General features: G+C 40.5%; 1 protein-coding gene and 1 pseudogene across 1 annotated transcript; both read left to right on the plus strand.

Moving 5' to 3' along the window:
* Positions 1-3,133: 3,133 nt before the first annotated feature.
* LOC101424853 (lymphokine-activated killer T-cell-originated protein kinase pseudogene) lies at positions 3,134-3,952 on the plus strand (annotated as a pseudogene).
* Positions 3,953-16,576: 12,624 nt separating this feature from the next.
* RGSL1 (regulator of G protein signaling like 1) lies at positions 16,577-120,333 on the plus strand. The gene is made up of 23 exons (XM_058309318.1): positions 16,577-16,589; positions 19,015-19,097; positions 29,404-29,478; positions 30,712-30,841; positions 32,337-32,441; positions 33,428-33,589; positions 34,645-35,627; positions 42,010-42,072; positions 42,416-42,638; positions 46,208-46,315; positions 54,095-54,197; positions 59,750-59,943; positions 61,204-61,321; positions 61,744-61,858; positions 63,621-63,750; positions 105,731-105,905; positions 108,298-108,436; positions 108,670-108,794; positions 111,090-111,199; positions 113,520-113,612; positions 114,259-114,325; positions 115,227-115,329; positions 120,249-120,333. The coding sequence occupies exons 1-22, from the start codon at positions 16,577-16,579 to the stop codon at positions 115,261-115,263; spliced, it is 3,351 nt and encodes a 1,116-aa protein (XP_058165301.1). The 3' UTR covers positions 115,264-115,329; positions 120,249-120,333.
* Positions 120,334-144,179: the final 23,846 nt, after the last annotated feature.

Below are 144,179 nucleotides of genomic sequence, written 5' to 3' on the forward strand. Positions count from 1 at the left end.
TAATCATCTGGGACCTTCGAAGTCACTAAGAATTTTTACTGAGGCCTGATATAAGTTGGAATGGAGGGGTCTGCTGTTTGGATGATAAGGGCTTTTCTATACTTCTCATATCACCATAGATATGAGAACTCTGATGGTAATCCTAATAACTTTGGAAAGTAAAACCAAATGGAGGTAAATTTGTGGGAAAAAACAGAAACAAAAAAATCCCAATAGAGATTTGGGGAGAGAGGTATAATTTTAGTGTACTCCACCAGAGGGCACCATCTTTACATTAGCGCTGAAAGGTCTCTAGGTTTCATTTGGTATTGAACCATCAACTTACAAGAAGTAAAGGAGGGGCCCAGAGATGAGCAGGAAAACTACATAAACTAAAAAAGGTTGCCCAAGCATGCAGTAAACATAATATAGGTATGTTTGTTTCCTATTAAACTTAGGTATGTGGACATGAAAGAATTAAATCTATATATGGATATAGATATAAAGATACATGTTTGTGTGTGCATATAAAAAACACAGCAGTGTCAACACGCCGGTTGAATTAAAATGGTTGCATCTGAGCAAGTCTGTAAAAATAATCAAAACACCCTAGTTTAGTCTACCACAAAATAGGCTTGCAATAAATGGTGAATGAGTAATGTGTGATGGCACAGAAGCTGCTCAAATGAAATGATTTAATTCTGGCCCTGGTTTTGAAGGATAAGTAGGGGTTCGTTAGAGGCATGCAGGGCAGGCGTTCTGAGGTCTTGTACATTCCTATATGGGGACACTGAAGAAAGCAACCTCACACTGAGTGCAGTTCCAGGGAAGGGGATTTCATGGTACAGGAGAGAATAACTGAGTTCCTACGTCTGAGGAGGGGTGGCTTAGGAGAAGCTGTATAAAATTATTTTATGGATAATTTGATGATTTGCTTTTCAGTTTAGGGCAGAAAATTATTAATGGGTTCTTACTAGTTGAGAGGGAACATTGCACCCTGAAAGAAATGATTACAATTGCTTGTATTATGATCAATTTTTAATTTATTAAGGCATGTATTTAATAAACTAATCACTAAGCTTTTAAACTTGACATACAGATTTACAAATTTTAAATCGCTTTCATTTTTTTCTTTATTGCTTTTTCAATAAACACATACATTAGATAAATCAAGTGCTCCTAAACATTTCCATATTTAACTAATCAAAATTCCTTATGCATTTCAAATAATGAATTTAAAATAGTGGATTTTAAAAAAATATTTCAAAAACCTAACAAGGTAGTCTTAGAAATCGAACAAAGTCTTAGAAATCAAACAAAGAAAACTCTAAGAACGTAAACAACTCTTGTATATGAAATGTCAAACTTTTAAAATAAAAATTAAAATACTTATAAACGTCGTATTTTAAAAAGTAAACAGTATATATGAAATAACATAAATCTCTATATTTATATGCTTTAAGCCTAAAAAGAAAAATTGCTTCTTTATATACTTGGGTTCTAAATGTACCCACCTAACAAAAAGGAATGAAATTACTCCTTCCAACTAATCAAGACTTCTTTGTCCAAAACTCAGGACTCTAACACATATCATAGGCCAAAGAATATATGACTATATGAGCCTTCCAAGACAAGCCCTACAGCTGCCAAGGTAGTGTCCTTGGTATAGACATGACATATCTGTTGACGTATTTTTAAATCTTGGTTAGGAATTAATCACCAAATGCAAAAGCTTCTACTTTTTATAACTTGGTATCTTTCTTTGAAATGACCCATTATTTAAACAGGTTATTTCTTTAGGCCTTAAGTTTTTATTTTTTCCATACAGCTACACCAATACCTAATAATAATAGTGTTTTGAACCCATAACTCAGGCTGCAACTGCACTCACTTTGTCTTTTAAAAATTGTATATATTGCATCTACCACCATTTTGAAATCTTGGTATTTAAATCTATTTCCTTGACAAAGATGGCAGCAACTGGGGATAAGGTATAAACTTTTCTGCTTGTATCTTTTGCCTTATGAAACCAACCACTAGTGACAGCAAACATGGAAGTCTGTCAGGAGGCACAGATTGGCCCGAGAGAAAACTGGGATCTGTCAATATTACATCTAGAGCTTTTATCAGTTAACCCTGGGACAACAATTGTTATTTGCTCAGTCTCTCTCTCTTTCCCTCTCTCCCTTTCAGTGTCTTTCCTGAGTCCATAATCCACAGACCTTAGACCTTAATTTTTTTTTTACAGGGTTTACAGTTCCCAAATTGCCTTTACATTCATTTATCAGTGGAGTTCAACAAGCATTGTGTACCTACTACATACTAGACACAAAGATGAATTGGGCAGTGTTTAAACACTATATAGAACACCATCTCCTCTACGTCATTTCCTTTCAGTGAGTTCATCCAGTTACAAACTATTATGATCAACTTTTCTTTTTTCTGTTTCTTTTTTTTTTAGGTGGTACAGGGGATTGAATCCAGGACCTCATACATGAGAAGCAGGTGCTCAACTACTTGAGCCACATCCATCCCCACAATTTACTCTTCTATGATTCATACAGAATGCCAGTTCAAGAGAACAGACTGGAAAGGTGGCAGCTACTTAAGTGTTTTTGCTATCTAACTTTCCATTTGTTTAATAAGCTCTAAGCATGTGCTATTTGTCCCTCTCTGCACCACTCTATCCGCTCCCACCCTAAAGTAACTTTGCATTGCTAAACTCGGCTCCCAAGGGTTTTGTAATCTTTTACTTTGGATGTAATTTTAATTAGCAATATCTTCTGGATGTTCTGTCCACTCAGAACATTTACTCCAAGAGACTTGAATTCTGTTCCTCACAACGAAGTCGCTAGGAACTGTCAGGCACTTGACTTTCTCATTATACAACACTTCCATTTCTCTTGTCCTCTTTTGAAAGGAAAAGAATATTAAGATGAAAGACCATCATCCCCAGAAAACTTAGTAAGTTAACCAAAAGTGAGAGAAGAGAGTTTTTCAATATTACCCGAGAGGGTTAAAAGAACCTAGGAGTCCCAGGATTGTTAGGAAGCTAATGTCTGAAAAACCTTATTGTGCCCTGAGTGAAATGAACTTTGGAAATTGAAAGGATTGTTGTTAATAATGAATTGCGGATGTTGAGCTGGCTCCGGGGCGCTGAGTTAGCTGCGTGGGGTCTTTTTAGAGGTCACTCGGCGTTGTGTTTTCAAGACCGTCTTGTCCGCTGTGACTCTCGGCTCTGGACTTCTAGTGGTTACTACAATGGAAGGAACAAATAATTTCAAGATACCAAGCAAATTATCTGAAAAAAAGAAATCTGATCACCAAGAGGCCTGTCTCATTCTCCTTGGGCTGTGAAAAAGATCAATTCTAAATGTAATGATCATTATCAAAGTATGTATGAAAAGAGACTAACTGATGAAGCTAAGATTTTGAAAAGCCTTGATCATCCGAACATTGTAGTACCTGCACCAAGAAAAGAAACTGCTTCATGGAGATATAAAATCTTCTAATGTTGTAATTAAAGGTGAATTTGAAACAATTAAAATCTGTGATGTAGGAGTTTCTCTACCATTGGATGAAAATATGACTGTGACTGATCCTGAGGCCTGTTATATTGGCACTGAGCCATGGAAACCCAAGGAAGCTTTGGAGGAAAATGGTATTATTACTGACAAAGTAGATATATTTGCCTTTGGGCTTACTCTCTGGGAAATGATGACTTTATCTATTCCACACATTAATCTTTTAGATGATGATGATGATGATGAAGATAAAACTTTTGATGAAAGTGACTTTGATGATGAAGCATACTATGCAGCTTTGGGATCCAGGCCACCTATTAATATGGAAGAACTGGATAAATCGTACCAGAAAGTAATTGAACTCTTCTCTGTCTGCACAAATGAAGATCCTAAAGATCGTCCTTCTGCTGCACAGATTGTTGAAGCTTTGGAAATAAATATACAGTGATCACCTCATATTCATTACTACTTCAACATGATATATGGCTCATGTATATAAATGTTCTGTTAACTGTAATACATTTGCTGTGATACTCTGAACTTTGATCATCTGTAATTAGACTCTTTCAAAGTAGCCTATTTTAAGACTATAGCACCTTGTTAATATTTGAACAACCATTTGGGATTGTCATGAGTTTTCCGCAAAGTTTAAGAACCAGCTACTCAAGTACTTGAAATTGTTCATACAGATTTAAAACACTACCAATAAAATGCTTAAGTTCAATGTCTAACATTAATTCAGGTTGAGTGACAATTCTATTAATGATCTTTCTCATTCTCTATTTTAATGGACTATTGAAATGAGAAGATTGTGTAGTACAAAATAAGTCTACATTTGCTTCCATTTTAAAACATTAAACCTTTTACTGGCCACTGACCTTTCTTGGCTAGCTATGCTTATTAAATATGATATAAATGGAATCAGAAAATTTGGCTTAAAAGAGTAGCTCCCTTAGTATTTCTAGATTTTTTCTGTAAGAGCAGTTACACTTGTCTTGCTTTTTTGGATCTCCCAGATCTTTGATTTTCGCTGTAATTTATTAAATATATTTTCTGTAGTGAAATTCTTTTTAAAATTAATTTTTTTGGATTTTAGGCATTTCACAGTTTTGGTGTAAAAATATTAAAGCTCAAATAATATTAACAATAAAGGACATTTTAGGTACAAAAAAAAATGAATTGCGAATAAAGTATGGCTTACATTTAAAAAGTGTTATACTACTTCAGATAGACTGTATGATATATGAATATATCTCAGTAAAACAGCTTAATAAATAAATAAATAACTGTGCAAGAATATTTAGAAATAGCAACTATATATAGCAGGGGGAACAGATTGAGAGGTGAAGAATTTTCCTGTTTGTCTGTCTTTTGTTTATTATTATTGAAATAATGAAAATGCTCTAATAGTGATTGAAATGATAAGTGCACAACTATGTGATTATTCCAAATACCATTGATTGTACACTTTGGATGAATTTATGCTTTAATAATATGTTTCAATAAAATTGATTTGTTACTTTTTTAAAAGTTTTATACTTACTTTATATGTATATAAATATGTATGTATGTAAAGACAAGATAAAGTTTTTTAAAAATGATTTTGCTGAAAAGAGATTCTTTATTGTGTGTCCCAAGCTGAATTTTTAGGCTACCATATTTCTTCAGTCAATTATCAATTGCCTCATTCATTAACAGGGTAACACACAACAAGCACATCTTTTTTTTTCCTTTCTCTAATTACCTTTTTTAAAATTTAAAATACATAGATCACACAAAATGTTACATTAAAAAATATAAGAGGGTCCCATATATCCCACTCCCCATACCCCCCACTCCTCCCATGTCAACAACTTCTTTCATTAGTGTGGCACATTCATTGAATTTGATGAATACATTTTGGAGCACTGCTACACAGCATGGATTATAGTTTACATTGTAGTTTACTCTCTTCCAGTCCATTCAGTGGGTTATGGCAGGATATATAATGCCCTGCATTTGTCCCTGCAATATCATTCAGGATGACTCCAAGTCCTGAAAATGCCCCCATATCACACCTCTTTTTCCCTCTCTCTGCCTTAAGCAACTCCCATGGCCACTGTCTCCACATCAATGATATAATTTCTTCCGTTGCTAAAGTCATAATAGTTCTATAGTAGAATACCAGTAAGTCCACACTAATCCATATTTTATTCCTCCACCCTGAGGACCCTGGGATGGTGATGCCCGATCCACCTCTAAATTGAGAGGGGGCTTAGATCCCATATGGTTGATGGATGGGATTCTCCTGCTTGCAGTTGTACACTCTCTTGGCTCCTTGGTGTAGTGGTTGACCATCCTCACCTCCTTGTTAGCTAACCTAGGTAAGTCCAATAAACTGGAAAGTAGGTGTTGCCACTCTGCTGAGGCTCAGGGCCCAGCTGGCACATGGACAGTCCAGATAGGCAAGTCTTCTGAGCATACACCAACCCCAGCACCACCCACAGGTTCAGTAAAAGTGACAGAAGAGGCATGTGTAGAGAAGTAACATCTGAGTCCAACTCCATCACACTCAGGAGCACAAATTCCAAAGTAAGGCCCACTAGCAAGGTACTAATTTCCAGTGTCATCTGCCATGACAGTAGAACCTAGGTGTCTCCATAGCCCTCAGGAGCACCACTAGCTGGGATTGTATCTACCTTGGCTGTCTCTGGGATCCTGCTGAGACATGCATAAGCACAAACCCTCCTATTCATTTTTAAGTTTCTTAAACGCACTTGTCTTTACCATTTCCCCCTTTTATTCAAGGTCTTTTTCTAGTTGCATCACCAGCTGGTGATGGAAGTAATCCCTTGGTGCCAGGGAGGTTCAGCCCCAGGAGTCATGTTCCATGCTGGCAGGAAGGTAATGCATTTACATGCTGCATTTGGCTTAGAAAGTGGCCACATTTGAGCAACATGGAGGCTCTCAGGAGGTAACTCTTAGGCACACTGCAGCTCTAGGCCTAGTAGAAATTTCAAGCACACAGGCTCATAAGCATAGTCATCAGTATCAAGGATCCATCATTGGACCATCCTTCTTCACTGGTCTTTGCCCTTGCACTTGGGGGATTGTTGCTGTTCCATTGGGGAATGTGACAGAGCTCCTCCACATGGAAACTCAGCATTCCCTCAGTTTTCATATGTAACTCTAGCCACTATGACAATATCCAACAAATATCTGAACATATCTATATGCCCTATAGGCATGCCCTGGAGAACTCCCTCCCATCCATGCATCCCCAATCAATGACACCCCACAACAGTGCTCCTTCCCTGCCATAATTGAACCCCTCTGTGATGCAAAAGTTCTTCAAAAATGAAGCCTAATATATTGCCCAATTCAATTAGTAAGAAAATGGAATAGTATTGACCAGTTTAAAGATTAGCAATTGAATACATAATAATTTAGAAAAACTAAAATAAAACAAAAAATAAATTGGGGTATTACAAAATGAAAAATATCATAAAACTTTGTTTTGACGTTTTGCCTTTCCTCACGAAATAGGTGTTGCCCTGCATGTACAGTGGCAAGGCAATCTCTTCCATTCCTTCCTCAGTGTCTGTATCCCTTTTTTAATTTTTTTTATTTTTAATTTTGTCCTCTAAAACCTTTTAGATTACAGTAAAGTCACATATACAGTATAGGGGACTCCCATATACCCAACATCAAATCCTTTTCCCCTTTCCCCAACAATGAATTTTTTACATGTGGATGTTATATTTACTACAGCTGTTGTACAGATATTGAAATATAGCTACTAACCATGGTTCCATTATGGCTTACATTATGGTTTACATTTTAGACTATACACTTTTATAAATTTTTGGTGAAATTTAGCATGGCTTATATCCATCATTGCACAATCATGTGGCACACGTCCATTGCCCCCAAGTTACCCCCTCTTCCATCTATTCTATTCCTCTCTCCCCCTCCCCTCAAGACCCACAGTGACAACCAAGCTTCACTGCTTGATGGACAAGATTCATAGATATGTACTATGCTGAAGCTTTGACACTCTAGTCTGTCCTTCCCCACTGGGAGCTACCATGTTCTCAAGAGACACCCTCTCCTCTGTTTGAGAATATCAGGCCTCCCCAGGATGGGGGTACCACACTTTCCTGCACATTGTATGTGTCTCCACCCACTGATATAACCCAATATGGCAAGATGAGAGCTCACACACTCCCTAGAAACCTGCCCCAGGTGCAACCTGTGCCAGATGCACCCCATCAAACACCTTAAACCAGTAAGCTTTTCTTATTATATTTTCAAAAGAGTTTTCTCAACAATATAGTTTCTTTTTTTTTTTAATTTTTAAAAAGATTTTTAAAAATTTATTTCTCTCCCTTTCCCCCCACTGTCTGCTCTCTGTGTCCATTTGCTGTGTTTGCTTCTACATCCATTTGCATTATCTGACAGTACTGGCAGCATCTGGCAGCATCTCTCTTTTTTGTTGCATCATCTTGCTGCATCAGCTCTCTGCGTGTGAGGTGCCACTTGGCTGCACTTTTTTCATGTGGGGCAGCTTTCCTTGTGGGGCACACTCCTTGCACGTGGGGCACCCCCCATGTAGGGGCACAGCACCCCTTTGTACACAGCAGCACTGCACATGGGCCAGCTCACCACATGAGTCAGGAGGCCCTGGGGATCGAACCCTGGATTTCCTATATGGTAGGTGGACACTCGATCAGTTGAGCGATGTCCGCTTCCGTCAACATGTACCTGAAAATCTCCTGTGTTCACCTGCTCCCCCCAACCCTTCCCCGAATTCCACAGACCATCTGACCCATCCTCCCAACCTTAGCCCCCCTCAGGCCTGCAAAGCCCAGCCTAATACTATCCTTATACTCTCATCTTATCCCTTTACTACCCAACTACTTAACTCAACTTTACCAGAGATTTCGCCCATGTGAGCATTGGCTCACAACCTCCCTATCCCCCCACCCCATATTTGCTGTAAGCCTATCTTCCTGCCTCTGGCTCTCTGAGACAGCTTTATTTGCTTAATCCACATCAGAGAGGTCATGTAGTATTTGTCCTTTAATGCCTGGTTTGCTTCACTCAACATGAGGTCCTCAAGATTCACCCATGTTATCCCATGTGATAGTACCATATTCCTTCTTACAGCTGAAAAGTATTCCATTGTATGTACATACCACATTTTGTTTATTCATTTATCTGTTGATGGGCTTTTGGGTTGATTCCAACTTTTGGCAATAGTGAATAATGCTGCTATGAACATTGGTGTGTATATAATGGTTCGTGTCCTTGTTTTCAGTTCTTCAGGGTACCTACCCACAGTGGAATTACTGGGTCATATGGCAAATCTAGAGCTAGTTTTTTGAGGAACTGCCAAACTCTCCTCCACATGGCTGGATCCTTCTACATTCCCACCAGCAGTTGATGAGGGTTCCCATTCCTCCACATCCTTTCCAACACTTGTAGTCCTATGTTTTTTTAATAGTCACCAATCTAACAGGTGTAAGATGGTATCTCATTGTAGTTTTGATTTGTATTTCCCTAATAGCTAGTGATGTTGGGCATCTTTTCATGTGCTTTTAGCATTTGTATTTCTTCTTAGGAAAAATGTCTGTTCAAATATCTTGCCCATTTTTTTTCAATAGGTTGTTTGTCTTTTTATTTTTGAGATATAGGATTTCTTCATACATGCTGGATATTAGGTTCCTATCAGATAGATGGTAACCAAATATTTTCTCTCATTGAATAGGCTGTTTTTTCACTTTTTTGACAAACTCCTTTGAGGTGCAAAATCTTGAGGAGGTCTCACTTATCTATTTTTTCTTTTGCTGCTCATGATTTGGGTGTGAAGCTCATGAAGCCATTTCCTATTACAAGGTCCTATAGATGATTCCTTACATTGTCTTCCAATCTCTTTATGGTCTTGCCTCATATTTAGAGCTTTTATTCATCTTGAGTTGATTTTTGTATAAGGTGTGAGATGGTAATCCTCACTCATTCTTTTGCATAGGGATATCCAGTTCTCTAAGCACCATGTGTTGAAGAGGCCTTTTTCTCCCCGTTGAGTGGGCTTGGTGACCTTGTCGAATATTGGATGACTGTATATGCAAGGATCTATATCAGAACTTTCAGTTTGGTTCCATTGATCAGTATGTCTATCCTTGTGCCAAAACCATGCAGTTTTGACTACTATAGCTTTGTAGAATGTTTTAGAGTCAGGTAGTGTGATTCCTCCTATTTCATTTTTCTTTTTCAATATGTCTTTGGCCATTTGGGGCCTCTTTTCCTTCCAAATAAAAATCATAGTTAGTTTTTCCAGTTCATTTAAAAATGCTGTGTTGATTTTTATTGGTATTGCATTAAATCTGTAGACCAGTTTGGGTAGGATAGACACCTAAATGATATTTATTCTTCTTATCCATGAACAGGGAATATTCTTCCATTTATTTTTGTCTTCTTTGATTTTCTTTAACAGTGTTGTGTAGTTTTCTGTATATAAGTCTTTTACATCTTTAGTCAAAGTAATTCCTAGGTATTTGATTTTATTTTTTACCATAGTAAAATGTATTTTTTCTTGATTTTCTCCTCAGATTACTCATTATTGGTGTACAAAAATGCTACTGATTTTTGCACATTGATCTCATAACCTGCAACTTTCCTGAACTCATTTATAAGTTCAAGAAACTTTGTTGTAGATTTCTTAGGGTTTTCTATGTAAAGGATCATGTCATTGGGGAATAGTGAAATTTTGACTTCTTTCATTCCAGTCTTAGTGCCTTTTATATCTTGCATTCGAGGAAGTACTTCAAACACAATGTTAAAGGGGTGTTAGTGGGCATACTTGTCTAGTTCCCAATTTAGAGGGAAAGCTTTTAGGATTTCACCATTGTACATGATGCTAGCTGTGGGTTTTTCATATATACCCTTTATTGTGTTTAGAAAGTTTCCTTTTATTCCTATCTTTTGCAGTGCTTTTATCAGGAAAGGGTGCTGTATTTTGTTGAATGCTTTTTCTGCATCTATAGAGATGATCATTAATTTTTTTCTTTCAACCTGTTCATGTGGTGTACTATGTTGATTGATTTCCTTTTGTTGAACCATCCTTGCATACCAGGGATGAAACCCATTTGGTCATGGTGTATAATTCATTTGATGTGTTGTTGAATATGATTAGAAAGTATTTTGTTGAGAATTTTAGCATCTAGGTTCATTAGAGAGATTGGTCTATAGTTTTCCTTTCTTGTGGTGTCTTTGTTTGGCTTTGGTATTAGGGTAATGCTGGCATCATAGAATGAGTTAGGCAATGTTGCTTCTGTTTCAATTTTTTGGAAGACTTTAAGCAAGATTGGTGTTAGTTCTTTCCAGAATGTTTGTTAGAATTCACCTGTGAATCCATCTGGCCTGAGACTCCTCTTAGTTGGCAAGTTTTTAATGACTGTTTCTATCTCTTTACTTGTGATTGGTTTGTTGAGATCATCAATTTCTTCTTTCATCAATGTAGGCCACTTATGTATTTCTAGGAATATGTCCATTTCCTCTAAATTGTCCTTCTTGTTGGCATATAGTTTTTCAAAGTATCCTCTTAAGATACTCTTTAATTCTGTGGGGTCATCGGTGATATTCCATTTCTCATTTCTTATTGTATATATTTGCAACTTTTCTCTTTTTTTTCTTTGTTGGTCTAGCTAAGAGTTTGTTAATTTTATTATCTTCTCAAAGAACCAGCTTTTGGTTTTGTTTATTTTTCTAGTGCTTTCTTATTTTCTATTTCATTTAGTTCTGCTCTGATCTTTGTTATTTCTCTCTGTCTTCTTCCTTTGGGATTAGTGTATTAGTCAGCCAAAGGGGTGCTGGTGCAAAATACCAGAACATTCCATTGTGTTCAGAGAAATTATTTTGTATGATTTCAATCTTCCTGAATTCATTGAGACTTTCTCTGTGGCCTAGAATTTGGTCTATCATGGAGAACGATCCATGTGCACTTGAGAAGACTGTATACCCTTCTGTGTTTGAGTGTAGTATTCTTTATTTGTCTATTAGGTTCAGATCTTCTAATATAGTATTCAAAGTCTTTCTTTATTGATTCTCTGTTGAGATGTTCTGTCTAATGGTGTATTAAAGTCCCCCACTATAATTGTAGAGGCATCTATTCCTCCACTTAGTTTTTCCAATGTCTGCCTCATGTATTTTGAGGCAGCCTGGTTAGGTGCATAAATGTTTATAATTTTTCTTTCTTCTTGAAAGATTACTCCTTTTACTAATATATAACATCCATCTTTCTCTCTCACAATAGTTTTGCATTCAAAGTCTATTTTGTCTGATATTAGTATAAGTACTCCTTCCCTTTTTTGGTTATTGTTTGCTTTTAAGATTGTTTTCCAGCCATTCTCTTTCAGCCTCCTGGAATCCCTGAGTCTAAGGTGGGTTTCTTCTAGACAACATATAGATGGGTCATATTTCCTTATCCATTTTGCCAATGTGTGTCTCTCAACTGATGAATTTAATCCATTTACATTCAGTGTTATTACTCTCAAGGAATTACTTACATTAGCCATATTTTCTTTGGATTTGTGTTTGTCATATGTTGTTTTTCTTTTTCTTTTTTTCTTTTTGGTGTTCTTCACTCTCCTCCAACTCTGTCTCCCCTGTTTTTTTTCTTTCAACCTGCAGAACTCCCTTTCATATTTCTTGAAGGACAGATTTCTTATTGGCATACTCTCTTAGTTTCTGTTTATCTGTGAATATTTTGAAAACTCTATCATTTTTGAGTGCCAACTTTGCTGGATAGAATATTCTTGACTGGAATTTTTTTTCTTTTAGTACCTTGACTATGTCATACCACTGTCTTCTTGCTTCCATGTTTCAGCACTTAATCTTATTGAGCTTCCCTTGTATGTGATGATTCTTTTCTCTTGTCTTCAGTATTTTCTCTTTGTTTTGAGCATTGGATAATTTGACAAGTACACATCTTGGGGTAAGTATGTTGAGATTTATACTGTTTGGGGTGCACTATGCTTCCTGAACATGTACATCCATCTCCCTCAATAAGTTTGGGAAGTTTTCAGCCATTATTTCCTCCAACACCCTTTCTGTCCCCTTTCCCTTCTCTTCTCCTTCTGGGATGCCTATAATGCATATGCTTGTGCATTTTATGTTGTCATTCAAATCCCTAAGTCCCTCCTGGATTTTTTTCTAACTTTTACTCTATCAATTCGACTATTTGTTTGCTTTCAGATGTACTGTCTTCCACATCACTAATTCTTTCCTCTGCCTGTTCAAATCTGCTGTTGTTTGCTGAGAGTATATTTTGGTTTCTTGGATTGTGCCATTTATCACCATCATATCCATTATCTTTTAGTGTATGTTTACAATTTCTTCAGTAGGCTTTCCAAGTTATTTCCTTAATATCCTTAATCTCTTCCTTCACTTCATTCTTTGGTCCATGATATTTGTTTGGACAGCTTTGATTAGTTGTTCGATGTTCTGCTCCTCTTTCTGGTTTTTAGTTTGTTCACTGGACTGTGTCATGCCTTCCTGATTATTGATATGGTTTGTAATTTTTTGTTGCTGTCTGGTCATCATTTCATCTTGATGGGTTTGTTTAGTTGATGAGCTTCTCCATCTAGTCTAGGGTTTTATTTAATTGCTGTTTGTGTGTGTGTGTGTGTTAATTTTTCTCTTTGACACTTTATTCTTCTCATTCTATTTCCTTGTTGTAGTGTAAGTTCCCTTAAGCATTCACCCTTTTTGCTGTGTTTTCTCCAGATCAATGTCCTGATATGGTGGGTTTCCAAAACAGCTCACTCAGACAGAATTTTGTCCTCACTCAGCCATTTTTTTTTTTGTAGGAAAGATAATGTGGGTGCACTTAATCTGATGCCATCTTGCTATGTCCTCTCCCCACACACACATCTTAAGAGAATTTAGAGTGAAGCTTGGGACAGTTCTATAAGCTCATTTTATTCCTTGGACTATATTCTCCACTGGAAAAGGTCTATCACAACCTGGATAAAAGAAATAGAGCCAGGGTCTCTTCTTAAAAGAACAGCATACACTAATGTGTATCCACTTTCCTTGAGATGGTAGGATTTCAGACTGCCTTTCAATCAAACTGTGTGAAAACATTCTAAAGTACTTATTACTGCCCCACTATCTTCCCCACAGTTCATAGAGACTATTGGTGCCATTAACAATGAAATAGTAATGGTGAAATCCCTTTCCTAATTCTTATTTTATGTATTTGCATTTTCTCTTTTATTCTTTCTTAGTCCTAGCTAAGAGTTTGTCAATTGTATTAATCTTCTCAAAGAACCAGATTTTGATTTTGTTAAATTTTTCTAGTGTTTTCTTATTTTCAATTTCATTTAGCTCTGCTCTACTCTTTGTTATTTTCTTCTTTCTACTTGCTTTGGGATTATTTTGTTTTTCTTTTATCTAATTCCTCCAGGTGTGCAGTTAGGCTTTGATTAAAACTCTTTCATCATTTTTAATACATGCATTTATGGCTATAAATGTCCCTCTTTGCACTGCTTTTGCTGCATCCCATAGGTTTTGATATATTGTGTTCTCATTTTCATTCATTTCAAGGTACTTACTGATTTCTTTTGGATTTTCTTCCTTGACCCACCGATTGTCTAAGAGTGTGTTGTTTAGCTTCCATATCTTTGTGCGTAATCTGTTTTTCTTCTCCTTACTGATTTCCAGCTTCATTCCATTGTAGTCAGAGAAATTACTTTATAAAATTTCAGTCTTTCTGAGTTTGTTGAGAGTTGTTCTGTGGCCTAGCATGTGCTCTATCCTGGAGAATGAACCATGTGTGCTTGAGAAGAATATATATCCCACTGTATTTGGGTATAATGTTCTGTAAACGTCTATTAGATCTAGATCCTCTAGTGTATTGTTCAAGGTCTATTTCTTTATTGACCCTCTGCCAATATGTTCTGTCTAATGGTGATAATGGTGTATTAAAGTCCCCCACTGTAATTGTAGAGGCATTTATTTCTCCATTTAGTGTTTCCAATGTTTGCCACCAGAGGTTCTGAGGGGAGGGAGCAGTAATAATAGGAGTAATGTGGGAGCATTTTTGAGACATTGGAATTGTCCTGAATGACAATGCATTGATGTATACACACCATTATACATTTTTTCATAACCTATGAATTTGTGTGAGGCAGGATATAAACTATAACATAAACTATAGTTCATGGTTAGTAGCAATCCTTCAATATGTGTTCATCAATTGCAAATGTACCATACTAATGAGAGATGTTGCTAATGTGGGAAAGTGTGAGAGGGAAAGGGGTGGGGTATATGGGAATCCCCTATATTTTTTATGTAACATTTATGTAATCTAAAGTTTCTTTTTTTAAAAAAATGAAAAACAAACAAAAAGCAATGAAATGGGGGTCACTCCAACAATGACAATGAAAAGCCAGAGGCTTAAAGTACATGCAGGTTAGATTCCTGACTCTTCCAGGACACAAAAGGAAAGCATGCCAAATGTCTCCCACACTTGCATGGTAATAAGAATCACCTGGGGTGCTTGTTAAACATATAAATTCCCAGGTCCTTTCCCTGGCAATTCTGATTTAGAAATGTTGAGGTGGGCTTAGGAGTCTGTATATCTTACAAGTGCTGCAGATGATTATCATCATCAGGCAAATATAGGAAATATTGGTTTTGAATTAGATAGTCCTGAATTCAAATATCAGCTCTCATACTTATTAGCTGTGTGCTAGCTCAGACTCAGAGTCCAGTGATTTCCCAAAGCTCTGGGCATCTCCTTTCCCCCAGTGTGTAGTTAGCATGCCTAGAAATGTTAGGAGGTCCATTTGGCAAAGACTAGGAAGAAGATTCAGAGCAAATACTTGCAAAAAATATTGCAACATGCTTTCTTTTTATTTAAGAGGCATGAAGACTCTGTGGGTTGGATCACACTGGCTTAGCTGCCTATAATGATAATCACACACTTTGTCTTTGATGGTTAACACCAACTCCCATTGAAGTCAGAAAGCCAATTTTCAACTACAGCATCTTCCAGCATTTCTGGCCAGTCTAACTGGGCATTTGTGCCACTACTGCTGGCACCACTGCTATTGAGCATGTGTTGCCACTGGCACCACCATGCATAATCTCTAATTGTCCCTGAGTCTTTGGGTCACCCTTCAAGATGAAAAATTCTGGGTGGCAATTCTGATTTTCTGAATCTTGTCCTTCTGCTAGGGTCAGGGATGGAGACAGTCCCTCTAGTACTTAAACAATAATTCACCCAAAAATAGAAAGGTCCTAGGGAGTTACTTTTAAGAATGTTAAACTTATGAGGTGAAAAGGAGATTTCATTTACAGGCATATTAGAAACACTAGAATATTTGAAAAACCATAGATTTTTAAATCAGAGGCCAGGGTCAAATCTCAGGGTTGCCACTTCGTAATTTTCAATGAAAAGAGGGTGATGATAATCTGTTTTGCAGGGCTGAGGGATTGAACGAGAAAAATTACAAAACATCCAGTTTAGCTTATCTATCATGGAAGCATTCAACAGATGTTCTATGTCTCCACAAAGCCAATGAATAATAAAGTAATCCATAGCCATTCAGCATGAATTGAGAAGGAGAGGGAATAGAAAACAAAACTTGGATATTGGTTGATTTTTTCAGCTTATGTGAGAGACAAGTCATTAGACATTCATTGAGTACTTTCTAAATTCTCTAGAGGGTATTAGATCAAAAGGACTCATTAAAAAAAACTTCACAGATTCCTGCTCCCCTGAAGCATACCATTAAGTTAAAGAGACAGAACCTAAACCCAGGACCTCATAGCTATAAAGAACCTGTCAATGTACACAAAATAGTACAGACCAAAGGCCTTAGTATAGGAAGAGGCTGATAAGTTCAAGGGGAGCCAGGAGATCAGGTAACAAAGACTGCAGTCTGCATCAGAGATAAGTAGGTCACTGCCTGATGGAATCTGGAATCTCTTGGAGGAGGTGTCATTGTGCATTCAAAAGTGTTGAGGTTCTGTTGACTGCAGGCTAATTCTGCTCCTAATCACAGTGGCAGGAAGAGCATAGCAACATGAGCAACGCTGGTGAGTCTCTGAATGAATGGTGTTTTCTTTCAGTGGTGGCTTCTTGAGTCCCCCAACAAGGCAAACCACCCACTTTCCCGATCATTAATAGGCCTGAGTCTCTCAGGGGCATCATATGTGGTTTTTATGTTATTCATACCCTTTGTTTTCCTTCTCTTTTCTTGCCGCTCCTGCCTTCTGCCTCTAGATCTTTGGGGGTAGGCAGAGCTGCATTCCTAAGTCAACTAAATCAGGACAGAGGAATTGACATGCCAATTAGTTTATTGTGTGCCCTACTTTATCCAAGGAGAAGACCAGCACAAGGTTTGGGGTTATCCACTGATTTCTTTTGTGCTCAAGTCAATATCATTGTTGTGTGCAATGAGAGCTAAAAGCCTTCCCAGATTATTAGGAAGTCCGAAATTAGAACAGGTGAAAATGGAAGAACAGAAGTGAAGAAATGGTAAAATGGGGGAAGGGAAGTACATGGAGAGCCTTATACCCATTAAGGAAACTCAAAGCTCATCGAGATTGTCTTGTCAATGGCAGGGACTTTCACAGTTAAGTCCCTTGTCACCAGCAGTGTGGGCAGCTATGGAAAACATCATTTGAGAAACTCCTGCCAAACCCAACTTGCCTGTATTCAAATAACGTAGTCATTCAACAAATTCATGCTATGCTCTGTGAAAGGCAAAAAAGGATTGAAGATAGTCTTTTGAAATAACAATAATTCATTGAACAATTCAGTCAACATTTACAGAACTTAGACATTGCACAATCACTGTTAGTGCCTAGAGAAAGATGAAGAGAGAATGCCCCTCTTCTCAAAGAGCTTAGTCTAGTGATAAAGACAGATATATTCATGGATAAAAGCAAACTAATTTGTTAATTATAATAACAGAAGTACATGATCCTATAGGAAGTAGTGATCAATTCTACCATTGTGGGGTGCTTTATCAAGAAAATTATACATAAACTAATTTCTAATGAATAACTAGTAATTTGTAAAGCAGACTAGGATTGGGGAGGACATTTCAGGTAATGGGGTTCAGGTGGGAACAAAATCATGGTGGTTTGAAGTGAGAGACCACAGCAAGTGCAGTAAATAACAATGCCTTGATTTGGCTGGTAAACAGGAGGCAGCACAGGGATGGAGTGAAGGGGCAGGAGATGAGGCTGAGAAGGAACCCAAAACCCAGCTTGGTGAGGCCTCATATGCTGTACTAAGAAGAATGACTTTAGCTTGTAGGACATTAAGGAGTTTTTTAAGGATTTTAGCAATCATAGTATGAGCAGATTGAGGGTCCTGGGAAATGGAAGAGACTGGAGAAAAAACCATTTAAAAACGGATGCAATAGCGGGTGAGAGATGATAGGGGCCTGAAATAAGAGAGTGATTTTATAGATGGAGAGGAGAGGACAGATTCCAGAGAAATGTGGAAGAAACCATACAACATGCTCCTTCATTGCATGCGGTGGAGGGAAGGAGGAATCAAAACCAATTCTCCAGTTTCTGGTTTAGACAATTTGGTGGGTGATGTTTGCATGAACTGAGATTGGGAATACAGCCTTTTATTATTAGCTTCAGTAAGATGGGGAAATGCTGGGTCATTGATGGAACAGTTTGTTATCCACTAGCTGAACGTAGTGCTCTAAGGAGCATAGGCAGTGGGCTAGAGTAAATTTAGAGAGAGGAATTTCCTAGTCCACCTGCCAGCTGTATGCTTAGCTTTAGGACATTCAACATTTATCTCTTTGGACAAACTTGGGCGGTACAATGAGCAAACCTGAGAGGACTAGTGAACATGCCGCATGACCAAATCAGTATTCAAAAAGCTGTGTAATGTGAAAGCCCCTATGGCTAAACCCATTTCATGCAAAGCTGATGTAACATGTGGTGTAGGCAATTGCTCTATTATGCTCTGACCCTGGGAAGCACTTGGAGGGCTTCAGCTTTGGGTGCCCCTCCAACCAACAGGAGAAAACCAGAATGGGAATGAGGCCGTGGACAGAATGGTTGAAGAGCTGCCTAGTGACTAGTGGAGAGGGGTTGAAAGGAAGCAGAGGATGGCTTTATGAATGGAAGCACTGTCCCATTTAAAAGCACTTAGGTGCATTCTGTCAGGCTGCAGAGCACAGAATTATGACAAATAGGAAGAAGGTAAAGGATGCTGTTCACCGTGGGAAAAAAAATCTTTCTAACCATTCCATTGCTTCATAAATAGACTGGGTAGCCCTGTGCGTCTGTGAGCTCCCCATGACCAGAAGTATTTAAACAAAGTGAGTTTGCATAGAGGAGTCCTGAAGAGGGGGAGAAATTGAGCTAGATGACCCTGAAAGCCAGCATCATGCCGAGATTTGACCATACGAAATGATTCATTGAAGAGCTTCATTTTCTCATACTGAATGCAATCCTGATTCATGAGGTTTTTTTCCTCCCCTTCTAGATATAATCGGTTCTACAAATCTTATAATTCTGCTAGAGGATGAAATCTTCGCAGACTTTTTCAACACATTTCTTTCTCTCCCGGTAAGTATTCTCAGACGTATAGCCAAACATTTCATCAAAACCTGAATGTCGAATCTCATTGAGCTGAAAGCCAAGAGTATTTTTATTTTTTACTAAATTTACTATCAAATAAAAACTATTTCAACCAAATTGAGAAAATAAATATGAGCCAGAACCTCCTCTAAAATCTCCAGGAGATTCCCTTTATTGACATAACCAAACCCCAAATCTCAGCCTCCTTAATTGCCTTTGCCTCCATCACACTCTGCTGGTACCCAATTTTTTGGCAACAGTAGCTCTACCCACTGAGCCTACCTCACGTCCCCCCACCTCTGCCCCTCTCCTTGGGCTGGTTGCTCTGCCTTTAATCCCTTCCTCATATTCCATCTGCCAAACTGTTACCCTTCTTATATTTCTACTTAAATGCTATTCTCCTTAAGGAATTCCTAGGTTCTCCCAATCAGAACTTATTTTTCCCTGCCTCTATGCCCCTTGGCACTTTGTATCTGTCTTGTGGGGTGTGCATATGTGTGTGCACATGAGTGTGTGCACTGTGATGTGACCGATTGTGAGTTCCTGAAAGACAAGGACCGTGGACTATTCGTTCTGCTCCCCTTACTAGATATCTGGCACAAAACAATTGTTGAACTGTTAAACCTATGCAACTAACAGAAATTTCAAACATCAGAATATTCTTAAACCCAAACCTAGACTAAATCTGCATCTTTCCTGATTTAAATCTTTGGTTACATTTCAATGCTCGTGTCTTCTAAAGTGTGGCTTAGCTCAGTGTGAGCTTTCCTATGGGAACGCCTACTATGAAAAGGTGAAATTTCAGACAAGTGGACAAAAAGCACTCGACTGCTTGCCTCCGTGCCCTTTATTGGTGTCCTACATGTCTCATCCCACAAACACTTAGCAGGTGGTTGCCCTGTGCCAGTCAGAGTGCTTTGTGCTGGTGATGCAGACTTAACAGTACCATCCCTATCCTCAAACTCCTGGTTTAATTTCGAATTAAACATAGGAGGGAAAGATGACTCCTAATTGGAAGAGGGAGAAAAGGCTTCATTAAAGAGGTGACATGAGCTGAGCCCTGTAAGAAGAGTAGGCATTTCACAATGCAGGGGATGAGGAGGGAAGGGTGGTTAAAGAAGTGGGGTTTAAAAGATTGGGGCTTGGAGTGGCAAGAGAAACAAAGGGAGAAAGACAGACAGAACAGAGTAAGTAAAGGCACCAAGAAATGCAATCCTGTGACACTTTGGGGGAAACTGGGTAACTCAGTAAGGCTGAAGAAAAAGCTGTGAGAGGTAAAGAAAAAATAAGGCTACACAGAGCAGGCAGCCTGTGCTTAGGAGTCTGAACATCTTCCTGTAGGAGATAAGGAGTCATTTCAAGTAAATGGTTACATGATCATTTGAGAAGGATTATTTCTGCAGAGGTTTGACAAAGTGGTTGAGATGGATGGTCACCATTCTGGAGGCAGGGAGACTGCATAGGAAATTGTTTCAGTCATCACTTGTCAAAGTGAGAGATGATGGCAGTGTAAAGGGAAAAGGTTGAAAGTAGGAGACATATCGAGATTTTTAACAGAATGAAATCTAGGACTTTGTCACAATTTGAAGGTGGGGAGAGGAAGTGACTGAAAGGGAGGAAAGAGTCAAGAGTAATAGGCTTGGGTGGTTGGGCAGATGGTGATGCCAGCAAGCCAGATATAAAAAAGGAAGGAAAGGAGGGAGGGAGGGAGGGAGGGAGGGAGAGAGGTGGGAAAGAAGGGAAAGAGACTGCTGTAATGAATAACAATTCTTTTGGGTGATCTTCACTCACACTGACACCTCTACCACTTTCTCAATGCAAGGCTTCAGAAGTAATCATAAGACATTTTAGTTAGCCAATTCAGCAACACAATTTGGGTCCACAATAATGTTGTAGAAATAGGGAGAGGGATGTGGGAAGGTGGAATTCCAGCAGATTGTAAGGAAATCCTGAAAAATAGCTGTGATCTACTTAGAGAGAGAGTAGTATTCACATTTTTTAAAACTTTATTTCAAGTTCAAAACACTAAAATAACAGAAAAAGGCAGCTCAACAAGTTAGGGAATGATTACTCCTAAAACTTCTTCCCAGGCTTCTTTATCTCATCTAATTACAACTACTAACTCAATTGTTCCTCCAGTGTTCAGAAAGATACACAGATGAACATAGATCAGTTATTAATAGATAACATTGTCAAGGTCTTCTTATTAATGAAAAAATGAAGAAAAGAAAAATGCTTAATCATATTCATATCTCACAAAACCAAACCCCATATGCTTTTTTACCTTTAGCATTAATATCGTACATTTTTTGCTTTTGCTACAAAAACATTACAATGATGTTAACTTCGTCCATAAATTACTTTTATTTTTTCCATGTATCACCACATTCTTAACACTATGTTCTATTGAACATTCCTATACTTGTATTAACTACAATCTTCATCTATCACCAAGATCATTGTTATACATTCCCTATATTAACCTTCAGCTGTCCTCCAACTAATATTAATCTCCTTAGACTACTTGTTTTAGCCACAATCCCATCCACAAATCAATCATGTTTGTTACATTCATTATAATGCGTTACCATCAAGTCCATCCATTATCATGTATTTACATTTGACTTTATTAAACATTCTACATACATCCAGAATCATCTCCCTCTTCTCATCCCACATTTTGTCTCCCACCAACCTACACTTCATAATCTAACTCCATAAGTCTATTCATTGTATTTAGTTCATATTAGTGAGACCATACAATATTCATCCTTTTGTGTCTGGCTTATTTCACTCAACATAATATCCTCAAGTTTCCTCCATGTTGTCATATGATCTCCCAATTATTTCTTCTTACAGTTGAATAGTATTCTATCATATGAATATACCTCATCTTGTTTATCCATTCATTGGTTGATGGACACTTAGGTTATTTCCATCTTTTAGCAATTGTGAATAATGCCGCTATGAACACCGGTGAGCAAATATCTGTTCAGTTCCTTGCTTTTCAGTTCTTCTGAATGTATTCCTAGTAGCAGGATTGCTGGATCATATGGCAGTTCTGTGTTTAGTTTTTTGAGGAACTGCCAAATCATTTTCTACTATTGTGCACTATTTTACACTCCCAACAAGAGTGAAGGAGTGTTCCAATTTCTCCACATCTTTTCCAGCACTTGTAGTTTTCTGTTTTCTAATAATGACAATTCTGTAAGTAGTGATATTATATCTCGTAGTTTTGATCTGCAGTTTCCTAATAGCTAGTGGTATTGAACATGTTTTCATGTGTCTTTAGGTCATTTGTATTTCCACTTCAGAAAAATATCTATTCAGTTATTTTGCCCATTTTAAAAGTAGGCTGCTTGTCATTTTGTAATTAAGTTGTGTGATCATTTTATATAAAGTAGAGATCAATCTTTTATCAGATTTATGGTTCCCAAAGTTTTTTTTCCCCTTTGAGTTGTCTTTTCATCTTCTTAGCAAAATCATTTAAAATACAGAAGTGTTTAATTTATGTATTTTTCCTTTCATTGCTCGTGCTTTGGGTATAAGGTCCAAGAAACCACCATCTACCACAAGATCTTGAAGATGCCTCCCTACATTTTCTTCTAGAAGTTTTAAGGTTCTAGTTTTTATATTTAAGTCCTTGATCCATTTTTAATTAATTCTTGTATAAGGTGTGAGATAGGGGTCCTCTTTCTTTCTTTTAGAAACAGATACCAATTTTCCAATCACCATCTATTGAATAGACTATTTTGGTCCAGCTGGGTAGGCATCACAGGCTTGTCAAAAATCACTTGATGATAGACGTATCCATTTCTGAGTTTTTTATTCCATTCCATTTTTCAATCTGTCTGTCTTTATGCCAGTACCATGCTGCTTTTACCACTGTAGCTAAGTAATATGATTTAAAATAAGGAACTGAGAGTCCTCCAACTTTGTTCTTCTTTTAAAGACATTTCTCTCTATTCAGGGCCCTTTACCCTTCCAAATAAATTTATAATTGGCCTTTCCAATTCTTCATGAAGGATATTGGAATTTTTATCAGAGTTGCAATAAATATGTAGATTGTATTGGGTGGAATTGACTTCTTTTTTTTTTTAAGATTTTTTTTTTAATTTATTTCTCTCCCCTTCCCCCCCTCCCCAGTTGTCTGCTTGTGTCTACTCACTGTGTGTTCTTCTGTGACCGCTTCTATCCTTATCAGCGGCACTGGGAATCTGTGTTTCTTTTTGTTGCATCATCTTATTGTGTCAGCTCTCCGTGTGTGCAGCTCCATTCTTGGACAGGTTGTACTTTCTTTCCCACTGTGCGGCTCTCCTTGCAGGGCACACTCCTTGCATGTGGGGCTCCCCTATGCAGAGGACATCCCTGCGTGGCATGGCACTCCTTGAGAGCACCAGCACTGCACATGGGCCAGCTCCACATGGGTCAAGGAGGCCTGGGGTTTGAACCATGGACCTCCCATGTGGTAGACAGACGCCCTATCCATTGGGCCAACACCGCTTCCCGAATTGACTTCTTAATGATATTTAGTCTTCTAACCCATGAACACAAATATCCTTCTATGTGTTTAGATCATCCTTGGTTTCTTTTAGCAAGGTTTTACAGTTTTCTGAATAATTGTGAATGGAATAGTTTTTCACTTCCTTCTCCAATTACTCATTAGTAATTTATAGATATGCTGTTGATTTTTGCTTATTAACTTTGTATCTCCTCACTTTGCTGAAACTGTCTATAAGTTCTGATCATTTTGTTGCCAATTTTTCAGGATTTTCTAAGTATAAGATCATTTTATCAGCCAATAGCAAAAGTTTTATTGCTTCTTTTCCTATTTGAGTGCCCTTTATTTCCTTTTCTTGCCTAATTGCTTTAGCTAGAACTTCTAGCACCATATTGAATAATAGTGGAGAGAGTGGGCATCCTTGTCTTGTTCCTGGCCTCAGTAGGAAATCTTTCAGTTTTTCACCATTGACTGCAATGTTAGCTGTGGGTTTTTCATGTATGCACTTTATCATGTTGAGCTAGTTTCCTATCTTTTGGAGTGTTTTTATCAAGAAAAGATGTTGTATTTTGTCAAATTCCTTTTCTGCATCTATTGAAATGATCATGTGATTTTTCTTCTTCAATTTATTAATATGGTGTATTACACTGATTGATTTTCTTATGTTGAACCACCTTTGCATATCTGGGATAAAGCCCATGTGATAATGGTGTATAATTTTATTTTATATTATTTTTATTGCTTTTTGTTTTATGTATAACTTTTTAAATGTGTCTTTGGTTAGCAAGTATTTTGTTGAGGATTTTTGCATCTATATTCATTAAAGAAATTGGTCTATAATTTTTTTTTGTATTGTCTTTATTTGGTTTTGGTATTAGGGTGATGTCAACTTCATAAAATGAATCTGGCAGCATTCCTTCCTGTTCAACTTTTGGAAGAGTTTGAGCAAAATTGGTGTTAGATTGTCTTTAAATGATTGGTAGAATTCATCAGTAAGTCAAATAGTTCTGTCTTTTCATTTTAGGGAGGTTTTTGATAACTTTTTCTAGTTCCTCCAGGTATGCAAATTAGGTCTTTAATTTTAGCTCTTTCTTCTTTTCTAATGTAAGCGTTGAGGGCTATAAATTTCCCTCTCAGCCCTGCCTTTGTTGTATCCCAAAAGTTTAGATAAATTGTGCTCTCATTTTCATTTGTCTTGAGATATTTCCTGATTTCTCTGCAGTTTGTTCTTTGACCCACTGACTACTTAAGAGTTTATTGTTTCATCTCCATATATTTATGAATTTTGTCTTTTTCCACCTGTTATTAATTTCTAACTTTATTCCATTATGATCAGTGTTTTGTGTAATTTCAATGTTTTTAAATTTATTGCAATCTGACTTATGTCCCAGCATATGGTCTATCTGTGAGAAAGATCCATGAGAACTAGAGAAGAACGTATATTCTGCTCTTTTGGAAGAATGTATATTCAAGCTCTCAGTTTCCTTATTTATCCTCTGTACAGATGTTCTATCTAATGCTGAGAGTGGAATGTTTTTATGGAGATAGCTATTTCTCCCTTCAGTTTTGCCAGTGTGTATCTCATGTATTTTGGGGCATTTCTGTTAGGTGCATAAATATGTATTATTGTTATTTCTTCTTGCTGAACTTTCCCTTTTATTAATATATAGTACCTTCCTCATTTCCTACAACAGTTTTACACTTAAAATCTATTTTATCCAATATTTAGTATTGCTACACCCACTCTTTTTTATTGCTTTTTGAGTGGAATATCTTTTTCCAATCTTTTACTTTCACCCTGGTTATGTCCTTGTGTGTAAGACAAGTCTCTTGTAGAAAACAAGTAGATGACTCGTTTTGTTGTTGTTGTTGGTGTTGTTGTTTTAACCCATTCTATCAGTCTATATCTTTTAATTGGGAAGTTCAGTCCATCAACATTCAGTGTTACTTCTGTAAAGGCATTACTTACTTCATACATTTTATTCCTTGGCTTTCTGTTGTCAAATCTTACTATTGTCTGTCTTTTAACCCTTTCATTTTCTCTTATTTATGATCTTTATTTATGCACTCTTCTCAAGGGCTCTCACCCTTGCCTTTTCCTTTTAGCTATAATATGCCATTTGATATTTCTTATAGATCCAGTGTCTTCATAACATACTTTCTCAGTTTTTGTAAAGACTTTAAACTTTCATTTCTGAAGGATTGTTTTGCCAGATAAAAAATTTTGGGCTAGCAGTTTTACTCTTTCAATACTTTAAATATATCATACCGCTGTCTTCTCATTTCCATGGTTTCTGATGAGAGATCAGCCTTAGTGAGGCTCCCTTGTAAGTACTGCATTGCTTTTCTCTTTCTGTTCTCAGAATCTTATCTCTATCTTTGACTTTTGAATTTTGAATAGTGGCTCTCAATTCAGATTTATTCTGTTTGGGATGTGTTGTCTTTCTTGAATATTGATATTCTTATCTTTCATAAGGGTTGGAAAATTTTCAGTCAGTATTTCCTCAAATATTCTCTTTATCCCTTTGCCATTCTCTTCTCCTTCTGGGACACCTATAACATGTATGTTTCTGTGTTATGTGTTGTCATTTGATTTCCTGAGACCCTGTTCAATTTTTTTGCATTCTTTTCTCTGTTCTCCTATCTTTTCAGGTTCAAATGTTCTGTTTTTTAAATCACTTATTTGTTCTTCTAAGATTTCAAATCTGCTGCTATATATGCCTCTAATGTTTTGTTTTGTTTTGTTTTGTTTTGTTTTGTTTTGTTGAAGTTCAGTGGTCAGGGATTGAACCCAAGACCTTGTATGTGGGAAGCCAGTCCTCAATCACTGAGCCACACTGGCTCCCCTGAGTTGGTTTTTTCATTTGTTTGCTTGTTGTTATTTTGATTTTTCAAGGAGGCACCAGGAATCTAACCCAAGCCCTCCCATGTGGGAAACAGGCGCTCAATGGCTTGAGTCTATCTGCTCCCTCTAAAGTTTTTTTTTTTTAATTATTTTTTTAAAGATACATAGATCACACAAAATGCTACATTAAAAAATATAAGAGGTTCCCATACACCCCACTCCCCATACCCCCCACTCCTCCCATGTCAACAACTTCTTTCATTACTGTGGTACATTCATTGCATTTGATGAATACATTTTGGAGCACTGCTACACAGCATGGATTATAGTTCACTGTAGTTTACATTCTCTCCCAGTCCAATTCAGTGGGTTATGGTAGAATACATACTGTCTTGCATCTGTTCCTGCAATATCATTCAGAACAACTCCAAGTCCTGAAAATGTCCCCATATCACACCTCTTTTTCCCCTCTCCCTGCCTTCAGCAACTCCTGTGGCCACTGTCTTGACATCAGTGATATAATAATTTCTTCCATTGCTAGACTCACAATAATTCTATAGTAGAATACCAGTCCTTAATTCCCATAAGCACTGTTACTTTTTTTTTTCTGTCTTTCAATTTGTTCTTTATGATCACACAGTGTCATCTTAACCTTCTTTATCTCTTGAGTTATATTTTCCTTCATCTCTTAAATTGATGAAGGAGGTGTGAATTTTCAGCAGTACCAGGGATTGAACCCAGGACGCCTTAAGTGCTTAAATCACTGAACTACATCCACTTCCTTATTTACTTTTTTTGTTTGTTGGTTTGTTTGAGGTACCAGGGCCAGGAATTGAACCTGGGACCTTGTATGTGGGAAGCCAGCGCTCAACCACTGAGCCGCATCAGCTCCCCTGAGTTGGTTCTTTAGTTTGTTTGCTTGTTGGTTTTTTGTTTGTTTGTTTAGGTGGCACCAGGACCCAAACCCAGGACCTCCCATGTGGGAAGCAGGCACTCAATTGCTTAAGCTTGCTCTCTGTTTCTTAATTGTCTTAAATCCTGTGTCTCATCTAGATTCTTGGGTTTTTCCTTCACCTTGGCTATATCTTCCTGTTAATATGAGTTGTTATCTTTTGTTGATATCTAAGCATCTGATTATGTTGGTGATTTTGCTCTTTCCACCATTTTCTCTCTCGCCTAGTGGTATATTTCACAGCTCTTCTTTGATTTTTAGTTTAATTTTTCTAAAACTTTAATATTACCCTGTTTAAGTAATCAAAATGGGGACAAGGAGCCTCTAATGGGACCCAACTAGATCTACAATGCCTGGGAAAGAAATGGGAGAGACAAACTTGTCCTCCTTCATTTTCCCAGATGGCCAGCAAATGGCGCTCCTTGTCAAAGAACTTTCATGGAGAGGAATCCTTCAATTTCCACTAGCTCTTCTAAATCAGCAAGTTATGGTGGTTATATTTGTCAAAGAGAAACTACACTCAGCCCTCTGCCACACCCTCCCTCATCCCAGGGAGGAATTTGTCCCTTCCCCCTCTGTTGGCCTCAGATTTACCAAGGCTGTTCGCCTCAGTGGAGGGAGGTGGGTGGTGTTCCCAGTTGTGGGGGTATCAAATCATCGTTTTGTCCTTGGCCTTTCCATCTCTCCACCCCCAGACCCTCAGATGATGCATGTGGAACTCTCCTGGTCTGTCAGTCCCCAAGGCAGCTCCCTCAGATGACTTCTATGCCTTCTCCCCTATTTTGCCAGAGCTGTGCCCTGCCTGAGCTACTCCTCTACCATCTTGAATCCGTCCATATTTCTCATTGAATACTGTTATCAATTTCCAAACTGCTGCCATTTAATTCCCATTTAATCCCCACAATCCCCTTGTGAGGTGAAAAAGATTCCCTTTTTATCTCAGAAGCTAAATGACTAGCGTAACATGACCCAGTGAAGCTGTCCCTCACCTCCTGCCCTCCATGGTACAGCTGTCGTGGAGAGTCTCATGACCTCACAGTCTACCACACACCTCCTAGCGTACGCCTAACTACCACTACTTAATACGCCAGGCAGGCCGTGGTGTGCAAATACCCAGTGCAGAGCAGGAGGGATCACCAAGAACTGAGTCTCCTTCAGAGACTTCTCTTTGTAAAATGTAGGCAGCACTGTCACCTTCCCTCATTATTTCTCAGCCAAAGACAAAGGGGATAGAAGTTGGGGGAGGGGAGGAGCAGAGCACAGACTGCAAATGTTTGGGCTTATCAGTCTTGGGGAGATGGACAGATTGACTGGCATGATGTGCTCAGCCAGAAGCTGGGCCTTCAGGCCCTCTAGTTTATCCTCAACACTTCTGGGACACTTGGAGTCATTTCAGAGCCCACAGTGAGACAATAGCTAAGCTTAGTTACCTGTAAACCTAGAAGCCCTTTCCAAGCAGTCTTAAAGCTGGTTGCCTAGGCAACAGTCCTTCTCCATGACAAAAGAGGGCAGCAGCCTGGAATTACTCATCAATTGTGAACGTGCTCAATGGCTCCATAAGTGACTTGTTCCCCTGATTCTCATATCTTCCATCCTCTGTACTTTATCCAGCCCAAGATTTTATGGAAATATAAATCCAATTATTATGAAAAGGTTTTACATCCTTGCTTTAATTTTCTAAGTCCAGGGGAAAAAATGAATAAAGCAATGCACAAGCCAATTGGTTTTAGTATCACAGACTTTGGCATTTGCACAAGCAAGATGGCTCTCAGGTTGGAGGCTGGGGGAGCCAAAATATAAATGTATCTTGCAAATCAGTCCCCCTGGGGTGCTTCTGTGCAAGATAAGGTGATTCAGTGGAGTAAATTTAAAAATTCACATCCCTTGGAATAGGAAAGCAGTGGAACCTGTCTTACCCTTTGGCTGCAAATGGACTGTGCCATATATATGAAGATAAGCACTATCCCCTTGGCTGTTTCTTAGCTTTCTTTTACAGGTCTTTGGTCAGGTACCATTTTACACTGTTGAAAATTCACAGTGGAGCTTGTGGCCAGAAATACCATTTGACTTGGTGAGTAAGGTTCTTTAATGATGGTGGGTTTGGGGACGGGAAAGAGAGGTAGAAGTGGAAGTGTGGATTGGGAGAAGAAGAGGGCGACCAAATGGTGACTGGAAGAAACTGTAAAGCAGGTAAGTAGAACAAACAGCACCAAACCAGGTAGACATTTCTTTTTAATGTTTTAACTCTTTAGCAACCAATTGCTGGTAAATTCTTTCTTTTGTATCCTAGTCCATAGTTAGCCAATGGGATTCATCTCTCACGTCCATGTTGATTGTTAGATATTATGTCTGAAGGGCTATGTTGGGGAGAACTTTGAGGGCACATTAAGCTTAGTTAGAAAGAGTCTGGAAATTGATTTCATTGTCTGGGACAGGAAATGGGAACCCTTGTGGAGTGTGTGTACCATTTGCATTATAAGATGTAGATGAAGTTCTGCAATTACTAATGGCTACTTAATCATTCTCTCCCAGAAGTATACCTTTCTCCCAATAATTTTTTTCTCTTTATACATTTTCTTCTTCTTTGTTTATTGTCTTTCTCATCTCACTGTCCCCCTTTCTTATTCCCCTTTTCTACTATGTGGAACTTAGGCCTACTGGTGCTTTTCATGTACCCTACTAATGACACATGGGGCCAGAAAGATGGCTCTCAGTTCTGCTTATAACAAGATTTTGTTCCCCAGGATCTGGAGAGCTGAGAAAGACATTCCACTTAGATTATTATATTTGATTTCCTTAGGAGAACCTTGAAACACAATTTAAAAAATTTTTTTCTCCCTTCTCTGGTGGCTCAAGTCCTTGGGGATCCATGCTGTTATCTGAATAATGTTGTATGTGAGTCTGTGGGTTTCTGAACATTTTTTTCAGTTTATATTAGGGGCATTTGAGAAATTATGAGTGTTTACAAAGAAGCAGGCTGGATAGAGTTATGACCTTACAGCACAGACACAAATCTCATCTACTTTTTCTCTGTCAAGCAGGATATGAATCTTCTTTTAAACAACATTACCCAGGAATAAGGAAGAATTTTTTTTTTATGATAGACCAAGACTTTCCTTCCTACCAATCCATTCACTCCTTTGGGAGCCTCAGCACCAGCTGCCTCTTCTCCGATTTTATTTTTCAACATTTCCTCTCCTCCAGGCCAAATTTTGTGAATATGAGGCTATTAATTGCCCCCTTGATAAGTTGCATTTCTTCACCTTTCCATATCTCTTTTCCATTCCTATTTTGTTTGAACTAGATTGCCAAGTACAAAGGATTATTGACCTGGTTGGAAAAATACCGGTTACCTTTTTTCTGTAAGACCAACTTATGTTTCCAGTACATTCTCTGTCAGGAACTCATCAGTTTCATTAAGTCCCCAGAAGGAGGTAAGCATGTGTGCCTATGTGTGTGTGTGCAAGCATGTGCACATGTGTGTAGATACATGGGAATCCAGCCTGCAAAACAATCCTGTGCTTGTCAGTCTACATTATAGTACAAATTCTGGCTTCCTTTTTAGCTTTAGACATGCAGGTCACCCAGCTCATCTTGTGGCAGTGCGTGAAATCTTGGGCTGAAAAATTGGTACCTAGAGCAGTAAGTAGGGGTCAGATGGACTGAGTTCTTTATTTCTCTGCAGCCAGAAATGAGAGAATTATTGGTGACCAAAAGAACACAGTAAAATTGCCTGAAATATATCCAGAACCAAACAAATCTCACTGCTACCATTCTGGTCTGAGCCAACTTCATTTCTCACCTGGGCACTGTACTCATCTCTGAATTAGTCTCCCTGCTTCTACTCTTATACTCCTGGAAGTCACATCACATCACTCCTCTGCTCATCCCCTCAACCCCCTCCAATGGCTCCTATCTCAGAATGAAATCCAAACTCCCTACAGTGGCCCTCAAGATCCTAGAGACCTAGCCCCATTTTCTCTTGGACCTCATTTCTTACTCTCCCCCTGGCTTACTCCATCCAGCCACGTTGGGCTCCTTGTGGGTCCTCAAATAATGCCAGACACATTCACTCCCTGGGATGTTACACTGCAGTTCCCTCCTTCTGCCGTGCTCTTCCTCCAGATATCCACTTGGCTCCCTCTCTCACCTACTCAAATCTTGGTGCAAATTTTACCTTCTCAATAAAGCCCATCTGAATGACCCTGGTTAATACTATAACCTACCCACTTCTCCAACGCTGCCCTCAGCATCCCCAATTCCCTTTACCCTGTTCTACTTTGTCTTTTTTCTTCAGTACTCATAACTTGTAAGATTTGATAACACACTTATTTTGTTATGTTCATTGCTTACTGTCTGTTTACTAGAATATAAGCTTCTTGAGGGCAGGGATGTTTGCTGATGCACCCCAAGCATTTAGAACAGTGCCTGACACTTAGTAGGCATATAATAAATATTTGTTTTTAAAAAGCATGAATAAAATTCCCAACCAGGATTGAATTAGTAGCCTGCCCATTAGCCAAAGGAAATTAAGTATATTCTATACCAGGAGAAGTTAAGATTCAAGAGCATCCACAGAGTAAAATGTTATAACAAATCATTCCCAATACTCAACTCCTTCTTTCAATGTAAGTATTAGGAAAACTGGATTAAAATGCACCCTAATGGCCAAATTGCTGTCGCTTTGCTGGAGGACATTTTTGAGTGTGGATTGCATGCACACTTGTGGGTCCCTAACATGCCACCTATCATCATGGCAGACGGAACGTCTGATGCCACCTGCAAAAGCACTGCATAATCAGTTCATCTAAGGGGTCGCCACTTTTCCTCATGCACACCAATCAAGTGGGGGTGTGGCTGTGTGCAAGGCTGAGAGAGGGCTGGGAGAAGAGTTCATCCTTTCTCTCTTACTGTGGGCATTTCTTGCAGCCAAGATGATAAGATGGAGAAAGGCAGACCAGTGGCTACTCCAGAAATGCATTGGCGGAGTCAGAGGGATGTGGCGCTTCTGCTCCTTCCTCAAAAGCAGTGCAGGTGGGTGCTCAGAGGTGTCCTTGGGGCCTCTTCAAGTCCTTAACTATTTCCAGGATGCCTAGAACGCCAATTTGCAGTTAGGTATGTTTGTGGTAAATAGTTTTTAAATGCTTGGTAACGTAGTTGGGATAAGTCTGTGAAAACTGAGGTTCATGGTGTAGGTTAAGTAAAAGCAACCGGGGTTCCTGTCATTCACTTATTTAACGCTATCTATTGAGTACCACTATGGCACCTTGCTGATAGTTAGGGATATAGGGGTGAACAAGAACGGCAAGTCCATGCCTCACAGAACCACCACTGGCTGGTAGTCAGACAGGGGGAAAAAAACAATATATCTCTATGGTGAAAGTGTTGGGAAACACAGGCTGGCAACCTTCTATTTCCTGTTCTGTTGGGTCCAGCAGTTGCTAGAAGGCTGGCAGCTGGCTCTGAATGACACTATAGTTCAGCCCAGGAACAAGCCCTACTATAGGGGTAAAATTCTGAGTTTCCAGGAAGCAGGTAGGGAAGAACTGAACAGATTGTGTATTTCAATTTGTCACTCAAAGGTTAGCCCTGGCAAAGTTGAGAAATGGGGATAGCCTTTGGCACCTGTGTGCTTCTGCAGGCTGATCTGGATCCATGATCGAGGAAATGTTTTCTTTTCCTGATCCTCATTTTTCAGACAAAACTCAAATGTCTCATGATCCATCTCAGAGTCTTGCAGTTTTCTCTAAAATAGCAGTTTTCTAATTTAAAAAATCACAAAAGAGCTCTATCCTTTAAGTCCCTGACCTGTTCTCTCCCTGTGCCCTCAAGCCACCCTCTCCCACACCCACACACATTAGGGCTTTTCTGAGTTGAGACTTTACTCCAAAGAGTGACTAGTGGTGATGTTTGAGGCAGTACAGCAAGCTGGTGGGGGATATCATTTGCTCCACCCAGATGCACCTGCCAAAGGAGCAAGATTGGGGTGCAGCTCTGTGCCTACCTTGTCTGATCTGTAGGTGAAGAGCTGGTAGATTTCTGGATCCTTGCTGAGAAGATCCTGAGCATAGATGAGTTGGACCTGGAACGGAGAGACCACTACCTGTCCCTCCTGCTTGTGCTGAAGGCCACCCATCTGCAGGAGGGTTCCAAGGTGGTGACTCTCTGCAACATGAACATCAGTAAGATTATAATGTATATTTGAGAGGAAATCCTTGGGGGGAGTGTAACAATAAAAAACCAATCTAGCATCTGATAACCCTCAGCCTTTTGCATTGCAGACCTGCCTCCTTTTCAGTTTCCTGTCTATCGGGGCAGCCAGTGCTTCTTCATGAGCTGTTGGCTGCCAGTGTAAGTTAGCTGTGGGGAGTGAAGAGGAATTGGATAGGAATAGGATAACTTCTAAGTCTGCAGGGCTCTTTAATTTTTTTTTTTAAATTAGGGCTCTCTAGAACAAACTAAAGTTCATGACCCAAATGTGGTCCATGTGGCCTGCATGATAAGAAGGTGTATGTGTTTCTTTTTTTTTTTTTTCATTTTTAAGGAGTTAAAAAACCGAGGCAGATGACTATACCACAGAGACTATATGTGGCCCACAAAGCTTGAAATATTTACTATCTTGTCCATCATATTAAAAGTTTATCAACTCCTGCTCTAGAACATCCAGCTTATCCAAATTTAAATTTATTAAATGAGGATACATTCCTAATCCAAATACCAATATGTTCTAAAAGGTCTGCCATTTAGGAATAGTCACACTGCTCTTTATTGATATAGGTCTTTTTGAATTGATGACACTAAATTCAGGGCTAGTAAGGCCTCCTTCAAATTATCCAGTCCAAACCCCCTTCTCTGGTTAGATCTGACCCTGAGGAACCCCATTCAGAGGTACTTGTCTCTTTTTCTTAAACATTTTTTTCCTATGGTTTTTGCTTTACTTTATATCCAATAGTCTAAAATAAAATCCCAAAAAACAAACAAACAAATATCTAATACTTCCATAAAATGGCATTTCTATGAGGAAGAAGGCAGGTAACCAGAGAAAGTGACCACAGTATATGAGGAAACCTAAAAAGGTGTCATTGATGTATTTGACTATCCATATCCAAGAGTTGAGTGAAGAACTAATGAAATGCCATACACAAAAACATTCGGAAAAAAATCAGAAATCAATCTAATATCACATTACCACCACCCTTCATCATTTTCACCCTTCATCTCTCTACATTGTTTTCAGAGGCCCTCCTGAACCTCTCCATTTGGAATCCAAAACAGTCAACCACCAGGAGAGAGCTTCTGAGTCACATGCAGAAAGTGGCTCTGTTCAAACTCCAGAGCTACTGGCTCCCCAACTTTTATACCCACGCCAAGATGAGCATGGCTAAGGAGGAATCATGCCATGGTCTGATGCAGGAATATGAGACTCGCCTGTGCAGTATTTGCTACGCTCACATGGGAGGACTCCCTCTAAACATGAGCATCAAGAAGAGTCACCAGCCCCAGAAATGGTATTCGAGCAGGAAGAACAAAAAGAAGCTGTGGCAGTTGATAGGCCATAGCTCTTGGTCTCTGGAAATGGAACAGCCACCCATTCACTCCAAGCCAAACACTGCCACTCTGCCCCCACAAGATCTATGGCCTCAGGAGAACGTGGTTAAACAAATGCCTTCCCTGAAAGTGGCCCATAAAAAGGAAAGAAAGATCAGTCCCCTGGAAAAGAATTTTCACTGTACCAAGAGGTCAAGCAAAAAGAAGAAAGCCAAAAACCACCTCCACATGGAGGGTGTCTTTGAGACAAAGTTTTCTACCCACCTGAGTACTGTCAGCCCCATCATCAGTCACTCTTCCCAGATGACACTCAAGAAGGCAATCAAGCAAAGTCTCTCTTTAAGGTACACCCACTGGGCCTTGTGTGCTGATGCCTATGCAGGGAATCCCTTCCGTGACCACCTGAAGAAGCAGAATTTGAAAGTAGAGACCCAACTCCTGGACCTCTGGCAAGATCTGCACTATTTCCTCAGTGTCCTCATGAGTAACAGGCAGAATGGGAATGCTGTCCATCGGCACATCCTGGGCGACAGGATCTGCAAGCTCTACCTAAGTGAACAGATTGGTTCACGCCTACCACTTAAATTCCAAACCATTCAGGGCCTGAAGGAGATGCTGCCTTCTGGGGATGTGAACCCCTGGATTCCCAAAGCCCAGAAGGAGATCTGCAAGGTAGGCCAGGCTTCTTAGAAATGGGTTACTATCTGGCAGATTAGGTCAAGACTGACCTCAAATTCTGCCTGCTCATTCATACTGGCTAAATTAACTATATAATTACCCACATAAACCTTCACAAATTGAAGGGCTGGTTGATCTCTTAGGAGCAAGTCACACAAATTCCCAAGAACTGATTAAAACTCCAAAATAGAATGACCTGGGAAGTTGGGGAGAGATGGTCAATATCTACCATCTATTCTTTCTTTGCTTCCTCCTTACAAGAAGTCTCCCAAAACCATGACCCTGAGAGTGTTCTATCAAGAGAAGCTTTGAAAATTCAGATTTAAGCATCCTGTATTGAAATGCAGGGTCTCTCTTTCCTGACTAGTGAGAAGGGAAATGGCCAATTTTGAGTCAATTATTCTTAACCCAAAACATTAGATAAAATATCTTGAAGACTCACTGGAAGTGAGGCCCAAAGCACTGAGTAGTAAAACCTGACTATTGTAGAGTCTGCAACAGCAAGCAAGATAGTCCCATCCATCTGCCCCATGGGATCTAAGCCCCTTGTCAATTAGAGGCAAAGTGGGCATCACTATCCCAGAATCCTCAGGATCGGGGAAGGAACAATAGACTAGAGTACACTTACAGTTATTCTACTATAGACTTACTGTGATTCTAGCAATGGAAGAACTTTTATCATTGATGTGGAGACAGTGGCTACCAGAAGTTCTGAGGGGAGGGAGAGGGAAAAATAGGTATAATATGGGGCATTTTCAGGACTTGGGAATTATCCTGAATGACATTGTTATGACAGACACAGGCCATTATATATCTTGTCATAACTTACAAAATTGCTCAGGCCGAGTGTGTAAACTACAATAGAAACTATAATCCGTGCTTAGTGGCAGTGCTCCAAAATATGTTCATCAATTGTAAAAATGTACCACACTAATGAAGGATGCTGTGAATGTGGGAAAATGTGGGAGGGGAAGGGAGTGGGGGCATAGAGGAATCCCCTATATTTTTCATGTATGAAACATTTATGTAATCTAAGTATCTCTAAAAAAAATCAAAAAGTATATATATATGAAAACAAATAGCAGAGTGAAGCTGGGTAACAGATGGAGAGTGAATCAAAAGAACAACTTACAAAGGAATGGACAGGATGTAGGGAAGCCATGGGAGATAGTGCAATACTCCCAGGACAGTAAGAGAAGGCACCCTTATCACTCTTAGCCTGAAGAGTAAAGAGAGGAAGCAGCTGCCAGCACCAGGAGGGAAAGAGCTGTGTGGAGTGGGACACTTGGCAGAAGCTATAATCTTTATATAGGGATGCTGCCAATCCCCACTGATCTGGCAGGAACGGAGCTGGGGTATCAATACTCCATCCTCACTCTCCTGCCAGGCTCCTTACTGGATGAAACCAACCAGAGGATAAGGGAGCCTACTGATGTGATTTATCTCCCAAGGCACAGCAGGGTGAAGAAGGGGAGAGGAGGCTCTAGAGGGGCAAATGGGCCTACACAGCCAAGGACTTAGTGCATCTTAAAGTACATTCATTATAAAGCACATTCACATTGCCTTCTGTATGCCTCTTAGTGCCTCCGAGAGGCAGGCAGGGTAGTATTGTCACCTCTTTTGTATGCAAGAGGAAAATTAGACTCAGAGGGTGAGTTCTTTCAAAGACTTATAGCTGGCTAGTGGATGAACCAGGATCAGAACTCAAGAGTTCTTGACTCTTAAGTCCAGCATGATTTCCAGCCAGCATGATTTCCAACCAGCATGATTTCCCACCAGCAACAATTAATGAAGGTTGCACATCTGAGTGGTGTCAGACCAGAGAATGCCCTAGTGCCCTGGGCCTCAGCCAGTGGATCCACAGCCAAAGCTTTCCTTTGCACAATTCTCAATTCATGACAACCCTGCCCTTTGTTGAGGCTCAGGCTAGGATTATGTTTCCCTTATTAGCACATCCCTGTAGCAAAACCTTTTTTGCCTGTTGACTTGTGTCCACACCAGCCACAGTGATGCTGTTAAAACATAAATCTTGTAATTTACTTGAAAACAGGCAAAGAAAAATGAGACCTTGAAAACAGATGGCTTTTTGTCTTAGTGTAAATTCCAAATTTCTTGGCTTGTAAGGCCTGACAAGGGCCTACATGATCTGCATTCCACCTCCCTGTTGTCTTGTTTCATCTGTTTCTTTCCCCCTTCTGCTCTACTCTTCAGCCATGCCAGGCATATGGCCATCTCCACTGAGCTGTGTGTAATGTGCAGGCACCTGAACCACTGTGTCACTTCCTAGGTCTTCACCCAAGAGTCACCTCAGTGGCCTACAATGGCCACTTTATATAAAAGTTCCACACCACCTCCTGAGTTTGCCTCCTGAGGATTTCTCACTCTCTCTCATATCTATCTATCTGATCAATTGTCTATCGATGACATGTATAATCCTTACAATGTACATATGTGTACATGTGCATATAATATACATCATTAATGTACATATGTTTGTATTATATTTCTAATAGCTATATATTATGTATATATGTTTGTATATGTACACATGTGTGTGTGTTTACAAACTTCTTTTGTTTATTTTCTTTCTCCTTACAATATGATGGCAGGGATTTTTGTCTATTTTTTCAAGAACATTGCCTGGTTCAATAGATATTTGTTGAATGCATGAGTTAATCAATCCCAGTTGGAAATGACCCACTTTTTTTCTTGTGCCAAAGATCTTACCTAGTTTGAGATGAATAACTCTGAGAAACCTCTGACTTTTCTCCATCTGTTCATCCTCCAAATATTCACTAAACCTCTGTTGAGTACCGATGGCATGCCAACCAGTTTGTCTGTCTTCTGACTTCTGACTCACTGATAAGGAAACAGCACCTGCATGGAACAGAGGGAAAACTAATGGTTTAAGTCCAGGCTCTGTCCACACTTAGCTCTGTGGTCTTGGGTAAACTCAAATTCAACATGCTTTCATTTCTCTAGGCTTCTTTGTCTATGTAAAATGGGGGTTGGGACAAAGATCATATTTTATTATTCTATTTGTGAATTTGGTAAGTTTAGAGATATGTTTAAGATATTGTATTGGAAGGGGCAAACAGGTGGAGAGAAGAGTGTATGAACCTTGAAGCCAGAGCATCAGCCTAAAAACGTGCTGTTTGTTCGAACTGAGGAGGGGACAACTGAGTGAAGGTGCTGAAATAGCCAGAGTAAAGGGTTCCATAGAAACTGACAGTGATGTGCAAAAGACTAAATTGTGTAACAAGAAATTAAACTAAAAATTCCTTAATTTGATAAAGAGGAAGTCTGAGATGAAGAAGAAATTTAGTGAGAAGTACAGACAGAAGTTAGTTTGAATTTCAATTCTCCCCTTTCAAATTGTTTATTCTTAGCTAGAAAGTTGCTGGGCCCCTCTGATACTTGATTTCCTCATCTGTGTGTGGGGATTATAATGCTTCATTCACAGAAAGATGCTGCACGTACAGTGTCTAGCAAGGAGAAGAAACACGAATGTTTGTCCTCTTCCAACTCTTTATTAAACCCACAGAACTTTAGAACAAGACAGGACCTTAGAGGCTCCTCCCCTTCCCTTGCCATTGTCCAGATGATGGACCATGGTCTCAGGTCTCACTGCTGTTTCCTGACAAATGCTGAACTAGTGTCCAGATTCATGCTCATTCTATTGCAGCATCAACAAACTATCACCCACGGGCCAAATCCAGCTCCAGTCTATATTTGTGTGGCCAGCAAGCAAGAATGATTTTACATTTTTAAATGGTTGGAAAAAATCAAAAGAAGAATATTTTGTGACATATGGAAACTATATGAATTTTAAATTTAAATTTCCCAATAAAATTTAGCTTCTTTGGAATACAGCCACGCCCATTACTTTATGCCCTGTCTGTGGCTGCTTTCATGCTACAATGTTAGAGTTTAGCAATGAGACCATATGGCCCACAAAGCCTCAAATATTTACTACCTGGCCCTTTTTTTTTTTTTTTTAAGATTTATTTCTTTCATTCTTTCTCTTCCCTCCCACCCCACCCCAGTTGTCTGTTCTCTGTGTGTATTTGCTGCATCTTGTTTCTTTGTCCACTCCTGTTGTCAGCGGCACGGGAATCTGTGTTTCTTTTTGTTGCATCATCTTGTTGTGTCAGCTCTTTGTGTATGTGGCACCATTCCTGGGCAGGCTGCACTTTCTTTTGCGCTGGGCGGCTCTCCTTACAGGGCGCACTCCTTGCGCGTGGGGCTCCCTTATGCAGGGGACACCCCTGCGTGGCAGGGCACTCCTTGCACACATCAGCACTGCACATGGGCCAGCTCCACACGGGTCAAGGAGGCCCGGAGTTTGAACCGCGGACCTCCCATGTGGTAGGCGGATGCCCTAACCACTGGGCCAAGTCTGTTTCCCTACCTGACCCTTTACAGGAAAAAATTGCAGACACTTGGTCTATATCACACACTGCTGTGAAAAGAGGCCAGGTGACAGATAAGCTAATTCTAAAGAAAGCCCTAATGAATCCTAACCAAAAAATTACAGGATTTTTGGATACTGTTTTCTTACAGTTATTAGCTAATTTGTTACTGTTTGCCTTATATCTGATTATTTCCTCTAATGGAAATCCTCTATTAAGTACTATTTCTTTAAAAATCAACTTGATCATTTATTTGTTATTACTCATAATTTTTTAAGCTCAAAGAGATATTTATAGGGTATTCATTTCACATATATCTATTTGTTATTCATATTTATATATATTGAGAGTTTTCTATTAGTCAGTAGTGTTATACTACATTATGTATTTCTAATATTCAATCATTGAGCTGAATTCTCTCAGGAACATATTTCACACCAGTTCCCCAGGAACCCAGGAAATCTGATAAAGAAATAAGACACATGTCCTTAAATTCACCTTTCAGCAGCATGACTAGGGATGCTTTATGGATACAATCTTACATTTTTTAAAAACTGCTTGCAACTCATTGCAAAATCATGACTACTTAGCAAGGTATTAAGTCCCTCATGTATAGTCCCAGCCAACATTCCTGGCCTCATTTCTTGCCACTCCCTCATATCCCATGCTCTTTTCAAGAATACTATGTTTCAGCCACACTGGAGTACTCAGTGTTCTCAAATATACCCTTTCCCATTTCTGTGCCTTTGCATAAGCTCTTCCACTGCCTGGAACGCTTTTGCTCTATTTCCCTATGACGAGCTTCTACTTATCCTACAAGGTCCAAATTCTGGTTCAGATATCCTTGCCTTTATGGATTCTTCCTGGATCTCCCTGACCCAAGTAGAAATCAGCATTCCCTCCTCTCTGCTCGCAGAGATCTTAGTTCATATCTCTGTCATGGCATGCCATGAAGCTCATCAGGCTGGAAGATGAGTTCCTTGCGAACATGGCTTATAGTATATTGATCTCTACATTCCCAGCAATTTGGTGCAAAAGAGGCACTTGGAAAATACTTATCAAATAAATAGCTAAGCACTGACTCATAGGTTTTGTTTTGTTTGTTTGTTTTTTAAAGATTTATTTATTTATTTATTTCTCTCCCCTCCCCCCCCCCCATTGTCTGTTCTCTGTGTCTATTTGCTGCATCTTCTTCTTTGTCTGCTTCTGTTGTTGTCAGCGGCACGGGAATCTGTGTTTCTTTTTGTTGCGTCATCTTGTTGTGTCAGCTCTCCGTGTGTGTGGCGCCATTCCTGGGCAGGCTGCACTTTCTTTCATGCTGGGCGGCTCTCCTTATGGGGTGCACTCCTTGCGCGTGGGGCTCCCCTACACGGGGGACACCCCTGCGTGGCACGGCACTCCTTGCGCACATCAGCACTGCACATGGGCCAGCTGCACACGGGTCAAGGAGGCCGGGAGTTTGACTGTGGACCTCCCATGTGGTAGACGGACACCCTAACCACTGGGCCAAGTCCGCTTCCCTGTTTTGTTTGTTTTAATGTCATGAGATGTTCTTCACAAATGGATAAGGTCTTTAAATGAGAGATATAGGAGTAAACACATACCCCAAAAGGAGATACTTGGCTTTTAAAGCTGTTCTGAGAATTAAATGAGATAGTGCTTTGGAAAGGAATGAAGCACTATACAGATGTCAAGTAATTGTCCTTGAGTAAATTGTTTTCTCTCTTAAGTAAATATTGATTATTGTTCTCTGAGATAGAGAGAGGTTATGTGGGCTGCCATATTCAGAGAGGGAAAGGAGTGGCTCTTGGTTGGTCATGGCTGGTGTTTGATGTTTCACTGAATCTCCAAATTAGTGTCCAAAATCTGTATGTAGTGTACTCTGCTCTGAGGTGACACAAGCTGAAGAGACGCAGTGAGCTGATCACTCACGTCATAATACTTGTGTTGTGTTTGGGTTTCAGATGCTCAGTCCCTGGTATGACCAATTCCTGGATGAAGAGGACTACTGGTTTCTCGTCTTTACAGTAGGAAGGGTTTTGGGTTGGGGAGGGAACATGACGTTGAGGGAAGGAAAGGAAGGAAAGGGAAAGGAACTGCTATATTAGAAACCTCATTTGTTAAAGTAAATGAATATAAGCTGACTTTGACGAAATTACGTTCATATGGAATTCCTCTTATAGAAAATGGGCTTGAATAAAAAAGCGGGGATTCAATGTAAAGAAGCAATCATTCTTAACAGATTTAAAACCATCAGCATAAGTCTGCGGGACAGGAAGGCATAGAAGGAATGAACTCTCACAGAAATCTTGCGGGCATAGCTCCTGGAGTAAATGCTGTGTGCCTCCACCCCTACTCTCCTTCTCTTAGACTCAGAGCAGGATCGTCAACATCAAGCGACATAAAAAAGGATCTCACAGTAAAGAGGAGAGCATTCTTCTATTTAAGAGGATTCATGCATCTCTGGAGTTAAGCCAGGGTTTAGCTAACATGAAAGAAATGGAGTCTCTACAGTGGGAAAAGATAGCAACTGAGGACCTGAGACAAGGAGGGTCTCTCCAGGTAGAACTGATGTCTCAAGTGCTTCCGGAAGGTAAGTGTTTCTTAGAGGCAACTGGGAAATATTAATATTTAACATATAGTGATTATTTTCTGTGCATCAGTACTGTGCAATGCAACGATTAGCTCATTCAATCATCACAATAATGTATGAGGTAAGTACTGAATAATTGAGGCACAGAGAGGCTAAGCGACTGCCTAAGGTCACACAGTAAATGAGAGAGCCAGGATTTGAATCCAGACAGACTGTGGAGCCCACAACTGGCTCAAAGGCAACTGGAACATTCAGGTTTGGTCAACTCATGGCCACCAAAGCATGTGTCAGTTTCACTTCACTCCATGCATCTGATAAGCATATTCCACCTCACCACACCTCTCTCAGAATCAGATCCAAGGTATTTCTGTGAATACATCTGTTTGTTTGTTTTTTACTTTTATTTAGGATATATATATATATATATAAATTTGGTGGTATTAATTACATTCACAATGCTGTGCTACCATCACCACCATCCATTACCAAAACTTCATCACTCCAAACAGAAACTCTATACTCATCAAGCATAAACTCCCTAACTTCCCATCCTGCCTTCTCCCTGGCCCCTAGTAGCCACTATTCGACTTACTGTCTCTATGAAGTTGCTTTTCCTAGCTATTTCATGTAAGTGGAATCATGCAATGTTCGTCTTTTTGTGTCTGGCTTATTTCATTCAGCATGATGCCTTCAAGGTTCATCCATGTAGTGGCATGAATCAGAACTTCATTCCTTTTCAATGCCTGAACAATATTCTACTGTATGTACAAACCACATTTGCTCACCCACCTGTGGACATATTTTTAATAGCCACTCCCACCTATAACATACCAGCCCACCCAGGCGGTGGAAAGCAGTAGTTAGGGGCACAAGACTCTGCTGTCCCAGAGGTCTGGGTTTATATTCTAGCTTTCCTATTGGCGTATAAACTGGAGCCATGTAATTAACTTCTCCTTAAGCCCCAGTTCCTCATCCCTTTCCCAGTAAAATGGGAATGAGACGGGTTTGTTGTAAAGATGAAACAAGATAATCTACGAAAGCTCTTAGCACAATGTTGATAATAGTAAGAATCCCATAAATGCTAGCCATTATTATTCAAACTGAACAAACTGCTTCAACTCTCTATCAGAGGCAGTTGGAGTGCTGCAGTAGTTCTCAAACTTCAATCCACAGCAAGAAATACATTTGAAATCATGACCCAGGGAACATGGACTTGTTTATGTGCATATCTATGAAATATAAACTTTACAGAGCAATGCTTGCCTTTATTATATAAGATGATACATGCTAATGATCTCTATTCCATTCTATTTCATTCTTTAAAAGTTGATGGTGACTTACTAAATTTATTTTTCGACATAATAATGTGTTATGATGAGCAGTGTTTGAGAAACACTGATAAGAAAGCATAAGCTTTGAAACTTCGGTTCCACCACTCACTAATTTGGGGGCTTGGACAAGTTACTTCACCTCTCTAAGCCTCATTTCCTATAAAATGAGGATAATGGCACCTACTTTGTGGGATTGTTGAGAGGATTAGAGGTAATGTATTTACATAGCAAGGAGGTGCTCAATAAATGGGAGTTGCTGATTACACTAAAAAAATGTAACACAATTCTTTTAAAACGTCAATATACATTTCATATTCAAAACAAGATGTCCTGGATGCTTGCCCGAGGACTCATATTCATGCTACATGGGGATGAGTTGGTTAAATCTAGAATGAAAGGCTCTTTTACTTAGAGGTTCCATATTCTCCCAAAAATCAAAGCACTCCAGTATTTCTCCTAGAAATCAAGAGGAAAATAGAAGAAGGGATGGCTGGTAAATTTCACCATGCACATGTTGGGTAATGGACATTACTTTGGCGGCCTTGGAGTGTCAGGGAGTGGCTAGAAAGTGTGAGCCATCCTCCACAGAAAACCCCTCTTCTCCCTCTGCTCCCCGATATCCTTGCTACCTCCATCAACGCTTTATCACAGTGCAAGCCTGACCATCTTGCAAACACAAATCGTACACATTTGCAACTGGACCCTGCCTCCCAGGTGGGCTGATTCCTCCCCTCAGACAGTAACACTGTTTATCACAGAGCACCAGAGCTAGAATACTCTCTCATCTTTGAAAATACCAAGATTGCTCAGCTAGTGAGTGACACAGAACTAGAAATCTGAGTCCACTGCAGAAGCAATCCACTGCTCTTTCCATTCATGGCCAGATCCCTCTGGCTGACAGATGATGATCATGATCATGATCATGATGATGATGATGATGATGACGACGACGACAACAACATAGGGTAATTGGCATTTGTGTGTCCACATCTAGATTCCAAAGTATATGTTTAGGAAGTCCTATAGTGCCCTAAGAGTTCTGGGAGAACGACATGCTATTAGATTTGCACCAAACCCCTGAACACACAACACAAATGAATATGTTTACCTTGGGAGGAGGTAAGATACTGCTATTCTACTTCTATTTCCCAGAACACTATTAAACCTTCCCTGGAAGTCTTGACCACATTGCCCCACCTCATTTGGGATACAAAAATGTCTTCCCTGTTAATTCACAACACATAGCTAGAGATGACATTTGTCTATTTTTAGAAAAATTTATTCACCTTCAGAGGACAATAATTTGTAACTATAGGTGATATTCATACATTTGAGCTGTTGATTCTTTTTTTTTTTTTAAGATTTATTTTTATTTATTTAATTCCCCTCCCCTCCCCCCCCCCCCCCCCCCCCCGGTTGTCTGTTTTCTGTGTCTTTTTGCTGCGTCTTGTTTCTTTGTCTGCTTCTGTTGTCAGCGGCACGGGAAGTGTGGGCGGCGCCATTCCTCCGCAGGCTGCTCCCTGCTTCGCGCTGGGCGGCTCTCCTTATGGGCGCACTCCTTGCGCGTGGGGCTCCCCTACGCGGGGGACACCCCTGTGTAGCACAGCACTCCTTGCGCGCATCAGCACTGCGCATGGGCCAGCTCCACACGGGTCAAGGAGGCCCGGGGCTTGAACCGCGGACCTCCCATGTGGTAGATGGACGCCCTAACCACTGGGCCAAAGTCCGTTTCCCGAGCTGTTGATTCTTAAAGTAACTCTCAAAGACAAAGCCAAGAAAAAGTTCCTAGTAGATGGTTTGCCGTGCATTATCCCTAAATGCATCAAGTCCTTTGAAGCAGTACAGAATTTTTGAACTACATTTCTACATCCTTCCTACAACAGATGGCTGCACTGAAGGGGTCAGCATTCACTTGGATGAGTTACTTCCTGTATGTGTGTTAAACAACTAGTAGCTCTTTCAGTCTTACCTCATTTAGCCTAGCATCCTTCAAGCTGTAAACTCCCATGGTCTGGTTTCCCTGAGAAGGGCAGAATCCTTCACTCTGGAGGGGAGTGGAGGCTGTATTTCCTAGATTCTAATTTCTCCTAGGGAACTTGTATTCCTTATGAAAACATCCCATTAAAACATTATTGTCCTATTTCAATAATATTTTAAAGGCAAAATTTCCAAAAAGAGTATATGAATCTTTGAACTCAGAGTGGGCAACTAGACTCTACCCCTGCTTTTCCCTAATAGACATAAGCAAAATGACCTTTGAGGAACTCTGCTGTAAGAATCCAAAATTGGCCATACAGAGAATCAGTGATGACTATAAAATATATTGTGAAAAAGCACCTAAAATAGGTAAGTGTTTAAACTCAAGGAAAAATTGAGACAACCAGGTAAGAGAGAATCTCCAAACTCAAAAGGCAAAGGTTGAACCATGCTTTGTTTGAAATGAAAAGATGGTCAGTGTATAATTGCCATGTCTTTTCCCGCCTACAAATCCACAGAAGGGCGTCATGAAAGTGAGATGCAAACATAAATTTCTGTTCTTGATGGTGATTTTTCATTTCTACCTTCTTACCTAGTTATCACTCTGGGAGTTTTAAATAATGTGTATTTATCTTCTGCTAGGTTTCTTGAGATCAGCTGTCTGTGGCAGAAGATTTGTTAGGGGGTACCCTTAAAATGACACCTGTAAAGGAGTGAGGAAAGTAGGACTGAGCAGAGAGAGGTGCTGAACTGTGAGGCGGTCAGAAGAGGCCTCGGTAGATCTTCTAGGAAGCTCTGGAGTTGAGATGGGCTTCTAGAGTTTTCCCTTACCGGGGCAAGGGGCCTGTGCCACATTGACCCATATGGGATGTGACTGTCCTCAGGGAGGATGTAACATTGGATAGGGCAGGGCCCTGTGGCCAAGGCTTTGCCCACAGAGGACCTCAGCTGTGAGTCATCAGCAGCCAGCACTCCAGGCAGCTGTGGGAATGAGTACTCCAATCCTAACGTGGAAACTGGGCCACGCACCACAGCATCCACTACTGTCCATTGCGTTGTTCAGACATTTCACTCCATCTTGGAATGGCTTCTCCAAGAGCGGAGTTAGTTTCTTTTCCTAGGGAACATATATGAGAAAGGTTAACCCACACCCACAGCTTGTTTGGAGACCATAATTAATATCCTCCTCTCCCTTCTCTATCACCCATTCTACATTCCCACTATGTGCAGCCAGTCACTCTGCTGGTTTTGGTGGCTTTCCTGGTCTGTGAGCTAGACTCTCCTCCCTTAAGGGCCTGAGCCACTGGTCATTGTGCCTGCTGCATTTGTCAATTTATCATCAAAAGCGGACAGGCGAATTCCAAGAGTGCCAAACGAATTCTTTCCCACCCCCACTGGGTAAATGATGATCTTGTTGATCAGGGTCTATTATGTCTGCTAGTGTAGTGACTTTCTCCTTGCTTTCTGGCCTCTTAGCTTGAGGAGATAGAAGTGATGGAGCACCTTCTGTGTCTGCAAGGAGAAGCATCCCCTCTCTGGGAACCAGGACCTCTAGACCAGTGCTGTCAATGCAAGAGTCACTAGCTCCATGCAGCTATTGAACATTTGATATATGACTGGTATTTCTTAAGATACAGTCAGTCCTCATAACTGACCAATCCCATATTTGCAAATTCACTTACTCACTAAAATCAATATATGGCACTTTGCAGTCTTTCCTGGACATGCACAAGAGCAGCAAAAAACGAACTGCCAGCCCTACATACACATTCCCAGCTGAGGTTGAACAAGACACAGCTCTGCCTTCTTGCTTTAAATGTCATACTGGCAACAAGTGTCCTTATCACAACATATTTAGTACCATGTTTTTGCATGTTTATGCTTTATGTTGGTAATTTCGTTATTTTAAACTCCCAATTTATAGAACACTTTGGGGAGATCTGATATCTTTGGATTGTTGTAGCTTTTTTATTGAGATAAAATTCATATAACATAAAATGAATCATTTTAAAGTGTAAAATTATGTGCTATTTCTTATATTCACAATGTTGTATAACCATCATCTCTATCAGTTCCAAAACATTTCCATCACCCTAAAAGGAAACCCATAGCCTTAAGTAGGTACTCCTCATTCCCACTCCCCTCAGCCCCTGGCAACCTGAATCTCCTTTCTGTCTCTATAGATTTACCTATTCTGGACATTCCATATAAATGGAATCATACATGTGACCTTTAGTGTTTGGCTTCTTTCATTTAGCATAACGTTTTCAAAGTTCATCCATGTTGTAGCATGTATCAATACTTCACTCCTTTTAATGACTGAATAACATTCCATTTTATAGGTATACCACATTTTCTTTATCCATTAATCAGATGATGGACATTTGGGTCATTTCTACCGTTGGCAATTGTGAATAGTGCTGCTACAAATATTTGTGTGCATGTGTTTGTTTGAATACCTGTATTCAATTCTTTTGAGTAGATACCTAAAGTAGAATTGCTAGGTCATATGATAACACTATGCTTAAATTTTGGCACACTGCCAAAATGATTTTTGTGGAAGCTTCATCATCTTACCTTCCCACCAGCAATGTATGAGCATCCCAATTTCTCCATATTCTCACCAACACTTATTTTCTTTTTTATTATTATTATTATGGCCATCTTAGTGGGTGTGTAGTTGTATCTCATTGTGCTTCTGATTTGCAGTTCCCAAATAACAATGATATCAAGCATCTTTCCATTCTCTTCTTGGCCATTTGTAGATTTTCTTTAGAGAAATGTTTATACAAGCCCTTTAAATGTTTTAATTGGGTTGTTTTTTCATTGTTGAGTTTAAGAGTTCTTTATTATATTTTTTGTACGAGACCCATATCAGATATATGCTGTATCAATTTATTTCTGGACTCTCAATTCTATTCCATTGAACTATATGTCTACTCTTTTTCCAGCACCACACTGTTTTGATTACTATACTTTTATAATAAGTTTTGAAATTGGGGAGTGTAAGTCCTCAAAATTTCTTTTCTTTTTCAAGATTATTTAGGCTAGTTGGTATAATTTGCAACTTCATATGAAGTTGTAACCTTGAAGGTATCTTTAATCTCATTATGTAGAAAATAACATTGACATTGAAACAGTTTTTTGAGTCTGCATACATGCAATTAACATTTTCCATTGGCATAACTTTTTTCTTCTTTTAGAACTATCCATAATCTACATAGAAAGAAAATATTTCCATTTCCACAAAAATGGTCATTGGAATTTGACAGGGATTACACTGAATCTGTAGGTTGCTTTGCGTACCCTTGCCTTATTAACAATGTTAAGTTTTCCAATCTATGAACATGGGACATCTTTCCATTTTTTAGACTTTCTTTAATTTCTTTCAGCAATTTGTATAGTTTTCCATGTAGGTCTTACACATCCTTGGTTCAATTTTTTCCTAAATATTTTACTCTGTTTCATGCTATTGTAAATAGACTTCTCTTTTGATCATTGGAATTGTTCTTTGCTAGATGTTTTGGTTTGCTAAAAGCTGCTGGGAACAATATACCAGAAATGGAGCTTTTATAATGGGAATTTATTAGATTAAAAGCTTACAGTTCTGAGGCTGTGAAAATGTCCAAATCAAGGCTTCATCAGAGATGCTGTTTCACTGAATGTCAGCTGCTGATAATCCTGTACTTCTGCTACATGGCAAGACATTCTGGTGGTTCTGCCAACCTGTGTCTCTGTCTTCTCTTCCAGGCTTACTTTTTCCCCAAGCTCAGCTGTAGGATATTGGGTATATGACTTGTCTCTCCCCTCACTTCTGGGCCTCATCTCTTTCATCCTCTTGGGAGCCACATTCCATGTTCCTGTGCTCTGCTGATTCCAGTCTCTGGTCTACATCACCTCTCTCTCAGACTTTTTTTTTTTTTTGCCACTTTTTTTTTCTGTGTGTCACTGCATGTTTCTCCAATTTATAGAGGACTCCAGCAAGAGACCAAGACCCACCACCCTGGGTCATGCCTCACAGAAATAATACAATCAAAGTTCCCCAACTGAATCCAATCAAAGGGTCCCACATCCATAGGAATGGATTAATTCCAAAAACATGATCTTTTCTGAGATCCATGAAAAGCTTCAAACTGTCACACTGGTGTACAAAAATACAACTGATTTTCACATACTGATCTTGTATCTTTCAACTTTGTTGAATTTATTAGCAATAATAGTTCTTTTGTATATTCTTTAGAATTTTCTATATATAAGGTCATGTCATCTGTAACTCGAGATAGTGTTACTTCTGACTTTCCACTTTAGATGCATTTTCTTTCTTTTTCTTACCTAGTTGCTCTGGCTAGAACTACCAGAACAATGTTGAAAAGAAGAGGTGAGCGCAAACATCTTTGCCTTGTTCCTGATCTTTGAGGGAAGATTTTCAGTATTTCGCCATTGAGTATAATGTTAGATGTGGGTTTTTCATAAATAACCTTTATTATGTTGAAGTATTCTTCTATTCCTATTCACTAAAAATATCTCCATTTAAAGCACTGTTGATTGTTTTTCTCATAAAAATTTGTTGGACTTTGTCAAGGGCTTTTTCTGTATCTTCTGAGATGATCATGTTCTCCCTTTTTCATTCTATCAATGTGGTGTACTATATTTATTAATTTTCATAAGTCGAACCACCTTTGTATACCAGGGATAAATACCATTTAGTCATGGTATATAATTCTTTCAGTATGCTGCTGAATTTGATTTGCTAGTAATCTGTTGAAGATTTTTTCATCTATATTGTGTGTTTCTAGGAATTTGTCTATTTCATCTGTGTTATCTAATCTGATTTCATACAGTTGCTCATGGTAGGCATTCTCTTATAATCCTTATATAATCTATAATCCTTTTTTTCTCTATTTTATCTCTGTCTATTCTGTTTTTATTCTCTATTTTTATTTCCCTCTTTAGAAGACTACCTTTGGGTTTAGTTTGCTCTTTTTCTAGTTCCTTAAACTATAAACTTAAATTACTGATATGAGAGCTTCTTTTAGCACAGCATTTAGAACTATAAATTTCCCTCTGAGCACTGTTTTTATTGTATCCCATAAATTTTATGTTGTGTTTTCATTTTCACTCATATCAAACTATTTTCTAATCTCTCTTGTGATTTCTTTTGTGACTCAAATTATTTTAAAGTGTGTTTAATTTCCTCACACATGTGCATTTTCTATTTCTCCTTCTGTTATTGATTTCTAGTTCAGTCCATTGTTATTGGAGAAGACATTATGGTATATGATTTCAATCTTTTTAAACTTATTGAGACTTTTTTGGTGATCTAACATGTGGTCTACCCTGGAGAATGTCCCCCATGTACTTGAGAAAATGCATATTCTGCTGTTGTTGGGTAGATTGTTCTATATGCCTGTTAGGTCTAGTTGGTTTATAGTGTTGTTTAATTCTTCTATTTTCTTCTGTCCAACTGTTCTATCAATTATTGTAAGTTGGGTATTGAAGTGCAACAGCTGCCTCAGCTCTCTTTTGGTTACTATTTGCATAGACTATCTTTTTCTATCTAAAGTGAGTTTCTTATAGACAGTTGGATCATGTTTATTGTATCCAATCTTGCAATCTTTGCCTTTTCATTGGAGAGTTTAATCTATTTACAGTTAAAGGGACAACTGTTAAGGAAAGACTTATTTCTGTCATTTTGCTATTTGTTGTCTATATGTCTTAAACCATTTTAGTTCCTCAGTTGCTTAGTTATGGCCTTCTTTTATGATTAACTGATTTTTCCCCCTACTGTAACATTTTGATTCCCTCTTCAATTCCTTTCCTGTATACTTTTAAGTTATTTCTTAGTGGTTACCCTGGGAATTACAGTTATCCTAAATTTATGACAACCTAGTTTGAATGATACCAACCTAGCTTCAATATTGTATAAGAACTTTGCTCTTACACAGTTCAGGTCCCTACCTTTTTTTATGTTATCACAAATTATATCTTTACACCTTATATACATATCAACATAGATTTATAATGATTGATTTATGCATTTGTCTTTAAAATAATAAAGGAAAAAAGAGGAGTACCAAACCAAAAATACAATAATATTGGCTTTCATATTTTTACCTGTGTTCTTTATTTTTTCATGTAACTTCTAGCTACTGTCTACTGTCCTTTCATTTCTGCCTTTCTTGTAGTCTACTACTAGCAAGGGTCATATGCTTTTTTTCTGTATTTATTTTTTTCCCTCTATATCTTTCAGTCTAGATGTTTTCTTCTGATCTAATTCCTAGTTCAAAAATTATTTCTTTGACTGTATATAACCTGTCATTAGATCTATCTGGTAATTCTTAATTCCAGTCATTAAACTTTTTACTTCTAGAATTTCTATTGTTTCTTTTTAATCTTCAGTTCTATGCTGAAATTTTCCTTTTTGTTTTTTAATTCATTGAACTAGATTAATAATAGTCATTTTTAAGTCCAGACTTGATAATTCTGTTAGCAGCATTTCCTGTGTGCATGTCAAATGTCAGGTTTTGCCCCCTTGGGTTTTTGTTCAAGTCTGTTTAAATAGTTTATTGTTTCTGATTGATTTGTGGACATTGTCTGTGAAAATTTGTGGAGATAATTAGAGGCTCTATATGATGTTACTTTCCTCAAGAGATTTTCTTTTGGTTCTGACATACACTAAATTTGAGGCATCCAGTTAAGGGATTGGAGGTGATTAAAAGTTGATTTTTCATTCCCGTAGAAGGATGGACAATTTCCAATTTCCTCTTACTCCTTGGAAACCTAATTTAAACCTGGGGTGCTATCCCCAAATTCTAATTTTTGTCCTCTCCTGCCCCAAGAGTCTGCCAACAGCTCTGCTAAATTTCTTAGTAGCTATTTTCGTAATTGGCAAATTCCTTGCGAGCAGAAGCAGTGCCAAAGTTTTGTCTATTTTCTAAAGGCCTATGGCTTTGTCTTCTGTTGTAATGTGACTTTAACATCGCAGATACTTCTAGGACAGCCGAAGTATTGATGTCAGCTTACCTTTCTGGTTAAATCAACCTCTTTGTTTCTAGTCTATATTTTTGTTTTGTTTTGTCTTAATTTCTTGCAAGCTTGGGACTTTAAAAGTGTACTATTTTTATCCAGCCTTTCCAGGTGTTTTGTATTGGAAAGGTTTGCTTTGTTTTAGGATATCTAGTCTTCCATAGTCTGGATTTTATTTTTATACCTATTCAATTGCATTTCTTTAGAGTCAATATATATTGCTATATATATATTTCTATGCTGTTTGTCACCAACCCACACAAAAATTTCCTTTGAGGTTTCATTCATTTATTCAATAAACATTTGTAAATCATTTATTTTATAACTAGACCTTTTAATGGTTGTTACAAAGATGAATAAGACATTAACCTTGCTGTTAATGAGTTTAAAATCTATTTTTTCTTCTGCAACATTAACCTCTAAGGGATCTTGTAACAGATCCTTGAAATCTGTTATTCCTTAATATTAGTGCTTTAAACATTATTTTGGAATAATGGTTCCCGATGGCAGTAGGGAACCAGAACACTGACTCTGAATCATGATGTGATAGCATAAACAAACAACAATTGAGAAGCCACCTGTGGAAGAAGCATCCTCAGGAAAGAGAATGGTTTGAATGGTTTCAGTTAAAGCAAGAAGGCAGAGGGAACCCTTGAAAAAGGGGCCAAGACTATAAACGAGTTTGCTAATTACAGAGAAAGAATTCCATAGGGGAAGTGAAAGGGATTAGAAGGATATCAGAGTTGTCAAGGAAAACATAATGTCATGTGATGATGGCCCAGAACAGATGGCTGGCTGGGGGAAGGATGACACTTGGTGCTGACTCTGTAATAAGGAGGAGAGATTGATGGGCTTGGTCTCGGCAGTTTTTCTAAGGAAGGGTGGGCCTAGGCCTAGTGGCCAGCAGACTTTCATAACACAACCTGATGGAAATTTCAGGTGGAAATTATCCCTACATCTTTGTTCTCAGCAATAAAGACCTGAGATAGCAGCAGTTATGGGGACTGCAGTTTTTCCACCTGCACTTAATATCTGATACATTTCCTTGCTACTTGGCCCTTTCTTATTCTCTGCAATGTTCCTTAGAATATGATGTTCCTCAACTTTGTCATTTTTCATTAGATTTTACAGTAGAAATTATCAAGGAACCAAAGATGGTTATGCGTTCGCAAAGGAAAATGTCCTTTAAAAAGGTTCCTTCAAGAAAGCCCTCAATTAGACCCAGGTAAGATACAAGATCTGGTTATACCCACCTCTCCAGACATAAGCTCTCTCACTAATCTCAACATAGTTAATGCTGAATTTATCTTACCTTATATGGGTTTCCTAACCATTTTCCATACATCACACGTATGTGCACAGTGCATTTTAAATCACTTTGTGTTTTAAATAATTATTTCCTAAAACTGGCAACATGTAATATATATTATGCAATAATGTTTTGTGTTGATATATGATATTATTTCATTCCATACTATGGATATAGCATGATTCATTTAACCATATCCTTTTCATTTACATTGCCTTTAATTTTTATTATTACAAATATCACCACAATAAACACCTTCATATTTGTGTTTTTCTGGATTGTTATGTAATACTTCTAAATGGCTCCTTACTTCCTATCTCTTCCTTTATCATCATCCTGGAGTTAGCCTGTGATAAGGTCCGCTGCTAGGCAAAGGCTCTGTGGCCTAGTCTTCCAAGAGTGCCCACCCTCCTTTGTTCCCACTTACCTTAGCACAAGTGTCACCTCTACATAAAAGTTCTACACATTTTATGTCTGCTATGACTTCTTCCTCCTCTGAAATCCTGAATCCCCGAAGATGCCAAGCACCTATAATGTACTACTTTTTTAGGTTATGTTTTCCACTTTCCCAGCTTGACTATAATTTTTTAAAAGCCTTGCCATTCTCTCACTCATTTTTAATTCAGTAATTATATATTTTTCATTAGAGCAGTTGCAGGCTTACAGAAAAATCTTGCAGAAAGTACAGAGATCCCATATCCCTTCCCCACACACAGAGGTTTTCCCTGTTGTGAACATTTTGCATTAGTGTGGTATTTTTGTTATAACGGATGAGCCAATATTATTGTAAATTAATTATCTATTAATGATGAGCTATATGAAAGGTACACATCTAGATTATGTGGATATAGCATCACATATAAATTGGGTTGGTCCTGTCACTGGCAGAATCTTTTACATAAAAAAAGTTTCCACAAGAGTATTTTCAATTACTGATAATATTCATTAGGGGTAATGTGTTCTCTGTCTGTCCTCAATACTCTAGTCTTCCTCCCCTCCAATAACTGAACTTATTGCCTGAGGTTCAATCATTTCTTCTTTTGGCACTTCCAATTTTTACTACTCAACCCTCCCCACTATGTCCACAGAAATATTTATTGCCCAACTACTTGATCATGAGAGTCACAGAAGTCTTTAATAAGTTCATTAAATTCTAGAGGAATATGCATGGTTGTATAGTCAGTCCACTTTTATGTCTTCTGTTAAGAACATAATGGTCCCAGGGATATAACTGTCACAATTCTCTTAAATCCTATCCCTCACTCCTATTCATTGTAATAAATAGAGTTATTGATCATATGCAGAGTCCGAGATACTCTGTGGGTGGTAATGATACAAAAATAAGTCATAATCCCTGATCTTAATCTATTACATAACTAAATAAAATATAAAGCAGACCTTAAAAATGTTATGATTAAATTTTAGCTAATTGCTATGAGGGAAAGGAGAAAGAAATCTTGAATGAAGATTGGGAAAAGTTAGAGTATTACACGAGACCCTGAATTGCTTATAGGAATTCAGTTCCAAATAAATGGGAGTATTTTGTGGTTAACACTAAACTTTCCAAGCTGAAGGAATGATACAACAATATAAAATTATGAATGTGAAAGTAGTGTTCAATGACTTGAAAATAGTTTAGTGGTGTTTAAGCATAGAATACATAGGGTGAAGGAATATAAAACATAAGTTCCAAAAGCTATGTTGAGACCAGTAGCAAAAAAAAGCCTTGATCTCATTATTAAGGAATTTGCATTGATTCATTGGCAATGGGGACACATTTTGTGATCTACTGGGATAGGAGGTAGCAGGTTTGGGTTATAAGGTTTTAAAAAATATTACTTGGCAGCAATAGCAATGATATTATAGGGTATTAGAGATCCAGAGACTGAAGACAGAAATAACTGAAAATTGTTGCAGTTATTTGTTGAGGCAAGTGATATTAAAGGTCTGAATTAAACAGCAGAAGCGGCATTGGAAGGAAGGATATGTATTTAACAAAACAAAATAAAACAAACAAAACCCTGAAGAATCAGACTTTGGAATGGTGGAGTGAGAATTTGCTAATCTTCTCCCCGGAATGATACAACTGGGAAAAACTGTCAATAACAACTTCAGAACTCTGTAAATTATCTAAGGGTATGTGACAAATTTAAGAACATTTAAAGAAGAATAATCCAGTAGTCCACAAGCTCTTCAACTAAATAGAAGAAGGAAAACTTCCCAACTTATTCTATGAGACTATTATTATTCTTATTTCAAAGACAGAGACATCAAAAGAAAAGTACAGACCAATAGCCTCATGAATGTAGATGCAAAAATTCTCCAAAAAATATTAGTAAACTGAATTTCAGGAACATATAAAGAGGACTATATACCAGGACCATGCAGAATTTATCCCAAGAAGACAACATTGATTTGACATGCAAAAATCAATTCATTCAATACACCATATGACTAGTATAATGGGGGAAAACCATAGGTTATCTCAATTGAGGCAGAAAAAAGCATCAAACAAAATCTAACACCCATTCATGACCATCATTCTCAATAAACTTGGAACAGAAGGGAACCGTGTCATCGTGATAAAGGGTGTCTGTTAAAAAAACTATAGCGAGCATCATACTTAATGATAATAGATTAAATATTTCCCCCCTAAGACAGAGAACAAGGCATGGATGTCTATCTTACCACTTCTATTCAACATTGTACTGGGGTTTTAGCAAATACCATCAGTAAAAAATGTAGATTGGAAAGGCAGAAGAAAAATTGTCTTAATTCACAGATTACATAAGCCTGCATGTAAGAAATCTACAAGAAAACCTATTAGATCTAATAAACAAATTCAACAAGTACATACAGGATACAAAAATCAATTGCATATCTGTAAACCAAAAATTAACAGTTCCAAAATGAAATTAAGAAAATTGCATTCATAATAGCATCAGAGAGAATAAAAAACATAGAATAAATTTAACTAAAGAAGTGCAGGAGTTGTACACTAAAAACTTTAAAATATTGCTGAGGGAAATTAAAGACTTAAATAAATGGAGAGATACTCCATGGTCATGGATTAGAAGACTCAATAATGTTAAAATGACAATTCTCAAATTGATTATAGATCAACATAATCCCTATAAGAATTCCAGCAAGGCTTTTTTTCCCAGAAATTGACAAACTAATCCTAAAATTTATATAGAAATGCAGAGGTCCTGGCACTAATTTTTTTAAAAGAAAGTGTAATGTGGGAGGACTTTCACATCTTTATATCTAAACTTACTATAGATTTACAGTAATTGAGACAGTATTACTGGCATAAGAACAGATATATAGATCAATGGGCCAGAATTGCAACAGAAATAATTCCTTTTATTTATGGTTAATTAATTTTCCACAGAGGTACTGAGGCAATTCAATGGTAGAAGGATAGTCTTTCAAAAAATGGTACTGGGATATTGGATAGTCACATTAAAAAAAAAAAAGCAAAAAAGCACCTAGGCCATTATTTCACACCAAACACAAGAATTAACTCAAAATAAATCAGAGCTCTAAAATGTAATAGCTAAAATTATAGAAATTTAGATTAAAAAATGAGAGAAAACCTTTATGACTTTAGGTTAGGCAAAACTGCTTAGATACAACAGTAACCATAAATCATAAAAGAAAATGGATTGATAAATTGGACTTAATCAAACTTCAAAAGTTTTGCACTTCAAAAGATACACTAAGAAAATGAAAAGTCAAGCTAGAGATGGGGGGAAAATTTTTTTTAAATCACATATCTAGGAAAGGACATATCTACTATATATAAAGAAATCTTACAAATCAGTCAGTCAAAAAACAACTAAAATATAGGCAAAAGATTTAAAAAGATATTCACCAGCAAAAATACATGGATGACTATTTTTCATGTGAAAAATAGCATTGCTTGCCACTGGGGAAATTAAGTTAAAACCACAATGAGATATCTCCTCACACCTACTCTATGTCTGTAATTAAAAAGACAGATAATGACAAATGTTAGTGAGGATGTGATGAAACATCATCCATTGCTGATGGGAATATAAAATGATATGGCCACTTTGAAAACAAGTTTGGCAGTTTCTTAGAAAGTACACATACAACTTGAAGTTATTCAAGGCATTCCTCAACAGGATCCAGCAATTCCACCCTAAGTATCTACCCAAGAGAAATGAAAGCATATTTCTCCTCAAAGACTTGCATACAAATGTTCACAGTAGCATTATTCATAATTTCCAAAAATGGAAACTCAAATAGCAAATGGATAAACAAAATACATTATGTTCATACAATGCTCTATTATTCAGCAATAAAAAGGATCAAACTGATCAAACTACTGAGAGACACTACAGTGTGTATGAACCACAAAAACATTACACTAAGTGAAAAAGCTAGAATAAGAGATCATATATCTTTAAATTCCATTTATATGAAATATCTAGTAAAGACAAACCTTTAGAGACAAAAAGTAAATTCTTGGGCTGGGGCTGATTTGGGAACAGGGATTAACTGTAAACAGGCAAAAGGGCTTTTATTAGGGCTATAGGAAAGTGCTAAGACTGGAATATGGTGATGGTTGCACAACTCAACTTACTGAAAAATCATTACATTGTAACTTGAAAACAGGTGACTTTATTATACTTTAACAAAGTTTTTTTTTAATTATAAAGGTAGAATCAATTGAACTTGGTGACAGATGTGTAAGTTGGCAATGGTTGGAAAAGGAAATGTAAATATAATTCCTGATTTTCTATTTTGGGAAATTAGATTGATGGTGGCACTATTCCCTGATATAGGTAAATCAAAGAGAAAGAACAACTTGATCAACTGCAGATGTGTGTGTAAAAGTTTAAAAAAAACAGTATCACCTAAATATGAGATTCAATGGGTACTTGAAATTTGGAAGTGGAGCTCAGGGAAGATATTTGGCACTAGAGAGAGAGTTTTATAAACCTTCCTTATATCAATGAAAATTAAAACTGCAGAGTAGGTGGAGATACCCTGGGAAAAAGCATAAGGCAAAAGAAAAGAGGGTTGAGGATGAAATATTAGCAGCACCTACAGTGAAAGAAGTCAGCAAAGAAAGTTTAAAAATATTGATCAATAACTGCCAGATCAGTCATGTTGTGCCTCTCAGATATGGCTGCCAATAAAGAACTGATTTAAATCTATGATACAAAAAAGAGGTCCCTTGAAAATAATTTCCTTTTTAAATACTCCCCAACCCACTCTTTGTTGGGGTTGTCAATGACTGGACTAAGCCTAGGAAGGATATATAAAGGTTCAAATTTATCTCCAAGGAAATAGATCAACCCACACATCCACTGTGTCCTTCACACATGCCTAAAGGCCCTGTAGTCCAGGAGATCCCCTTTCCCATTTCCTAATCAGAGCAAAAGCCAGGGTCATCATCCCTTTCTCTCCTTCAATGATGCTCTCTTGTTTACCAGAAACTTAATGGAAGTCCTCGTAAATACACAGCACTTGGAATTCTTCAAGGCCTTCCTCAAAGAACGGAAGTCGGAAAACCCGTTGCAATTCCTGATGGCCATACAGAAGATCACTACTGAGACCAATGAAAAGGTTTACAAGCCTCTCGTTGAAAATGTAATCAAGACTTACTTCCATGGCAGAATCCCTCCTGGTATGCACCCCATCTTCTGATGCTTCTCCCCTTAGAGCTGAGCAGAGCAGTTCCCAAAAGAGTGTCTCCTGTGAGATCCCTGAAAGAGCAGAGGCCACGTGGGGCCTTGTTGAGAAACAGAGGAAGAGGGACAGAGTGAGCAGAGAATTATAGCAACAGTAAAGCCAAAGTAGTAATCCTGTAAAGGAAGCCAAGGCACTTTCACATATGTCCTCTTGTTTATTTTTGTTTAATCCTGAAAATAACCTTGTAAGTTAGGGACAAATGGCTCTATTTTAAGAATGAAACAGTAAAACACAGAAAAGGGGTTTGAATTCAAGTCCAAGTCTTTTGGCCCTCAAATGAACTAGGCTGGAGTTTGATACAAAAGCAAAGATTAACTGTATGCAATTTGGAGCATCCACTGTCCATAGGTTGTGAAGAGAGTTGGTCTGGGAAGGAGACCTCTCTGCTTGAAAATCTTTGTTTTGTGAATTTTGTCTTGTTTTCTAGTTGCCTAAGGTGGGAGGGTAGATCTGGCCTGAGTAAATTCATCTTGTTAAGAAACAGAAATTGCAAGTCTAGTATTGACCTGTAATTCTAGAGGGGAAAAAAGAGGGTGTGCATGATCCCACCTTGGAGGTAAATAAATTTAGAGCAACAGCAACGAGAACAAAGCCTCCTATTTTCATACAGATGAATAGATGGGGAAGGGAAATAGTTTTTGTGTTTGTTAATTTGTTTTTTTGCTTGTGGTAAACCAAGATAAGTTTATACATTTTATGAAAATAGAAAAAGAGGTAAAATTTGCAAGTCTTTATTTATAAGGAAATTATTAGTAAGAAATATTTATTTGTTGGGCCAGGATAAGTTTTGTGCCTCAATTTGAATGAGATAGAAGAAAAAAGAGAAGTACCAGACCCTGCCCTTGCTAACTTTCCAAGTCATATTACACACAGCAGTCATTAGACACCTGGAGAATCATATTGCCACATGGTTCTTATTTGTAATCTTGCATTCTCCATCTGCCCAGAGACTCTCCTATCCTCTAAAAAGATAAAGTCAAACAAACTGCATAAATGTGTCTCTACTCATCTTTGACATTCTAATGGAACTAGTCCATAACTTTCTAAATATGCTTGTGACATTGTGGATGGCCCGGAGTACAGGTGGATTGAGAATAGGGGGCTATGAGGCTCTAAAATGAAGAAAACAGCAGCCACCTCAGAAAAGGTAGACAAGAGGATAATGGCTTTTTTTCTCTCTCACATATATTTTTAGAAGAAATGCTGCAGTGCAATGTCCCTTTTATCAAAGAAATCAGTCACATGCGTCATATCAGCACAACCACACTGTTAACAGTCCAGAGTTATGTCATGAAATCTCTGGAAGAAAAGTGGTGAGTATGTCCCATGATGGTAATATTCTTTCTGGAGCTATTTATTGTCTTCTGAAAATCACATTGATCCAGAAGTCTCAGAATCTATTCTCAAAACCCGTTGCCAGAACCTCCCTAGAAAAGAAAAAGCCAAACTTATCCTGAACCCTACTGCTTACCTACTTACCCACCTACCTAGCTGCACACACACATAATCACACACACACATATTTCCATTAATTTGCCTTAACAAAGAACAATACAGTGTTGATCAGGAAGGATAGGCTGGCATCAGCAAAGGATTAATGATAACAGGGGTGTTTTTTAATATCTCACTAGCCCCCTTTCCCACTTGACTTCCTGCTAAAGCTGAGGTAAATTTGCTCTAATATACATACAGCAGGCTTTTGCCCTCTTTGATATTCTCTGTTTCCTGCTGGCAGGTTTAAAGATTACCAAGAGCTGTTCCCACCTCGTCCTCTGGAGATGGAAACTGAACCTCAGGTTCCCCATAAAAAGTTCTCAAAGACAGCAACAAATTACCTGCAGGAATCACAGGTCAGTGAGGAAGGACGCGAAAACAAGACATTGGAGACAAGAAAACCACTGCCTATGCATTGCCCCCCGTACAAATGGTTCTTAATTGTTGGCTACTTAGTCACGAAAACAGTTACTTTTGGGGTAGGTTTTTAAATCCCTGTTTTCCCAAAGATGAACCTGAGGCTCAGAGAAATTATTATACTGGGAACTTAAGGGAGCCAGTCTCTTCTCTGTCCATGATTAGAACCAACTGAGAGATAGTCGCAGGAGTCTGATACATGGAGATCAAAATGTCAGTTTTATTACTGCTAGAAGCTAGTTTGGAGGACACAGATTGGTCGTGAAGCCAAATGGGGTTTGCTAACCCTCTCTGTGCCCTAATTAGACTGACTTACCCGTCAAATCACTGGCATGACCGAACAATTTAGGCCTCCCCTTGTCAGGTTGAGCCCCTGAGTATGTGACAAAGGGCAGGCTGAACACGAATGTCCTGCAGACAAGCAAATGCCAGAGAGGGATGCAAAGGACTGAGAGCTGAGCGTGCCCGCTTCCTTCTTGGTAAGTTATTGCTCACCTTCTCCAAGAGAGGAGAGAAGAAAGGAAGAAAGTGGCAGGAATGTTATTCAAGTCTCTTTACATGGTTCTAACAAAGAAAAAGAAATGTCCCCTTACATAATCACCTCCCAGCTCTGCCTGACTCCTAAATTCATGCTAAGATATCTCTGAAAATAGTGTCTGAGCCCATGTAGTCAATACTCCGGAGACATGACAGTGTGCTGCTCCACGCTGCCCCCGTCTCCATTTTTCCTCCACACTGAATCCACTCCAGGCTGGGGAGTCATGAATGATCATACAGGACATTGAAAAGATGACTACAACTGGAACCAGGACACGTAGTTTTAATTTCAGGTCTTCAGATTTGCTCTGTGATCTTAGATAAGAAAAGAGAAAAGGAAGCAACAGGTACCAAATGCCTGCTTTGTGCCAAGCACTGCTTGTCGGGATTTACGTATGTAATCTCTAGCCCTCACCACAACCCAAAAGCTATTGTTTAGAATGAACACACGCAGACACTGAGCCGCAAGTTAAGTAAATTGGCCCAAATTATACAGTTAGGGAGAAGCTACACTCAAAGTTTCTGATCCCAAATAGTGCTTTTTCTGCTTCACCACTGATTCACTTAAGTCATGCTGAGATTTGGTTTCCCTCTATGTAGGATGAGACAACTGAACTAGATGATCTATTAGATTCTTGCTGGCTCTGAATACCAATTTTCCAAGGAAAAAAATGAACTAGGTAATGGTAAATGGGCACCTATGAAGAAGAAGGAAGAAACTTAAAAAATACATTTTCAAGTGTGTGTGAGTGTGTCCATAGGATTATATTTTTCATTTTTAAATGCTTAGAAGTGGTTGTACTCATTTTCTTATTTCTTCATTTCATCTCAAAATCTGCCTGAGCCATTACTACTTTTTCGTTTTTCTCTCCCACACTCACTCTGCCACTCATAAATCTTCACTGTTGTGAGGCTGGTGGGAGGAGCTGGGGTAATGGCCTCGTTGAAGCCTGATCCTTCCACCCATAAGCAGCTTAATCTAGGGCAGTTCATCCAAGCTGTCTAATTTGAGTTTCCTCACCTTGAAATTGGAGCTAAAAATTATTCCTGCGCATGGATTTTATGAGGATTCTATGTAGTGAATGTCAAGTTTCTGGCAGACAGTAGACTCTCAGCGCACAGCAGGCCTGCTATTGAATATGTCCTACCCCTCTCTTTCCTCAGAAGAGGGGCTGGCTTAAAATGGTCAGCTTTATCAAGAGCTTTTGCAAGTACCGCCGATTTATGCTGGACCCCTCTAAGCGCCAGGAATTTGAAGAGTATCTTCACATGGAAATGCACAATAACAAGGACAGTAAGTCACTTCATTTTGTACTCCCCCTCCCTGTTGGTATTTCAGCCACAAGCGTTAGCCTGGATAAGACGCTACAAAGCTCACTTCTTCCTGTGGTGCCTATGTCTGCCTGGGGACTAGCAAGAACTCCTGGGTGCAATGTCAAGCCCCCGCCTGACTAGAGAAGGGTGCCAGCTCAGCAGCTTCTGCTCAGGGAGCCAGCAAGGGTGGAAAGATTAGTCTAAGGGACTGCTAGATCTCCCATTTTGCAAAGCTATTTCCTCATGTTGTGTAATTTGGTCTTTAGGAAATTCTTTTTAAAAAATTTTCCACTTACAAAATTATTACATGCTATTATTAAAGAAGTAATAAAAATAACAGGAATATACGGTGTAGAAGTGAAAATCTCTTAAGAGATAATATTGGTAAGTGCTTTGTGAACTTGCCTTTCCGATTATTTTTCTATATGTATTTTAACATATGTATATAATTTCTCACATTTCCATCATATAATTTAATTATGTAATTACATAATATAATTTCTATCATTTTTAATGCTATATGTTCTACTTGTAACTCACTTTTATATACTTTATAATGTATCTTGGATATCATTTCATATCAGGACATATATATCTGCTTTGCTGTTTTTGACTGCCATAAAGTGTCCATTGTATGAATTTATTCAACTACTTCACTCACTAACTCATTCATTCATCATACTTTTCTAGAATCTGCTCAATGACAGGTACTCTGCCAAGTGCTAGAAATATAGCAATGAACATGCAGCATAGGATCTGCCCTCACAGCACCTATAATTTTGTGAGCAAGACAGAAAACAAAAACCAAAAACATCAAAACCAGATTCCTGGAACTGGAACGGTGTTGGGAAAACGATTTGTACCTCAATTTTCTCATTCTTGGAATGGGAATAAAAGTTATGCCTACCTCCTAGGGTTGTTGTGAGGATTAAGTGAGTTAATATATGTTTTAGGACAATGCTTGGCAATAGTAAGTGCTATATAAAAGGATTAGCCATTATTTTTATTGCTATATATTATGTAATTATGAGGAGTGTCTCTCACTACAGGAAGACCCTAATTAGTTAAGTGGGTTATGGAGGAGACTTCTTCCAGAAAATGACATTTCTAGATATGTGTAGAGTCTTAAAATAAGTAAAAGCATGGTCCAGTTCAAGCACTGCAGTCAGCCAAGTTGGACTAGAGATTAATGAAATGGGGAAAAGGAACTGAGATGAGGCTGAGTCATGTCTGCCTTGATGACTTTTGAGTTGTTCCATCTTTCACTTTAAAAAACCATGCTACAAAAAGCATACATATTTTGAAATTGTGTGTTCCTAGAAATAACTTTCTCAAAATGGAAGTACTGAGTAAAAGTTTAAGAAATGTTATGTTTTCTCCCTCCAACAACATAGTACCAATTTTTACTCTCACCAACAGTATCAATGAGTGTCTGGTTCCTCACATGTGAACCAACAACAGGCATTATACATTTTTAAGATGCCAATCTAGGAGATGAAAAATAAAATGCCATTCTTATTTATAGGCCTTTAATTAGTAGCTGAGCATCTTTTAATATATTTATTGATCATGTGTACTTTTTTTTATTTTTTTATTTTTATTTTTTTGAGATACCGGGGCCAGGAATTAAACCCAGCCTTCAAATCTGGGAAGCCAATGTTCAACCACTGAGCCACATCAGCTACCCTGAGTTGGTTTTCTCATTGGTTTTGCTTGTTGTTTTTTTGTTTCTAGGAGGCGCCAGGGACCAAATCCAGGATCTCTCATGTGGGAAGCAGGTGCTCAGCTGCTTGAACCACATCCTCTCCCCATTTGTACTAGTTTTTGAACTGTTCATGTCCTTTGTCTATTTATCTGTTGGAATTTTAATATTCTAATTACTTTTTTGTTTGTAAAAACTTTTTTTATACCTATCTTTTATGAACTGTTCACAACCTGTCACCTAGTTGCAAGATACAAGTTCTTTGATGTCAAATCAGCTCAAGCCCTTATGCCCCAGAATGACAGGAAGTTCAGTTTCGCCCTTCTTTGACTTCCCGCTTCCCCAACCCTGTATGAGAGCCCACAAATAAAAATGCTTGTGCAGCCCAATGGAATGGCTGCCTGACTTTCTGTTCCCCTTCAATGCAGGGAGGAGCGTGGTGACCTTCAGGCTGCTGTTCCAAGTCTTTTTTTTTTTTCCTTTCTTAAAGTTATTATCTTTGTTCCAAGTCTTTTGCTGTGAGGCCCAGTACACATACAAATAAGTATACTAGTAACTGTGTACCCAGCAGCCAAGTCATGAAATAGAAAATTGCAAAACCCAGAGAACCCAGGAGCTGCTCTTCAGTCATGCCCCCAACCTCCCACAGATGTTCCCACTATCTTGAACACAGGTGTTCATTTCATTAGTGTCTTTTAAAATGTACACACATATTCTCCCTTCATTATCCTGACTCAAATTTTTGAGCACCTGGGGACTTCCACTTCATTAATCCTAATGATTTTCTCAGTGTGTTTTTCTTTTCCCTGAGAAAGCAGAAGCAACCAGAAGAGAACTTTCACAGCTTTTCACCACTAAATCACCCAAGCAAACTCCCCTGACCTCATATGCTCTTTTGCAGGGAGCAAGCTGACTATTCTTGCTCCTAAGTAAGCAACCATCCCCTCCGATCTACTCAAGGGCATCACTCCAAGCATTTAGCTTGTTCTCTTATGTTTTACATTATGGTTTACATTTTAGCCTATAGACTTTTATACGTTTTTGGTGCAATTTAACATGTCCTATATCCATCACTGCATGATTGTGGTACACTTCCATTGCCCCAGTTACCCTGATTCCATCTATTCAATACCTCTCTCCCCCTCCCCACAGCTCCCACAGTGACAATCAATCTTCATTACTTGAAGGACCATATTAACATATACTTGCAACAATGTTGAGGGCTTGACATACTGGACTCTCCTAACCCATTGGAAGCCACCAATTCTCTCAAGGGACACAATTCCCTCTGTTTGAGAACATCAATCCTCCCCAGGATATGGGAACACCTTCACACTCATTGTATGGATCTCCACCCAATGATGTAACCCACTATGACAAAATGAGCACTCACTCAACCCACTATGACAAAATGAGCACTCACTCGCTGGAAGCCAGCCCTGTGTCAGATGTCCCCCCTTAAGCATCTTTAACAGGTAAACTTCCTTATTATATTTTTCTAACGAGTTTTCTCAACATTATAATTTCAACCACATACCTGACAATCTCCTATGTCCAAATGTTGCCCCACACTTCCCCCAATTTCTTGGGCCATCTGACCCATCCTCCCATCCCTAGCCTCCCTTAAGCCCTCAAAGCTCCACCCAAAGGTAACCCTATGCCCCCATTTTATCCCTTCCCTCTACAAATAACTTACCTCCAGCTTATCATAGATTTCACCCATGTGGGTGTCAGCTTGCAACGTTCCTCTGCCCGCAACTTCCTTTAAGGCTATCATCCAGTTTCTAGTCTCTGAGACAACGTGGTTTACTTATTTCATATCAGATATGTCATACAGTATTTGTCTTTCAATGCCTGGCTTGCTTCACTCAACATAAGGTTCTCAAGATTCATCCATGTTATCACATGTGTTTGTAATGTATTCCTTCTTACAGCTGAGGAGTATTCCATTGTAGTATATACCACATTTTATTTATCCATTCATCTGTTGATGGGCATTGGGTTGATTCCAACTTTTGGCAATAGTGAACAATGCTGCTGTGAATATTGATGTGCATTTATCAGTTTATGTCCTTGTTTTCAGTTCTACTGGGTACACACCCAGTAGTGGAATTGCTGAGTCATATGGTAAATCTATAGCTAGTTTTTTGAGAAACTGCCAAACTGTCCTCCAGAATGGCTGGGTCCTTCTGCATTCCCACCAGCTGTGGATGAGTGTTCCCATTCCTTCACATCCTCTTCAGCACTTGCAGTGCTGTTTCAGCACTTGTAGTGCTGTTTTTTTGATAGCTGCCAGTCTCATGGGAGTAAGATGGTATCTCATTGTAGTTTTGATTTGCATTTCCCTAACAGCTAGCAATTTGGAGCATTTTTTCATGTGCTTTTAGCCATTTGTTTTTATTCTTCGGAGAAATGTCTATTTAAGTCTCTTTCCCATTTTAAAATGGGTTGTTTGCCTTTTTATTTTTGAGATATAGGAGTTCTTTATATATGCAGGATATTAATCTCCTATCAGATATGTGGTTACCAAATATTTTCTCCCATTGGGTAGGCTCTCTTTTCACTTTCTTGAAGTGCAAAGGCTTTAATTTTGAAGAAGTTCTATTTATTTATTTGTTCTCTTGCTGCTCGTGCATTGGGTGTGAAGTTCATGAAGCCGTTTCCTATTACAAGGTCCTATAGATGTTTCCCTACATTGCTTTCTAAGGTCTTTATGGTCTTGGCTCTTATATTTAGGTCTTTTATCCATCTTGAGTTGATTTTTGTGTAAGGTGTGAGTTGGTAATCCTCTTTCATTCTTTTACATATGGATATCCAGTTCTCTAGGCACCGTTTGTTGAAGAGGCCATTCTCTCCCAGTTGAGTGGGTTTGGTGGCCTTGTTGAGTATCATATGACTGTAAATATGAGGATATATATATCAGAACTTTCAATTCAGTTCCATTGGTCAGTGTGTCTATCCTATTTAAAGGAGATGAAAAAGTATAAAATAGAAACCATGAAACTTGTTTATTTGCTCAATACAGGCAGGCCTCATTTCATTGCATTTCATTTTATTGCCCTCTGCAAATATTGGTTTTTACAAATTGAAGGTTTGCGGCAACACTGCATGGAGCTAGTCTATTGTCAACATTTTTCCAACAGCATGTGCTCACTTCATGTCTCTTTGCCACATATGGATAATTATCACAGCATTTCAAACTTATTCATTATTATTCTGCCTTTTATGGTGATTGGTGGTATTGTTGTAGAATTTGAGAGAGGTTTAATTATTTGCATATAGAGAGGCCAGGACTCTGGAATGATTTTGAGAAGGAAAAATGGTTTATTGACGGCCGGCCAGACTCGGGAGGTTTCTGTTTCAATCCCGAGCCCCCAACAAGACTTTCAAGATTCTTTTATACAGAGAGGAAAGGTTAAATGGTCCCTTTGTTTCAGTTCTCAATAGGCTTGAATTAGCATATATATCTTCCACATCTTAGGTAAACTTTTAGTGTGGACTTCATATGTTCTAGATAAGCTTTTGGCATGGACTTCATACATTCTAGATAAGCTTTTAGCATATTCGGTTTGCATTTCCCCTGAATACTTAAAGATTATAGACTTTGCATTGTTAAACTGTTTCCTGGGACTGGAGTCGTTGCCATGGCCACTAAGGGCAGGATTGCAGCTGCTTACTGTCTCACACCCACAAGTCAGACAGCTTAGGTCATCTTTGAAGAGACAAAGAGCCTCCCACACATAGCCCACATCAGTATGGGATCTTTTATGTTACTATTTTAATTGTTTTGGGGTGCCATAAGTTGTGCCCATACAAGAGGGCAAACAATATGAAAAAATGTCCTTTACTCATCTATTCATTCCTCCCCGTCTCTCTACACTAAACCCCTGGCAACCACTGATCTTTTCACTGTCTCTATAGTGATTTTCCTTTTTCACACTGTTATATAGTTGGATTTTTATAGTATGTAGCCTTTTCAAACTGGCTTCTTTCACTTAGCAGTATACAATTATGTTTTCCACATGCGTTTTCAAGGCTTGATAGCACATTTCTTTTCTTGTTGAATAATATTCCAATGTATGGACTTAGCACAGTTTGTTTATTCTTTTACATATTGAAGGAAATTTTTGATGCTTCCAAGTTTTGGCGATTATGAATAAAGCTGCCATAAATATTTGTGTGCAGGATTTTTGTATGCATCAGTTTTCAATTCAGTTGGGTAAATGCCTGAGAGTGCAATTGCTAGATCACATGGTAAGCCTATCTTTAATTTTGTAAGAAAAGGCCAAACTGTTTCCAAAGTGGCTGTATCCTTTTTCATTCTCATAGCAATGAATGAGAGTTTCATGTTTTCTACATCCTTGCAGCATCTGGTGTTGTCAGTGTTTTGGATTTAGCCAATCTGATAAGTATGTAGTGATGTCTCATTGTTTTAATTTGCAAGTGAAATTGGCCTCTAATTTTCTTTTCTTGACATTCTTGTCAAGTTTTAATATCAAGATTCTATTGAAATCATGAAATGACTTAGAGGATCATTATTTTCTTTCAGTTTTTTAGAGATATTTTTATAAGATTAGTGTTAATGTTCTGAGAAAAGATTTTAAAATGTGGGTTCAGTTATGTTAATCATTGTAAGATCATTTGGATTTTCTTCTTCTTGTGTTAATTTGGTTACTTGAATTTTCTGGGAATTCTTCCATTGCATCCAAATTTTCAGTTTTGTTGGCATAAGGTTGTTCATACATCTACTAATGAGTATTTTATTTATTTTTCTAATCCTTTATTCCCCCCACCCCCTGAGATGACTCCCTTGTCTGTTTGCTAGTTGTTTTTGCTCCTTATCTGCTCCTTGTCTGCTCCTTGTCTGTTTGTTTCTTCTTCAGGAGGCACTGGAATAGAACCTAGGACTTCCCACTGGGAGGCAGGCGCCCATTGTCTGAGCCACATCCACTCCCAGAGCCTTTTTTTTTTTCCATTTTCACATGTAACTTTTTAAAATCACATTCTATCCACCAAATCAACAGGATGATCCAGTTTTTCTCAAGAACTTGAATTTCTGTATTTCTCTCTACTCCATTCACTTCTATCACATTTTTTGATCAGGTACGTTATTTTCTTACTTTCAGTAAACCTAATTTCAATTCCAATTCAATAACCTAGATGTAAGACTAGGCATTGGCCCTTATCTTCCTCAGAAGTGTTTTGCTCCTTCTGACACAATCATCTCTCCTTCTGTTGCCATTTCCCCAACGCCCTGTAAACTCTGCCATTTTAATGATCTCTAGGGCCTTGATCTCTTTCTCTATCCCATTCTGCCTTTCTATCCTGAGTCCTTTCTACATAGTCTGGTTTAACCAATACTTTAATTTTTTTTGTCCTTTTGACCAACCTTGCATCATATTGACCTTGCCAATCTTAAAACTGATAGAACGTCCTTCATTAGTGTGGCACATTTGTTACAATTAATCAACCCATATTGAAGCATAGCTACTAACCATGGACTACATTATAGTTTACACTTTGTCCTGCACAGTTTTGTAAGTCATGACAAAATATACAATGGCCTGTATCTGTCACTGCAATGTCATGCAGGGCAAATCCAATGTCCTGAAAATGACCCCATATTACACCTATTCTTCCCTTTCCCATCCCTCAGAACTTCTGGTATCCACTGCCTTTACAACAAAACTGTAGTCCATGGTTAGTAGTAGTGCTTCAATATGGTTCATCAATTGTAACAAATGTACCACACTAATGAAGGATGTTGTTAATGTGGGAAATTGTTGGGGGGTGGGAGGAAGGCATTTGGGAATCCCTTGTATTTTTTAATGTAACTTTATGTAATTTAAAGCTTCTTTAAAAATAAAAATAATATTATAAAAATAAAAAAACAAAGGGAATACAACCTGTAGGTTTTCCCTAGAACTCACCCGGAAATATTGCATTTAAATTTATTACCTTTTACTGGTCATTGTCTTTTGTTTCCTGGAGGGTTTTGGATAAAATAGTTTTTGCTTTAATGCTGTGTAAACAAATGTTGGGAAATTAATGTAGTTAATTGTTTGGGGTGATGATAATAATGATATTGATAGCATATATTCATTGAGGTCTTAACATGTGCCCTACTCTAAGTGCTTTATGTGCATTTCTTCATTAAGGCACACTTTACCTCTATAAGTTAGTGACTCTTTCTTACCCCCTTCTAAAGACAGGAAAACTGAGTTGCTGAGAGATTCAGTAAGTTCTCAAAGGTCTTACAACAAGTAAATAGAAGGGCAAAGGGTCTAATTTATTTTAACTACTGTGTCATTGTTCTTTCATTTTGATTTTTCTCATTATTGTATTTTTGTAAAAATTAAATCCAAAATTCAAAATCACCTCTAACCCTCTTATAACAGTGCTAACTAACAATAACGTGCAACAATGACTTCTAAAAAAAAAAAGCTCTGATAGAAAAAGCCTTGTAAGATGTTGATTTTTCCCACTAGAAATTTTTTTTTAATTTTTATATTTTTTATTTTATACACCCCCCACCCCATTGTTGTTTGCACTCGCTGTCTGCTCTCTGTGTCCATTCACTGTGTGCTTTTCCATGTCTGTTTGTCTTTTTCTTCTCTGTCTTTCTCTTCGGCACCGGGAACCAATTCCAGGACTTCTGGTGTGGGAGAGAGGCACTCAATTGCTTGCTCCACCTCATCTCCCTGGTCAGCTGTGTCTCTCACTGTCTCTCCTCTGCCTTGCCTTTCCCTTTGTTGTGTCAACTCTCTGCAGCCTGGGGCCATCAGCTTTCCACAGCAGGGGGTAGGTTGCCTTCACCATAAGCTCCTCCTCCCCCTCATATGATAGATGGGAGCCCATTCGCTTGAGCTACATCCACTTCCCCCCACTAGAAATTAATACACTTTAACCTAGTTTGGATCTTCAATATCATCTAATATTTATTTTTTCTACTGCTGTTCTATCATCTGCATCCAAGTCCTCACATCCATTTTATTCCTCTTAATTCCTATAGATTTCCTCATGAAATCTGACATGAATTACTATTTCTTGGCTAGAGTTATACTTATTTTGTATCACTGTCTAGTGTCTCCTCCTTTCCTTCCAATTCAGAAAGATGAATGTTTCATTATTTTCAATAATACCTACACTTTGACCCATTACGTTTGCATTTCCTATAGGATCCATCAATTCTTTTTTTTTTTTGTATGTATCAAATTCCTTAGTTTCCATTATATTAACCCTCATTCCTTTTTTTCTTTAGGTACCAGGGTCAAGGATTGAACTGGGATCTCATAAGTGGGAAGCCAATGTTCAACCACTGAGCCACATCAGCTCCCCTGAGTTGTTTTTTCATTTGTTTGTTTGTTGTTTGTTTTTGTGTTTAGGTGGCACCGGAAACCAAGCCCATGTGGGAAGCAGGTGCTCAACTGCTTGAGTCATATCCAATCCCCCCACCATTCCATTTTAATTGTTATGTTCATGCTTTCATTTAAAATTGTGATTGAATTTATGATAGTTGTTTTAACTTCTTGTCTATCAATTATATCATCTCTAGTTTCTGGGGGTGTTTCTATTCACCTATTTTTCTGCTGATTATGGGTCCTAGTGTCCTCTTCTTCACACCCGGTACTTTTTGGTAAAATAGTGGAAAGAGCAGACATTACATTGTTGTTGTCTGAATTTTGCTCTTTTTAAAAAGCATATTAGCTTTTGTTGTGTTGTGATCATTGTTTATTTCTCCCTCCCCTCATGGGTAACTATTTTGTTGTTGTGTTATATAATGTTTTAAATTTCCATGAATATGTATATATGTTCATGTATATGTGTGCAGGTTTATCCCCTTCTTTCTTAAACAGTTGCATACTTTGTACATTTTTCTCTATGAATTTTTTTCATTTTTCCACATATGCTGGAGATCAGTGTACAGTAATTTATAATGATAATTCTCATTACTTTTTACAGGGGTATAGAATTCCATTGATATAACATAATTTATTCATGGAGTCTCCTAGTGATTGATGTTTAGGTGGTGCCCATTCTTCTTCTATTATAAGTGGGCCCTGCAGGGAATACCTTGTGTGCATAGTTTTCATATATTGCCATTGTCTATGGAATAGACATTTACAACAGGATTGGCAAGATCAAAAGATGATTATATTTGTAATTTTGGTTAACGCTGTCAATATCTCTTCCATAGGAGGGATACCATTTTGCATTTCAACCAGAAATACATGAGAATGCCTGTTTCCTATAATCCCATCCTCAGAATATGCTACCAGACTTTTGGATTTTTGCAATCTAAGTGGAAAGCTATGATCTCTCAGGATATTTTGAATTTGCGTTTCTCTAATATGAGTGAATTGGAACATCTTTTCATATACTTGAGTCATCTGAATGCTCTTTATTGTTAACTCTACTAATTTTTCTAGTTCATTTTCTTAAAAAAATTTTCTTCTCCATTATTAGAAGTTTTAAAACATTAGCGATATTAACTCTTCATTAGATAATTCCAAATTATAAATTACAGATTATATTGTGGCTTTACATTGCTTATTGTGTATTTTGTAGTGAAAATAGTTATTTGATTTAATTTTATGAAATCAAATTTATTTTTTTCTTTATTGCTTATGGATTTGGGGAAATATTTGTGAATATTTTCCCCTTCCCAGTCATATAGAAATTCACACAAACTCTTCTAAAACTTAAAGAATTTTTAAATATTCACAGATATATGCATACATATACACATATAATGATCTTTTATTATATATATTATCCATAGTAATATCACATCTTTTGATCTTGGCAAATTGTGTCTTCTTATTTGATCAGTCTGGCTAACTCTATTAGTCTTTTTATAAAACCACCTTTTGTTTTTTGATCACTTTGCCATTATGCTAACTGTAAAGATTTCTGTAATCTGAGATAAAGAGTAGAGCACCCTCTACTGTCTTAAATAGTTTAGATGATGAGCAATGCCGTTTTTCAGTCTGCCTCATGTATAATTTCTGGGTCTGGTGAACACCTCAATTCCTGCCATAATTTGCTTTCTCACCTTGTGTCTGAAATATACCACTTCTCTGCCTTGAGATCTCCCATGATCCCTGACCCTCTATTGTCCATCTAGAAATAAAGTAACCCTTTATTGACTCCAAAAGTACTTGCCTCAGTTCTACTAAGAATCTGTATGGTTCATGGGTACTTGAGATCCTGCCTTGTGTTTGCCTGAAGTATGCAAATCAGCTAAGCTTGTTTTTAAGGCATTGGTACCTTTTAGTATCCAGGCTCAGACTTCAATGACAGTTGATTTATTCAATAGATATTTATAAATTTCCCTCTATGTGCTAAGCTCTGTGCTAGATTCTGAAGATAAAATATAAACAAGACAGGTAATGCCCCTGCTTTAATGGAACATATATTTCAGAGGGGGGAAATAAGCAAAACAAAAATAATAAAACGTTTTTAGTATTAGTTAAGGAAAGTACACAATGCTGTGAGAACCCATGACAGAGAGACTAAACATAGACTACAGGATAATGGAGGGCCTCCTGGAGGAAATGGCAAGTAAGCTGGATTCTGAAGAATGAGTGAGAGTAAATCAGGGAAAGGATGAAGGAGACTTCCAAGAAGATGAAATGGCACCCAGAGGTAAGGAGAGTATGCTGTATTAGAGGAATTATAAAAGGATCAGTATGGTTGAAAGATAGAATAGGGAAGCCAGAGGGTTGAGAAATGAGGCTGAAGGGGTTATTGGGGCTTAGAAGATATTTAACCTTGTTGGCCACTTGAGGAGCTTTAGCTTCATGTGATGGGCAATGAAATAATTAAGATATAGTGAGCTGCATAAATTTAAGGATACTATTTAAGTTTTTACATATATATACACATCTGTGAAACTATATCACCACTAACAAGATAGTGAACATATACATCACCTTCAAATATTTCTCAGGCTCTTTTGTCATTCTTCCTCTCCATCCCTTCTCACCTTCCCCACCTCATCCCCACCCTTAGCAGCCACTAACCTGTTTACTATCATTCTAGTTTTCATTTTCAAGAATTTTATATAAATAGAATCATACAGCATATACTCTTTTTATGTGGCTTCTTTTAGTCATTATAATTATTTTTGAGCTTCATCCATGTTGTTGCATGTATCAATAGTTCATTCATTTTTGATACTGAGTACTATTCCAGAGTATATATATACTACCATTTGTTCATCTATTCACCTATCAGTGGATAGTTGGGTTGTTTCTAGTTTTTGGCAATTTCAAATAAAGTTGCTATGAATCACTATATAAAAGTCATTATATGCATATATGCTTTCATTTTGCTAGGATGAATACCTAAGAGTGGAATGATTGGAACATATGGTAGGTGTATGCTTATACTTTTTCAGAAAACTGCTAAACATTTCTCCAAAGGGATTCACCGTTTTATATTCCTATTACAAGATATAAGAGTTCCAGTTTCTCCATATCCTCATCAACACTTGGTTTGATCAGTCTTTTAGATTTTGGCACAGTCTAAAAGGTATACAATTTTATCTCATTGCCATTCCCTAATGGTCAGTTTATCACTGGCTTATTTGCCATCTATTTATCTCTTTTCGGTGAAGTGCTGTTCAAATCTTTTGCCCATTTCTTTATTGGGTATTTGGTTTTTTTTATTATTGAATTGTGAGAGTTCTTTATATATATTTTGGGTATGTCTTATATCATATATGTCTTTATAAATATTTTATCCCAGGTTGTGACATGTCTTTCTTTTAATAGTGACTGTTGAACAACAGAAATTTTAAATGTTGATGAAGTCCATTTTACCAATTTCACCTTTTATGGCTCTTGCTTTTGGTGTCATAGCTAGGAAATCTTGGTCTGATTCAAGATTATAAAGATTATCTTTCATGGCTTTTTCCTAGAATTTTATATAGTTTAAGGTTTTATATTTAGATAAATGTCCATTGCTATTTAATTTTTATACAAGGCAAGGTGGGTTAAAGTTTTGGGTTTTTTTCCATGCATATTGCTACCTGATTGTTGCAATACCTTTTGTTGAAAACACTATCCTTTCTCCATTAAATTATCTTTGCACCTTTGTTAAAAATATGTTGTCCAAAAATGTATAAGCCTTTATCTGGACTCTCAGTTTGGTTCCATTGATCTTATCTTATGCCAATACCACAGTTTGATTATTGTAGTTTTATAATATAAGTCTTGAAATCAGATAGTGTTAGCCTTCAAAAGTTGTTTTGCCATTCTAGGTCTTTCAATTTTCGTACGAATTTTAGAATCAGATTGTCAATTTCTATAAATAGAAAAGCTTATTGGTATTCCATTTGGATTTCATTAAATTTATAGAGTGATTTGAGGAAAATTTACATCTTGACAAGATAGTCTTCTGACATCTGAACAAGATCTATTTATTTACATTTTCTTAAATTCTCTCAGCAATGTTTTATAGTTTTCTTATATATGAGTCTATCTTAGTTTGCCAAAGGGCTACTAATGCAAAATACCACACATAGGTTGCCTTTTATAAAGGGAATTTATTTGGGTTAACAGTTTACAGATCTGAGGCTGTGAAAATGTCCTAATGAAGGCATCATCAGAGATGATTTCTCAGCAAAGGTCAGCTGATAGCAGATCCTAGAGTCCTGCCACGTGGTGAGGCAAGATAGCACGTCTACTGTCTCACGCTACTATCTTCTCTAGGTCAACTGTGAAGATAAGGCATCTTTTCCTTGTCTCCTTGAGCCTGTCTCTCTTTCTGAAGCTGGAGGCAAACCTGGAGTCCTCTCTCACATGGCAGGGTGAACATGGCAAAGCTCCCTTTCTCTGTGTCTCTTTTCTCTCTGTATGTGTACTCAGTTTATATAAGACCCAGCAAGAAGACAGAAATCCAAACTGGGTCACACATCACTGGTTTAATCCAATCAAAAACCCTAAAATGATCTAATTAAATGATCTAATCAAAGTTCCCCTAACTGAATCTTACCAAAAGGCCCCATCTACAGTGCATTTGTAGGCATAGGAATGAGTTAGCTTAACAATATTGTTTTCTGGGGTCCACAAAAGACAAACCAGGGCAGGATCTTTAATATAGTTTTCCATATTTATCCCCAAGTATATCACATTTCTTAATGCTATTGTAAATGGTATATTTAAAAATTTCAATCTTAGTCTGCTGCCATCATATAAAAAGTAATTGATTTTTGTATAATGACCTTATATCCTACAACCTTGCTGAAACTACTTATCACTTCTAGTAGGGTTTTTGTTTTGTTTTGCTTTGTTTTTGTAGACTGTATTGAATTTTTCACATGGCCAATCATGATATCTATGAATAAACAATTTTACTCCTTCCTGTAAAATCTGGATGCCCTTTATTTCCTTTTCTTGCATGGTTGCTCTAACCAGAACCTCCAATTCAATGTTAGAAAAAAAGTAGTGAGAGCAGACATCCTTATCTTTTTCCTGATCATAGGGAGAAGTAAGTTTTCCATCGATGTTCTTAATCAGGTTAAGTAGTTCTGCTCTTTTCCTTGTTTGTTGAGAATTGTAATCTAGGGTGGGTGTTGGTTTTGTCAAATGTTTTATCTGTATCTATTGAGATCATCTGCTTTTTCTTTTTTAGTTTGTTAATATGTGAGTTACATTGGTGTGGGCAGCTGCGGGCCTCCGGGAGGGTCAACGCGGATGGCCGGGCGAGCTCTCCGGACAGGGGCTGCCCCACTGTCAAAGGAGAGGAGGGGGGTCGGCACGAAGCCGTTGGGCCCTCGCTCTCTCCGCTCAGGCACGGGGGACGCGCGGTGCAAGCAAAAACACCACGGAGACGAGGTCTGGGCACAAGTCTGCTTTATTGTAGAAGGGGACATGGTTTTATAGGGTCTAGGGATACGTAAAGGGACTTGATTGGTGCCGGCGGGTGCTGTTGCTTGCGTAGACGGTTACTGGACAGTAGGCGGTTACTGGACAGTAGGCGGTTACTGGACAGTAGGCGGTTACTGGACAGTAAGCTGGCTAAGGGGTTAGGAGCAAGGGAGGGGAAGGGGAAAGTGTGGGCTGTCTAGATAACGGCTAGGCGGAAGACGGAGAAGGAGAGAAGGAGGGGCAGCGCCGGCTGCCAAACTGGGTGGGAAGGAGACGGGGACAATTGCTCCCTTTTGTTTAAAAGTATGTGCTTCGGGGGAGGTGAACTGGTGGCAGCAGGGGCAGTATGGGACGGGGTACTGGGGTAAGACGAGGGGAGGAGGGAGACCACGAGGACCGGCTGGCGGCGAGAAGCAGAGGGCCCTCCCAGCTGCTCTCAGCTGCAGAGGACACAGCGTCTGGCCAGGATGCATGTGCCTGCTGCTGGGGTCGGCGCACGCCGGCGCCTGGCGCGCGCCGAGCTCTGCCAGCAAAACGGGGTCGTGATGTTCCTGAACCCCTTGCCCGACTGGGGGAGAAGGAGGGAGATGAGTGAGGAAAGGGAGACAGGAGGTTACAGGCATGTGGTTCGGTGTTTGCGGCAGGGGCGGGAGGAGAGCGGCGGGTGGCTTGGTGGTGGATCTTTAGTGGCGAGGCGTTGATAATGAACCTGCACAAAGGAGCTGAATACTGCGTTGGCTTGGTCTTTGGCGAGGCGGACTATTTTTTTGACGGCCCAGGGTCCTACAGTGAGGGCTAAGAAGTGAGGGCCTAAAAATGGAAGGAGGTATGGGAGGAGGGTATGGAGAACACTGGAAAAATAGTTCGCATTTTCTCGCTCTTTGCGGCGCTTATCCAATCCCTCCTGGAACTTTCTCAGGTTGTCCTCGACTAAGCCGGTGGAGTTGGCGTATACGCAGTACTCCTCTCCAAGGGCGGCACAGAGACCCCCTTCCTTAAGGAGGAGGAGGTCGAGGCCGCGGCGGTTCTGGAGGACTACCTCAGAGAGAGAATTGAGAGAATTTTTTAGATGTTTTACAGCATTTTGAAGGTAGGTGATATCTTCGTCAACGGCCTGTCTGAGAGAGGAGAGGGCAGAGGACTGTGTGGCGAGGGCGGCGATCCCTGTGCCTGCCCCTGCAAGACCTAGAAGGGTAGCGACTGTCAGGACTGTGGTGACAGGCTCTCTCCTTTGTAAGTGGAGGGAGGTTTGTCTGCTCAGCACGCGGCGGAAAAATTCGTGGTCAGAATGGTAAACGACTCGAGGAGCGAGAAGGATGAGCAGGCAAGTCTCATGGGTATCGTTGAGGGTGGCGACATTGAGGCAGGGGGTTAGCCCGGTGGAGGTGCAAAGCCATTGGGAGGTGTTAAGGGGGATTAAGAACTTGGCGGAAGCGCTGGGAGAGGAGTAGCTAGAGCAAGCACTAAGGGAGGGGTGGGAACCTTGACGAGAATGAACACAGCGCCCTATGGAGGAAACAGATTGAAGGGTTAGGGGGACGAAGGAAGTGTTCCAGTTGCACTCGGCTGGGTATACTGAAGTGGATTCGTCGAACGTGAAGTTAACGGCGACAGGCTCATAGATAGGAAGGGAGGGGGAGAGGCAGAGCCAACAGTTCTTGGTGAGGTTGGGTTGAGAAGTATTTAGAGATAAGTAGGATGCATAGATTAACGCGAGAAGGGGACTGGAATACTTGGTAGGGGGGGCCATAGCTGGGGAGTGATGGACGAGGGGGGGGTGCCGCTGGAAGGGGGGGGAGGCGGGGGGATTGAGGACTTTATTGGGGCCAACGGCGAGGGGTGGGGATTCAGGCGTGGGCAGTAGTTTTCTGATGATGAGGAAGGCTTCCTCTTGCCAGCGCTGGAGGGTCCAATTGGAGCGTTGATGGGGCGAGTTGACAACGGCCGGGGAGATGAAGGGAAGCATGACGATGAGAGCAATGGGAAGAACGGAACTACCCGCGTTGCGGCGAATCATCTGTGGAGACAAAAGAGAGAGAGAAAACTACAAAGGAAACAGCGATGGGAAGGAGACAAGTTAGGTAGGCAACTCGTTAGGAGGATCATTGGTGTCAGCGTTAGCGGAAGCCTCGGCGGTGTGGGGCTTGATGAGACATCCTGGGACCCAGATGGGCTGCGGCTCTGATTCAGGGAAAACGCAGGCGAATCCCCGTCCTTGGGCTAAGAGAGGGGCAGGTCCATGCCATTGGGTGGTCTGCGGGTCACGCCAGAGGACAAGCGGTGCAGGGGTGGGCCGGAAGGTAGGCCCCCAGTGCATGTGGACTGGTGAAAAGCCTTGGGCATTGAAGGTCATCAGGTTGTGTCAGATTAGGGCCTCTGTGACGACGTCGCGAGGGGTGCGACGCGGCTGGTCGGCAGATGTCTGGAGAATGAGGGTTTTGAGAGACTGGTGAGCACGCTCTACTAGGCCTTGTCCCTGCGGATTGTAGGGAATGCCAAAGTGATGGGTGATGTCGTAGAGTTTGAGGAATTCGGCAAAGGAGGCGCTCCGGTAGGCAGGTCCGTTGTCTGTCTTGATGTCCCATGGAACGCCCATGAAAAGAATAGATTCTCTGAGCGCTTAGATGGCGTGCTTGGCCGTTTCTCCGGTGAGCGCGGTTGCGTAGCAGAGATGAGAGAAGGTGTCGATGGCCACGTGGAGGTATTTCCATCGGCCAAACTGGGGGACGTGAGTGACGTCCAGTTGCCATCTGGAATTGGGGCGGAGCCCACGAGGGTTAACTCCCTGCGGTTGGAGCGGCCCCAAGGGCAGCAATGGAGCGCACGTTCGGCATGACCACACAAGGTATGGATTGGGAGGTCTGGAAAGAGTTTGTGGAGGCCAGCTGCTGAGAAGTGAAATCTGGCATGCAGCAGCTTGGCCTGAATGATGAGGTCTCCGACTGCGACGGTGGTCTCGGCTGGAAGCAGGTGAACGGCCTGATCAGCAAGGTGGTTGCCATGGGCCAGGGGCCCGGGAAGGCCGGAATGGCTGCGGATGTGAGCGATGAACCAAAGCTGTCGGCGGTTCTCTATGAGCTCTTGAAGGTCCAGGAGAGCGACGTTAATGCTTTCACTGCTGAGTTGTCAGGCGGAAAAAACGCAGAAAAGGCGATGACTTGGCAGACTTGTAGGCAGTAGAGGCTGTCTGTAAAGATGTTCAGTGGACAGTGGGGATGGGTTTGGAGTGCTAAGATGACAGCACGCAGTTCGGCCACTTGCACAGAGGATTGATGGAGGCGCACGTGTGAACGTGGCTGGTGCTCGCCGGGTGTGAAGACAACGGCGGCAAACTTAGTCTTGGAGGCGTCTGTGAAGATGATGGTGGTGTCTGGAAGAGGCTTGCTGGACGGAAAAGGGAAATGGCTGGGGGCGGCGATTTCTAGCAGGGGAAGGCCCTGCAGTAACCGATGCTGTGGAAAGTGGTTATCGAAGTTGCCATGATAAAGCTCCATAAGAGTTTGCCTATCAACGGAGCTGCGTAGCAGGGTGGTGACTTGCCCAGTGGTGAAGGGCCACACAATGGTGGCGAGCTGAACGAGTAGGGTGGTTTGAGGTCCAATCTTTCGGAGCTTGCTCTTTGCCATATGGACCCAGAGGAGCGGTCCGTCTTGCCAAAGAAGGCCAGTATGTGTTCCCTGAGTGGGTAAGACTAGGCCTAACAACGGTTTCCCAGGCTCATGTCGCTGGAGTTGGCACTGTTTGATGGCTCTATTTACCCGGGCCAGGGCATTTTTGGCCTCGTTGGTGAGGCGAATCCTCTTTCCGGGTGCGGATGATGGCGGAGCGTTGGAGCAGAGTAGCCGGTACAGGGGCTGGAGTTGCTCTGTGGTAAGTGGCAGCGCTGGGCGCAACCAATTGATCTGTCCGCAGAGTTGTTGTAATTCGAGGAGCGTAAGCAGGTCAGGAATTCTGATGTGTGGCGTTTGGGGCGCAACGGTGGAAGTGATGGAGAACCCTAGGAACTGGTAGGGTGGATGAACCGTTAGCTTCTGTGTATTGACTTTGAGATCTAGGTCTCTAAGGTGGCGCAGCAGTTGCTCCAGGACTGCGTGCAGGCCTGACTCTGAGGGATGGGCCACGAGCAAGTCGTTCATATAGTGGATGATGTTAGTGTACTTCACGAGTGGCTGGATGGCTTCGCGTACATACATCTGGCAAATGGCAGGGCTGTTTCGCATGTCCTGAGGCAGAACGCGCCAGTGGTATCGCAGTGCCGGTTCCCGATGGTTGGTCTGAGGAACCGTGAAGGCGAATTTCGGTCGGTCGTCCAGGTGCAACGGGATGGAGAAAAAGCAGTGTTTAATATCTATCACTGCAACAAACCAATGCCAGGGCACCGCGGTAGGGTGGGGGAGGCCGGGCTGCGGCGATCCCATAGGCTTGATGTGTTTGTTGATTTCTCTTAAGTCTTGAAGTAGACGGGACTTCCCGTTCTTCTTTTGAATGAAGAAAATTGGCGAGTTGTATGGGCTGGTGGAGGGCTCGATGTGGCCCGCGTGAAGCTGCTCATCAACAAGCCCCTTAAGAATGTCCAGTTTAGGGATTGGGAAAGGCCATTGCTCCACCCAAATGGGCTCCTCTGTATCCCATTGCAGAGGAACGGGTGCTGGAGGTTGAACGCGAGCAATGGCCAAAACTATTGGGGGGGCAGCTGCGGTGGCGTGGCAGTGAGAACGGCTCCCGACTGATGCAGGATATCACGGCCCCAAAGAACTTGCGAGATTTCCTTCAGAACGAGGGGGCGGAAGGTTCCCTGTCGACCTTCTGCGTCTCTCCAGATGACGTCCTGGGCAACTTGCTGGGAGGGCGCTTGGCCGGTGGCTCCCACCACTAGGGGGCCATCGGTCAGAGGGAGGTGCCCGGCCTGGTCGAGTGGGATGCAGGAAATTTCTGCTCCTGTGTCGAGTAGCCCTGTGAGCCAGCAGCCGGAGACTTGGATAGAGAGAAGAGGCCTGGTGGAGGGTGCGATGGGAATAGACCAGAGTACTTTCATGGGCAGGGGTGCTGAGTCATTGCGGCCTCTTTGTTGTGGGGCTGAGGCCTGCCCCCATGGCCGTTTAAAGGCTTGCGGCTGGAGTTAGGGACGCGGCAGTCGCGGGCCCAGTGGTATCCTTTTCCGCACCGCGGGCATGGAGTGGAAGGAGGCCGTGGTGGATGGCCTATGTTGGGCACGTCCAGCGGCGGCCGTGGCTTGTTGGGGCAGTCTCGAGCGAAGTGGCCGAGTTTGCCACAGCGGAAGCATTCGTTGGAGGCCGAGACGGCAGCAAGGACAGCCTGGGCCACGGCGGAGGCCTGGGCATTGACTCCGGAGCAGGCGAGGACCCAGTCGTGGAGGGACTTGTCTCTCAGTGGCCTGATGATCGCCTTGCAAGTTGGGTTTGCGCCCTCCTGAACAATGTCCTTGATGAAGGAGGTCTGGGCCTGCGTGCCGACGACCTTGTGCTTGGCCGCAGCCTGGACACGCGCCATGAAGTCGGAGAACGGTTCCTCTGGTTTCTGGAAAAGTCTGGTGAGTGGCTCGGGCGCGGAGGCGGCGCAGTTGTGGAAGGCACGGAGGGCACACTGCCTTAGCTGGATGTAGAAGCCTTGAGGGAGGGCGACGTAGCTCTGTGGCATGGTGTAGCGCCCCAGTCCGAGGAACCCGTTGGCAGGATATCGGGTGCCGTCGCGGGCGTTCTCGGCGATTTGTTTTTCGTTCTCGGCAGCGAAATGTGCGCGCCAGTCAATAAACTGGCCCGAGGAAAGTATGCCTCTCGCGAGGGATATCCAGTCATAGGGGAGACAGCGGGCAAAGGTCATACGTTCAAGGAGGTCTTGAGCATGGGGGCTGGCGAGACCATCCTCTCGGATAGCGCTGCGGAGGGTTTGCACGTCTTTTGGGGAGAAGGGAACCCATATTTGGGGGTTTGCTCGAGAACGATTGGGATTTAGCGGATACATATCAGCGATTGGAGCAGTGGGGGGCTCGAAGAGAAGATTATTAGAGCGCGGGAGGGGGTGTCTATTCGGCGGCACATAAGACGGCGGGCGCTCGTATGCATCATCTAGGTCGTCATCAGAAGATGGCGGATGAAGCGCTTCCGGTCCCGGGTAAGGGCAAGATGATGCCGGTTCCGGGTAGGGGCAAGATGGTGCCGAGGCAGGAAGGGGAGGGTACAACGGCGGATAGTCCTTCCGTGAAGAAGCAGGAAGGGGCGGGGAGTGCGGCTTCTTCCTCTTTTGGGAGGAAGAAGGAGGGAGCGCGCCCTCTTGGGTGGGCTTTTCTTTGTTTCGTGAGGAAGAAGGCGGAAGTGCGCCATCCTGGTCGGAGTCAGAATCAGCGGCGCAAGGGGGGTCAAGCTCAAGCGCGGCCTCCAACTGAGCCGAGAGTGATTCGGCATCGGAGTCGTTACCGGGAGCGCCGTCTTGGCGGCCGCGCCCTTCCCCTGACTCATCCACGGTATCGCACGGGAAGGCCTTGGCCTCGGGAGCTGGCACGCCTTGCAAACAAGCGCGAATGGCTACAAGAGCAGGGAGGAGGCCGGGGGGAAAGACCCGGCCCTCATGTTCCATGGCTGAGGCTACTCGTTCAATTAGCTGGGCATAAGTCTGAGGATTCCAGAGCGGGCAGGTGATGAGCCAGGGATTGAACGGGAGAAGTAAGTCCCAGTAGCGCTGAAGCTGGCGGACGGAAACTCTAACCTGGTTAGTTTCCAGGAGGGCAGCCAGGGCCTGAACCTGCAGGACCTGACGGGAGGAGAGTGAAGCACCCATTTTGGTTTGAATGGGAGATGCCGAAGAGTCCCTACCTTGAGCGAAGGGTGGGGGGTAGGCATCAGAGTGGGCCCCACCCACGTTGGGCGCCAAATGTGGGCAGCTGCGGGCCTCCGGGAGGGTCGACGCGGATGGCCGGGCGGGCTCTCCGGACGGGGGCTGCCCCACTGTCAAAGGAGAGGAGGGGGGTCAGCACGAAGCCATTGGGCCCTCGCTCTCTCCGCTCAGGCACGGGGGACGCGCGGTGCAAGCAAAAACACCACGGAGACGAGGTCTGGGCACAAGTCTGCTTTATTGTAGAAGGGGACATGGTTTTATAGGGTCTAGGGATACGTAAAGGGACTTGATTGGTGCCGGCGGGTGCTGTTGCTTGCATAGACGGTTACTGGACAGTAGGCGGTTACTGGACAGTAGGCGGTTACTGGACAGTAGGCGGTTACTGGACAGTAAGCTGGCTAAGGGGTTAGGAGCAAGGGAGGGGAAGGGGAAAGTGTGGGCTGTCTAGATAACGGCTAGGCGGAAGACGGAGAAGGAGAGAAGGAGGGGCAGCGCCGGCTGCCAATACTGGGCGGGAAGGAGACGGGGACACATTGGCTCTCAAATATTAAACCAACTATGTATTCCCAGGATAAATCCGACTTGGTCATGCTGTATTATCCTTTCTGTATTGGATTTGATTTGTTAAGGTTTTTTTTTTTAAGAATTTTATCATCTATATTTTTGATGGTATTAGTCTATAGCTTTCTTGTAATGTATTTGGTTTTGCTATTAAATTAATGCTGACCTCAAAGAATGAGTTGGGAAATATTCCCTCCTCCTCAATTTTCTGGAATAGTTTGTTTAGAACTGGTATCATTTCTTCCTTAAATATTTGGTAAAATTCACCCGTGAAGCCATCTTATGTAAATGTTCCATGTTCATTTAGATTAAAAAATGTGTATTCTGCTGTTCTTAACTGTATTTGTAAATATCAATTAGATCATGTTGGCTGATAATATTGTTCAAGTCCATTATATTCTTGCCAATTTTCTGTCAATTTGTTTTATCAATTTTTGACAGAGGGCTATTGTAATCTCCAGTTACAATTGTGGTTTTATCAGTTTTTCCTTGCAACTCTAAGAGTTTTCATGTATGTGCTTAGAAGCTCTGTTATTAGGGTCATAAATGTTTAGGATTGTTATATTCTCTGATTACTTGATCCATTTATCACTATTGTGGCAAACCCAGATGACCTGGGCAGCAAATGGCACTCAGAGAGGCAGAGGAATAGTTTTATTACGTGCGGGCCCAGGGGAGAATCAGTCTCTGAATTCTGAGCCTCATCTTAAAGTTTTTACAGGTTTATAAAGGGTCTTATGTAGAATTAGCATGGCTCTCACTTATTGGCTAATGTGTTGCTGGGCTGGTGGGCAAATTTTCTACTGTAATATGCAAGTGGGGTTACAGAAGTAGAAGACAGGAGGGGTTTGTTAGATAGTCTCTTGCAAGGTCATGCTCTTGCAGGCTGATTTGAAGAAGAGGGGGACAGAAGTGTCTCATTAGATAGTCATGCTCTTGTGGGCTGATTTATAGAAGCAGGGGGCAGGAGAGGTTCATTAGATAGTCTCCTGCAAGGTCATGCCCTTGCGGGCTGATTTACAGAAGTGGGGGTCAGGAGTGGTTCGTTAGATAGTCTCCTGCAATGTTATATCTTCTTATTTCTCCACATTCCCCCCCTTTGATGCACTCATAATTTTTATAGGGCATCACTCGTGCTAAGTGGCTTATATTCTCTTAGGGCCAGAACTCTTGCAGTTGCTGTCTGGATTATTGTTGTTTCAATGAACCTGATAAGGGCATTGACTATGCAGAGGCCAAATATGACAAACAGGAGTAAAGTGATCAGGAGACTTGCTAGGGGCAGGAGCCAAGAGGACCATTGTCCCAGATTCCAGCTCCATAACTCCTGTAGTTCCCTTTTTCTTTTCTGGATCTGTTCACTGAGCTCTTTCACTTTGGTTAAACTATTCCTTATTGGTTGGCACAGTAACAGCATTCTTCCCCAAGGAAGATGCATTTTCCTCCTTTTTCTGAGTCAATAGGCCTAAGGCTCTCCTGTCTTGCAGGGCTGCTGTGGCTAGTGAGTAGACTTGGCTCTGGAGGGAGACTAGGGAGTAAGGAACTCATTCTATGTCCTTGTTTAGTTCTCAGGAGAGTTTGTAATAAAAGTCAAAGGAAGAAAATCCTCTCAGTCCAGTTCCCTCTCCCATGACTATAAGGGCGGTGGCAAGCAGATATTGTCTAGCCCACTCTTTTTTTTTTTTTAATTTTTATTTTTTATTTTTTATTTTTTTATTATTCATTTTTTTAAAATATTACATTCAAAAAATATGAGGTCCCATTCAACCCCACCGCCCCCACCCCACCACTCCCCCCACAGCAACACTCTCTTCCATCATCATGAAACATCCATTCCATTTGGTAAGTACATCTCTGGGCATCGCTGCACCTCATGGTCAATGGTCCACATCATAGCCCACACTCTCCCACGTTCCATCCAGTGGGCCCTGGGGGGATCTACAATGTCCGGTAATTGTCCGTGAAGCACCACCCAGGACACTCCAAGTCCCAAAAACGCCTCCACATCTCATCTCTTCCTCCCATTCCCCGCACCCAGCAGCCATCATGGCCACTTTTCCCACACCAATGCCACATTTTCTCTGTGGACCTTGGATTGGTTGTGTCCATTGCACATCTATGTCAAGAGGGGGCTTAGATTCCACGTGGTTACTGGATGCAATCCTCCTGCTTTCAGTTGTAGGCACTCTAGGCTCCATGGTGTGGTGGTTGACCTTCTTCAACTCCATGTTAGCTGAGTGGGGTAAGTCCAATAAATCAGAGTGTAGGAGTTGAAGTCTGTTGAGGTTCAGGGCCTGGCTATCATATTGTCAGTCCAGAGATTCAAATCCCCTAGATATATCTTAAACCCCAGCACCAACTACAATTCCAGTAAAGTAGCATGAAAGTCTTGTGAAAAGAGATCCCATCTGAGTCCAGTTCCATCATGCAGAAACACCAGCTCCAAAGAAGGGCCAACTGACATGGCAGTGAACCCCATTTGCCATGACCATAGAACCCGTGGGTCTCTTTAGCCCTCAAAAGAACCAGTTCCTGGGGTTGTATCTACTTTATCTGTCTCTGAGACTCTGCTTAGGTGTGCATAAGGGCAACCCTTCTGACAACCTCCAGACTTTTTTTTAGAGACTCATAGCCATATAAACTCATTTTCTCCTTTCCATTTCCCCCTTACATTAGGTCAAACAGCATTTTAAACTCCTGTTATTATATGTAGACAGGGATATTCTGCTGGTCCGCATTGAACCTTTAATTCAAGGTCATTTTCTAGTTGCATCATCAGCTGGTATTTGGTAGTGATCCCTTGGTGCCAGGGAGACTCATCCCCAGGTGTCATGTCCCATGCTGGGGGGAATGCACTGCATCTACATGCTGAGTTTGGCTTCGAGACTGGCCACATTTGAGTAACATGAAGGCTGTCAGGAGGAAACTCCCAGGCACATTGCTGCTCTAGGCCTTGTTCTTATTTCAGGCGTATAGGCTCACAAGCATAGTCATTAGTATCAGGGGCTCACTGTTGGACCCTCATTCCTTCCTGGTCCTTACCGTTGCACCTGGGGGACTGCTGATGCTCCCCTAGGGACTACGACAGAGCCCCCCTTGCCAGGAACCCAGTACCCCCCAGCTGTTGTTTTTAATTGTTTCCACTATGAGTATATCCAAACATTACCATGCACCCTGGACATATGCCCTGTATAACTCCCTGTCAACCATATATCACCTGTCAATAACATCCCATACCAGTATTCCTCCACTGCCATTGTTGAACCACTCTGTGATCCAAAACTTCCCGAAAAGTGAAGCCCAATATAATGTCAGGTTCCCTAACTAGTAAAATGGAATATAGCAATGAGTTTAAAGGTTAGATATAGAATACATATTGATTTGGAAAAATTCTACATCCTATCTTTTTCTTTTCTTTTTTCCTAATTATTGAGCTCCTCTTCACAAGAGCCTTAGATCACAGTAATTCATATATACAATATTCAGTACTCCCACACATCCACCATAAAACCTTTTCCCTTCCACAATGATAATCTTATAACTTATTCATATCATATTTACTTAAACTGATGTACAGACTCTGAGACAATAGCTTTCAAACAAGGTGACATCTGTGCTTACATTGTGGCCCATACTTTAGGATATACAGTTTTCTAAATTTTTAGTTATTCTATGTTTTTCATTATAGTTTACATTATTAGCCTGTCATACCCTATATGTTTTTGGTGTAATATTACATGTTTTATATCCATTCTTATGTACTCTCGCGAAACTCCTCTCTTACCCCCACATTTACCTTGGTTCCATCCATTCAGCATCCATTTTCCCCTCCCCTTGGGGCCCACAGCGACAGCCAATCTCCATTTCCCAAGGAGCCACATCCAGAAATACTTGCAACAGTGCTCAGGGCCTGACTTGCTCAACTGCCCTAATGCCCTGGGAGCCACCCTTTCTCTCGAGAGATACAGTTCCCTCTATTTGGTGGCATTAGTCCTCCCCAGGATGTGGGTCCACCCCTACTCTCACTACTTGGTCTCTACCCATTGGTACAACCCTGGCAAATGAGCATTCAGACATTCCCCAGGAGTCCGTCCCGCATCAGACCATCCCCTCCGAGCATCCTAAACAGGTAACCCTCCTAATTATATTTTGATATGATTTTCTCAGCATTTTACTCTCAACCAACACCTGACACTCTCCTATGTTCATATGTTGCCCCTCCCTCCCCCCAATTTTTTGGGCAATATTACTCATCCGCCCATCCCCAGTCCCACTCAAACCCGCAAAGCCCCACCCAAAGGCAACCCCTTGCCCCCATTTTATCTCTTCTTTGTGCTCATACTTACCACTAGCTCATCATAGATTCCACCCCTGCAGACGTCGGCTCACATCCTTCCTCCACCCCCCGATTTCCTGTAAGCCTATCTTCCAGTCTCTAGCTCTCTAAGGCAGCTTGCTTATTTCATATCATTGAGGTCATGTAGTATTTGTCCTTCAATGCCTGGGTTGCTTCACTCAACATAAGGTTCTCAAGATTCATCCATGTTATCACGTGTGTTTGTAGTGTATTTGTTCTTACAGCCGAGTAGTATTCCATTGTATGTATATACCACATTTTATTGATCCACTCATTTGTTGATCGACATTTGGGTTGATTCCAACTCTTGGCGATAGTGAACAATGCTGCTATGAACATTGGTGTGCATATATAGGTTTGTGTCCTTGTTTTCAGTTCTGATGGGTATATACCCAGCAGTGGTATTGCTGGGTCATATGGCAAATCTATGGTTAGTTTTTTGAGAAACCGCCAAACTGTCCTCCAGAATGGTTGGGTCTTTCTGCATTCCCACCAGCAGTGGATGAGTATTCCCATGCTCTCCAGCATTTGTATTCTTCTGTTTTTTTCATAACTGCCAATCTTAGTAAGAGTAAGATGGTATCTCATTGTAGTTTTGATTTGCATTTCCATGATAGCTAGAGATTTGGAGCATTTTTTCATGTGCTTTTTAACTTGTATTTCTTCTTTGGAGAAGTGTCTGTTTAAATCATTTTCCCATTTTTTAAATGGGTTGTTTATTTTTTTATTTTCAAGATATAGGAGTTCTTTATATATGCAAGTTATAAGTTTCTTATCAGATATATGGTTGCCAAATATTTTCTCCCATTGTGTGGGTTCCCTTTTTACTTTCTTAACAAACTCCTTTGAGGTGCAGAAGGCTTTAATTTTGAGGAAGTCCCATTTATCTATTTGTTCTTTTGCTGCTCGTGCTTTTGGTGTGATATTCATGAAGCCATTTCCTATTACAAGGTCCTGTAGATGTTTCCCTACACTGCTTTCCAAGGTCTTTATGGTCTTGGCTCTTATATTTAGGTCTTTGATCCATCTTGAGTTGATTTTTGTATAGGGTGTGAGATGGTAATCCTCTTTCATTCTTCTACATATGGCTATCCAGTTCTCCAGGCACCATTTGTTGAATAGGCCATTCTCTCCAGTTAAGAGGGTTTGGTGGCTTTATCGCATATTATATGGCTATATATATGAGGTTCTATATCAGAACTTTCAATTCAATTCCATTGGTCTGTGTGTCTCTCCTTATGCCAATACCATGCTGTTTTCACTACTGTAGCTTTGTAATATGTTTTGAAGTCAGGTAGTGTGATTCCTCCAGTTTCGTTTTTCTTTTTCAATATGTCTTTGGCTATTCGGGGCCTCTTTCCTTTCCAAATAAATTTCATAGTTAATTTTTCTAGTTCCTTAAAGAAGGCTGTGTTGATTTTTATTGGGATTGCATTGAATGTGTAGATCAGTTTTGGTAGGATAGGCATCTTAATATTTCGTCTTCCTATCCATGAACAAGAAATATTCTTCCATTTATTTAGGTCTACTTTGATTTCCTTGAACAGTCTTGTATAGTTCTCAGTGTATACGTTTTTTACATCTTTAGTTAAATTTATTCCTAAATATTTGATTTTTTTATTTACTATTGTAAATGGTATTTGTTTCTTGATTTCCTCCTGATCTTGCTCATTATTGGTGTACAGAAATGCTACTGATTTTTGCGCATTGATCTTATAACCTGTGACTTTACTAAACTCATTTATGAGTTCTAGAAGCTATGTTGTAGATCTCTCAGGGTTTTCTATGTATAGGATCATGTCATCTGCAAATAATGTAATTTTGACTTCTTCCTTTCCAATTTGAATGCCTTTTATATCTGGTTCTTGCCTCAGTGCTCGAGCAAGTACTTCTAAGACAATGTTAAATAGAAGGGGAGACAATGGGCATCCTTGTCTTGTTCCTGACTTTAGAGGGAAGGATTTTAGGATTTCTCCATTGTAAACAATGTTGGCTGTAGGTTTTTCATATATACTCTTTATCATGTTCAAAAAATTTCCTTGTATTCCGATCTTTTGGAGTGTTTTTATCAAGAAAGGGTGCTGTATTTTGTCAAATGCTTTTTCTGCATCTATAGATATAATCATGTGATTTTTTTCCTTCAATCTGTTTATATGGTGTTTTACATTGATTGATTTTCTTATGTTGAACCATCCTTGCATACCTGGAATGAATCCCACTTGGTCATGGTGTATAATTCGTTTAATGTGTTGTTGAATACGATTAGCAAGTATTTTGTTAAGTATTTTTGCATCTAGGTTCATTAGAGAAATTTGTCTGTAATTTTCCTTTCTTGTGGTGTCTTTGTTTGGCTTTGGTACCAGGGTAATGTTGGCATCATAGAAGGAGTTAGGCAATGTTCCTTCTGTTTCAATTTTTTGGAATAGTTTCAGCAGGATTGGTGTTAGTTCTTTCCGGAATGTTTTGTAGAATTCACCTGTGAAGCCATCTGGCCCTGGGCTCTTCTTAGTTGGGAGGTTTTTAATGACTGATTATATCTCTTTACTTGTGATTGGTTTGTTAAGATCATCAATTTCTTCTTTCGTCAATATGGGCTGCTTATGTGTTTCTAGGAATTTGTCCATTTTCTCTGAATTGTCATTTTTGTTGGAATATAGTTTTTCAAAGTATCCTCTTATGATAGTCTTTATTTCTGTGGGGTCACTGGTGATATCGCCTTTCTCATTTCTTATTTTGTGTATTTGAATCTTCTCTCTTTTTTTCTTTGTTAGTCTCACTAAAGGTTTGTCAATTTTGTTGATCTTCTCAAAAAACCAGCTCTTGGTCTTGTTTATCTTTTCAAGTGCTTTCTTATTTTCTATTTCATTTAGTTCTGCTCTTATCTTTGTTATTTCCTTCCTTCTTCTTCCTGTTGGATTACTTTGTTGTTTTTTTTCCTAATTCCTCCAAATGTGCAGTTAGTTCTTCAATTTTTGCTCTTCCTTCTTTTTTGATATATGAATTTATGGCTATAAATTTCTCTTGTACTGCTTTTGCTGCATCCCATAAATTTTGGTATGTTGTGTTATCATTATCATTTGTTTCAAGGTAGTCATTGATTTCTTTTGAGATTTCCTCTTTGACCCACTGTTTTTCTAAGAGAGTGCTGTTTAATTTCCAAATAGTGGTGTGAAATCTGGGCCTCTGTCCCTTGCAAATTTCCAGTTTCACTCCACTGTGGTCAGAGATATTATTTTGTATGATTTCTATTTTTCTGAATTCATTAAGCCTTTCTTTGTGGCCTAGCATATGGTCTATCTTGGAGAATGATCCATGTGTGCTTGAGAAAAATGTATATCCTGCTGTGTTTGGGTGTAATGATCTATATATGTCTATTAGATACAGCTCCTCTAATATACCGTTCAAATGTTTTGTTTCTTTAGTGATTCTCTTTTGAGATGTTCTGTCCAGAGTTGATAGTGGTGTATTAAAATCCCCCACTATAATTGTAGATGCATCTATTATTTCACTTAGTTTTTCCAGCGTTTGCCTCACGTATTTAGAGGCACCCTTGTTAAGAGCATAAATATTTATGATTTTCGATCTTCTTGACAGATTGTCCCTTTCACTAAAATGTAGTATCCTTCTTTGTCTCTCACAATTGTTTTGCATTTAAAGTCTATTTCGTCTGGATATTAATATAGCTACTCCTGCCTTTTTTTGGTTATTGTTTGCTTGTATGATTGTTTTCCAGCCATTCACTTTCAACCTCCATGAGTCTCTGGGTCTAAGATGTGTCTCTTGTAGACAGCATACAGATGGGTCATATTTCCTTATCCAATGTCCCAGTCTGAATCTTTTGATAGGTGAGTTTAATCCGTTGACATTCAGTGTTATTACTTTCAAGAAATTATTTGTGTTAGCCATATTTTGATTGGAGTTGTGTTTGTCATATTTTGTTTGCTTTTATTTTTCCCTCTTCTCTTTTTGTCTTTTTTGTTGCTCTTACACTCTTCTCCAACTCTGCCTGTCCTGTTTTTTCCTTTCTTCCTGCAGAACTCCCTTTAGAATTTCTTGAAGGGAAGGTTTCTTGTTGGCATACTCTTTTAGTTTCTGTTTATCTGTGAATATTTTGAACTCTCCATCATTTTTGAATGCTAGTTTAGCTGGATAGAGTATTCTTGGTTGGAAATTTTTTTCCTTTAGTACCTTGACTATATCATACCACTGCCTTCTTGCCTGATTTCAGATGAGAAATCAGCACTTAATCTTATGGAGCTTCCCTTGTATGTGATGGTTTTCTTTTGCTGCTTTTAGAATTTTCTCTTTGTCTTGAGCATTGGATAATTTGACAAGTATATGTCTTGGGGTAGGCCTGTTGGGGGTTATGACGATTGGGGTGCACTGTGCTTCTTGGATATGTACATCTGTCTCTTTCAGTAGATTTGGGAAGTTTTCAGCCATTATTTCCTGCAACACTCCTTCTGACCCCTTTCCCTTCTCTTCTCCTTCTGGAATGCCTATAATATGTATGTTTGAGCATTTTGCATTATCATTCAGGTCCCTAAGTCCTAGCTGGATTTTTTCTATCTTTTTATCGACCAATTCTACTATCTGTTTGATTTCCGATGTACTGTCTTCCACATCACTAATTCTCTGCTCTGCCTCTTCTAGTCTGCTGATATTTGCTGCAAGTGTATTTTTGATTTCTTGAACTGTGGTGTTCATTCCCATCGTATCTGTCATCTTTTTGCGTATGTCTGCAATTTCCCCTCCAATTGTTGTCTTCATGTTGTTAACCTCTTCCTTTACTTCATTAAATTTGTCGGTGATAAATGTTCTGAGATCCTTCATTACCTGTGCGAAGTTCTGCTCCCCTTCCTGATTTTTAGTTTGTTCATTGGACTCAGCCATGTTTTCCTGATTACTGGTTTGGTTTGTAGATTTTTGTTGCTGTCTGGTCATCATTTTATCTTGACGGGTTTAATCAGTTCCTTAGCTTCTTTGTCTAGTCTTGGGGATTAATTAGTTGTTGTTTTTGCGTAAGTGTTATATCTTCTCTTTGTCACTTTGTTCTTCTTATTCTAATTTCTTATTGCTGGTTGAGTTCACTTTAAAGGAAAGTATTAAGGCCAGGGAAAGGCAATTGTGTAAGCAAGGAAAAAGCGTAAAGTAGTATTGGTGATATATGCTAACAGAGCAACAATATGAGATCTGGGAGGATGGATGTTAGATTCATGTAAGTTGTGTAGAGTTAGAGCAGTAGGTAGAGTACCTATAATGAGGTAGTTGACTGAATATGGGAGGAATATGGTATGAATTAAAAAACTATTGTTTTCATGAAAGAGGGAAAGAGAAAAGAAAGGCAATAGTTTCAAGAGTGGATAACAGACAGAAAACAAAACAAAGGTATTAGAAATTAAGAGTTAGACCCTTTGTGGATCAAAGAAAGGGAGGTGGAATATAGGAGAGACAGTAGATGATGGAGGATATCAAGATGTAGGGGAAAGGGGATAGTGTAGGTAGCAAAATCAATTCACACAGAAATGAGGCAGTGGAGGATGAGGAAACCCAGCAAATGTGAGGTGTTCCTTGCAGCACCTATTGTATAATTAAGATAAAATAAAATAAGAAGAAAATGAGGGACAAGAGAGAGAGAAAAAAAGAGAGAGAAGAAAGAAAGAAAAAAGGGGTGGGTAAAGGGCGGGGAACAGGTAGGGAAAAGGAAAAAAAAAGATATACACCAACCACAACAGCCACAACAACAACAAAAAAAACCTGAATAGTTGAAAAAAAAAGACTTTGGGGGATATGCTGGGAGAAAAGACTAGGGGATAATGCAATGTTAGCAATCAGGACATTAAAAAAAATTTTTTTAAATAAAATAAAAATGAAAACAAAACAAAACAAAAAAGAAAAAATGCAAACGTTGAGGGCTAGGACATTCAAGGACCTCAGATGGACCTCAGGCCGTGATGGATTCAGGGATGGAAAGTCTGAGATACTGAAGACTCAAGAGGTGTGAGTCTCTGGGGTGTGGGCCACCAGGGTTTAGGGGACTCAGACCTGGCAACCTCAAGTCTGGTTAACAGGGAGCCTGGGAGCACTGCAGTGCATCACAGCCTTCAGGAATCCCCGCAGCTGGGTGCTAGCCCTATGGGTGAGGTCACATCCACAAGCTCTATCCTGTGTGTCTGTACCCCAAAATTCACTCAATCACTGGGGTCTATTCTGTGGACTTCAGGACCCCTCCCACACTGTAATCCCCTGGAATGGCCACCTGGGGGCGCCTCTACGCTGCAGCCAATTTAATGACGCAGATCAATAGCCAGGCCCAGGGGTGGGGCTCCTGCCGGAAACGCTAATAACAGAGTCCAAACCCGAAATTCCCACGCTTCACAAAATAATCCCCTAATCGGCTTCCAAATGTCTCCCATCCTGCCAGACCCTGGTGGCGTCTCTTTATTGCTATCAATTTAAGTCCACTGCAGATTGGCAGCCGGGCTTGGGGGGGGCAGGGCTCTAGGCGGAAGCGCTATTATTTGTTTCCGCAATCAAAAATTCCCCCGCTTCACAATAAAACTCCCGTTTGTCTCCCCAAATCGGTCTGCAAGGGCCTCCTGTCTTATTAACCCCCCAATAGGCCGCTCAGGGCTTATGAATTCCCCAGTACTGCAGAGCCTCCAAAAAAACGCCGCTGCAGCACCTGGTGCCACGGCTCTGCCCACCCTAGGAGGGAGTGTCCCGCGTGCAGTATCTGGCCCACTCTTGATGCAGGTTTAGGGCTTCCTCTAGCTCATATTTGGTGTATACCAATACTTCTGGTGTTAAGAACACCATGATGCAATTCCCTGTCCAATTGGCTTCTAAGTGTCTATACACAGTGCTTCCACATAGGAAGAACAATCTTGGGAGGCTACACTGGGTAAGGTAGCTTGCTAGGGTTTTATTGGCAGTACATAGGTTTGCAGGGATGGTCCCAACTGATTCTGATATTACATCAGTTTTTACCCAGATAGCAGGTTATATTGTTTTTATTGCCTTCTGAAAGAACTAGCCAGACATTGAGGGGCATGGGCCAATAGGGGTGATTTCATTTTTAATTTTAGTTAAGGTTTGGTTGGGGGTCCACCTCAGAGGGGATGGGGTGCCTATAAAGGTCTTTCTCAAAAGGGGCAGGCACATCCAACAAATGTTGGTGTCTGGATGAGCGTTAAGGAGGAGGGTATAAGTGATGTTGACTAGCCGCTCCACCTGCCAAACAGAAGCTATGAGCTGAGTAAGTTGGTGGAGTCCTGTGAGGTTTACCCACTGATATTCGGGGCCTTCAGCTAGTGGGACAAGTTTTGCGCAGACCTGTTCTAAGACCCTCCTGGGCTTGGTCCTGCACCCTCCCCTATCGGACATGCCTACTCATGGGAGATAGTTCCAGCATACAGCCTCTCTCAGATTATCCCATGTTTTGCAGTTGTCCCAGTGTTTTATTGTGCCTGTCCAGAACTTCTGCCTGTTTTCTGAACATAGGGTAACAGTCTGGATATTATAACATTTTGCTGGCACATAGGTGTAATAGTTAAAGACAGGGACAGGAGACCATTGTCCCTGGAGCTGCTTTAGTTCTGTATAGCAGTGGATATAATGGCCTTGTAGCACCTGGTATAGCAGGGGTAGGGGTTGGCAGTGGCTCCAAGCCAAGTGAAGAAAAACAACTTAAGGTAGCAAAGAATTCTACAAGACACAAGTAACACTATTAATATTAGTATCCTTTCAACTACACTCCAGTCTCTGGGAGCTGTAGATGCTAGTCCAGTCCCAAACAGTAAGCTGAGCAGTCTGAGAGAAGCAGGAGCCACAGGGAACAGGAGTCCATCTAGTCAGGTGATGGTGATTCTTGGTGGCTTCGGGTAATTTGGATTTTCAAGGGACAGTCATGTATAGGGTAGGTTATCCAGTCATCTTCTTTTTTGTTGGAGTGTGCCCTTTTAACTCTGGTGTGATGAATCCAAGGGCTATACCTGAAACTTTAAGAGCAGTGAGAGTTACAAGGATAACAGTATGTGGCCCTGTCCAGGTGGACTGGAGAGGCTCCTTTTTCCAGTCTTTTACCTAAACTAGATTTCCAGGAAAGTGTGGTTGTCCTGGGTAGCCTAATGGAATGGGATTCCAAGACAGGACAGTTTTATGTATTTGGGTCAGGGTTTTTCCCAAATGCTGGAGGGTAGAACCTTGGCCAGTTTCTCCTAGGAGTCTGAGATTTCCTTTGAAGATTTGAATAATTGGGGGTGGTTGTCCAAACAGAATTTCAGAAGATGAATAGCCTGAGGGTCCAGGAGTGCATTTGACTCTAAGAAGGCCTAATGGAAACAGATCTATCCATAGGAGGCTAGTTTCTTGACAGAACTTGGCTAGGGTCAATTCATGTGTTCCACTTTCCCTGAGCTCTGGGGCCTATATGCTGTGTGGAGCTTCCACTTTATTCCTAACGTTTTTGCTAGCTCTTGTACAATGGCTGCTACAAAAGCCAGGCCATTGTCACTGCCTATGGATAAGTGTATCCCATGTTGGGGAATTATTTCTCAGAGCAGAGCTTTAGTTACTTCTGTTGCTTTTTCAGTGTGGGTGGGAAAGGCTTTGACCCAGCCCGAGAAGGTGCACATTATTACTAGTAAGTACCTATACCCTTGACTTGGTTTTATGTCTGTAAAGTCCATCGTTAAGTCTTCAAAAGTGGCAGTTCCTGTGTGTTGGATGCCAGCCAGGGCCTGGGGACCTTGGGAAGGATTGTCAGGTGGCATCAGCTGCTAACAGTGGTGCAGAGTGAGGCCATCCAGGCAATGTACTAATATTTCCTGGGCACAGCTCCTAAAGCTGTCTTTCCCAGGTGAGTGAGCCGGTGGTACTGTTGAACAAGATTGTAGGTGGCCCCCTTTGAGATGAAGATTCGGCCATCCATGAGTAGCCAGTTTCCCTCTGAGGTCTGGTGCCCTCCTTCTCTCTTTGCCCACTCCTGTTCCTTCCAGGTATAGTTTAGTTTTTCAATATGTTGCCCTAAAAGGGACAGGGGTGGCAACGGCGGTGGGGTCTGCAGTTTGTGGGCTCTCTTGGCTGCTTGTCGAGCCGCTTCATCAGCTAGTGTATTTCCTTTAATAACTGCATCCGTTCCCTTCTGATGGCCCTGACAGTGGATGACAGTGACCCTGCTTGGCTTCCAGACTGCCTCCAATAGTTGAAGGATTTCCTCTTTATTTTTTATTCTTTCTCCCCTGCAGTTAGGAGTCCCCTCTCCTCATAAAAATTGCTCCATGGATATGTACAGTAGTGAATGCATATTTAGAATCAGTGTAAATGTTTACTGTTTGCTCGGTGGCCAGTTGTAGGGCTCAAGTTAGTGCCCAGAGTGCTGCTCGCTGTGCAGACCTCCCTTTAGGTAGGGTTGCTTTTTCCACTACTTGTTCAGCTGTGATGACTGTGTATCCAGCAAGCCTCTCTCCATCTCTGATAAAACTGCTGCCATCTGTGAATAGGATTTGATGTGGGCAAGGAAGTGGCCCATCCTGGATTTAGGGGTGACGGGAATCCACCTCTTCTGTTACTTCTGCTCAGTCATGTAGAGGAGTTCCTCTTTTGGTTGGCAGGAAAGTGGCAGAATTCAGGGTGCACACAGTTTCTACTGCTATTCTGGGGTTTTTGCAAAGCAGGCCCTGGTAATGAGTAAGTCTGGGGTTGGATAGCCAACGGTGACCGTGTAAGTTCATTAAAGTGCTGACAGCATGCAGTACCATGACATGAATGGCTTGCCTAAGAGTGAACTTGTCAGCTTCTTTGACAAAGGCTACTGTCGCTGCTAAAGCCCTCAGGCAGGGGGGCCACCCTTTGACTACAGGATCTAACTGTTTCGATAAATAGGCAATAGGTCTCTGCCAGGGACCAACTATTTGAGTGAGGACTCCTAAGTTCACCTTGTTTTTCTTGCACACAAACAGGTTAAAGTGCCAAGATACATCCAGAAGTCCTAGGGCAGGGGCCCAGCTGAGTTGTTTTTTAATTTCTTTGAAGACCTTCTGTTGGGTTATATGCCAGATGAGGGATTCTTTCTCCAGGCTGGTGAGGACTTCATAAAAAAGTTTAGCCATAGCTGCAAAACCAAGGATCCAGATGCAACAGAATCCTGCCACCTCCAGAAATTCAGGAGCTTTCTTTTAGTGGTAGGTGTTGGAATAATGCAAATTACCTTCTTTCATTCCGGTCCAAGTGTTCAATGCCCTTTTGAGATGATGAACCCCAGATACCTAACTTGTTGCTGGCAAATCTGAGTCTTTTTCCAACACACTTTATAGCTAGTTTACATTAGAAGTTGTGGAAGGACCGGAGTTCCCTCCCAGCAATTTTCTTCCATCTTGCTAGCCAGCAGGAGGTCATCTACGTACTGAAGGAGAGTACATTTTAAGTCTTGCCATGGGAAGGAAGCGAGGTCTGCCACCAGGGCATCTCCAAAGAGGGTGGGAGAGTTCTTGAAGCCCTGCAGGAGCCAGCCAAGTCCAAGTTAATTTAGTCTTTTGTTGAGTCCTGGGATTCTCCCATTCAAAGGTAAATAGAGACTGGCTCTGGGGAGCCTCCCACAGGCAGAAAAAGGCACACTTTAAGTCCAGACAGGTAAGCCAGGTGGCCCCAGGTGCTAACTGCCCCATTAAGGTGTATGGGTTAGGAACTACTGGGTGCAGGGTGATGGTGGTGTTGTTAATGACCTACAAGTTTTGTACAGGTCGATATCCCATCCTGTCAGGTTTCTTTACAGCCATCAGTGGAGTGTTCCAGGGTGACTAGCATTCAATTAAGAACCCTTATTTTCTTAGGTGGTTTATGTGCTCGACCATGCCCAATTGCACTTCACGGGGGATCAGGTATTGCCTTTGTCAGACCAGGGTGGCCCCAGGTTTTAGGTCTATGATGACAGGGGCATGGTTCCTGGCCATTCCCGGTGAATTTCTTTCAGCTCAGGCCTCAGTGTTCAGTTCTAATAGTCTCTCCAGATTTTGTCTTGAAGTTCCTTCTTTGTGCAGTCTCCATTCCTTGCTCCAGAAAACGATGACAAGGAGGGTGAGGCCAGTCCCAAGGTTTAAACTTGTTGACCACTCAGGTCTAAAGGTGATCTTGGCTCCCAGTTTAGTTAGAAGTTCCCTGCCCAGCAGGGGAACTGGCATTCAGGTAGATACAGAAATTCTTGCGGTACTTTGTGGCCACCCAGCTGGAAGGTTCTGGAATAGCAGAAAGGCTGCTGGCTGGACTGATTTCCAGTTGCCCCTATGATGTTGGCCATCTTTCCACTAAAGGGGGCAACTAGTGTGGTTACTACTGAATATTCAGCTCCAGTATCTACCATGAAAGTCACTGGTTGGTCCCCGATGTTTACTTCAACCGTGGGCTCATGGGGCCAAGTTCTAGTGAGCCCAGTCACTCCTATTCAGAGTCGAGTCCTGCTAGCCCAATCAGGTGGTCTTGGGGTTCAGGCCAGTATTGTCCTCTGGGAGAATTTCCCTTGTTAATCTGGTCTTTTTGCAGACATTCATTCTCCTAGTATCCAGTTTCTTCACAGTAGGCACATTGATCTCTCACCAGGGGCACTCTCTTGTAGGTATTCCCCCCTTTTCAGGGTGGCCCTCCTCGATGGGTTGGGTCTGGATTCCCTAAGTCTGCTGCTAACAGGGAGACCTGCTGGTTCATTCACTTTTTCACTTCCCTTGCAGCAATTTCATCCCAATTGACAAATACTTTGTTTGCAACTTCAAGGGGCTGGGAGATGTTCATCCCTGTGAACCTGTCTAGCTTCTGAAGTTTCCATCTGATGTCTGGTAATACCTGGGTGACAAAAGCTGTGTTGACCATCCTCTGACTTTCCAGGGCCTCTGGATTGAAGGGGGTGTAGATCCTGAAGGTGTCACAGAGTTGCTCATAGAAATCTCCTGGAGGTTCTTCAGGCTTTTGAGTGATGGAGGCCATTTTGGACATGTTTGTGGGCTGCCTTGCTCCTTCTGTACCCCTCTGAGGAGGGCTTCTTGATACTGCTGAAGAGCAGCCCATCACTGGTCTGTGTTTAAGTCTCAGGCCAGTTGAGCTTCTGGTGCTGCCTCTCAGGCCCATTTCTCTGGCTCCAAGACACCTGCAGGGGCCTGTTCTCACAACCACTTTCTGGCTTCCATAAGGATCCAGCAGCTTTCTTCCATGCTGAACAGGGTTAGGAGGAGTTGGTGGCAATCATCCCAAGTGGGGTGGTGGGTTTGGAAAATTAACTCCATGAGGTTGATAAGAGCCTGAGGCTTTTCTGAATATGAAGGGGTGTGGTGCTTCCCGTTTAAGAGATCTACAATTGTGAAAGGCTGATAAAACAGGATTGGCCTCCCGGGTTGCACAGTCCCATATGCAATTATCTGGGCTGGACTCTGTGTTTCACAGTGGGGCATCAGGAGCCCAGGTTGTGCTTATTGTAGTCTTCTCACCAAAGGGGTCTCAGGATCCCCCTTGAGGGGTGCTGAAAGGCCCAGGGAGATTGAAGGTGGAGGAGTCTCTGGGAGATCTGCTTGTGGAGGCTCCAGGGCAGGGAAATGTCCTGGAATGACTGGAACATATAGTGGGGATAATGGGTCTTCCTCCAGAGGTCCTTGTAGAATAATAAGTTTTTGACGTCCAGCTGTTTGAGGCACTAGACTCCTACTCTGACCCTTCTGACACAGAATCAAACCAAAGGGGGGCAGGTCTGGGAGATTTCTAACCAGGAATCAAGGTAGGGAAACTGATCAGGGTGGCCGGGGGTCCCAGGACTACACACCAAACTGCACAAACCTTGGTTACATCTAGGGTTCCTTCTGAGGGCCAGTCAACACCAAACATGGGCCACTCCAACTCACACAAGTTCTGGAGAGTTCCAGGGGACATATGGACACCATAATCCCAGGAAAGCCTTTCTTGAAATTTTTAAACATACAATCTAAGACTGTGAGTTTAGATTGTGATGATCCCATCCCTGAACCAGTGTCTCAGGGCTAACAAAGGGGGTTGCCTCTCACAAGGCCTCTCAGATACCCACTTGTATGCATCTCTCACAAGAACTTAGGCTCGTCTTAGCTAAGGGGTTAGTGTATAGTCCAGATTAGTCATTAAACTGTATGACGTAGCTACAGAGTGCAGGTTGGGGCCTACTAGGACTCCGTAGCACAGGCCATGGCGCCACAAATTAGATCAGTAGAGGCAAGCCTCTGCAGTCCCCATTCATTCACTCAATCACTCAGAGGTTACACAGTTCCACCCAAGGGACTACCCTATCCTGGAATCTCAAATCTTGAGATTTTGAGAAGTCGTCAGTCTCCCCTTCCATCTGGAGATGGACCGGACTGGGACTCAGAACCCCAGGATCTTACCTTTCCGGTGTCTTCTCACCTCTCCACTGAGTCAGGTCGGATGAAAGGACATGGTCCATAGGGATTCTTTCCCCAAAGGAGGCCCTGTCAAGGGGACAGGTGGTGCTGCCTCTTTCACATGGAGATCTCTGCCAGCTGCTCCCACCAATCCCAAATCGGAGTCTCAAAGGGCCTGCTTGGTTGGGTTTCCCAGTCAGGGAACCAAATGTTGCAGACCACCTGAGTGGCAGAGAAACCCAAACGGCACTTGGAGAGGTGAGGGACAGTTTTATTACACACAGGCCCAGAAGAGAATCAATCCCCATCTTACAGTTTTTACAGGTTTATATAGGGTCTTATGTAGAATTAGTATGGCTCTCACTTATTGGCTAAGGTGTTGCTGGGCTGTTGGGCAAATTTTCTACTGTAAAATGCAAGTGGTGCTGGAGATTTGGACCCAAAGGGTATCGGGAATGAAAGAAAGAGAAAAAGGAGAAGGAAACAAAGAGAAAGAAAGAGCGAGAGAGCTGGGATCAGGGGGTCTGTGAGTAATGACTCCTCAGACAACTTTATTTTTTACATGTGGCATTATATATACTCAAACTATCGAGATAACAAGCAGTGTAACTACACATTACCAATACTCGTAAATTAAAGAACTTATCTCAGAGTACAAAGATTCAGTATTCCTTTCAAACTATAAAGTGTGTTTGCTCGTATTTCTCCCTGCCCTGGACAACTCTATCCTGTTGACTCAAAAGGCTTAATTGCTGCATTCCTATGTTAAAAAGCATAGCCATGGAAACAGCATGTCTCTCTTTGCGAGACCACTATGCCTCAGTTTCCAACAAGTGGGGTTACAGAAGCAGAAGGCCCAAGTGGTTCATTAGATGTCTCCTGCAAGGTCATGCTTTCACAGGCTGATTTACAGAAGCGGGGGGCAGAAGTGGTTCGTTAGATAGTCTCCTGCAAAGTTATACCTTCTTATTTCTCAACATCATTATGAAGTGAATTTTATCTTTCACAATATTCTTTTCTCTAAAACCTACTTTGAAATCAATAATGGTGGGGTATTTACACTATAGAAATTGATAAATAATACAGATCAGCACCACCTGCCCCTAGCGCATTTGTGAGTACACCACTGCTCATGGGTTTCTTCGGTGGATTTAGCACCCAATTTTCCTAAAATCTCTGACCATTATATAAACTTCCACTCTTAGCCAGACTTATTTTCATTTTCATTCAAACTCAGGTCTAAGAGAGAAAGAGAGAGAGATTGTAATTCTAGTACCTAACATGGTGTCTGAGGACATAATAGGAGCAGGTATTTATTGAATGCTTTAGTTACCTTCCCATCTTACACGTAACCCTGCACCAAAAGGAATCCCAGTTGCACCTTAAGGAGCACCATTCCCACATCAATTATTCCTGAAACTGTACCTGAAATAAAGGGTTTAAAGGAAAAATAGTAAATTTTAGAATTGAATTAGGCAATTTTTTTAACCCAGGCAGGCAATTAGCCTAGATGTACCTGTTAGATCTAGCCCCAAACTGTTCTTTTCTCATCCCAGAATCCATGTAGATGAATTTATTTGGATATACTCTAGTCAAGAAACTTCCTAAAGTACGTGTCTAATTTTTCTGACACATAATCCAAACCTTTGAGAACTTTCAATGCTCTTCTTTTTATTCATTCCTTTCCCTTTTTTGCTCTTTAACTCCCTACCTTCAGTTTCTTTAGCAATCTTCTTCTATACTCATGTTTCAGTTTTTCCTTTGTGCTGTTTCCCAGTTATTCCTAAATTAATTCCCCAGTAAACATTGAATAACCATCTTCAGAACCATACACTCCACTGTGAAGGTCACATCTACAGGTTCAGTTTTTCTCTTTTCTACACAGAAAGGATAGGGATTAGCATAACAGCAATGTGAATTTATTTCTATTAGAAAAGCACTAGGGCAGATGCCTTTTAGTATTCGGGTAGTTTTGTTTTTGTCTTTGTTTTTATATGGGTATTTTCATACCACCTGAGCAAATGGCCTTTTCAAGCAGTCATTTTACTAGTCAATCAAGTCAAAATAAAAGGTTGAGTACAATAATAGAGAATGACTATTTCAATAGACCCAAAGGGTGGATCCCCAGTTTCCTTTCTTCATTTCACTATGCCCAAGTTGAAGACTTCAGGTTTAAAAATGGCTTAATCAAACCCGATTTCAATTTCTTCTTCTTTCTCTTCCAGATTTCACTGCCACACCCAATGCAGCCGGACGCCTCATCCCGTACTCCTCTAATGTCCGGAGTGCTGATCATGAGAATGAAGACATACTACTTCTGAAGCGGCGTATATTGGGCCATAGGATTATCACTGTCAACTACCTGGTCAATGATGTACATTTCTTTTCTGAAATGGTGAAGTAAGTTTACTACCACCACTACCTCCCCTTCTCCTCTTGGCTTTCCATCTCTACTACCTCTCAGCAAGGACTAGTTTGGCTTGTAAGTGTCATAGTGGTTCCTGCTCTGCCAGGCAGGAGTCTGTATCTGACAATATCACTGAATGTCATGACTGTAGCAATTTCCACTATTCTTTCCTTTGGGCCCTAAAATTTCTTCAGTATTCTGAAATTCCCAATATTGAAATTCATTCACTTAATCCCAGGAAGTAGAGCATCCCCCTCCTTATTACTTATAAATATGATAGAAAGGATCTTGAGTAACACTATTGGACCAAGAGTTCTTCAGTTAAAAACCAGGAATTTTAATAGTAAGTATTTTGTGTGTGTATGACATTAAACAATTACTTTAAGTGAAAACATATCAGTGTATAATTCATTCACCTACCGATCTTCTGATGTAAAGCCTAAGTAATTCCATTGATTGAAATGATCTTTCTTGTGTCAATGAAACCCAAAATGCTATCTACTACTTCTAATTTTGCTTTCTTCAAAATGGAGCAAGAGTTCAAAGATTACTGCAAAGTAATGTAATCCTTCTGGATTTTTATGTTTTTTTCGATCGTTTAAATTGTCTTGCCACATGACTCAACAGTGATTTTTTTAAAGCAACCTTGCCTATATTGGAATGATCCAAAGCATTTAAACTCCAACTACTTTTTCTTTTCATGTTCCTAATTCATCAAATTACTTAAATTATGAATTATAATAACAAGAACAACATGACTAATGCTGGGTAAACATCGCCTCAACTGGTCGGAGTAGAGGCACTAGGACATTCTGGGGATGGCCCCACCAGTGTGTGCTGCCTCTGTGTGCCATGAGCATGCTCTGCCTGTTCTTCAGAAGAAAACATGGAGAGCCCTGGGACATCCAGAGCATCAGTTAGACGGTTAGGTTAAGAGATCTGCCACTGCAGAGGGATTTAGCTCTGTTCTGCAGATGTTTATTGATTGCTCACTTTAAACTGAGCCCTGAGCTTAGCTTTGGAGATACGAAAACAACTAAGACATGTTCTCTACTCTCCAAGATCACACAAACTAAGGGGAGGGCAGACAAGAAGCAAATAAAAATTGGGAAGTGGTACGATGAGTGCTGTGGTAGAGTCAGGAACAGGAAGGCCACTTAGACAAAAGTGAGGCCTCAGGTAAGGTTTCCTGGGAGACAGGTCACCTCAACTGAATTTTGGAGGACAAATAAGGGTTAGTCTGATAAAAAGGATGTGTCAGGGCGAGGAAAGGGGGGAACGGAAAGGGAGGGCGGTGAGAAAGAACAGCTTCCGCTACTGCCACTGAATTCCTGGCACCAGCACCTCTCCTGACTGGCTCCTCTGTGTTCTTGCTTGCCCTCTACAGACTATTCCTGTGCAGCAACCAGAGTAGTCTTTTAGAAATGCAAACCACACCATGTCACTCTCCTGCCTAAAGTCGCTTCCCATCACTACTAGGATAAAGTTCAAACCCACCACCATTGCCTAAAGGGCTTTGTGAATGGGCCTGCCTGCACCTCACTGCTCATCTCACACTCACCACCTGCCCCCTAGCCCTAGCTATGTGGATCTCCACTCTGCCCCTCCTGCAGGCCAGGCCTGGTGAGTGTTTGCTTTGCACATGCTGTTTCCTCTGTGTGAAGGATGCCCTGCCCTTGGCTCTTCAAAGAATAAGGCTCTTTTATTCTCATCATTCAAGTTTCACATCCCGCTTCCCTCCAAATCACATCATCCTTTGCTTTCATAGCACTCTATTGGACATTCTCTTTTTTATTTATGCATCTTCTCCCCTTCACTGATTGTAAGCTCTTGGAGAGTAGGACCTTCCTTGTTTACCATGTTTACTGCTGAACCCTTGCTCCTGTAAGAGTGCCTGCCATATAGAGACCCTTAATAAATACCTGGCAATTGAACTAAATGAATGGATGTGCAAAACATGCTAGATAAGATATAATGACAGATATTTGATGGTTAGAAAAAAAATATCCTGCAGTAGAGGGTAGTGATGATTTTGGGGTTCAGCAAAGGAAGGGGTAAAAAGGTAGCCTTTAGCCCTTGAAATAGGCAGAGATGAAACTGCTGCAGGGGTCAGTATGGGTAAAGATAAGAGGTTGGGAAAAACAAGGGGTTTTGTAGTGAAGAAATACACGTTAAGGAACACTTAAGCATATTTTCTGACATGTGGTAGTTGTTCAATTAATATTAGCCAGTGGGTGAATTCTGATTGAATGAATGAAGTTGCAAGCCAGTCCAGGATTGACCCTGCCTTTTCTTAGTCCAGGGAATAGATCTGGGCCTGGCGCCCTATCCAGTCACTGCTTTTATCCTTTTCTTGCTGATTTCCTACTTAATGCCTCTTTTTAGATTTAACGATTTGGTGAGTTCCTCTCGCGTGCTGCAGGTCAACAGGGTGTACAACGAGAATGATGTGCTCCTGATGAGGTCCAAAATCAGCATCATCCTAAGGCTCTTCCTGCAGTCCGACATCCCCCCAAAGCTGAGGGTAAGGGGCACTCCCACTCTGCTCTGGCCTTTTGCCCCCCCAAAGGACCCCAAAAGCTAATTGTCAGGCACCTCCTCAGTCCTGGGCCAACCATATATCCTTTGCCTAGCAGCTCCATGAAATGCTTCTCCTGCCTTCTGGAGCGGGGGTGGTCTTGAGAGTCCTGGGGCCAAGAGAAGTCATATGCCTTCCCTGGAGCCCCTGCCAGTGACAGGCTCCCACTCTGTGGGTAGGTGAATATCTCTGAATCCCAGAAGGATGCCATCCTTGCTGCCATTCTGGAGGGGCACCTAGATCGGAGCATCTTCCACGGGGCTATCATGTCTCTCTTCCCCATCATTATGCACTTCTGGAAAAGGTAACTATCTCCCCTTGCCCAGGGACCACGAGCTCAGGAAAACCCCAGGCACTTTCTAAAGGGGGTTCTGTCTTTCTCCAGCCCTCTATTACATAATATCCAGATTCACGGGGGAGCTAAAATGCTGCACTCTTACCCGACTTGCCCCTCGTTCTCACCCTGAACACTGAGTCAGAAGATGGAAGGCAGAATAAGACGTAAGAGAATGCCGGGTTTGTCTCCTGTTCCTGGGCTTGCTGGGAATGAGGATGTTGGGCTCTCATAGGTCTAGTTCCCCCCTGAAGAGTGAGCTCCACAGCTACTTGGGAGAAAATCTACCAAGGCTAACATCACTGCGTGTGTTTAAGAACTGTCACGGAGGAAGAAATCCAGAAGTGTTTTTGCTGAGCTATGCCCGAATTCCCATAATTACCATTGAGAGGGCACAGTAGTTAGATATTACCATTTTCAACGGGAACTAGAATTTCAGAATTTTACGTCATATCTCCAAGGTTAAAGTGGCAAATGTGGCAAGTAATTCAAAATTAAAACATGGTGGGAAATCTGCGAAGGCCAAGAACAAAAACAAATCAAACAAATTGTCTGCAGGCCAAATGCAACCTTTGGCTCACTGATTCCTAACCAGTCCTCCAACGTGTGGGCCAAGAGGCTGGGCCTACGTTCCTACAGCTGGTCATTTGTCCTCTGCTCCACTGGGGCTCCGATTCATAGCTTCTCCCTGGTGAATGGCAATGTCTTGGGTGGTGGTGGCCAGAGGACAACTGGCAGGAATTTTTCCAGACAAAGCTAATTGGAATGTTTGGATTATTACATCCAGACTCTTAGGGTTCTCCCTCCTCTACCGAAGATATTACGTTATTAAATCAGAAGTGTGAAAGTTGCTTACCAGTCACCAACCTTGATTTGAAATCCCTAAGAGAATGCATTAGTTAATACAGGATTGAAAGAAATACAAAAACCTCAGTTGAAGATAAGGAGTTTAGCCTTTTATACATTCAGTTGTTATCAAGCACTTGTTGACTTAACCGTATTTCTCCTAAGCAGGACTAGAAAGAAATTCTTTCTGAAACATTTTTGGGGGTCAGTAACCTCTGGGAATAAACCTAAAACTTCTCTACCAAAAAAATTATTGAAAAAATTAAAAAGGAACCCCTGGGAAATATACACTGTTCCTGGCTTGAGTCAGTGTTCTATTTCCCTTCATAAGTATTTAGGAAGATTAGAGGTGCTTCATGCAGCTCTATGAATCCCTAATTCTCATACAGTTGGCCCTTCAGTTGCTTCCATGTCTCACTTATGAAGAGTTTGATATTTTGTTCCTGTATATTATCTCAGATGACTCTCCCAACAACCCTATGAAGTGGGTGAGGCAAAGTATTATTACCTTACTGTACAAAACAGGAAACTTAAGTTCAGACTGGTTAAGGAACTTGTCTAGGATCCCATAGTTGGTAAATGGTAAAAACAGAATGAGAAACCAGGTCTGTTGCCTGTCAAAAGTAACACAGCCCTGGCAGAGTGGGAGAACTGTGATGGGAGGGAGACCTGTTTCAGCAAGCAGAATGGAAGAAACCAACTGTGAGAAAACAGTCTGCCCTTCAGGGAGGGGGTAGCAGTCAACACCACCAAAGGTAGCATAGAAAATAAACCCAGTCTTAGCCAAGATTGATCTACAAGGGGTCCAACTTAAGGGCAGGCTGAGGACAGGGATAGCAGGGGCTAGGGGGAGAAGGGAGGAAGGGACGGAGAGGGTGTGAGAGCCTCCAAGCAGCAACGCTTCTCAAGATACCCTGAGTCCATAAGTCTGCATTCCTATGAGGAACCAAGGTCTGTTCCAGGGAAAGGGACTGTTGGGAATGAGGGGAAGTAATCAAGGCTACCAGGAAGGCACAGCATTGAAACCTGGGATTAGGACCTCAGAGGAAGCTGGTCAGATCCTCTGGTGTTAGACAGGGATACCAGAGCCTGAGGCCCAAGCAAGCACCCCAGGGACTAACACTACCCCAGGCATGGGTACAGCAGATTCTTTACAGACTCTGTTCTCTGGTGACTCCAGAAAGAAGTCCTAACATACTGCCCATGTCAGGCCTTCCCAGGAACCAATGTGGGCAAGGAGGAAGCCTGAGAAGTAGGGCCCCTGGCAGGCAGCACTCTGAGGCCAGGACCCTCTCCTCTTCTCCATTCTACAGCCCACACTCTCTGAGAGGACTGGTCCCTGCCGACCTCCCCACATACCAGTGTTCCAGCGCCCTCAGCAGGTTTTCTCCCTGTGACAAGAAGCCATTCTTCTCACAGGTTTTGCTCCTGGAAGGAAAAACGAAATTACTTACTATCCATGGGGAAGAAGTTCAAGGAGAAAAGAAGTCCCCCTAAACCTACATACAAATGCCCTCCTTGGAGTGCAGGTAAGTGTTTCACCCAACCACATGACCCTCAGCCCCTCTCTTTAGCAAAGGACTGGAGAGGAAGTGAGGGCCTGGAGGAAGAGCCTCATGACTTCACAGAACTTGTTTGCTGGCTGGGTAGGCATGTAATTAACTTGACCCTCACAGGAGCAGCAGCACACCAAGTAAAGGACATTTTATCTGTGACTAATAGTCCTAGCAAGAGGGCACCCCTCCCATATCTGCTCCCTGAAATAACTCCCAGGATGCCTCTGGGCATGGTGTCACAGCCCATGTGATGGATTACAGAGGTGGTGACTTGCTTTACTGCTATTTAAGAAGCCCCTGCTTCATCCCCATTAAAGCTATCATTTCAGAAGCATTTACTGTGATGACAACTAAGAAAATAATAAAGGATTGAACAAAGACTGTAATTATGTACACACACGTAATGTGTATATATATATCATTTTTATGAATGCATAGGAAAAACTTGGAAATATGGGAGTATTAATAGGGTTATCTCTGGGTAGTGTAGCTGAAGGATAGATATATGATAGATAAACAGAGGGAAATTTACTTTTCCACCTTTTCTAAATTTCATACAATGAGTATAAATTGTATAACTAGGAAAAAGAGTAAGAGAGAGAGATCCTTCTGGTGAAGAAGTATATCTGTGGAAGAGTTAACACAACAATAAAATCAATGTCTGCATGCACACCTTAGTTCAGATCAGTGAAAACCCAGGGCTTGGATAAAAGGGAATTTTGATGAGAGGTACAAGATGGACAGGGCAGTGCCTGGCAAAGGCCAGGCTGGATGCCTCCGCAGCAAAAGTTCTGGGAGATGAAGAGAACAGGATCTGCGGACCCCACCAGCATCAGTACAAAATATGGAGCAGGGCAGGAGAATTTATTTTTATTCATTTATTATTTATTTATTTATTTATTTACCTATTTATTTATTTATTTTTAAAGAGTTTTTTTTTTCTCTCCCCTTCCACCCCCACCTCCACCCTCCCTGCCATTGTCTGCTCTCTGTGTCCATTCACTGTGTGTTCTTCTGTGTCCACTCACATTTTCCGGCAGCAGCAGGAAACTGTGTCTCTTTTTTATTGCCTCATCTTGCTGCATCAGCTCGGTGTGTGTGCAACGCAACTCCTGGATGGGCTGCACTTTTTTCATGCGGGGCGGCGCTCCTTGCGGGGCGCACTCCTTGCACTTGGAACATTCCTATGTGAGGAATGCCCCTACGTGGCACGGCACTCCTTGCACGTGGCAGCACTGCACATGGGCCAGCTCATCACACGGGTCAGGAGGCCCTGGGGATCGAACACTGGACCCTCCATATGGTGGACAGATACTCTATCAGTTGAACCACGTCTGCTTCCCTAGGGCAGGAGAATTTAAAACAACAACTAACTGTATCATAATGGAGCTAAGCATTCCATTGCATCAGCTCAAACTTGTCCCAATCTTGTGTCCCTGTGTTGGAGATCTACCCCCAGCCCCACACCCAGCTCTTGTGAACGAGCATTCCACCTGCTTCTTGGAGTGCACACCAGGGCCCTTGAGACCTAAATCAATCCCTGGCTTGCCTGAAATAAGGCAAAAGCAACTCTGACTTGTTTTAGAGCTCAGCCCAGCCCCCGCTCCTCTGAAAGCGTCCCCTCCTCCACAACAAACAAATCACCTGCCTCACTGCCTGCAGCAGGCCTGACGATTAATGAACATTATTTAGTGTTCTTGTCTCTGTCTGAGAAATGTCATGTCAGCAGACAGAAACCAGCAATCTCTTTGTCATGTGGGGCTAAATGCCCCTGTGGGTGGGAAAGATTATTTAAGGTGGGAGTGAAGCTGGAGAAAGAAGAGGGGAATAGTAGGAGAAAAAGGAGAGGGAAGCAAACAGGCAGGGCAGGAAAACAATCCTCATTCCAAGGAGTATTCCAAAAATGTTCCTTATTTTAAGAAGTATCCAAAGGGGCCCCAACCTTTGGCTTATTTCCGACATCTGAGCTGCATGGAAGTAAATTCCCAAATCTCTCCTGGTATTCAAAAGAGGAAGAGGATAGTGGGATGCTCTAAATTAGGGAGGCTGGCCACTGGGCATCAAGGCCTGAGACTTATCCTGTGTAAGCTGAGTGCCCTTTCCCACACTGCTTCCCTTCTCTTAGCCTCAGGCCCTCATCTGAGATACAGAGATTTGGATTTAGATAACGGTCTGGCACTAGGTCCTGCAATCTAAGGAATAGTAAACAAGAGCCTTCTTGCTTATTTGGAGACTTACTTTGTCAGAGGCTGTCCTACAGGTTTTTCACCGCTCCTCCCCTCCTCCTTCCCAGGGGACCACACCACCTTAAGGTTCACCCTGCTCAGAGGTGTGGAGTGGGTGCGGCCTCAACAGCGGGAAATGATAGCGAGTCCACCCCAGAACTGTAAGTTTGGAGTCGGAACCCCACTGATTTCAAAAGTCCACTATTTAGAGGGTGCCCGGCTGTCCAATCCCCTTATTTACCACAAGGAAACTGAGGTCCCTAAAATGTCAAGGGACTTGCTCGGGATCACACCGCTTATGGGTGGCAGAGATGCGGTCGAAAGTGGGTCTCCTGACTCAACTACCAGGACTCTGTGTCCACAGCTTTCATTGATTAATGTTATCTTCTTGGTTATTTTATAGTCCTTAGAGGCAGGTAAGCTTCTCTATATCCTGGCTGACCTCTTTCCTCAATGGGGGAGACCACCATGAAGCCCATAGTATCCCACCAGCCCTAAAGTCTTGTGATTCTAAAGTTCATCTGGCACAATCTCCTTATTTTAATCCTCTGGTTCTCTGGGGATTGGCATCATGGCCTGTGCATCTAGATGAAAGATTACTTCAGACACACACACACAATTGCAGCAGATGAATCGGGTCTCCTGAATATCCCTGGGACATCCCTGCTTCACTTTCATTTTCCCAAAGCCTGCCCTGGAGGTGTTCCCTGGAAGATCTTTTGGAATAGCCCCTCCCAAGTAGGAGGCCCTCCAGGGACTGTCCTTGCCATAGATTCTAATGCAGTTTCTCTCTCTGTTTGTCTTTAGCGTCATCTAGCAACCTTTCCCAGCCGAGACAGGCACCGTCCCCCTTGCACCTGAGTCCGTCCGTGGGGTAGGCAAGAGCCGGGAAACCTCTTCTTCAGTTCAGAGCTGCTTTGTCCAAGTGTACCATGGGAGACAGGAAAATTTCCCAGAGAACCTAGTTTACATCCTGACATTCCCCTCCTCATAGGTCTAAGAAGTTAAACTTGCTGCCTCCAGAGAGCCCTGTAGTTAGGGCAGACAGTTAGGAAAGTGTTTCTCTGTGTTGGTCCAAGTCAACCTCCCATCTAGTTAGGGCCCCTGACTCATCCTAAGGTTGAAAACTACTGCTTGGGGAAGAGTGTCCTAGATGATCTTTTATTGCCTTCCTCCCTGACACTCGAGCCCTTTAAGGCAAAGTATATACGGCGGGAAAGAAAGAAGAATTGTTCTTCTGTCCAGCAGGCTGGCAGGATTTTGGCAGTAAGAAAAAAGGATTTGAACCTGTCAAATCTGATTCAACCTAACTCATTTCTACAGAAGCATATAAGTGGGATTGATGCTAAATTAAGGGTTTAGGAGAATCTCCGGGGGTTACAGAAACCACAACTGAGGAATGCCCAGTTGCTGCTTAAAGGTCAAAGTTATGAACAGCAGGCTCCGTGGATGGAAGCCTTCCTCCCTTCTCAGACTTGCCACAGGCCAATAGAGACTTGGAGCTGTACAGGCATCATTTGCCAGTCATGTTCTGGAAGACAAATCAGATACCTTGGAGCTCTTTATACTGGAAAGGCAATGCAGGACTTCAGAGGTTATAAGCTCTTAGAGAGGAAAATGAGAATAAAAATGTGAGAGGGCCTGTCCTGAAAGCAAAAGCCTTTGGTTTTAACTAGTGTCATTCCTAAAGGAAATGACAGCAACAAACCAGCACAGAGAGAAATTCCAGTTACCTCATCACCATTGTGACACCTGGCTCTTCTCTCTCCCCTCAGATCGAAAATACTTCACCTCAAAAAGGAGAAGAAGTAATCAAGCCAGGCCCCCAAAAGAGGCAAACCATCTCTCAGAAGCCTGGAACACTGACAACATTTTCTGGTCAGAAATTAAATACCCCAGTGCCATCTGCCCCTGGAAAAAGGGGAGTGGGGTGACAGCCCGGATATGGTGGGGCTGGACTGCAGTGGGTAAGAAGCAAGCAGAGAGCATGAGTAGAAGCACCTCTGCTCTCCCCGGATCCAGGGGTCCGTCAGAGGTGGTCTTCGACAGTGGGCATATAACAGAACACCCCACTCCAGGGGTCAGGTGACTTGGGTTCTAGTCTCCTTCTGCAGCTGCATGGCCTTGTACAAATCCCTGCTTCAGGGTTGTTGGAGAATTCCATGACAAATGATGTAGACGGTCATTGAACACTCTAAGAAGCAAAGTGCTGTTATGATAAACATGCCAGGTGATGTCTTTTAATGCTAGGATCTCCCATTAGTGCAATGACTCACATCCATTGACTCAGTAGAGCCTCACAACTCCATGAGAAGCCATGTATAGCTTATTTTTAAACAGATGAGAAAACTGACACACAGAGAAGGTAAGTGACTTTGCTAAGATTACTAGGTGGTAAATGACAAAGTCTGCACTAGAACATGCTTATTCTGTTCTCATTCCAGGGCTAATTCCATGGGAACCATCTATGCAAATATTTAGGCACAAAAGAAATAGCTCTCCTCTGGAGTTGCGACCCTTAGCCAATTAATAGAGAAAGAGACTCTTTGTAAAATTTTTTACCAATAGGTCTAAACTGTTGTCATAGTTTTAGAATGATTATGTCCATTTTCTGTCCTTTGAATAAAACCAGGAGTAAAATGACAGAATTTACTAAATGAGCCATCCACTTCTGAGGATTGGGGAAGTTCATTGTCTCCTTGGGTTGCGGATGAGGAAGGACTAGAAAACTTATTGGAGAATCCTTTCAAATTTCCAGCCTAAGTTTTCTGCCATGCTGATGTCTTTTATTTGCTAGACTTTTCTCAAGGATGGAAAATGTGATTTCAGAACAAGGCTCATAAATACCTCAGACTGTGAGACCATTTGGGTGGGTTCTGAAGGAGGTCCAGGAAGGACTGTAGGCAGGCATGGCTATGGAGGTCTGAATGGAGGTAAGGGCCACTGGGAGAAAGTGCATCAAGCCAATCATTCAGTGTCAGGGAGGTCTAGAAGAAGGGAATGGAGCAAAATAACAGGGCTAGAGTTTCAGAGCAGGACTTCAATTAATAGAAGGAAGAGAGAACATGAAATAGAATTCCAGTTCCTGCATATCAGGGCAGGAACTAAAGCAAGATCCGAGGAAAGGAAAGGAGAAGAGCCAAATTACTGGGATTGAGGCACCAAAAGAGTTTTGTCAAAAAGTAACACCAAGACCCCAGTGAGGATGCCCACAAAATCAGGGAGGATTCTAGGCCAGGAACAAGGTGATGAAGATCCAGTAAAATACTGACTCAGGGGCACCTGCCTAAATACCCCCACAGAGGACTGGGGCACAGGTGAACCTACAAGTTCTCCCAACTAAGGAGAAAAAAAGATAGTTCAACTCTTTGCCCCATTTCCTCATTTCTTAATTATCTCTCTCTGCATATTGCCTATGCTCACCCATGGGCGTACTTGTGTGTGGGGACACAAGCCCCACAAACATGCTATTTAAAAGACTTCACAGCATTTACTAGGACCACCTCGAGTAGGGAGGGAAAGCTGCTCTTTAACTGAGTCCTACTGAGTGCTTCCTTTAACTTCCTGTGCTCTCATTGCAGTGATCCCAGATCCTAGCAGGTGCTGATGTCAAGCTTTAGCTAGTGTCACAATGTCAGTCACCTACAGAATGCAGGCAGGTAACATAAATGTGTAGAGCAGTTCAAGAGAGATGACCAAGAGCGACAGAGACTGTAGTGAACTGAAGAACACATCTCAAGGACAGAGACAATCAGTGCCAGCAAATCAAATCCAGTGTCTTTATGTTTCTGTTTTAAACAATCAATGGCTTTTAGTATAATCACAGAATTGTGCATTCATCACCACAATCAATTTTAGAACTTTTTCTTTACTCCAAAAAGAAGAACCCCATACTCCTTAGCAGTCACCTCTCAATCCCTCTATCCTTTCCCAGCCATACATAACCACTAATCTAATTCTGTCTCTGTAGATTGATTTATATTTTATACATCAAATGGAATCATATGATTTGTAGTAGTTTTTGTCTGGTTTCTTTCACTTAGCATAATGTTACTTTTTTAAAAAGGAAGAAGGGGGAAGGAGGGAGAAAAGGAGAGAGGGAGAAAAGGTGGAAAAAGAATGGGAAATAGAGACCTTATCTAAAATTTCCTAGTTTTTCAAACACAGTGAAAATCTTGACTAGGGCCAAGATTGACCCAAAGACCACTAAATTGCAATCTTTGCTTTAAGGGTTTTTTTTACCCCTTGGAATTAGATTTGGGTCCTGGCACTACTGAGACAGAACATAAGAGGGGAGGAAGCAAAGTCCCAACTAAAGACACATAGGGATTACTGGCATCTAGGACAAGGCTGAGGAAGAGGAGCCAAGCAAAGAGCCTGGCCTATGTGAGTCTGTGTTTTCTACTGTTGCTATAAAAATTACCACCAATGTAGTGACTTAAATCAACACAAAGATACTTACAGTTCTGGAGGCGAGAAGTCTGACCTGGGCTAGTATCAAGGTGTCAGCAGGACTGCATTTCCTCCGGGAGGCTCTAGGGGAGGCTCCCTTTCCTTGCTCAGTCAGACTGCTGGCAGAATTAGCTCTTTGCTCTTGAGGTCCCTGTTTCCTTGCTGGCTTCAGCTAAGGCCTGTGCCCAGTTTCTAGAGGCTGCCCACATTCCTTGGCTCATGGCCTCTTTCCTTCATCTTCAAAGTGCATTGGCGTGTCCATCCCTCTCACACTTCAGGTTTCTCCTACCCCTTCTTTTGTCATCACATCTCTCTGCCCCCTTCTTGGTCTTTCTCTTCCAAGTTTAAGGGCCCATGTGGTTATAGTGTGCCCACTTGATAAACTAGGACAGTCTCTCTATTTTAAATTCCTTAACTTTATTTCCATCTGCAAATTTTCTTTTGCCATGTAAGGTAACATATTCTCAGATTCCAGAGATTAGGGTGTGCGCTTCTTTGGGGGCTGGTGAGGGGGTCATTACTCTGCCTTCCAGAGGCCTCTAGGCCATCTTCCCCCTAGAAGAGAGTGTGTAATCTCCTCACCTGGGGCTCTGAGGCCTCCTAGAGCCTTGGGCATACCATTTTCTTTTTCTTGCCATATCTCTCTGTCTACTCTTTCTCAGTCTTCTTAACTCTTCTTCTACCTTTTCCTTAAATATCATTGCTTGCCATGAGTCTACAGTTGAACTTAAATTCTTAAAACACCCATTCTCTCATTGGCTTGTAATCCCCATACCCAGCCTCTTTTCTAAATTCAGAGTCTCTGTTTCCATTTACTTAACAGGACATGGCTAAGTTTCCTTCTTTTGAACCACCTTTGGCTTCTTTATTGCCAATCTCACTATGTTACCAAAGACCCTAGTCTTCCAAGCTAGAAAACTTGAGTCACGCTCAACTCATTTTCTCCCTCATCTCCACATTTTAGCTGTAGTGGTAGGTAGTTCTGTATATTCTACCTTGGAAATGGTTCTTGCACATCCAGTCCTTCCTCTCTATCCCAATGCACTGCCTCAGTTCAGAGCCTCATCTTCTATTCCTGGCACTTTGAAGAAAGCTCATTGTTTTGGTTTCCTTGCTCCCCTCCCCACTCATACCCAACATACAGCTAGCTAATCCCACACTCCAAGACTAAATCTGAGCTCATCATTTCCTCAATGTAAAAAACCTCTATTACTTTTCTCGACTGAAAAAGCCACTCAAGGCGGCAGACTTGGCCCAGTGGTTAGGGCGTCCGTCTACCACATGGGAAGTCCAAGGTTCAAACCCCGGGCCTCCTTGACCCGTGTGGAGCTGGCCCATGCACAGTGCTGATGCGCGCAAGGAGTGCCCTGCCCCACAGGGGTGTCCCCCGCGTAGGGGAGCCCCACGCACAAGGAGTGCACCCCGTAAGGAGAGCCGCCCAGCACGAAAGAAAGTGCAGCTGGCCCAGGAATGGTGCCACACACACAGAAAGTCGACACAACAGGATGACGCAGCAAGGGGAAACACAGATTCACGTGCTACTGACAACAACAGAAGCAGACAAAGAAGACACGGCAAATAGACACAGAGAACAGACAACGGGGTGGGGGGGAGGGGAGAGAAATAAATAAATAAATAAATCTTTTTTTTTAAAAAAAGCCACTCACCTCCTTAGCAAGGCATACAAGGGCATTGACAACTTCCCTCCAGTCTAGGTTTCCAAACTGGAAACCTCTTGTCTCTCCCTCGTGCACTCCAACCTCCTGCAATGTGGTTGTCTAAAATGCCCCTCCGTTTTTCCTCTACCTGGTGAAATCAGGCATCTGTCACCCTGTGGTACTTCCCAGATTTCTCCTCTCTCCCTGTACCCTCTTCTCTCTCTCTGTGACACATTTTTTTCTCTCTCTTTGAAATTACCTGTTTATGTCTCTGCCTCACTTCCTAGACTATCTACTTTTGAAGGGCTGGAACTGTGTCCTATTTTCCTTTGTACTTCCAGTACCTAGCATGGTAATATGCACATAATTATTGCTCTTACAAAATGTACTGAATGCACAAGGAAATGTACTGGGCTAGGTGCTGGAATGTAGCGGAGGGAAAAAAAGATGGAATGTAAGTCTTCACAGACGTTATAGGCAATCATAGTAAACAGCAGTTAACCAGAAAATCAAATCAATTATTATTTTGCTTTGTTGTTTTTTTTATTTTTATTTTTTTATGAAATCAACTTTAATTATGGCTAGCACTATGAAGAAGAAACACCAAGTGCTGTTTTCTTTAAGAAAAAAAAAGTTGTATTTCCAATAATTCTTGATGGTTTAAGATCCTTTTTTTTTTTTTTTTAGGAACCTCATCCAACCCATTCAGACCAAAGAATTACAGAAAGAGGCCAAAGAAAGCAGAAAGAGTGAGAGACGAGGGAGATCTGCCTTCCTCCTTCAAATATGTGTGTCAAGCAGAGACATGAAAATCTTTTCAGAGCTATATGATAAGTCATCTCTTCTTCTGTTGTGAGTGCCTCCAACTGATCCATGTCACCAGAGGAGAGGGTGTCTGGATGTGCCATACCTGGGGGTACCAGTCCTACCCCTACACCTCAATCAGGGATGCATGGACATCAGCCAGAATAAAGAATACCCATATTCACAAGCTGTGGGCCTCCCATCCTCTCCTTAAAGCAAAGGGCACAGGGAAATCAGTGTGTCAATGTTCCTCAATGCCCCCCAAGCGTGCCTGTTGGCTTTTCCAATTCAAGAGATTAGCATAAATGAGAAGACATCCCACCTTGGATCAGGCCCATGGATGGGCTGGTCTCGTCCCTGACACATGCACCCTCCTCTGACAAATGCTGAGTTCTGACCAAAAGTGGCCCTGCTGCCTTCCTGCAGAGCTCAAGTTTTTCTGTGAGACTGGCTGGTGTCAAATTCCATCTCCACTCCTTAGCAATTTTGTCATCATTAGCAAATTACTTAACTTCTCAGAGTCACAGCACCCTTGTGTGTGAAATGGAGATGATAATGCCAATCTCACAGGGCATTGAGGTAACAGCACAGCACAGGGCCAGGCACAGAGTTGCTGCCCCTCTTTCCACCAGTTCATGAAGGAAGTAAGTGATTGATCAAGAGTGGAAGAGTTGAAGAGTAATCTCTAGAGAAATTCCAAATGCATCTTCTCCAAGAAGCTACATAATCCATGGGACCAGGACATTCACAAAGTCTATTTAATTCCTAAAGCACACATAGTCCTTTGGTGGTTTTATTGATGTTTACTATTAATAAAGAAAAAAATCTACTTCCTCTTGTGCCTTCTACCTGCGTACCCTGACCCCCTTGCAGATACCCTAAAATATTTGCAACCTTTTGTTCAGTTCTTATTGTGGACAGTGGGATAGGAAGCATAAAACTTATTCTACAGATGAGGTAATGGAGGCATAAAGATATTGGGTCACAGACCAAGCTACATAAACAGCTTCAAAATCTGATGTCTCCTTGGTACCACACTGAGATTAATTCAGAAAGACTCCATAATTCACTTAAATGTCAGAGAGAATTTCAGGAGTCTATACTAGCTATTTTTCCTGAGAATTGCCAAAATGTGTGTTTGGATGGACGTGAGGTGGAAGAGGTATTAGAGAGGTTGAAGAGATGTGGGTTGCCAGACTTAACAAGTGAAACTACAGGATTCCCAGTTAGATGTGAATTTCAGATAAGCAACAAATAATTTTTAGTGTAAGTATGCCCAAATATTGCATGGTTCATACTTACAGTTTCAAAATTTCTCATTGTTCACCAGAAATGCACATTTAACTGTGCATCCTGTATTTACTTTGGCAACTCTCAAGAGAGAGGATGGGCTTGGGAAATTTGATTAGTGAGTCCAGCACTGGGGTTGGGACTGGGGCTCCAGGAGAGATGAGGGGAGGGTCTGCTTTGGGGGGGGGGCCGGAGGGGAGGGGGGACGACTGACTACCTTTCACAAATCCTGACCCCTAAGACCCCGCCCTGGAATTTCTGTGGGTGACTCAGCAAACACTGAATCCCTGCAGGTAAAGGGAAGGCCAAGGGACAAAGTCCAAGGGACTATTGGAAGGATAGAGAAAAGGGGAGTCCCAAGTTCTCTGGGTAACTTGATTAGGGAAAGAGGAAAGATGGGTATAAAACAAGACCATTTGATCTAAGTGGGCTTTCCATGGCCTCCTCTGACAAATTCAATGTCTATTACAACACTGTTTCTATGAGACATTATGATTCTGTTTTCAGCTATCATCTGTCAAAGATACTTGGAAATGCTACCCACTCTGCCCTGCAAGCTAGCAATCCATAAAGAGTGGAGAAGGATGGAGGTCACAGCAGAGCACAGGAAAGGTCCCAGCAGGAAAGAGACAGCACTTTTCAGGTAGGACAATCTGAAGTCAGTTTAATAAATGGACTTTTACAAAGGCATGGGTGAGAGTAGAGAGACAATAAGGGAGAGTGCAGTAGCCTGGAGCTAGTTAGAGACACCACCCTCACACCCTAAGGACAGAGGGAGGAAGGGTAGCTGATCCCAGAAGGGGAGAATTTTGAAAACAGGATCTCCCTACCACAAACCATGGCCTTCACAGCCCCAGGCAACACCTGCCAGCACTGGGTAGAGGGCTGCCTTGGGTCCTAGACCCTCCATTCCATGGAGTGACTGGATGGAGGACACCTCGTTCTGGTCCTCTGCTCTGTATCCACCCGATGAGACAGGATGGGAGGCCTCCTGTGACCCATCGGCGCCTCGGGAAGTTGGTAAAATCTCCTTAAACCCACCGGCAACCCAACAGCCAATCTGCCCCACCCCTTAAAAACAGTCCCCTGGGGTGCCTCTTCCGAAGTCTTAAAGACCTCAGTCTAGAATCTGATCTCCAGCCAAAAAGATTCATCTTTTACTGCAACACTGCCTGGCCTCATTATCCACTCAACAATGAATCCATCTGGCCAGAAAATGGGACCTTAAACCCCCAAATTCTTACAGACCTCAATCATTATCGTCAATGCTTAAACAAGTGGAGTGAAATCCCAAGTGTTCAAATCTTTTTTGGCTGTGCAGGCGTCCCTCTCTCTGTCAGTCCTGTCCCACTTTTCAAGTCCTCCTTCTTCACTCCCCTCCCCCCCCCCCAAAAAAAAGCTCTTGACCACTCCTAATACCTCATCAAAAACATCCTCCAAGCCCGTGAATGACTCTGTTCCCCTTCCTGTGTGCCCACTCCTCCTGCTACCCCAGACCCCTCTGCCCCTCCCACTCTTCTCCCTCATCCGAAACTCTCCTGGCCCAACTCCACCTCCAGGTCAGGTTCACCAAACCCTGTACGTGTTCATTCTTCCTTCTCCCTCTCTGATCTCTCCCAGATTAAACACCATCTCAGATCCTATTCCTCTAGTCCTTCTCATTTTATCGAAGAATTTCAGCACCTAACTGTCTCTTATAACCTTACTTGGCAAGACCTCTATATCACTCTTTCCACCCGTCTAACCCCAGGAGAAAAGGAACATGCTTGGCTTTCCGCCCAGACCCGCGCAGATGCCCTAAACTGATAGGCCTCTTCCCACAGTCCTCTCAGAGCCACAGCAGGTCCCTGGGAAGAACCTACCTGAATTTACCAGGAAGGGAAACCTGGCCACCAGCCCCACAACCATATGATAACTTGCCTAGTTGCAGAACTACAAGGAGCTGCTCATAAAGCAGTAAATTATGATAGACTCAAAGAAATCTCATGAAAAACTGACAAAAACCCCACTGCCTTCTTTGCGGCATTATACCAATCTAAACCCAGACTTGCCGGAGGGCACCTTCCTCCTTCACACGCATTTTATCTCCCAGTCAGCCCCCGACATTTGCCAAAAGCTCCAAAAGTCAGAAGCGAGTCCTCAGACTAGACTGAGTTTGTTAACCTAGCCTTCAGAGTTTTCAACAATTGGGGTGTAAAATAAACCCAATGGTAAGGGCAAAGGGAAGAAGCTAAAAACATCTCCTTAAACGGAGCCTACTAGCTACTTGTCTCTACCCTCCAGAGTTTCCAACACCCACCCCACTCCAGGCAGGTGGGAAAGAACCCACTGGGGCCATACTTCAGATGTTAAAAACCTGGGCACTGGGCCAGGCAGAGCCCAAACCCTCAACCTCCTCCAGGGCTGTGCCCACTGTGCAACCAGGGAATCCCCTGGACGTCCGATTGTCCCCAGGTCTCTCAAGGCAAGAGGGCAGCAGTTACCCTGTCAGAACCAACCCCCAGCTTCAACCTCCCAGACCCTTTGGGACTGGAAATGGACAACTGAAGGTGCTCAGGAAACACACGTGCCCTTACACCCTCTCCAAAGCAGAACCTCAGGTAACTCTGATGGTGGCAGGTAAGCCAATTTCATTTCTTATTAATACAGAAACCACTTACTCAGCCCTTCCTGAATTCCCCAGGCCCTTAACTCACTCCTGGATCTCAATAGTGCTGGTAGATGAAATAGTTTCACAATCCCTCACAACCCCTCTTTTGTCATGCCCACTAGAAAGCCATCTGTTCACCCACTCGTTTCTAAGGCTCCACTGATGTCCAAGGCCAATCCTTGGAAGAGACCTTTTATCCAGGCTTAGAGCACAAATACTCATTCCTTCTCCTCAAAGCCCGCATGGCATCTTCCTCCTCTGTGTAACAGACCTATCCCCAACTTCCTCCCTTGCTCTTCCCTTCTGACCAAGCTCAGTCAATCCAGACATTTGAAATACTAAAATTCCTATCATTGCCTCTCACCATGAACAGAACACAGTTCAACTCAAAATGGAATGCTGCTTTGACTGTTTTAAGTTTTCATCACATTATAGAAAGAAGTAAAAGATTTGTGGAAATGCCAACCAAAATTTTATAAGTTTGTTCAAAGGAATGTATTTTATCCTAATGTAAGATGGCTAGTTTTCATAAAATCGAAATGGAAGTACGTAAAATGAAACTGGTAAAAGATATTGTAAGAAGTAGCAGTAAGTAAAGCAATGTAATTTGCAAAAGTGAAAAATTGTCTTAAAATAAAGTACTTATAGTCTATATAATTATGGATAGTTATAAGAAATTGTAAAAGCAATGGTTAAACTGAAATATTTTTAAAAGCTAAGTCCAGGAAGCCATTATTAAGCAGAAACTGAATTAATGATAATAACAAAAAGTAACTTCTTAAAAAAACTGTCAAAAACTACCTCAATCTGCATATTAAAATGGTGGTACAGATACAATAATCTTAATTCCACTAAAAATCTTAAGTTTTCATAAAATAATAAAAAAACTACTTTTTCCTGTACTGCTAAAGCAAAATACCTGTTCATATAATCATGATAAAGGTGTAAAAGTGAAAAGTAAAGTAATAAAATGGCTAAGTTCATTTGATATGTTACAAGCTGAAAAGAAAATATTTGGAAACTGTTATAAACTAAAGATGTTCTTTAACCCTCTGTTAATCAAAGTGTATGAATAAAATATTCATATGAATACTTAAAGATTCTATAAAATTCCTAGAAATTTAACAATGTTTCAGCATAATATTACATAAAAGTATAATGTTGTTAATCATGGTTTTAATTAGTTTAAAAAATGGTATATGTCACAAAAACAACCTCTTTGCCAAGAAATCAAAAAGCAGATGCTCTGGCTAGATTCGTCTGATTCTCCCCACCTCCACTGAAAAAGCAACTCTATAGTTGCAAAAAGAGAGTGGCCATTGAGGGCTGCCAGGGATGGTACATAACAATAAGTTATAAATTAAAGTAACACCACTGTTAAATGTAGCAATCCCAAATATTGCTAGTTTGTTGCAAGAAATTAATATCCAGTTATGTCACTATCATTTTCGTTTCAAAACTGGCTAAAGCTTTCTCTCATACCTCTGCAGGCAAGTCAAGCCAGCCTACATTTACCTTCGTGTGAAAAAGCCAAGGATGAATTTTTCAGTGCTTCCCCAAGGCTGTGTGTATAGCCCAATCATCTGTCCTGGCCTAGAAGCAAAAAACCTAGCTACGTGGAAAAAAACTGTGGCTGTAACACTATTTCATTATATTAATGATATTATGTTAACAGTAATTCTTTTTACAGAATTAAAAGAAGCTTCAGAAACAATGGTATCTTATCATAAAAGTCTAAAATAGGCAAGCAATTGGAACAAACTGCAAAGTCCTTGCTGCTCTGTCAAACTCTTAAGAGGTTGTTAAACATAATGTTTTCCCACACCACAAACTCCAGAACAATTAATGACCTTTCTGGGGCTGTTGGATGCTGAAAATCCTTCATCCCTTGTTTAACTCAGATATTAAAATCGTTTTATATATTAATCAAGAAAGATTGTGCATGGGAATAAGAAACTACCCACCCCAGCAGGCTGCTTTTAAAACAATCACATAGGCTTAAGCAGTAAAGAGGGTAAACTTTGACTTACCCGGTAAACTGGATGTGGCTAGTACCAATAATAGCATTGGGTAGAGTTTGTGCCAGAATTCTAAATTCTAAAATGAGGACCCCTTGCGTTTTAATCACAATTGTGATTAAATTGTAGAAAGGGGCCAAATTACAATAGCGTTCCTTTAGAAAGCAACTGTGTGCAGCATACCATGCCCTGTTGCAAGTAGATGGCTTAACACATTAGTGTCTGATCACTCTGAAAACTGCCATCCCTATCCAGGGGTGGATTGCAGGAACAATAAATTGTCATGAACCACACTCTGTGGGGAAGAAGAGATCTGTGGAAAGACATCTGAGATGCCTGCCAGCAGCAGCAGTTAACTGTCTATCATATACCTGCCCACACCTCAAACACCCCTCTGTTTTTTTTGTTTTTTTTAAAAAAATTATTTATTTATTTATTTTTTAATTACATTATGAAAAATATGAGGTCCCATTCAACTCCACCACCCCCGCCCCCCACTCCCCCCACAGCAACACTCTCTCCCATCATCATGACACATCCATTGCACCTGGTAAGTTCATCTCTGAGCATCACTGCACCCCATAGTCAATGGTCCACATCATAGCCCAGACTCTCTCACGTTCCATCCAGTGGGCCCTGGGGGGATCTATAATGTCCCGTAATTGTCCGTCGAACACCCCTCTGAAGACTGTTAAAGCAGATACCCTCACGAAAATCCAGAGCCATACCACTGAAACCCAAGAAGCAGCAGAGTGACTCCGCAGAAAAACAAAATGAACAGCATGGCTACTGAGCCACGTAGCAGCACATCCAGCGGCCTGTTGCTCACCCACAGCTCATAGACATCACCCACAAGCATTCATCATGCTCACTCCAACAACTGTACATCAGTCCCCTCCTGCTCTCAAAAAGGCAAGGTATGCTTTCACTGCTGCAGACACTGCAGTGAGCTGTTTGCTGCCTAAAAAATATAAGTGCCTACCTGAGATACCAGCCCAATAACAGTTACCAAGAAACTCTATTTACCAGTAACCTCATGCAGTCTTAAACTATAGACCAGAATATTAATTACAATCTTTCTACAAAAATGAATGGTCTTTTAATGAAACAGATAAAATGTGATAAAGAATCTTTACAACAATGATACTAAGTTTAAATTCAGCACTCTAGTTAAGGTGCTAACTGCGAAATGAATGCAAGCACTGAGGTTATAAATTAAAGTGCCAGCCACCCTACAGTCCAACATGAAAAGTAATAATAACTGGTTGTTGCCTATGCCTCAAACTATACAAACTGAGGGAAATGAGGTCATTTTAACTGTAATACTTGCCTATGTAGCCTTGCTGGTTGGGAATCTTAAGTCCATGAAAAATAAAAATCACCCCTAAACATTGTTATGAAACCATAGTTAATAATCTAAAGTCTCCTATTCCCGCTGAAACTCTGCGTGTATCCATGTAAACTCTTCTTATGCCTAAATTGATTTTTAATGTCACTAAAGAAAACTCAAAAAATCTAGAAATAGAAAAATATATTGTATTAGAAGCCTCCTCATAAAGCCCCCCTATCCGGTACTTTGTTATCTACTAAAGAAAGTATTGTTTGTATACTGTTAAACTAACATAATCTGTCCCTGTATAAAACAACAAAGAGAAATCTGTAATATGAAATAGTTACCCACCAAATTATGTAATTTTACTGTCAAGTATTAATGCTTGATGTTGTGTATCTATTACCCCTATTATTCTGTTGTCTTTTATATTGTTGTTACATAACCTGAATGTCATATTCCAAAACCCTAACTGCTCAGGTGATATCTCAAAATATTTACTCATAGAATGGAAAGTGAAAGGGGTGCTGGAGTAGAATGTAAGAACATAAAATGCCCACATCCCCCCCTGTAAAGTATATAGAAAAATGTCCTTTCCCTAACCTACAGGCAAAAAGACTGGGATACAGAAAGCCAAATTAGCACCAAAAAAAGAATCAGTCTGCTTCAAAGAAATGTTAAGGGCTCAAACCCTTAATTTTCTCTTCTGAAAACCCACACAGTCCCCTACCCTAGTACACAAAAAATCATCACATGAGACCCAGAAAATGCTCTCAACAACATCTCCTGGCTTGAAACACTTTTTTCTTATTTCTCCTCTCTGCTTCATGCCACTCTCATATCCCTCCTAACTCCTCTCATACTAATCATGCTAATCCTTCACCTCCTGCCCTGCCTTACACAACTCCGAACAAGTTTCATCTGCAGAACCATTCATGCTATGACCAATCAGGCCGTCAGCAACATATTTCTCATACAGCAAGCCCACCACTACCAACCGCTGGCACACGATGACTGTTAGGGACAGCTCTATGCTCTGGTCAGCAGGCAGTAGCTACAGAAGACAGATCATCACCCTTTTCCCCCAGCAAAAGAAATAAAAAGTCTGGGACGTTAAGCCCAGGGTTCTTGTTCTGTCACTCCCCTTCATCCCCGCTCCCTCCCTCCTCTCCCTGCAGCTGTATATTCCTAATTGGTCTGAAACCAGAGTTCCTGCCTCCACTCTCTTGCCCAAGGATTTCTGCCAATAGGAACGTAGCAACCCATGTAGAGAAATGATAACACCTAGAATGCAGGTGGAACTACAAAGTCGACATGCGTTATCACGATCTGACCCTAAAATTACAAACCTAGCATAAACCATCACAGCCTAGCCTAGCCCTTTGTAGTTTATACCCAGAACAAGTTATAAAAACTCTCTCCCCCCGTTCTCTCGGGCTGTTGTCTATTCAAATGTAGCCCACAGCAGGCTCTCTCTTTAAAGGCTTTGTTTAAACTAACCTCAGCTCCCTGACTGATCTCTAAGCTGCCTCCCTTCCTTGGCTTCCCTCCAAACCTAACAGCAACTAACATTTATTGAGCACTTACTGTGTATAAGACCCTGAGTTATCATTATTTAATCTTTCCAGGAAACCAAGGAGCTAGATATATCTATTATCCATATTTGATAGGTTAAAAGACCAAAGCTTAGAAAGTTCAAGCAATACATCCAAGATTATACCATTGGTAATTGCCACCCTGGGATATGAACTCTGGAATCCTGTCTCCAGAGTTCACACTATTAACCATAACTCTTTCCTTATATGCTGTGTAACAGAGATCATACAACCTGGAATCACCTGAGATTTTTTAAATGCTGAAGTCTAGGCCCCACCCAAGATTCTGGTTTAATTGGTCTGAATCGGGCCCAGGCATCAGTATTGTTTTTAAACAAATTAATTTTATTGATACATATTAATATAGCATACAATTTATCCAAAGTATACAACCAATGGTATTTGGTATAATCACAGAGTTGTGTGTTCATCATTTCAATCATTATTAAAGATTTTCATTATTTCAGTAATAACAATAATAAACAAAAAACAGACAAACAAGAACATGCCTCACCTCTCAATCTCTCTTTTTTGCCTGCTGTATGTAGCTGTCATTTCTGGCTATTCTTGCTCAATTATTTATTTGTTTATTAAACAGTTTTATTGAGATATATTCATGTAACAAATGATCTATCCAAAGTGTATAATCAGTGGCTTTTTTCTAGCTGTTAAAAAGTCCTTTATTGTAAAATAAATTGAAAGAAATTACAAATTTTTAAAGAGCACACGGTCAGGTTAGATTTAATATAATCAAATATTAAAAATAGATAGCAGAGCAACATTTATAAATATAAGTAACTCAAATTTAATAGAAATTAATTATAACAGTTCTAATTTTTATATTACAGTTCTAACTATTAGACATAATAATCTCTAAGAATGAAATAAATTGTTGGCTTAGTTATTTAATTTCCATTTAGGCCATAATTCCTTATATATAAGCAAATTCCTATTTGGGAATCATCACATTTCATTGGAATGAATTATAGCAGATAACAATTTGCCAACTCATAATTTTATGAGGCAGAAAAACTCAAAATCTTGTTCAACAGTAGTCATGCTAAATCATTACTGATTCAGATAGATTATTTTAATTAAAAACTATCAATAAGGAAGGGTTAAAGAAAAATGAAATATCCAAAAATATCTCTCCTCTCCAGTCCTCCTCAATTAAAAGCAAGTATCTATTTTGTATGAAAAAATTACAGAATACTGATCACAGGAACAATTTGCCAGTTACACTAATTACTGTTCATATACTATAATGCTGTTATTTTACATTTATCTCATCTACTGCAGCTCTTTTTTGGTTACTAATTGCATGGAATTTTTTCCAACCTTTAACCTTTAACCTGATTGTGTCCTTATGTTTGAGGTGGGTCTCTTTGTAGTCAACATATAGATGACTCATTTTTTTATCCATTTTATCAGTCTATGTCTTCGATTGGGGAATTCAATCCATTAACATTTGGTGTTATTATTGTAAAGACATTACTTCCTTCACCCTTTTTATCCTTCAGCTCTCTGTTTTCACATCCTTCTATTGTCTGTCTGCCTGTCTTCTTATCCTTTAGTTTACCCTTCCTAATTATCTTTATTTCTAAACTCTTCTCCAAATCTCTCACCCTTGTTTTTCCCTTTCAGGCTGCAGCACTCCCTTAGCATCTCTTGCAAACTGGTCTTTTGGTAACATATTTTATCAGTTTTTATTTGTCTGTGAAGACTTTGAACTCACCCTCATTTTTGAAGGACAGTTTGCCAGATAAAGAATTCTTAACTGACAGTTTTTCTCTTTCAGTACCTTAAATACATCACACCACTTTCTTCTCTCCTCCGTGGCTTCTGATGAAAGGTCGGCACTGAGTCTTATCAAGGTTCCTGTGTATGTGATGCTTTGCTTTTCTCTTGCTGCTTTCAGAATCCTCTCTTTATTTCTGATATTTGTCATTCTGAATAGCAGGTGTCTTGGGGTAGGTCTATTCGGATTTATTCTGTTTGAGGTACATTATCCTTCTTGGATATTGATATTTATGTCCTTCATAAAAGCTGGGAAGTTTTTGGCCATTATTTCCTCATATTCTTTCTGCCACTTTTCCATTCTCTTCTCCTTCTGGAACACCAATAATACAAATGTTGTTCATTTCTTATTGTCATTTAATTCCCTGAGACCCAGTTCCATTTTTTCCTTTCTCTTCTCTTTCTGTTCTCCAGTCTTTTCCAGTTTAGATGTTCTATCTTTGAAATCACTAATTCTGTCTTCAAGCTATTCAAATCTGCTCTTATGTGCCTCTAACATATTTGTAATTTCATCCAACATGTCTTTCATTCCCATAAGATCTGTTATTTTTCTTTGCAGGCTTTCAAATTGTTCTTTATGCTCTCCCAGAGTCTTCTTAATATCCTTTATTTCTTTAGTCATATATTCTTTAAATTCTTTGCAGTGATTTAGGAAAGTTGTGTGATAATCACTGATTAATTATATTAAATCCTGTGTCACTTCAGAATATTTAGTTTGTTATTTTGACTGAGACATCTCTTCCTGTTTCCTATTGTGGCTTGAAATTTTTTGCTGATGTCTAGTCCTCTGAATGTTGGAGAATTTACTCTGATGGCTAATTTCTCTCTCTTGCCTATTTTTTTCCCCCACATGTCTTCTTTGATACTTGGTTCAAATTATTCTGTCTTTAAAATTGCCCAGTTTAAGTTTTCAAAATCAGACCAGGGATTCACTAGTGGGGCACAGATTTTCTCCCAGGAGTTGGATAGTTTTTGTCCATGCAGTTTCCAGACCCACCAACAGATGGCACTAGTCAGCACACCTTTCCATGGAGGTGTTTCAGTCTTGGCTTTCCTGTGTTCTTGTGTTGAATCTCCAGATCCAAGATTCAAAGCGGGCTCTGCTGGCCTAATTCACTGAAGAAAAGCTCCCTGAATTCCCCTCCCTTTTCCCTTGAAACAGCTGACAGGGAAGAAGATGTCTGCTCCCCTCTCAGTTCGCTGCCAGGTGTTTTACTCCAGCTTAGTATTTTGGGGTGGGGGAGGGGAGCCCGTTCCAGCTGCCTCAGGGGCTTGGTAACTCACATTTGTGGTTTCAGCTTCTTTGTGCCTCTGTCCTTCACCCTCCTGGGAGTTGTGGAGAATTGTCTTGGTCTGCTTACCCTCAAAGCAGGTCCCCTGAACAGCTTTTGGCATTTTCTCTGTTGTTTCTGTGAGAGTATTCAGCTCTGCCTATTAGCCCATCACCATCTTCCCACCATCCCCCATCAGTGTTTTTTAAATACTCTCAAGTGATTCTAAGGTAAGGTCAGGCTTGAGAACTTCCAACATATACCATACCCTCTGTTGCCAAAGGAGAGAGGCAGGCAGTGGGAATGAACATGGAGGGCCTTGTCTTCTTGGCCTATAATCAGTCTCCTCTACACTGGCTCCAGTTCTTTAAATCTTATTAAAAGAAATGTTGTTTATTTGATATTTCTTTTTAGGCTCCTGGAGAGGGAGCCTGGCCCTACCATCCTTGCTGTGTGAGAGGTTTTAGATTTTGCTCTAGTTGCCTTCCAGAGGACAACTCAGTATTTCTGCGATTTTGTTTCAAGACCAGTGATAGTTTGCCTCTCTTCCCTTAGTTTGCAGTGACCCCTGGGTCTGTCCCAAGAGCATGACAACAATTGCATTTTACTAACTTTGAATGATATATACATAATGTTTTATTTCTCCAAATGAAACATTTTTAAACTTTTGCTCTCCACCTACATTGTTTCTGAATTTTTAACCCAGTCTCAGTGACATTTTACTCTCTGGGTTGTTATAGCTTCACAGGTAAATTTAAGGATTTTGCTGTGAATTAATATTTCTCCTTAATTAAAAAAATAAAATAATAAGATGGTTGTAGCAGGTGATCCACACACTGAGATATAAGCTAGTCACATTGTGTTTATTTATTTTTTAGTTTAACAGCCTTATTGAGATATAATTAACCTATCATAAAATCACCCATTTAAAGTATACAATTCAATGTTATTTTTAGTACATTCATGGGGTTGTGCAACCATCATCACAGTCCAATTTTAGAACATTTTTGTCTCCCCATTAAGAAACACCACATTCATTCCCCATTCCTCCCCACTACCCTCCTACAGCCCTAGGCAACCATTAAACCACTTTGTGCTTTTATAAATTTACCTATTTTGGTAAATGGATGTGTCCTTTTGTCTCTGGCTTCTTTTACTTAGCATAATGTTTTCAAGGTTCATCTATGCTGTTACATATATCAGTACTTGATTTTTTAAATTGCTGAGTAATATTCAATTTCATAGGTTTACCACTTTTTATTTATCCATTCTTCAGTTGATGGGGATTTGGGTTGTTTCTACTTTTTGGCTATTATGACATTCCTTTACAAGTTTTTGTTCCTGGACATATGTTTTCATTTCTCTTTTGTATATTTTTAACATGTAAAGAACTGTCAAATGTTTTCCAAAGCAGCTGCACCCTTTCTCATATCCCCTAGCAATTTATGAGAGTTTCAGTTTCTCCATGTCCTAACCAAAACTTGCCATTGGCTGTCTATATATATATATATATATAATCATCCTCGTGCATGTGAAGTATGATCTGATTGTGGTTTAGATAAGTATTTTCTGAATGACTAATGATATTTTCCTATGCATATCAGCCATTTGTACATTATATTTACAAAATGTCTATTCAAATCTCTTGCTCTTTTTTAATTGGGTATTTGTCTTTTTATTGTCAAGTTGTGCGAACTATTTTTCTATTCTGGATACAAGTCCTTTATCAGATTTGATTTACAAATATTTACAAATATTTTCTCTCGTTTTGTGGATTGTCTTTTTCACTTTCTTTTTTTTTTTCCTCATTACAGATTATAAATCCTTAAGTTTACTTGTATGTTGATGGGGGCAGGGGAGGTGGTGGCAAAAAATAGGGGATTTTTGCTTTTGCACTTGCTTTTTTTTTTTTTTAAGTAATTTCAACTTCTATTTTTTTATTTTCTTATTTTTTCATTAGAAAGTTACATTAAAAAAACATAAGGGGTTCCCATGTAACCCACACCCCACTCCCCCACCCCAATCATTTCACTTTTGTAAATTGTGTTTTTTTGAAGATACATGCACCACAAAAAAGGATACATTATAAAAAACATAAGAGGTTCCCATATATCCCCCATCCCCCCACCCCACTCCTCCCACACCAACAACCTTCCCCATCACTGTGGCCCACTCATCGCACTCAGTGAACACATAACTTGCCTGCCAAAAGCAAATGCAACTCTTTCTGAGGGAAGATATAATCATCTTAGTCTTCAAATTATTTCTATATATTTTTCACATGTAACAACCAGCATGCAATTTAAAAATAGCTAAGAATAACATGGAATCAAGAGAAAATGAGCAAAAACCAGAGATAATAGGCAACTGAAACAATCCAAGGGAGTTCTAAATAAAGGAGTTATCTCACAAGATTGGAAATAAAAGGCAGATTGAGAATGTTGGCAGAGACCTAGAAACTAGAAAAAGCCAAATTGAAATACTTAAACTATAAAAAATATTAAGAATTTGAAGGATAAGTTTAACAGTAGATCAGATACAGGTAAATTCAGAATTAGTGAACCAGAAGATAGACAGAAGAAAATATCCAGTAACAGCTGAGCTATACTACTCCAAAGGCCAAAGGGCTGAGGGGACAGGAAAGTCACCTGAATCCAGAGAGAGAGAGAGTTGGTAAGGTTGGCTACCTGAAAAGCAGGGTACAAGCTCAAGGTGAACCTTCAAGGAGAGAGCCAGGGAGTAACTACCCTAACTCACCTTACAGTCTCCATCTGGAGCTCCCCATTGGGTGAACCCAAACCTATACCACAGAGCATGAGAAACTACTGATGTTCATATGGGTTAGATTTCCAGGGCAGAAAGCAGAGTGGGGAAGAGTGGAAAGTGGAACTGAAGGCATAAGAGAAAACATCTGGCATAGTCCATTTTGTTGCCTCTCATAATTCATTCTTCCCTATATGAATGATGGAATGAATGAAATCCTGTCAACTACTGGGTCATTATGGGTGATGTCTATTCAATTACATTCCCAATTTAAATAAAGTATTTTAGCCACTACCAGTGTTTGAAGAAAAGAAACAATATTAAACGGCTGCTACAACAAACAAAATAAACTAAACTGAAAACATTTCTGGGCCCTGTCCAGTGAAAAGGCCTGAAACAATGACTAACCCAGAAGCAATGAGCATCCATAGCAGATTTTATGTATCATTTCCAAATGAAGGAAACTAAGGCTCCTTAGAGAAATGTTTGATTTCAGCTCGGGAGCAGAAGAGATACAAGAATAGCTGGACGATTATCTGATTATGATAGAACCTATGATAAGCATCTGATTATACAAGATTTTGAAGAAGCTATTAATATCAAAGATTACTTTTCTCCTTAAGCCTTTTCTCAAAGTGAACAAACAGAAGCATTACCCAAAGCTATGACCTCTAAAAGGTCATTTTCCCTTGGGTCAGTAATCCTCTTGCGATCCAGCAGCTATGACCAGGGGACTGTGGGTGGCCAGGTTAAAGCATGACCAGTCAGGCCTACCCCTGTTAGGGTAGGGGAAGGGGTGCAGTTCTTCATAAGGGGATTTTATTTAGATAGGCACAAAGTATGTCCATATAAAAGCAAAAAAAGAGGGTCCAAATCACCAGAGCAGGGATGGAGTTTCAAGTATAATTCATTTTCTTTAGGGATCTGGATCTTGTTATATATTATAAGATATACCAGAAAATTTTTGTTTAAGTCCACATGTGGGTAAATCTCTACTCTTTGGGGACTAGGAAAGGAGAGGACATCCAAATGACAGTGTGGCTGTCCCTGAGAAAGATGAGTTGAAAGTCTTCATTTCAAAGTTCTTAGGAACCTGTCTTAGTTTGCAAGACTGCTATGACAAATACCTAAACAGCAGAATTGTCTCACAGTTTTGGAGGCTAGAAGTCTAAAATCAAGGTATCAGCAAGGCTGTGCTTTCTTCTGGGAGCCTGTGGCATACCGGCGCTAGCTTGCCACAATCTTGTGCGTTCCTTGACTTACACCTCGCTCTCCAACACATGATGGAATCTTGCTCTCTGTGCCTGCTCTTCTGGTTTCTGCTGAATTCTGGCTTCTGGATTCTCCTGGACTTTCCCTTACTCTGGCTTCCAATTTCTTCTCTTTCTTAGACTCCAAATACATGGATTAAGGCCTATACCCTAATTCAATTGGGCCACACCTTAATTTTAAAAAAAAATCTTCAAAGGTTCTGTTTGCAATGCTTTCATACCCACAGAAATGCAGATTAAGATTTTATTGGAGTACATAATTCAATCTACTACAGAGCCAAAAATAAAAATTTACAACTCATTCATCCAACACTGTTTTCTCCACACCTACACCAGGTAGCTCACCTGGTATACTTGGTTTGAATTTTCAAAAACCTTAACTGCTGAAAAAACATTACAGATAATTTTGCCCCACTTTGGGTCCAAGAACAAAAGGTGGAGGTGGGCTTTAAAGCTATTTTTAAAATAGATAATATATGTACATGGCACTGATGTCAAGTATAAAAAGGGTATTTGGAGACAGGTAAGTGTCCTTCCCACTCCAGTCCTCAGCTGCCACTTCAAGCCCAGGAGATGAACTGTAGGGTCAAATGGTATGTGCATCTGTAATTTAGGTAGATGTCACCAAATACCCCTCTACAGATGCTGTAACCATTTATACCCCCACTGGAGATATATAAGAGTTTCTTTCTCTACTCACCCTTGCCAGTATATGGAGTTATCAAATTTTTTATCTTTGCCAGTTCGATAGATGAAAAAGTAGATTTTTTTCTCATAGTAGTCTGACTTTCATTTTTCTTATTATGAGTAGAGTTGAACATCTTTTTAAATGCTTAAGAATTGTGTGAATGATCTGTTCTTATCCCCTAGAACCAAGGTATTCAAAAATGTAATTTGTACCACTATCCCTTTCTATTTACCCAAAGATGACAACAAACTAGGAAACAGAGGAAGAGGAGCGAGAGGGCAGTCCCTTTCTATATTTGAAAGACATAGACCCTGCAAGTGAAATGGCAAGTCCTAGTAACTAATAGGTGGACCCACAAAATTCTCACAAAATTTGAGGGGAAGTAGTTCTTGTAGCAACTGCCTTGTAGGGTGCCAGTGGACCGTCTCCACCTTCTTCTCTGTGCTTTGTTTTTTTTTAAGCACTTATGCTCACACACCATATTGCTTTGGCATTTTTTCCCCTTTATTAGAGAAACTGTGGGTTTACAGAAGAATCATGCATATAATATAGGTTCCCCATATACCACCCCACCAACAATAACTTTCATTGCTGTGGAACATTTGTTATTCAATTGATGATAGCACATTTTAATAATTGTACTATTAAAGACTATGGTTTAACTTAGGCTTGACTGTGTAGTGTAATTCCATGGATCTTTAAAAAGTTTTTATTCTGTTACCATATATGCAATCTAACATTACCATTGCATATATGAACACATATATGCAATCATTGTCGCATGTATGTTTCAGTGCTGTTAATTGCATTGACAATGTTGTGCTACCTCACCACCATCCATTACCAAAACATCATTCCAAATAGAAGCCCTGTGCATTTAAACCTTAACTTCCCATTCCCTATCCCTGCTCTGTCCCCTGGTAACCTATATTCAAGATTCTGACTCTATGAGTTTTGTAATAGCTTATTCTAATAGTTTCAAATCAGAGAGATCATACAATATTTGTCCTTTTCTGTATGACTTATTTCACTCAACATGATGTCTTCAAGGTTCATCCATGTTGTCTCATGTATCAGGACTCCATTTCTTTTTACAGCTTAATAATATTCCATTTTATATATATACCACATTTTGTTTATTCATTCTTTGGTTGATAAGCACTTGGGTCACTTCCATCTTGTGGCAATTGTGAATAATGCTGCTATGAACATTGGTGTAAAAATAGCTGTTTGAGTCCCTGCTTTCAATTCTTTTGGATATATATCTAGTGGTGGGATTGCCAGGTCATATAGTAATTCTATACATAGCTTTCCCAGGAACCACCTGTCTTCCACAGTGGTTATACCACTTTACATTGCTACCAACAATGAATGAGTATTCCTCTTTCTCCGAAACCTCTCCAAAATGTTTTTTTTTTAATAGCAGTTATTTTAATGAATTAGTATTTCATTGTGGTTTTGATTTGCATTTCCCTGATGACTAATGATGTTGAGCATCTTCTCATGTGCTTTCTGGCCATGTGTATATCTTCTTTGGGGAGATGTCTGTTCAAATTTTTTGCCATTTTTTTTTACTTGGGTTGTAGGTCTTTTTATTGTTAAGATGAAGGATTTCTTTGTATATACTGGATATTAATCCCTTATTGCATATGTGGTTTCCAAGTATTTTCTCCCATTGTATCAGTTGTCTTTTAACTTTCATGATAAAGTCCTTTGGGGGAACAAGTTTTTTATTTTGATGAAGTCCCATTCATCTATTTTTTCTCTTGTTGCTTGTACTTTGAGTGTAAAGTCAAAGAAACCATTGCCTAACCCAAAGTCTTAAAGATGTTTCCCTATGTTTTCTTTTAGAACTTTGATAGTTTTAGCTTTTGTAGTTAGGTATTTGATCCATTGTGAGTTGATTTTTGTATATAGTATGAAGTAGGGTTCCCCCTTCTTTTTTGCAAATGGAAATCAAGGGTTTTCTGTATGTAGGATCATATGATCACAAACAGGGAAAGTTTTACTTTTTCCTTTTCAATTTGGATGTCTTTTATTTCTTTTTCATACCTAATTGCTCTGGCAGAACTTCCAATACAATGTTGAATAACATTTGTGACAGTGGGTATTCTTGTCTTCTTCCTGATATTAAAGGGAAAACTTTGTCTTTCTCCATTAAGTAGGATGTTAGCTGTGGGCTTTTCACATATGCCCCATATCATGTTGAGGAAATTTCCTGGTATTCTAAGTGATTTTATCAAGGAATGATAAAAAATGCTGTATTTTCTCAAATGCCTTTTCTGCATCAATTGAAATGATCATGTCTTTTCTTCTCCTTCATTTTGTTAGTGTGGCAATACATTTATTGATTTTCTTATGTTGAACCAACCTTGCATACCAGAGATAAATTCCAATTGATCATGGTGTATAATTCTTTTAATGTGCTGTTGGATTTGGTTTGCTAGTATTTTGTTGAGGATTTTTGCATGTATATTCGTAAGAGATATTGGTCTGTAGTTTTCTTTTCTTGTGGTTTCTTTATCCAGTTTTGGTATGAGAGTGATGTTGGCCACATAGAATGAGTTAGGGAGTGTTCTCTACTCTTCAATTTTATGGAAGAGTTTGAGCAGAATTGGAGTTGTCTTCTTGGAATGGTTGGTAGAATTCCCCTGTGAAGCCATCTCAAAGTCCTAAGCTTTTCTTTGTTGGGAGGTTTTTAAATTACTGATTCAGTCTCTTTTCTAGTATTTTGTATACTATTAAGAGCTTCCATTTCTTCTTGAATCAATGTAGGCAGTTTGTGTGTTTCTATGAATGTGTCCGTTTCATCTAGGTTATCTAATTTATTGGAATACTGTTGTCCATAGCATCCACTTATAGTCCTTTTTATTTCAGTAGGGTCAGTAATACTGTCCCCCTTTTCATTTCTGATTTTCATTATTTGTATCCTCTCTGTCAGTCTATTGACAAATGAAACTAAAGGTTCATCATTTTATTGATCTTTTCAAAGAACCAAGTTGAGGGTTTGCTGATTCTCTGTTTTTTTTGTTGTTGTTGTTGTTTTCTATTCTGTTTGTCTCCACTCTAACTTGTGTTATTTCCTTCCTTCTGCTTGCTTTGGGTTTAGTTTTCTCTTCTTTTTCTAGTTCTTCCAGGTTTAGGGGTTCGGTCTCTGATTTAAAGTCTTTCTTTTTAATGTAAACATTTAGAGCTATAAATTCCCTTCTGAAAGCTGCCTTTACTGCATTCCATAAGTTTTGGTATGTTGTATTTTCACATTCATTTGCCTCAAGATATTTCCTAGTTTCATTTCTGATTTCCTTTTTAACACATTGGTTGTTTAAAAGCATGTTAATATCCACATATTTGTAAATTTTCCTTTCTCCCTCTATTACTGATGTCAAGCTTCATTCCATTGTGGTCAGAAAATATACATTGTATGAGTTCAATATTTTTTTATTTTTGAGACTTATTTTGTGGTCTAACATATGGTCTATCCTGGAGAATGATCCATGTGCACTCAAGAAGAATGTTTCTTCTGTTTTCATTAGGTACAGTGTTCTAGATATGTCAGTTAGGTCTAGTTGATTTAGAGTGTCATTCAGGTCCTATACTTCCTTGTTGATCTTCTGACTAGATGTTCTATCTGTTATTGGGAGTGGTATGTTAAAGTCTCCTACTATTAATGTAGAAGTGTCAATTTCTCCCTTCAACTGCCAGTATTTGCTTCATATCTTTGGGGACGCTGATGTTAGGTGCATATATATTTATAATCATTACATCTTCATGATGACTTGTCCCCTTTATCAGTATATAATGACCATCTTTGTCTTTTGCAACTGTTTTTGACTTAATGTCCATTTTATCCAATATTAGTATAGCCACCCCAACTCTCTTTTGGTTACTTGCATGATTAGTTTTTTCCATCCTTTCACCCTCAACCTACCTGTATCTTTGACTTTAAGATGAGTCTCTTGCAGATAGCATATAGCTGGGTCATGCTTTTTCATCCATTCTGCCAATCTCAGCCCTTTGACTGGAGAGTTTAATCCATTTATATTTAAAGCCACTACTAATAATGCAGGACTTTCTTCTACCATTTTTCTGTTTAGCCTTTTAAGTCACACCATTTTTGACCTTCACTTCCACTAAAGCCTATTTTATATTTATTTGCTTTCTTGTGTTGTACCATATTGAGTGCCTTCTTATTTCTATATTGATATATTTGTCATCTGTTTTCCTTGTGGTTGCCAAGAGCTTGAAAGTTAACATCCAAAATAAGTAACAACTATATTCGATATCAACTTAACTTCAATAGCATATACATATTCACATATTACTATATCCCCACCATTTTTTGTAATTGTTTCCACTTATATCTTTGCATATTATATGTCAAAAACCTAGAATTATCATTAATTTTTATTCATTTGCATTTTGTCACCTGTAGGAAGTAGGAAGTGAAGTTAGATACCAAGCAATACAGTACAATAATACTAGCATTTATAATTACCCAAATGGTTGCCTTTACCACAGGTCTTTTTTCACTATGCTGCTTCAAACCACTGTCCTTTCTTTTCAGTCTGAAGAAGTCCCTTAGCATTGCTTGTAGGGCAGGTCTAGTGGTGATGAACTCCCTCAGCTTTTGTATATCTAAGAATGCCTTAATCTCTTCCTCATTTTTGAACCAGTCTTGCCAGATATAAAATTCTTGGCTAGACATTGTTTTCTTTCAGCATTTTAATTATTTCAACCCACTGCCTTCTTGCCTCCTTAATTTCTGATGGGAGATTGACTCAACCTAATTGGGACACCCTTGCATGTAACATGTTGCTTTTCTCTTGCAGTTTTCAGGACTCTCTCCTTGTTCTTTGTATTTGATAGTATAATCAATATAAGATGGGGTTTAGTTTTCTTCATGTTTATCATCTTGGAGCTTCTTGGATGTGCACATTCAAATCTTTCTAAGTTTGAGAAGTCCTTTGCCATTATTTCTTTGTTATTCCTTCTGCCTCTTTTTCTCTTTCTTCTACTTCTGGGAATCCCATAATGCAGTTCACAACCTTGCTTTCAGTTCTTCTGAATATATTCCTAGTAAAATGTTTGCTGCAGTTCTGTATTCCAAAGAAGCTGTACCATTCTACATTTCTACCAACAGTGTAGGAGTGTTCTTGTTTTTCTACATCCTTTCCAGCCCTTGTAGTTTTCTGGGTTTTTTTAATATATATAATGGCCATTCTATAAGGTATGAACTGGTATCTCACTGTAGTTTTCCCCATCCCTCCCCTGAGATGCTGCCCTCATCTGTCTGCTCATCTTCTTTAGGAGGCTCTGGGAACTGAACCCACGACCTCCCATGTAGGAGGCAGGCACTCAGTTACTTGAGCCACATTCACTCCCTCATTGTAGTTTGGATCTGCATTTCCCTAATAGTAGTGATATTGAACTTTTTTTTCATGTGCTTTTTGGCCATTTGCATTTCCTCTTTGGAGTAATGTCTATTCAAGTCTTTTGCCAATTTTTAAATTTTTTATTTTTTGAATTTGATTGCTTGTCTTTTTATCATTGTGTTGTGTGATTTCTTTATATAGCATGAATATTACACCCTTGGCAGATAGGTAGTTTCCAAACATTTTCTCCCATTGAGTAGGCAGCTTTTTACATTCTTGATGAAGTCTTTTGAAGAACAAAAGTGTTTAATTTTGAGGAGGTCCCATTTATCTATTTTTCTTTTGTTGCTCATGCTTTCTGTATAAGGTTTAAGAAACTACTGCCTACAACTAGAACTTGAAGATGTTTCTCTACATTTTCTTCTAGGAGTTTTATAGCGGTAGCTTTTATATTTAGGTCCTTGATCCATTTTGTGTTAATTTTTGTATAAAGTGTGAAATAGGGTTCCTCTTTCTTTTGAATATGGATATCCAATTCTCCCAGCACCATTTGTTGAATAGACAGTTCTGGCCCAGCTAGGTGGGCTTCACAGCCTTGTCAAAAATCACTTGACCATAAATGTGAGGGTCTATTTCTGAGTTCTTGATTCAGTTCCATTGGTCAATCTGCCTATCTTTAGGCTAGTACCATACTGTTTTTATCACGGTAGCTAAGTAATATGATTTAAAGTCAGGAAGTGGAAGTCCTCCAATTTTGTTCTTCTTTTTAAAGACATTTTTGGCTATTTGGTGCTCCTTACCCTTTCAAATAAATTTGATATTGGGATTTTCCAATTCTGAAAAAAAAAAAAAAGACTGTTGGGGTTTGTATTGGGATTGCATTGAATCTGTAAATCAGTTTGGGTAGAGCTGACATCTTAACTATATTTAGTCTTCCATTCCATGAATATAGAATGTCCTTCCATTTATTTAAGTCTTCTTTGGTTTCTTTTAGCAATGCTTTGTAGTTTTCTGAATTCAGGTCCTTTATGTCCTTCATTAAGTTTCATCCTAAAATTTGATTTTTCAGTCACTATCTTAAATGGAATTTTTTCTGACTTCCTCCTCAGATTGCTCGTCAGTAATATATATAAATGCTATTGATTTTTGCCTATTAATTTTGTAGCTTGCCACTTTCCTGAACTTGTCTATTAGTTCTAGTAGCTTTGTTGTAGATGTTTTGGAATTTTTTAGATATAGTATCATATCATTAGTGAATAGTGACAGTTTTGCTTCTTCCTTTCCTATTTGGGTATCCTTTACTTTTTCATCATGCCTAATTGCTCTATCTAGAACTTCTAGCACAATGTTGAATAACAACGGTGACAACAGGCATCCTTGTCTTGGTCACAATCTCAGTGGAAAGCTTTCAGACTTTCACCATTGAGTACAATGTTAGCTGTGGTTTGTTCATATATTCACTTTACCATGTTGAGAAATCTTCTTTCTATCCCTATCTTTTGGAATTTTTTTTTTTCAAGAAAGGATGCTATATTTTCTCACATGCCTTTTCTGCATCATTTGAGAGAATCGTGTGATTTTTCTTCTTCAATTTATTAGCATAGTTTATTACACTAATTGATTCTCTTATACTGAACCACCCTCGCATAACTGGAATAAAATTCACTTGATCATCATGTATAATTCTTTTAATGTGCTTTTGGATTTGGTTTGCAAGCATTTTGTTGAGGATTTTTGTGTCTGTGTCTACAGTCATTAGAGAAATAGAT

The sequence above is a fragment of the Dasypus novemcinctus genome, chromosome 13 (assembly GCF_030445035.2).
Source record: "Dasypus novemcinctus isolate mDasNov1 chromosome 13, mDasNov1.1.hap2, whole genome shotgun sequence".
Taxonomy (NCBI): Eukaryota; Metazoa; Chordata; class Mammalia; order Cingulata; family Dasypodidae; genus Dasypus; species Dasypus novemcinctus.

Coding starts and splice junctions, on each gene's coding strand:
- RGSL1 (XM_058309318.1), top strand. Junction 32,442..33,427: donor CTTCCTCAAAAGCAGTGCAG/GTGGGTGCTCAG, acceptor TCTGATCTGTAG/GTGAAGAGCTGGTAGATTTC. Junction 61,322..61,743: donor AAATCTCTGGAAGAAAAGTG/GTGAGTATGTCC, acceptor TCCTGCTGGCAG/GTTTAAAGATTACCAAGAGC.